At 56.4% G+C, this 141,629-nt stretch overlaps 3 protein-coding genes and 1 pseudogene across 7 annotated transcripts; 1 reads left to right on the forward strand and 3 right to left on the reverse strand.

The window, feature by feature from the left end:
• Positions 1–24,319: 24,319 nt before the first annotated feature.
• On the reverse strand, positions 24,320–52,642 carry IGF2 (insulin like growth factor 2). 5 transcript variants are annotated; one of them, XM_010331145.2, is made up of 5 exons: positions 52,532–52,642; positions 42,528–42,765; positions 30,605–30,767; positions 28,823–28,971; positions 24,320–28,533 (listed from the first exon to the last, which is right to left on the reverse strand). In XM_010331145.2, the coding sequence occupies exons 3-5, from the start codon at positions 30,759–30,761 to the stop codon at positions 28,297–28,299; spliced, it is 543 nt and encodes a 180-aa protein (XP_010329447.1). In that variant the 5' UTR covers positions 30,762–30,767; positions 42,528–42,765; positions 52,532–52,642; the 3' UTR covers positions 24,320–28,296. The 5 variants fall into 5 exon arrangements, with proteins under 5 accessions (XP_010329447.1, XP_010329448.1, XP_003943336.1 ...); XM_010331146.3 differs by lacking the exons at positions 42,528–42,765; positions 52,532–52,642 and adding an exon at positions 35,381–35,571; XM_003943287.4 differs by lacking the exons at positions 42,528–42,765; positions 52,532–52,642 and adding an exon at positions 33,487–34,095.
• Positions 35,789–42,518, forward strand: LOC101053831 (uncharacterized; annotated as a pseudogene).
• A 1,545-nt stretch (positions 52,643–54,187) lies between the features above and the next one.
• INS (insulin) lies at positions 54,188–55,582 on the reverse strand. Its single transcript, XM_010331147.3, has 3 exons — positions 55,459–55,582; positions 55,101–55,304; positions 54,188–54,327 (listed from the first exon to the last, which is right to left on the reverse strand). The coding sequence occupies exons 1-3, from the start codon at positions 55,580–55,582 to the stop codon at positions 54,188–54,190; spliced, it is 468 nt and encodes a 155-aa protein (XP_010329449.2).
• Positions 55,583–57,793: 2,211 nt separating this feature from the next.
• Positions 57,794–65,691, reverse strand: TH (tyrosine hydroxylase). Its single transcript, XM_074401851.1, has 14 exons — positions 65,586–65,691; positions 64,624–64,690; positions 63,661–63,889; positions 62,497–62,671; positions 62,085–62,173; positions 61,813–61,880; positions 61,370–61,420; positions 60,804–60,949; positions 60,555–60,690; positions 60,166–60,235; positions 59,689–59,745; positions 59,386–59,481; positions 58,954–59,087; positions 57,794–58,143 (listed from the first exon to the last, which is right to left on the reverse strand). The coding sequence occupies exons 1-14, from the start codon at positions 65,689–65,691 to the stop codon at positions 57,984–57,986; spliced, it is 1,584 nt and encodes a 527-aa protein (XP_074257952.1). The 3' UTR covers positions 57,794–57,983.
• Between the last annotated feature and the right edge of the window lie 75,938 nt (positions 65,692–141,629).

Genomic DNA, 141,629 nt, shown 5'->3' on the forward strand with positions numbered 1-141,629 from the left:
CTCAGAGATGGCTTCAGGGGCTCTGCCCTCCTGGGCAGCCACTTAGAGCCCACAGAACCCTTTTCACGTGGAAATAAGGGGTCTCTTCTGAGGGTAGGGGTGCTGTAGTGCAGAGCAAGGGCAGGGCCGGGAACTCGGGACACAGTCCGGTGTGAACCCAAAATGAACATGGCCCATCCTGTGCCTGCTCAGCCCCAAAGCCCACCTGCTCCCACCCAGCTGGCCCAGCGAAAATCTGGTGGTGACAATGACAGTGGCTGTTCCTCACACGCCCTCCATGGCCAGGTGCCAGCAGTATGTTCCATAAGCATCACCTTCGAAATCCCAAAGGGGTCAGGACTGTCGCTGTTCCAGGCGAGGAGACTGAGGGGCAGTCTCCATTAAGTGGCTTTCCCTCAGACACGCACTAAGGAGCACAAGAACCAGGCATTCGAGCCCAGGTCGGCCCAGCTCCAGCCACGGCCGCAGGAGCTGACCACAGCCCCCGGCAAGGAGCACCCCAGGGAGGCCTGGACCGAGCACCTCCAGCCCAACCCGGGAGGAGGCTGATCCAGCAGCTAGGTCGGGCCTGGGTCCAGGCGACCGCAGAGCAGGGGATGGGGGTCTGCAGCTCAGGGCACCCCTGGGGAGCCGGGGTTCTCAGGGGAGGCTACCCTGCTCTGAGACTCAGGCATCCTTTCACCTGCTGATGCCCAGACACTGCTGAGGTTGAAACAACAGACCCACAGCCTGGGTCATCACAGAGAGGTGCTTTCCGGTTCTTCCTGATCATTGCTGAATGAATGAATGGATGGATGAATTAATTAATTAACAAATGATGGCTGACTGATGAAAATCACCAACACAGATGGAGCCAGAGCTGCTGTGGAGCAGAGGCAGAGGTACAAGCCCCTCCTGTGCCCATGTGTGTGCGTGCACACGCACATATGTGCACGCACACATGGGTGCACACACACACACAGGTGCACATACGCACACACACACGGGCACACATGCACACACACACGGGTGGACATATGCACACACGGGTGCACATGCACACACACACGGGCACACATACGCACGCACACACACTGGTGCACATGCACACACACACGGGTGCACATACGCACGCACACATGGGTGCACATGCACACACACGGGTGCACATGAACACACACAGGTGCACACATGGACACACACACGGGTGCACATACACGCACAGACACACGGGTGCACATACGCACATACACGGGTGCACATATGCACACACATGTGCACATGCACACATGTGGGCACACATGCACACACACATGGACACACATATGCACGCACACACACAGGGGTATACATATACACACACACACGGGGGCGCACATGCACACACAGGCACACATTCATACACATATATGCCCACACATGCAAACACACATTCGCATACGTATATGCAAACACACACATGTGCAGCAGGCCTCCTTGATCAAGGCCTCTGGAGCTTTGGCCTTCCTCAGGGTTCCAGGGGCCCAGAAGACCCACAGTGTTGTCGTGCCTCAGCCCAGGGCCCCAAGTGAGTGTGCCAGCATCCCTGAGCCTGCCCAGAAATCCCGGGTTTCCATCGCTCCCAGCAGGAAGCCATGCCACATGCAGGAGGCCTCCCTCACCTGCTAATCTCCTCTGATCCTGCCAACCCCTAGATGAGGGCAGCCAAGGGGACCCCAGTGGCCCAGAGCAGGGCCCAGGAAAGGGACCAAAGACCCAGGGGTCCTTGCTCCTGGAGCCGACTCCACTCAATGCCAGGGTATAGAGGGAGACCAGACGTTGCGGCCAGGGCCCCCAGGAGGGTGATGGGTGCCTGCTCAGCAACCCTCAGCCATCATGTGGCTGCAGGCCCAGCCTGTTGCTAGGATTAGTTCTGGATTAGCCCACTGAGGTCCCAGAGCCTCAAGTGTCCTGGTCACCAGTGCTATAGAAACCTGGCCAGGAGCCGGGCATGGAGGCTGGCTCTTCCTTGGTGGGGTCTTCCCTCCAGGCCCAGTCTAAGCCTCACCCTCTCCTGAGCCAGCTCTGGAGTGCCCGGGGCCTGGGCTCCCACCCGAGGCCTGCAGAGCCCTCCTCCACAGAGCTTTGCACCCAGGGAAGTTGTAGGTTTCCAGAATCAGCTGTTTTTCAGGTCCTGGGATGAAAACGGATGACCGATCATGTTGTGCCTGAAGTGGAAAAGCGGAGCATTTGTTCTCTCCCTTCCCACATGCTCCTTAATGCAGACAGCGTCAGCGCTGCTTCAACCTGCAGCCCCGGGAGCACCCTGGAGCTCCCTCCCCAGGCCCAGCCCAAGCACTACCTCCTCAGAACTCACCCCCCATCACTGATCCCCCATCCCATCTGTCTCTGCACTGAGGGAAGGCCAGAATGGGGCTGCGGGACCCAGAACCAGGCCTCACAGCTACAGCGGCCAGGTAGCAGCCCATTGCGGGACAGCTCGAGAGGCTCTGAGAGCTTCCTGGGACAACCTGCAAGGCTAGCAAGAGGAAAGCCAGAGCCAGCAGCCGGGACCTGACCACTTGCCCAGGCTGGGCTGAGCTCCTGGCCAGGGTCCTCTTGGAAGCGTGACCTGGCAGGTGCTGTCTGTCCATTCTTCCCCCTCACAGATGTCCCTGGCCACCGTGGGCGTGACTGCCTAGCCATGAGCTCCAAATGCACCTTTCTGCCTCTCCTCTTCTCCATCAGGTGAGGCCATCCTTCCCAGGGGCCGTCCTGGGCTCCTCACTCCTCTAGGCCCTCATAAAAGGCTCTCGCTCTGCACTCAGCACATACCAGGGTCTGACCACTCCTCCTCCCGTCCCTGCATTCCTAAGCAGAGGCATCCACTAGCCCCTCTTCACTCCAAGATAAAGCTACATCCCTTTCAGGCTTCCTGGTGCCTTCCTGGGCTAGCTCCCCTTGGTTGCTCAGGTGTGTTTCTAAACAACCCATGCTTCCTCCCTATCCACTGCCACATCACCTCTAAGCAAGGCTTGCACCCCACCAGGGGATGCTCTCCCCCAGGTGTCCATGTGAGTGTGTGGTGGGGGCTAGAAAGGTATGTAGATGAGTAAATGGATGGGTGGGTTGGTGGGTGGATGGATGGATGGATAGGTGCATAGGTGGATGCATGGATTCATGGAAGGAAGAGAGGGAGAAAGGGAGGAAAGGAGGGAGGGAGGGAGGGAGGGAGGGAAGATGAATGGATGCGTGAATGGATGGATGAATGGATAAACAGATGATGGATGGATGGATGGATGGAAGGATGGATGAATGGATGGATGAATGCATGGATTCATGGAAAGAAGGAAGGGAGGAAGAAAGAAAGGAAAGAAGGGAGGGAGGGAAGGAGGGAGAAGGAGGAGGAAGTGAGGGAGGGAAGGAAGGAAGGAAGAAAGGAAGGGGAGGGGAGGGAGGGAGGAAGAAAGCAGGAAGGAAGGGAGGACAGAGGAAAGAAGGAAAGAAGGGAGGGAGGGAGGAAGAAAGGAAGAAGAAAAGGAAGATGGATGTATGGATGTGTGCATGGATAGATGGATAAACAGATGGATAGATGGATGCATGGATGGATAGAAGGAAGGTGGATGGGTGGATGGATACATGAACAAATGAGTGGGTGGATGGATGGGTAGATGAATGGGTGAGTGGATTCATGCGTGGATAGGTAGATGAATGAGTCGGTGTATGAATGGGTGGGTGAATGCATGCATGGATGGATAGGTGGATGGGAGGGTGGATGCATGCGTGGATGGACAGATAGATGGATGGATAAAGGGATACATATAGGAGTGAGTGAATGGGTAAGTAGATGGATGGATGGAAGGAAAGAAGGATGGATGGATGAATACATGGATGAATGACTGGGTGTGCAAATAGGTGGGTGGATGGTGGGTGGATGAATGAATAGATAGGTGGATGGATAGATACATGGATGGACAGATGGAGGGGTGGACGCCCTTTCTTTATGCCAGCCAAGGAATGCAGCCAAGCGGAAAGGCCCAGGTGGGTAGCTGTCTTCCCACACCACTCACCCTGACCTGAGAACAGCTGCTCGGCCCCAGGTGTTGAAGGAGCCACAAGAGATGTTCCCAGCCAGACTGTGATGTTCCAAGCCATGCCCGTTGCCGGTTGCTCTGAGCTATGCTCTGCTTTGTTCCTCTGTGCCTGCTCTGGGGACTTGGCCACTCTGGGCCATCCACAGGCTTCCCTGATGTGCCCTGTACCCAGACCACAAGCCAAGTCCCTCCGATGTCACCCTTGATTGCTGTCCCTTGTATGACTCACAATGGTCTCCCTGTGTGATCATGGGCTATTCACCTCTGCCACACACCGCCCTCCCCACCCACACTAATCTAGGTGGGACGCAGACTTGTCCAGCGCACATAGCTGCTGAGCCTCAGAGTCAGGCCACGCCCACGGCCAGGGCTCCTGAGCTCCCCTCCAACTCTCCGTCCGCACAAGCCTTCCTTACACCAGCCTCTTCCCCTCCGGTCCAGTTGCATCTATTTCACCCCTGCCAGAAGGCAGTGTAGTTGCCTATGGCTGCACAATAAATTACTCCAAAACTTAGAACAATAAAGACTTAAAGTGGTAGATATTTATCATCTTGGTTTCTGTGGGTCTGGAGTGCAGGAGCAGCTTAGCCTGGTGGTTGTGGCTTGGCTTGGCTGCCACCCCATGACACCCCAAACCAAGCCACTAGCCCTGGGCCACAGCCATCTGAAGACTCTGATGGACTGGAGTGTCCCCTCCAAGGTAGCTCCTTCATGCCTGGCCACCTGGTGTGGCTGTCGGAGGGAGGCTCAGTTCTTCCACACAAACGTCTGCTGGGGCTGCTTGAGCGTCCTCACAACATGGCGGCCAGCATTCCCCAGAAGGAGTGAAGGGAGAGAGGTGGAGGAAGAAGGAGGATGCTGCCGTGTCGATTATGACCTGGCCTCAGAAGTCGCCCGCTTGTCATCCCCACTGATCACACAAATCCATCCTGTTAATGTGAGAGGGGCCACACGGGGGCAGAACTCCTGGACATGCAGATCTGGGGCCACCGTGGAGGCTGCCGTGACCTGCAGTCAATATGATCTTCTTTTCTCCACAAATGACATTATAAGTGACAGGAGCAGCGGGCAAGGCAGCCCCAGACTGACCATCTTCTCGTTCCATTCCCAACACCTGGTGACCTGGCCGAACACCTACAGCCCCATCTTCCTTCCCCACAATGGGCTCAGCTCAGGCCACCCTGAGCACCGGGGAGAGGGTGTGCCTGTAGCTGTGTCAGCGGGACATCGAGTGTTTCTGGGGTAGTCCTGGCCCCTGAAACCCTCCAATGCTGAGATAGAGGAGGGGACCCTCCTTGCTGTCCCCTCCCCTGGCCCCTTGACTCTGAAGACTCACCAGCCACAGAGTGGGAAGAGGAGAGCCAGGGTTTTGGGTGGGATGGTGAAGGGCCCTGCTGGAAGGCAGGACAGCTGGTAAAGGGTGGGGAAGGCATCCCGAGGCCCTGGGGGGGACCAGGGCACAGTCTGTGTGGTGCTCCCTGTCCCCAGCCTGGGCCTAGAGGGCAACCCAGGGAGCCTAGGACCTTGCTCAGTGCTAGAGGCCTCTGAGGGGAGAATGCCAGAGAGTGGGAGTGCCGGGGCTCTGCCAGGTGTCCTCCATCCTGGCATGGGCTCCTGGGAGCGGGGGGGGGGTGTTGACTTCCAGGGGCTGCTACCCCTTGCTGAGGGAGCCTGCAGGCTCTTCTTCCCAGGCCTCCCCAGCTTTGAGAGCCTTCTCCCCAGCACTGGCCCATGGCTGGGAGAGGGTCAGGGCCTCAAGGGAGCCCGGCTGGGCCTGCATGGCTTGCAGGGGTCAGCTCCTCCAGGCCCCCCACCTTCGAGCAGTGGTGCCCAGGCCCAGCTGGGCAGGGCCGAGTCCATGAGAGCCCCCCGCCCCCCCGCCCTGGAGTTCCCGGCCAGCCGCCTACTGCAGCAGCCTGTGTAACAGTGACGCCCGCTATGCCAGGAACGCCACAGGCCCCTGGGCTACCGTCAAGCTCGGTCATTCTTTTTATTAAAAAGCAAAACCTAAACCAAGAAAACAAAGTGATTGAGTTTCTCCTCAGAACAGCGGGCCCCACAGAAACAAGGAGTGACTGCCCCACTGGGTTGCGGGACCCTCACCCACCATGCAGGAAAACAGCCGAGTTCTTCACACAAACAGGAAGCAGCTGGTCTTCCCCGAACGTGAGGGGAGGGCTGGGGCCTCTGCAGGGGCTGCCTAGAAGGTGGCGCTGGAGCCAGGCTCTCCAGGAAACGGCCAGGCTGGAACTCCCTCTCCAGGAGCCCCTGGGCTTTGAGCCTGGCCGGGGGAACCCGGCTGGCAGATGGGGGTGGGCTCCCCGCACACAGCTTTCCCCACCACAGTGGGCTCAGCAGCTCCACTCCGGCTGTGGAGACCCAGCCCAGAGCACATAAACTAGCTGGGTTTCTCATGGGGCAGAATGGGGGTGGGCAGGAGGCGGGCAGCCATGCTGGGCAGGTCCAGGGCCTTTGAGGGGCTTTCGAAGGCCAGACGGGGCTCTGGAGCCTGCAGGACCCCACCCTGGTGGCATCGAGTCAGGGAAGGGGTCTGTGTGAGCCAGGTTCAGAGAGAAGGGTATGAGGCAAGTTTTAAAGAATTGGTCTAAAATAGAAGAAGCTTAAAGCAGGAAAGTTTAGCCTGCCCGAAGTTAGAGCGTGTTCTAGAGCAACAATAATTAAAACTTCATGGCACTGATGCAAAGATAGAGAAATGGGGAGGAAATGTGGAAGTCTGGAAGTGGAACCAGCAACCTACACAAAGAAGCTTGAAACTCCAGGAAAAAAGAGCACTGCCGTTTAAAAGCGCGGCGTAGGACCTCAGAAGCCCTCCCGCAGAGGAGCACGAAGGAGCTGCCTCAAGCATTGTCTTGAGATAATGTGTCAGTAATTTGGAATGAAATTCAAGCAAAGAGAACACTTATGTCCACACAAAAACCTGCTCACAAGTATTCATAGCAGTTTTATTCATAATCGCCCAAACTTGGAAGCCACCGGGATCTTTCAGTGGGTGAGCGGGTGAACACACAGCGGCACATCCGGGCGAGGAGTGCTCCTCAGTGCTTAGAAGAAGTTAGCTGTCCGCCATGAGAAGACACGGAGGAACCCTAAATGCCTGTCACTGAGTGAAAGAAGTCACTCTGCAAAGGCCACGCACTGTATGATTCCACCTCTGTGATGTGCCTGAAAAGGCAAAGCTGTGGAGACAGTGAAGAGACGGGTGGCCGCCAGGGTTTGGGGGCGGCAGGGAGGGAGAGGTGCGGAGCCATGACTGTAGGGCAGGGACCTACTCTGTCTGGGACTCTGGTGGTGGATACAGGGCATCATAACATTCGTCCAGACCCGTAGAATGTGCAACCCCTAGAGTGAAGCTGGAATTCTGTGTGCGTCCGTGTGGGTTGGTTGATTGTAAAAGAAGTCGTGTGTATTCAACACATTCATAATAGGGGAGTGTGGTGGAGGCGTGAGGCAGGCGGGCCACGGCAACCCACTGAGCTTCCTGCGTGATTTCTCTGCAGTCCTGACCCAATTTTCCTCTTCAGCAAGGACCATCTGTCCATCACTTCTCTTTTATTTGAGACAGAGTTTCATTCTTGTTGCCCAGGCTGGAGTGCAGTGGCCCGATCTCGGCACACGGCAAATTCTGCCTCCTGGGTTCAAGCGGTGCTCCTGCCTCGGCCCCCTGAGTCTCTGGGATGACGTGCACCCGCCACCATGCCCGGCTAATTTTGTATTCTCAGTAGAGATGGGGTTTCTCCATGTTGGTCAGGCTGGTCTTCAGCTCCCGATCTCAGGTGATCCATCCACCTCAGCCTCCCAAAGTGCTGGGATGACAGGCGTGAGCCACCGTCCCCCACGTTTTAATGCCACTGCCAACAGCTCCCTTTGTGGAGAACAGACTTGAGCCAGGCTGTTTACGCATTTATCCCTGGGAACCCTGTGTTCAGGAGCTCTTTATATAAGGGGAAACTGAGGCACAGAAAAGCAAGGCAACATGCCAGGATTTGAAACAGTCAAAACACTCGCCCCTCTGCTAATTACAAGCACAGCTACTGGTCCCGAAGCCCAGGCTCTCTGACTTCGGTTCTCAAATGTTCTGGCCTCAGAGCCTCTTGTGTTCCTCCACGTGGCGGGGAAGCTCTGAAAGTCAGCTGTTACCGCGAGGTTGCCCCTGCTGCTATTTACCGTCTTAGAAGTTACAACTAGGACACTGAGAAATTTTAATATTTTAAATATTAGACGTTTTAGAAATAAGTGGCTGGGCCTGATGTCTCATGCCTGCAACTCCAGCAATTTGGGAGCCCAAGATGGGAGGATCACTTGAGCCCAGGAGTTTAAGACCAGCCTGGGCTATGTTCCTGTGTTACCCAGGCTGGTCTTGAACTCCTGGGCTCAAGTGATCCTCCCAACTTGGCCTCCCAGGGTTCTGGAATTACAGGCTTGAGTAATCAAAAGAAAATCTACAAGCACATAAGGCCATTAAAATATCCTTAATTAAAAAAAATTAGGTAGGTATGGTGGCACACACCAGCTACTCGGGAGGCTGAGGCAGAAGAATCACTTGGGTCTGGGAGATTGAGTCTGCAGTGAGCCCTGATGGCACCTCTGCAATCCAGCCTGGGCCACAGAGCAAGACCCTGTCTCAAAATCAAAATGAAACAAAACAAATAAAAAATAGTAAAGTCCCAACAGCAACAATAAACTCACAACATATTAACATAAAATATTTGTTTACAAAAGATAACAAGGCTTGCTGGGCACAGTGGCTCACGCCTGTAATCCCAGCACTTTGGGAGGCCGAGGCGGGTGGATCATGAGGTCAAGAGATCGAGACCATCCCGGTCAACATGGTGAAACCCCGTCTCTACTAAAAATACAAAAAAATTAGCTGGGCATGGTGGTGCGTGCCTGTAATCCCAGCTACTCAGGAGGCTGAGGCAGGAGAATTGCCTGAACCCAGGAGGCGGAGCTTGTGGTGAGCCGAGATTGAGCCGAGATTGCGCCGTTGCACTCCAGCCTGGGTAACAAGAGCGAAACTCTGTATCAAAAAAAAAAAAAAAAAAAAAAAAGGATAACAAGGCTTTTAAAACAGAACCAATTCAATGAGAAGAGTGAGATGGCTACGTGCTTTGCCAAGCTCTGTGGCTTGCTGGAAGACAGTGGCTTCCCGTCATGCAACCACAGGCCTTGGCCAGCACCTGGAAAGAAATGTAGATGGTTGGGGGGGTGGGAGGTCACTGGTATTTTAATGGCCTTCTGTGCCTGTCGATTTTCTTTTTGATACTACACCAAAACTTGACAAGTGGTCGTTTCTCAAAGCTTAGCTGCAATGCGAAATCTACAACCACAGCCACGACCTTCTCAGACTCTGTGATGTTACAGTCCTTCCGTTTAGAAAACCACACAGCCACGGTGACTAAATACACTGGAAGCTGAGCGCAGTGGCTCGTGCCTGGAATCCCAGCACCGTGAGAGGCCAAGGCGGGCAGATCACCTGAGATCAGCAGTTCGAGACCAGCCCGGCCAACATGGAAATGTCATTTCCAAAATGAAAGGTGTACTAGGGAAAAAGTCCACTGGTCTATCTTACACTTTCCAACGAGCTTTTCCTCTTTTTTGTTTTTATTTTTATTTTTGAGACAGGGTCTTGCTCTGTCAGCCTGCCTGGAGTACAGTGGTGTGATTATGGCTCACTGCAGCCTCAACCTCCCCAGGCTCAGGTGATCCTCCCACCTCAGCCTCCCCAGTAGCTGGGACCACAGGCATGCACTGCCACACCCAGCTAATTTTAAAATTTTTGTAGAGACAGGGTTTTACCACGTTTCTCAGGCTGGTCTCGAACGCCTGGGCTCAAGCAATTTGCCCGCCACAGCCTCCAGATCTTTTCCTTCCTGTGTGTGCTTCTGTGACGTTCTGCGCTGATCGCTTGGAAAATGTCAATCTCACAATCAGGCAGCTCTTCCAAGGGTGAGTGCCATCCTTTACTGTTACGGAAACTGTGTGTGACTGTCCCCACCGACCTCCTCGGAAAGGACTTGAAGATTGGGAAAGTCTCTGGTTCAAGGGTGCAGTTGCAAGCTTCTCAAAATTCCGGTGTTTGCTTGAAAGCTCAAATGTGATCACCAACAGCAAAACCCAGGAGCTGTTATCCTCTAAGCGGGTCTTTTCATTCTTCTCCAAGGAAATAACCAGCTGGTCCCTGTTTAGGTAAATGCGGCACACGCAGCCAGGTGAGCCCGCGACTCAGACTGCTGCGCAGGAGCTGTTCCTGGCGACGCCTCCTGGCGACGCCGGCATGCTTCCAGATGCAGTGGGAGTGCTTTGAGCATGCCTCCGAGAATATTAAAAAGACACACTCCAGGGTCAAGATTTAATGGAATTAATAAAGTTTAATGCTTCATCAAGGACACTCTTAAGTGAGGCTGGCAGCTGGCCCGCGTGCCATGTGCTGGAAGACCTGGGCTCCTGCCTCAAACTCGGCCACACTGCCCTGTCAGGAGGCTTTGGTGGAATGGTTTCCAGCCCCATTCATAAACCTGCCTTCTTCCCTGCTGCTCCCTCCACCCTGCACCACCTCACCTTCCCCATTACATGCTCCTGGAACCTCTCCTCTTCCAGGGAGCCCTCCCTGACCAGCCCACCCTAGAAAAATTCAGTTCCTGGAGCTCCCTCTGCCCATCCTTTCCGGTCCCGTGTTTTCCTTGGCTTCCCCTGCCAGGCTGTGAACTTGGCAGAGGCAGACCCCCCTCCCCAGCCGGTCTCCTACCTGGCAGCGGTTTATCTCCTCCTCGCCCAGGCTAGGACTGTCTCCTGCCGTCCATCCCACGAGCTCGCAGCCACTCCGTAGGGCCCTCTGTCTCAGGCCTGGCAGCACTGGGATTCCTCTGGCTTGGGAATTCTTTTGACCCCCTGGTGAACCACAGAGAGCAAAGCCCTTGCCTCCCTCTAATCACAAGCAGAGTGTGGAAGGCGCACGCCTCCTAGCCAGACGGGCCCTGTCCCAAGTTTCTTCTCACGCACAATGCTCAGTAAGGAACTTCCTAGAATGTCCCGCAGAATTAGATGCCAGATCCCAGTGCCACAGGAAGGAGCCTCCGGGGAGTGCTGGGTGAGCAGGAATGACCCCCCAGGCTTCCTCTCCCATATTTTCCACAAGGTAGCTCCCAGGCCCGGAGGGGCTCAGGGTAAGGCCTCACCCAACAAGACGTGCCAGGTGCAGTCTGCCTTCCTGGTGGGAAGTGCTCATGCTCCGAGATGGTGCCTGCTGATGCCCTCACTCCTCCCCCCAGCATTCCCAGGACAGGGACGCATGGCGGGCCTGACCCAGACACCTCTGGGCATGGGGGCCCTGGCCTGGACCCTGCGTTCGGACAGGAACTGGGCCCTGGTGGGAGGATCTCGCCCAGCTGAGAGGAGAGATGTCCTCCTGGGGTACCACTGAAGCCCTTCCCTGCCACTGCCCAGCAGTGGGCCCAGCGGTGAAGACCAGCCTGTGCCCTGAGACCCAGAAGGCAGCCCGACATAGGGCACCAGCCTCCCTCCTCCAAGCCCTCCTCCTTCCCTGTGGGCTCTTCCAAGTTCCAGGTGGTGCTTCCTGGTCCTGAGTTGGGGAGGGGCCTGGTGGAGGAGGGGTAGAGGCGAAGGGAGGGGCACCAGGCCCGGAGCAATGGGCCGGAGGAGATGGAGGGGCGATGAAGAGGAAGGGTACAGAGCAGTCTCCTGGCCACACCCTGAGCAGCCCCAGCCTGCCCTTCACTCGCCGGCTGAGGCCTCAGTCTTCTTACCTGGTGGTGAGGGCTGGTGAGCACAGAGCCTGCCTCCAGGACATGGGGAGTGTTCGGGGGCACACACAGAGGGCTGTTGGCAGCCCCGGCCTCATCAGTGCTGGGGAAGTGTGATGCTAAAGCTGTGCCTTCACACCCAGAGTCTGGGGAGGCCAGAGAGTTGGGCAGGAGACTGGGTCCCTCCACTTGCATGGCTCAAAACTATGCACTCAAGCAAGCCCTCAGGCCTGACCTGGGGCAGTAGGGAGACCTCAGGGGGGCTCTAGAGCTGGCGTCAGAGGGTCATAAGCCTCAGGACAGCTCTCCCTTGGCCTCAGGTCAGCAGTGAAGCCAACCCGGGGCTGCCTCTCTGAGCAGCTTTCTGAACCTGCCTGGGGTGGGCTGGAGGAGGGTGAGGCTGTCTCCACTCCACCTGCACCCAGAGCTGCGCCTGGTGGAGGACAGGAGAGATGCCTGTGCTGAGGCGAGGGGTCGCCTGGAAGAGACAGTCCCACAGACATCTCTGGCCTCAGCCTTGGGAAGCAAGACAGCCCCAGGCACCGGGTGAACACAGGAGGACAGGGGAGCACGGGGCGAGCAGCCCCACCGCCCTGTTGTTCTCTGCGGCCTGACACCCTGCCATCAGCGCACTGGGCTCCTTGCTGGCGGTCAGCACCTCCCCCTGTGAGTTTGCAGGGGCAGGCGGCCTGCCTGCTGCTGCGTGGTCAATGCCCAGCACCATGGCTAACCTGGGGCACTGAAGAACAACGAATGACCATCAACAGGTCTCTGTCTTTCTCAGCTGGCCATCAGTTACAATGTGGAGCACAGCTCTACCTTTGAGGATGAAGGGATAGGACAGAAGTACAGCAGGTAGCACAGAGTGGCCCCCTGTCTGTGGAAACGTCTGGGGCAAAGGCTAAGGCTTGCCAGACAGCAGGTTCATCAGACGTGATGGAGGTAAGGGAGATGGGGACTGATAACACTGGGATTCTGGTGTCAGCAACTGAGGGGCTGGGATGGTTATTCCTTGAGATGGGAGGAAGAGCTTTAGATGCTAGTGGATAAATTGGGCAGGCATTGGATCTGTATGCCCCATCTCAAAAGGGTGGAACAAGAGGTCCGCGTTTGGGAGTCTTCAGGACATGGGCCGTCACTGAAGCTGTGGTGTGGAAGAGTTCATCCAGGGGGTGAGCCTAGGCCAGGATGAAGCCAACACTCAACGAAAAACAAAAAGACCGTACAGTAAAACTGGACCAAGTGGCCACAGGAGCCCAAGGGAAAGCAGGTTCAGGCTTTAAAAAATGTTGTTCCATTGTCTTCCAACCCCCATGGTTTCTGATCAGAAGTCTGTCGTGATTCCATCCACCGTTCCCTGTATGTAGTGCCTTGTTCTTGTCTTTCAAGATTTTCTTTTTTAATTTTCATTTTCATTCATTTGACGTTGATGAGCCTACGCATGATTTTCTTCAAGTTAATCCTATTCAGATTTTGATGAACTTGTTGAATCCATAAGTTTATGCCTTTATAATCAATTTGGCAAGTTTTTCATCATTATTTCTTCAATATTTTTTTCTGCCCCATTCCCTCTCTCCTCTCCTTCTGGACCTCCAATTACCCACATATTAATCACTTTGGTTTTCTTTTTGAGTTGGAATCTCACTCTGTCATGCAGGCTGGAGTGCAGTAATGTGATCTTGGCTCCCTGCAACCTCCACCTCCCAGGTTCAAGTGATTCCCGTGCCTCGGTCTCCCGAGTAGCTGGGATTACAGGTACGTGCCATCATGCCTGGCTAATTTTTGTAGTTTTATTAGAGACAGCATTTCACCATGTTGGCCAGGCTGCTCTTGAACTCCTGGCCTCAAGTGATCTGCCTGCCTTAGCCTCCCAATGTGCTGCGAATACAGGTGTGAACCACTGTACCTGGCCATATTTTTAACACTATTCACATGTACTTGAGTCTCTGTTCATGTTTTTAAAACCTTTTCTGTCTCTCTTTCATTTTCATATTGAATTGAATAACTTCTATTGTTCCATCTTCAAGTTCACAGACTCTTTCTTCTTTCATCTTTATACTACTGATCCTTCCATCTAGTATTTTTTAAATTAACTTCAGATATTGTATTTTTCAGTTCAAAACATTAATTTAGATATTTTTTAAATATTTTCTACAGGTCTGCTGAAATTTCCTATTAGTTCATTCACTGAACATGTATTTTTCTTTATCTCCATGGTCATAGTTATCATAGTTGTTTTTTTTTTTTTTTTTTTTTTGAGACGGAGTTTCGCTCTTGTTACCCAGGCTGGAGTGCAATGGCGCGATCTCGGCTCACCGCAACCTCCGCCTCCTGGGCTCAGGCAATTCTCCTGCTTCAGCCTCCTAAGTAGCTGGGATTACAGGCACGCACCACCATGCCCAGCTAACTTTTTGTATTTTTAGTAGAGACGGAGTTTCACCTTGTTGACCAGGATGGTCTCGATCTCTCGACCTCGTGATCCACCCGCCTCGGCCTCCCAAAGTGCTGGGATTACAGGCTTGAGCCACCGCGCCCGGCCCCATAGTTGTTTTGAAGGCCCTGTTTGATAATTCCAACATCATGGCTGCCCTCAGTGAACTGTCTTTTCCCTTGAGAAGAAAAAATCCCTGTATCCTGGCCCTGACATATGTCATACAGTTTGGGATGACATCCTGGCCTGTGTGAAAAGTTGTTGGAGACTTTGAAATGTTCTGTATTTGTCTGGAGAGCACTGATGCATTTGTTTTAGTAGGCAATTAACTTGATTAGGTGCCGAGTTACTCACCTGGGGTGACAGGAGTCTCAGTCTCAGTTCAGATTGCTTTCTGCCCCATACCAGAAACTGGGACAGAGTTGACACGTAAAAGACCCTTCTCTAGACTTTTTTGAGATTCTCATTTCACTCTCCAGCGACTTTGATTGCTTTGGGCTCCTCTCCTGCTTCCTCTGGCCATAATAAAGGCAGGGCTTCTTTGTATCCCCCTTTCTTTTCACAGGTGTTGAACACGGCAGATTTTCCATTGGGATTCTAGATACCCACACCATATGCTGACCACCCTGTCAAAATATACCTGCTTTTGCTAGCTTTCTAGAGTCCTTGGTAGTTTCTGTTCATTTGTGATTCAGAGTTTACAGTTATTACATGCAAGAGTCCTGGTTTGTTCAAGTTTGCTACTCCCTACTGGAAGTAGAACCAAGAGAATGTTCAGAATGGGGAGTGAGAGCAAGCGGGTGAGCAGGAAAAGGCTGCTGAGTGGTCAAGTCTAATAAGAAAAAAACATTGTACACTGAATTTGGCTACAAGACGGTTGGTGGCTGTCATGAAAAGTCCTCTCAGTGGGTGACAAGATAGCAGGAAACTGAGGAATAGATATCTTCTCTTATGTTAAGAAAGTTTCTTTTGAGTCCTAGTCTGCTAAACATGGTTTGTAACTGGAAGTGCATTTTACATTTTATTACATATGTTTGGCACTTCTCAATATTATCATACGGTTTTTCTTCCTTTAGCTTATTAGCTTCATGACATTAATGGATTTCTTAATGTTGAGTAATCCTTGAGTTCCTGGAAACAAACTCTACTTGGTCATGGTGTGTTATTCCTTTAATTCAATACACTGCTGGATTTAATTTGCTAATCCTCTTATTGACAATTTTTGCATCTATCTTCACATGTGACCTTGGACTGTGGTTTTTCCTTTTTTGTGCCATTGTGTCTGGGCTTTGGTAATCAAGGTTATGCTAACACCGAAAATGAATTGAAACTGTGTTCATCTTCGATACCTGAAACATTTTGTATAGTATAGGCATGATCTTGAGTGTTAAACAAACAAACAAAACTTGTCTGTAGAACCCTCTGGGCCCTCTGCCTTTTTCTGGGGTAGGATCTTGTAACTCTCAGTTGATAACCTGATAATTGATATGTTCAGATTTTTCTAGGCCCTCTTGAGACAATTTCCAGATATATATTCACTTACACAAGACCTTTACATTTCATTTTTAAATTTCTTTTTAATATCATTCCCGATAAATTTCATTTTATCAACAAATACCTTTTAATCTCTATGATGTTGTCAGATCCTTGAAACAGGATATATTAAACCTGAATCAACACATAGAATTTCTATGAGATTAGACATTCAACGAATCACAGTCCCTTTGCTGTCTCCCCTCACAAGCATCATCTCAGATGAGAATCCAGGCAGGTACTTGCTGCCTACAGTTGACTTGCACCTATCCACACATCCGATTATCCATCCATACATCCATTTACCCACCCGTACATCGATTCCTCCATCCATCACCCATTCACTCCATCATCATCTACCCATCCATACATCTATTCATCTGCTGCTCACCCATCTGCCCACCCACCCACCCATTCATGGAGCCCACATTGAAGGTTCGAGGCTGAGAAATATAAGGTAAGTGCTTGGAAGACCAGACTGAGATTTAAAATGGCCTCCTCAGGCTAAAACCATGGACAGAATAGGGCAGGATAAGATGACGTTCTGGGATCCAGGGAACCAGAGTGGAAGACCTGAGGGAATCATTTGTGAGGTGCTGGCTGGGCCCTTCCTCAGCCCTGCTGTCTGTTACATTTATGTTGAGAACAGGAATGGAACTTTATCCATCTTCATGACTCTAGGGCTTCGTACAGGGCCTGGCATATGTGTACTGAACAGATGATGAAGGGAGGAAGGACCAGTCTTGTGGAAGGTGCTGCCCTGAGCCGGACACATGGGGCGTGTAGCTGCTGAGGGCCGGATGCTAGGAAGGGCTGTGGCTGCTGGCTTCATCACCATAGAGGGCTCTAGTCTAGATTTCTGTCCTTCCCACAAAGCTCTGAGCCCAGGTCCAGGGGTGGGGAAACCCCTGCGGTCCCAGCCCACCCTCACTGATGGGGGCCGGCCAGCCCTTAGCCACTGCAGCTCCATGGGGCATCAGGAGAGGCCTCCACAGTCTTTCTCCCCACGGTGCTGCTGAGCGGGGGCCACGACCTGGCAGGGGAGCATCTCAGCCCCATTCTCGGGAGGAGGAACCTGGGAGTGAGCACTGCTCGTCCTCCATCCCCGCTCCACTGATTCTGCAGAGAACCAATCTGCCTTATCAGAAACTCCCGAGAGTGGCTTGCTAAACCAAACAGCTAGGATTCCTGCTCAGAGGCACATCTGTTCCTGATCGACTGGAGGCCAGGGACGACAAGGCAGGGGAGTGAAGCAGGCTACTCAGTCAGACCTTCCCAAAGTCATGCTCCAGCCAGGCGCAGGGAGCCTGCCAGCCTGGCATTGGGCAGACCTGGGTTGCCCTCGGGGCCTGAGGCAGGAACAGCCCCCTGCCCCCCACCCTCCGCCCAGCTGAGGAGCCAGGGCCTGCATTTGGTGGGGCCAGGGGCAGGGTGGAAAAGACCCTGCCATGCATGCCTGCATGCAATGCTGCTAGGCCACCCCCAGCTCCTCCCAGCTGGGCACCTCCCTGCTCCCCGGCCCAGCACCACCCACCAGTGCACCTCTAAACCCTCTCAGGGGTTCCCGTGTTTGGACCATCTCTCTAGAATTTGCCTCTGAGTGGCTCACTCTCCCCTTGCAAGTTCCTCCCTGCTTCCCAAAGCTCACTCAAGGTCAAGTTCAGCTTCTTGGCTTGGCACTGAGGCCCTGCGAGCTGCAGCCATCTCTCTCTGTGTGTGCACACCTTTGCCTGCCCACAAGGTTTCCTCTGCCTAGAATGCCCTTCCAGCCCCTGTCTTGCTAATGCCCGTGCACCTGTCCCACCCGGCGGCAGGAGCGCCCCTGTCTGCGTGGTCTTTCTCAGCCCCAGGTCTCATCCCACTGACGCCACCAGGGCCCTTGGCCCAGGAATTTCTTCTTCTGAAGCCCTCACTCCCCAGTGCCAAGAGCAGGCATGAATAAAGAATGACCAGGAGGAGAGGATGAGGAGAAGGCAGTGGAGGAGGCTGGAGGAGGGCGGGGTCCTCTGGCACTCTGCGGAACCCTGGGAAGGTGGAGGATTGTACCCTGGGAGAGCCGGCCATGTGGGAACTGCCTGAAGATGGAGAGGAGCCTGTTCTTGCTTCCAGCCATGGCACCTCGGGGTCCCACCTGTCCCCCACCACTGGGCTCCAGCATGCGCCTGCACCCTGCCCTCAGTGCAGTCTGAGGCCACCACTCTGGGGCTGCAGGTTCCCGCGGGCAGAAGCATCCCCGTCTCCCCGCGCTCCACGATCAAGGAGGGAGGAGGACGGCGTGTAGCAGGGGGGCAGGTGGGTAGCAGGTGCTGTCACCCGAGGGTCTAAGTACCTGTTTGGGTGGAGGGGACACTGAGGGGCTGAAGGGTAGACTTGGGGAGGGTTTCCCTGGAGGGAGCAGCTGCAGGCGGCCGTTCTCCTGCCATCCTTCCCTGTCAGGCCACGCGGAGTCCCTAGTCTAGCTCCCAGATGGACTTGCACCCCAGTACCCCAACCCCCAAGATGTATCTCATGCAGCTGACCCCCAGAGGAAGCAAGCCCCGCCCTCACCCCGGGTCCGTGGTGCGGTCCTCTCTCCCGGGCCTTGGCAGCCCCTTCCACTGAGGAGCCCCGTAGGAGGGCCCAGTGCTGGGGAGAGGGCCGGGGGCTGGCTGGGGAGAGGGCGGGGGGCTGGCTGGGGAGAGGGCGGGGGGCTGGCTGGGGAGAGGGCGGGGGTTGGTGGAATGTGCCGGGCCAGTGTAAACAGATCATTTCTGTCTGCCTGGGGGGAGGGCTGGGGGTGGGGAGGGAGTTGTCTTGGGCTTTGTTATGTTCTGAAAAAAAAGGCAAAAAATTTGGGTCACAAACCGCAAACTGTTTTGCTTTCGGCATGACTGGCATAAACAGGCATTTTCTCTTTGGTTTTGGGCCGGCTGAGGCCTAGGCTGGCTGGGGCTGGGAGCCCGGAGACAGGCTGGAGACTACACTCTGAGGCCTGGGGCTGCAGCCTGGCCTGGGCCAGAGCGGGCTGGGCAGGGCCAGGGGCCCAGCTGAGAAGGTAGAGACCAGGCTTGAGGGGTGGGGCCTGCCAGCCCATGGCCCCTAGCTCTGGCCTGACCACACCTGTGCAGGAGCTGGGAGGAGCAGGACCCCTGGGGGCCAGGCCCAGCGGGACAGGTTCCTTGAGGGTAAGGCCTGCTGAGCATGAGCAGGTCGGTGAGCATCCCAGCAAGGATCTCTGGCGGGCTGGGTCTACTCCGCTGGCTAACCCAGGGGGCCGGGACTTAGCCATCGGATGGGGTGCCAGGGTCCCTCTAGGTACCCTCTAGGGCCTGCTGTCTGGCTCCTCTGGTCTGGGAGCCCCAGACAGAGCCCCAGTGATCCTGGAGAGAACTTGCCAGCGGGCGCCTTGGGGCCATGGTTAGAAGTATCTCTGGTGGACAGGGGAGGGCTGACTGCCAGACCAAACAGGAAGGGAGGCCAGCCTCCGGGGATCAGGATGGCACAGTACAGCAGAGGGCATGTGCCAGTTACTAGGACAAGGGCGATGCCAGAGGGCTGGGCAAGAGGGCAGCAAGTGAAGCCTGGGAGTGGAGGCGGGGGGCAGGTGGGAGGACCAGGGTGGGGCCACGTGCTGGAGAGCCTGGCCAGGGGCTGGATTTGCCAGCGGACCATGGGATTCGGGGATTCCGGGAGGACTCTACACGGAGAGAGGCAGGCTCTGGCCTCCCTGCTCTGGTCCCACATGGAGCATGGCCGGAGGAGGTGGCTCTACTGGAGGCTGGACAGCAGGGGCCAGGGCCTAGTGGAGTCCGTGGGTCTTCTTGACCAACTCAGTGTGAGGTGTGGCAGAGGGCATGGTTGGCACACTGGGTGAGGGTTGTGCGGGACATCCTGGGGGAGGGAAGCCGGCCACAGCAGGTGCCATTAGAGGCGTGTCTTCTTCCTTCCTGGAGTGTCTGTGGGACAGGCCCACAGGGGCTGCTACTGTGTAGAGGAAGCCCAAGGCAGGCTCCACACCGAGAGTGCCACCACGCCAAGGTGACCTGGGCAAAGGTGTGCAGGGGAAGGGGTCCCGGCAGTGGCAGCCCAACCTGGCACCACTGTGGCCAGGCAGGTGTCATAGGGGTGGCGGTGATGGGTAGCCAGGGTCAGGTGACCTCATGGGTCGTCACGAGGGTGTTGCTTGTCACCAAGGAAATAAGGGGCCACTGCGAGCTTCACCACATGGCCGTGTGCTTACCGCATAGAGGTTAGGAGTAGAGAGGAGACGGGCCAGAATGGGCGGGTAGGAGGCTGGGGCGGCTGGGGTGTGGGCCGTGGACTGGGAGCTCCTGGATAAAACGCTCAAGGCAGGATGCGAAGCACCTGAAACGGGGCCTAGGATGGAGCAGGGGCATCCTAATGTCATTTCCCAAGTGACCCCTAACAACAGAAATGCATTCTCACAGTTCCAGAGGCCGGAGTCCAAAACCAACGTGTCTGCCAGGCCTCCCTCCCTCCGAAGTCCCTAGGGGACGGTCCCTCCCCACCCATTCCAGCTCCTGGGGCCCCTGCGTTCCCTGGCATGTGGCTGCCTCTCTCCCATCTCTGCCTCCTGGGTTGCCTGGCCTTGCCCTTAGGTGTCCCTTCCCCTTCATGTCTTTTCCGAGGACATCTGTCACTTGATTTAGGCCTGCCCCAAACCCAAAATGATCAAATCGCAAGATCCTACAAAGGCCCTTTTTCTTTTTCTCTTTTTCTTGTTTTGAGACAAGATCTTGCTCTCTTGCCCAGGCTGGAGTGCCATGGCACAATCTCGGCTCACTGTAACCTCCGCCTTCCAGGCTCAAGCCATCCTCCTGCCTCAACCTCCCAGCTAACTGGGACTACAGGCATGCACCGCCACACCAGCTGATTTTTGTTTTAGGGTTTTTTGGGGGTTTGTTTTGTTTTGTTTTGTTTTTTTGTAGAGATGGTGTTTTGCCATCTTGCTCAGGCTGGTCTCAAACTCCTGGGCTCGGGTGATCCACCCACCTCGGCCTCCCAAAGTGCTGGGATTACAGGCATGAGCCACCGCCCCTGCTGACCCTTTTTCTATGCAAAAGCACATTCACAGGTCCGAGGGGATCAGGATGTAAACAGATGTTTTTTTCCTTTTTTAGAGAAACATGGGGCTCTCACTCGGTGACCCAGGCTGGACTGCAGTGTGTGTTCACAGGTGCTGCCTTGCCATACCTCACTGAAACCTTGAACTCCTGCGCTCAGGTGATCCTCCTGCCTCAGCCTCCACGTAGCTGGGACTGTAGGTCCCAGTCAGTGCACATGGCGGGACAGATCTTTATGGTGGCCGCCATTCATCCCAGGCCAGTGGAGGCCCATGGTGTCTGTTGAACACACGCACTGGCCTCTGCAACCCATGCCATCTGCCCCCCATTACAGCTCCGACCTCAGCTCCTACACAGGCCCCCCACTTCCTCCTGCCGCAGCTCCCACCCACCCAAATTCCCAACTTCAAACACTCCCAGGCCACTCATGTTTCATTCCCACTAGGAAAAATGCCCTTTCCTGATACTCCACACTCCATCTCAGCTCCTTCCAGTCTCTGCCCTCAAGCCAACTTCTCCATGAGGCCTGTCCTGCTTAAAAGAGCACCCAGCACCTTTGTCCTTCCCTCCACGACACCGAGCTCATCTCTTGACCTGAGAGTCCTGCATGTGGGTACATGGGTGAGTGGGTGGGTGGATGGATGAAAGAGGGAGTGGTGAGTGGGTCAGTGGGTGAGCGGGTGAACAAAATGGATGAGTAAATAGACGAGTGGGTGGGTGGATGGAGGGGTGAGTGGATGGATGGATGAGTGGCTGAATGACAGGTAAGTGGGTGAGTGGGTGGATGAGATAGATGAATAGTTAGATGAGTGAGTGGGTGGATGGAGGGGTGAGTGGATGGATGGATGAGTGGCTGAATGACAGGTAAGTGGGTGAGTGGGTGGATGAGTTAGATGAGTGAGTGGGTGGATGGAGGGGTGAGTGGATGGATGGATGAGTAGGTGAGTGAGAGGTAAATGGATGAGTGGGTAGATGGGATGGATGAATAGATGAGTGGGTGGATGGAGGGGTGAGTGGATGGTTGGATGAGTGGGTGAGTAGTAGGTGGGGGTGTTTGTGGATGGGATGGATGAACAGGTGGATGAGTGGGTGGGTGGGTGGATGGAGGGGTGAGTGGATGGATGGATGAGTGGGTTAGTGAGTAGTAGATGAGAGTGTTTGTTTGGAGATGGAATGAATGAATAGGTAGATGGGTGGGTGAGTGGATAGTTGTGTGGGTGGTTGAACAGATGAGTGAATGGGTGAGTGGGTGAGTGGGTAAGTGGGTGAGTGGGTGGAGGACAGATGAATAGATGGACGAGTGGGTGGGTGGAAGGAGGGGTGAGTAAAGGGATGGATGAGTGGGTGAGTAGTAGGTGGGAGTGTTTGTGGATGGGATGGATGAATACGTGGATGGGTGGGTGGGTGGATGAACAGATGAGTGAATGGGTGAGTGGGTGAGTGGGTAGATGGGATGGATGAACAGATGGATGAGTAGGTGGGTGGATGGAGGTGTGAGTAAATGGATGGATGAATGGGTGAGTGGTAAGTGGGTGGATGGGATGGATAAATAGGTGATTGGGTGGATGGTGAGTGGATGGTAGGTGGGTAGATAGACTAGTGGATGGATGAGTTGGTAAGTGGGCAAGTGGATGGGTGGATGGGTGGGTGGACGGGTGGGTGGGTGGAGGGTTGAAACTCTCAGGATGAACTGGAAATGTGCAAAGCAGGGAGAGGGGAGAAGAGAGGCCCTGAATGGTCTCAGGACCCCTGGAATGAGGCCGGGCAGCCCTGAGTGGGTGACTAGAGACCAGGCCAAATCCAGGAGAACTGGGGTGAGTGGTTCTGCTTAGTTCTGCAGAGAAGTCAGGGGAGGTTGCGAGGGTTTTGGGGTAGCAGGGGGCAGCCAGGCTGCAAGCGAAAGAAAGGAAGTTGCAGAGAAGCTCCTGGGCATGGGCAGGAGTGGCTGAGGGGGCCCAGAGTACAGAGAGAGCCAATGCTGAAGTGACCTGGGGCCAGGGTGGGCAGGAGCAGGAGGGCCCAGGACCACCAGGCTGGAGGCTGGGCCCTGAACCAGACCTAGAGAGAAAGGGAGACCATGAGCCCAGCTCTGCATGGGCGTAGGCAGGGGTGGGGTGGTGGGGATGCAGGGCTAGGAGAGGAGCATGGGGCAGGGCTGCCTGGGCCTGCAGGGAAAGAAAGTCAATCTGGCCTCAGGAAGGTGTACAGGACTAGGCCTCCCTCTACACCTGCAGAAGGGCCTCAGAGCAGCCCTGACCCTCTGAAGCTTGGCAATGCCACCTGGGCCCCAGACCCTACAGCTGAGCCCTAGGACTGAGCCCTGGACCATCCAGCCTAGCCCTAGCACTGAGGCGCAGAGCCAGGGACCAGCCCGGGAAGCCCACGGTGTCCCCCACATCCAATCTGCTCTTCTCTAACCCTCAGCCCTCCTCATCTTCAAGGCTAATCCCAACTCCTCCAGGCAACCCCCAAACCACCGCTCACGCTCTCCGTTCCCTTGGAGTGGCTCTCAGATGGTGTGGGCAGTGACATGCCCTTGTCGATGTCCCCAGGCCCCAGAGGCTTTGGTGACAGCCCAGCACCCACCAGTGCCCGGCACAGGAGAAATGCTAGGGACAGAGGGAGCCATCAAGAGACAGGGTTTGACCAGGGGCAGAATCCCCAGAGGCCAGGGAGCAAGTATGCCCCCAACCCAGTCAAGCCCCTCCCCACTGCCCACCCAGCACTGAAGGCTGCAGGGCCCTGGGTGCAACTCCATCTGTGGCGCCCCTGCCCCTCCGTCCCCACAGTGGGGTGGGAGCAGGCAGATCCACTGCCCAAGGCTGCAGGGAAGTTCCTAGAGGGTCGGAGAGGAGGGGCTGAGCCAGGCTCCCAGCAGCCCAGCCTACCCCTCCTCCCATGCCCAGGGACCCTGAAAACCAGAGGCCAGCACCCTTGGAACAGGTGGGCACAGGGCTGAACCCCAGCGGGAGGCAGTGGTACCAAGGACATCCGTGCAGCTTCCATCTTGGGAGGGGGCTGAGTCCCTGAGTGGGAGTGGCCCTGAGCCCCCATCTCCAGCAATAGCTATGGTGGTTTCCAGAACCTTCTAGACATTGCCCAGCCCCAATCCTCCAAGGTTGGGGAGGCATTCCCTGGAATTGGTAGTGATGGTACTTTACATTTCCTTTGGAAAAGCCCCTCAGGCTCCTACCCCTCCTGGCAACCCCATCTGTGAGAACTTGGTGCCTGAAACTGTCCCAGACCCCCTGGCTTCGGGTGCACGGCCAAGTGTCTGAGAGTCCGGCTTCCAGCTGCCTTCATTTCTCCATGTGCATGGTCAGGGGATGGAGGGAGGTGCCCACACCCCTCAGGTCTTCCCCTCTTCTCCTCTCCCCCTCTGCTTGCCCCTTCCCTCCCTCTCTCCCTCCCTCCCGCAATCCGGTACCCAGGTCAAAGAGTGGAGCACTCACAAGATCATAATTTTAAATGCTTTATTGGGATTGCAAGCGTTACAGGTTAAAGACAAAACCCAAGACTGGATTTTGCCAGAAATATTCGCGTTAAGGCGCTGAGTTGAGTCAAACACGGGCCGCCAGGTGGACTGAGGCGGCAGGCAAGGTGACATTCAGTGTTTGGCGTGGGGGTCTTCAGGTGATGACAAAGGAGGGGACCCAAGAGGGGGCCCCCGCTGAAGACATTGGGGACACGGGGAGGAGACAAGATGGAAAGCCACGACAGGCACGGAGGTCAGACAGGCGGCCCGGGCCAGGATGGTGAGTGGCCTGGGGGAGAGCTGCAAACATGGGGACGCGAGGGGCCGGTCGGCAGGTGCCCCCGAGAGCACCCACCCGTCGAGGCAGAACATAACACTGGGTGAGTGGGCGTCCCGACGAGCGGGCAGGTGATTTGGGGTGCCTCGGAGCGTTTTGGATCTCAGGCCAATGTGGGTTCTACAATTGTGACAATTTGGCTTTTTGGTTTCTGCCCAATGTTCCGAATGGCCCGCTCTCAGGGCACTTACCGAGGGACCCTCTGCGCCCGGGGTGGGCTGGCATGGACGACCCCCAGGGTCATGCCAGCCCCGTCACCAGGACCCAGAAGCCTTGGGCCTCTAGACTGCTAGTCAGGCTGCGTGCAGGGGGGCTGAGCTGGGGGCACAAGTGGGGGCGAGGTAAACCTCCCAGCCGCCGAGTCCCTGCCACAGCCCTAGGCGCCGAGGTGGTGGCTGCTGCGGCATCACCAGACCCGTGGGCTCCGGGGCCCAAGCAACACGGTCGATGGCTGGACCTGGCAGCTCTCCTGCTCTGCGGGCTAGACCCGCCTGACCTCCCTACTCCCCGACCTCACCCTGCCTTGCCCCCATGAGGTCCCACAGAGCTTCGGACCTCGTGGACACAAGGCAGGGTGCTGAGGGGCGGGCAAGATGTCACCGAGGGGGAGGGGAGGGCTCCTCAAGTGTGCGGAAGGCGGCCACCCTGCTCCAGCCCGATGGAGTCCTCTGTTCACACACCTGCAGCCCCTTCCCCCCCAGCCGGCCTCAGGCCAGCTGGGAGCCCCCTCCTGTGGCCTCCGAGCACCCTCCTGACACCTGAGGAGACCCTGCCCCACCCCCCCCTCCGCCCTCAGGACCTCCGGGGACCAGCCACTGTCCCCGAAAGCCAGGCCGGGCAGCGGCCTTCTCCACTCCCCTTTGACTTCTCCGAGGGGGCGCAGTGGCTGGCGCCCCCCCAGAGGCTCCACCCTCAACCCAACACAAGCAACAGGGACAGATACAAAAATCAAATCAGGGCGATAAATGACGGGGGGCAGGACGTGATGGTCTGCAGGCTGGCTTCGTACGTTCTCGCTTTTGTCACTGCCCCCCTGTTACGTAGGGAGGGGGTTTAATTTGGTTTTGAGCGCATAAAAGCTAAGGAGGGGGTCAAAAAAAAAACCAAAAAAAAAAAAAAGGAAAAAATGCCCCAAGAAATAAAGAGGGGAAATAGATCAATTGACGTGAAATTTGGAGGGGTCCTAATTTCTCTCATTCTGCAAGTCTGCTGTCGCTCCTCCTGACTTTTCCGGCCAAAATCTCTCGGTACCACTTCTTACCCCAGAGCTCCCCCCACCCAGCCCCCACTGCCCCCCACCCGCCCCGCCAAACCGCCAGACTTCCCACTCCCCGCATCAGTGCCCGGCCCCTGGAGACCCTACATTTCTGGAGGGCTCCCAGGAGATGGGCAAAGATGGTCCCTAGGTGTGCTCTGGTGGGGGGGGGGTCCCCCAGATCTTTCTTCCAGGAGCACACGAGGGAGTCAGGCTACTCGTGGGGGCATGGGGGCATGTCTGCTTGGCTACCTCCATCTCCAGCGTGGCCAAACTCTTCTCACTCTGGCTGTGCCGACACACAGTAAGGAAGGTGTATCGGGATGGGTGGGGAATGGGGAGCATTGTGGCTCACACTGCAGGGCCGTGGGGACAGGCGCCAAGGAGGCCAGCCTCGCAAGGGCACCTCTCTCATGGTGGCAAGATGGAATTCGGTCTGGGACACACTCCTCCCACCCAATGGGGGCATCCCAAACCGCCGGCCGCGCACTCAGACCCCGTCATCTGAGCCCCCACCTCTGAGAGGCAGGGCACAGACCGGGCTGAGGGGTAGTGGAGATGGGGACGGGAGGGGGGCTCAGAGCAGGAAAACAGCTTGGACAATCTTAGATGGAGTTTGGCCTGATCTGGACAGACATTAGAGTTGCTCAGATATTCTTATTGTTTTCATCCAATTGTACGGGGGTGTGTGTGTGCGTGTGCAGGTGGGTGCTTGTGTGTGCATGTGAGCGCATAAAAGCTAAGATGTGTGTGCAGGTGTGTGCATGTGAGTGCATAAAAGCTAAGCCTGTGTATGTGAGCACATAAAAGCTGAAGTGTGTGTGCAGGTGTGTGCATGTGAGTGCATAAAAGCTAAGCCTGTGTATGTGAGCGCATAAAAGCTAAGGTGTGTGTATGTGAGCACATAAAAGCTAAGATGTGTGTGCAGGTGTGTGCATGTGAGCACATAAAAGCTAAGGTGTGTGTGCAGGTGTGTATGTGAGCGCATAAAAGCTAAGATGTGTGTGCAGGTGTGTGTATGTGAGCGCATAAAAGCTAAGCCTGTGTATGTGAGCGCATAAAAGCTGAAGTGTGTGTGCAGGTGTGTATGTGAGCGCATAAAAGCTAAGGCGTGTGTGCAGGTGTGTGCATGTAAGCGCATAAAAGCTAAGGCGTGTGTGCAGGTGTGTGTATGTGAGCAAATAAAAGCTAAGGCGTGTGTGCAGGTGTGTGTATGTGAGCAAATAAAAGCTAAGGCGTGTGTGCAGGTGTGTGTATGTGAGCAAATAAAAGCTAAAGTGTGTGTGTGTGTGCATGTGAGCGCATAAAGGCTAAGGTGTGTGTGCATGTGAGCCAATAAAAGCTAAGGCGTGTGTGCAGGTGTGTGTATGTGAGCGAATAAAAGCTAAGGTGTGTGAGCAGGTGGGTGCTTGTGTGTGCGCAGGTGGGTGCTTGTGTGTGCGTGTGTGTGTTCATGTGCATGCTGTGTTCGTGTGCGAGCATGTGTGTGTGCTGTGTGTGCATGTGTGTGTTTGTGTGTGTGTGTTGTGTGCATGTGGCTGCAGGGAAGGTGTCAGTGTTTTTTAGGATGGGAATTGAGATGGAAGTTTGGGGGTGGGGGTTGGGCCAATTCAGTTGTGTTTGTGTGGATTTGGGTTTTCATGCTCTGTCCTCCTCTCCTGCGGTCTCATTGGGTCCCTCTGGCTGCTCCGTGATGTTCAGTGATGGAAAAGGAGTGAGGAGCCAGCTGGGTTGTTGCTGTAACTGGGGTGGCCAGATTAGAAGGAAGATGGCGGTAACAGCGACATGCCCACCTGTGATTTCTGGGGCCCCTCTTTTCTCTTTGCTGGTTCAGGGACTCAAGTCCAGGCCAATTTGACTCAAAGTCCATGGGAGAAGAGAAAGAGGGGGTGGGGAGGGCCGAATTCCTTCATTTTGCCAATTGTTTCTAAGCCAATTTTTCTTTCTTTTTTTTTTTTTTAAGCCAATTGATTTTTTTGGTTGTTGGGTTTTTTTAAAGCCAATTTCTGAGCTTTTCTGGTGTTTCTATAAAGCCAATTAGTTTTCAGAGGGCCATTGTGTGTAGGGGGTAGGGGTTAGTTTGATGTTTTGATTTTTTATGTGTGGGGATAATTTGATGGGGGCGTGGAGGATGTTTAAAGCCAATCGATTTTGTACATTTTTGAAGATGTTGCTGTTTCCTCAGCCCGATGGAGGGGGCAGAGGAGAGTAGCCTGTTTTTGGGGAGACGGGGCACAGGGGCTGGGGTCAGGAGAAGCCCTGGGGGGAAGGGGAACCGAGAGATTTTAGCGATGGAACCTGATGGAAATGTCCGTGGTCAGGAGGCAGGTGGTGGTGCTGGGCCGCAGACTCGTGGAGGGCTGTTTTTCTCACTTCTGATTGCTGGACATCTCTGGGGGGGTGCCCCCGTGGGTGGGGTCTTGGGTGGACAGAGCAGTCAGGGGACGGTGACGCTTGGCCTCCTTGAACAGCTCGAGCTCCTTGGTGAGCACGCGACCCCGGCGGTTACGCAGGAGGGCAGGCAGGGTCCTGCGCAGGCGCTGGGTGGACTGCTTCCAGGTGTCATATTGGAAGATCTTGCCCACGGGGTATCTGGGGAAGTTGTCCTGGGAGGGGAAGGGGCTGGTCAGCTGGTGCCCACTCTCCGCTCCTCCGCCTGAGCCGCCCGCCTGATCTGACAGCCCACCCCTCACCCCTGTGACTGCACTGGCTAACGTCCAGGGGCGGGGGGACGGGAGGGGCCAACGCTGAGCTGCTCCCCAGCCACGCAGCAAGCACAGAAGTCATGGGTCCTCGTCCCCGGCTAAGAGGTCCCAGCGGCCCCAGGAAACACCAGGAGCCCAAAGCCCCGTTTCTCTGTCTTTAGGGAGAGAGGAAGGGGCCCAGAACCCTCACCGGAAGCACGGTCGGAGAGGTCGACACGTCCCTCTCGGACTTGGCGGGGGTGGCACAGTAGGTCTCCAGGAGGGCCAGGTCGCAGCTGCGGAAGCAGCACTCCTCCACGATGCCACGGCTGCGACGGCTCACACGGCTTGCGGGCCTGCCTGGAAGTCCACAGCACAGAGAGGGCGTCAGCGCCCCACTGTCCCTCTGCCCCCGGGGAGCCCACGGGAGGAGAAAACAGCCCTGGCCCCAGGCCACCCTTCGGGTCAGGGGAGGGAAGCCAGAGCTGGCAGGCAGAGGTGTCCCAGAAAGAAGAGAGGTGGGAGGGAGGTGAGCGGGACCCGGACCAGCCCCTGGCCTCTGCTGCCTCCTCCCTCAGATGAACACAGTGGGCACAGGCTCTCGGTCCCATGGCCAGACGGACCCAACGGGACCCAAGGCCCACACTGAGGGTGGTTAGGGAAAGGCGTGAGGTGTGAGCCCAGTTCAGGGGACCCCACAGGAGGGGACTGCTGTCCCTGAGCTTGGACTCTGGCTTGGCACCACCCAGGAGGCTGGAGGGGCCCACACCATCCCTGCAGCTGCTGAGACAGGGAGACAAGGGCAGGAGAGAAGAAGACGGGAGGAGAGGAGTGAGGAGGCGCGACGGAACCACTCCCTTCTTTCCTCCCGTCTTCCCCCTCTCCCCCACAGCAAGGCTCCGCTAGCTGGAAGGGGTGAGTTGCTGGGGCTCCACCTTGGGGTGCCAAAGGGCAGGTGCCATCAGCCGGAGGAGGGAGCAGGAGCCTCATCACAGGGTCCCCCAAGTGGGGGCTCGGCCCTCCCCTCCTCTCAGGAAAGCCTGGTGCAGGGAAGCTTCTCCCTGGGCAAGGACCGGCTGGCACCAGGTCCTGCAGTGCCACTTCCTACCCCCAAATGGGGCAGGAGAGAGAGGGGGCACAGGAGAGGCCAGGGCAGGCGTGGGTTTCCAGGGTCAAGCAGCAGAAACACTTTTCAGAGAAAAGTTTTGAAGTACATGTGCATCCTGTGAGCCCATTTCACAGAGTGGGTAAGTAGAGGTGGTGAAGATGCCACTCCGGGTGAGTGTCAGGTGGGATTAGCCGTGCGGCCCCAGCCAGTGAGGTGCTGTTCCCCCCCCACCCCATCAGGCATGCCCAGGCACCATGCCTGCCTGTGCATCCACCCAGCTCCCCTCTGAGGGTGGGGTCTCAAGGACAGCAAGCTGTGCACCCACCTGCCAGCCCCCAGGCTGGAAGACCGAGAGGGAAACAGGAGGAAAGGCCGAAGTGTCTTGCCGTCAGCAGGCGGGCACCCCCCCACGGTGCATGCACACCCAGCACACGTTGCATGCACAGTCAGGAGGCGCATGCATGCTCAGCCCTGCCACCTGCCAGCTGCTCTTGCTTTATTGGGTTTAATTCTTTAAGTCACTTTATTTTCATTCTGATCACTCATTGAACACACGTCCCTTGTCAAAACATCCAAAAGGTGCAGGAAGAAAAGCAGGCTCTTCCTCCAGAGTCTGAAGCCCTGGCGGCGCAGTGCCTCAGCAGCTGGAGCCTTGTGGCTCCCATCAGGAATTCTGATGCCAAGGGCGGCCCCCGTGAGTGCCCCCTCTGGCCCACCCTTCACAGGAGCATGTGATGGGAAAGTCAGCGGGTGCGGGCGCTCGGAAATTCGGCTGGAAGGTCAAAGTTGCATGGCAAGGGGCCGGGCCGCTGACACTGGAGTGAGCTCCCCTTGGCTGGAGGCTCGGGGCCTGAGCACGTTTGAGGAAGCCCCCCCACCACTTACTGAAGTAGAAGCCGCGGTCCCCACAGACGAACTGGAGGGTGTCCACCAGCTCCCCGCCACACAAGGTCTCCCTGGGGCGGTAAGCAGCAATGCAGCACGAGGCGAAGGCCAAGAAGGTGAGAAGCACCAGCATCGACTTCCCCATTGGGAATCCCATTGGTACCTGCAGGCGGGAGAGAAGCCGCGTGAGTGGGGCAGCGGGGCCAAGCCCCAGGCCAGGGGTGCCCCTCCCGAACCACAGGCGCTCAGCCAACCTAGAAATTCAGTTGAACATTTAAAGCATGGATTTCCTAGAAACATTATTTTTATTACAAAAGTAACACACAGGCCACGATGCGGAGGTGAGGGCACAGACCACGTGGAGGGTGGTGTGTCTGGAAGCACACAGAAGGCCGCCTTGCTTTGATTTGCAAGAAGCACTAGTGGTTTGACGCGAGAGGTGACCATCTCCATGGTCGTTATTGCAGGAGCTCAGCGGCATCCACAGCTGTAGGGGCCAAGCTGGACCCCCAACCTGACCTCTGTGCTATGACACCATGGGGGCAGGGGCAGCCAGGGACACATCACCACTTCTCAGGCCTCAGCCCCAGCCCCTACAGAGCCTGTGCCTCCAGGAGGACCAGTCTACTTCCCCCCCCACCCCCCACCCCCCACCCCCCACCCCCCACCCCACCCCCCACCCCCCCACCCCACCCCACACCCCCCCACCCCACCCCACACCCCCCCACCCCACCCCACACCCCCCCCCCCCGCCAACTCCCAGCTGAACAGGGGTGTCCAGGAGGACCATCCCCCTCAACACAGCAGGCCCCACCCCCTCCCTGGCTTTTCCAACTTTCCAGTCTACAGTTGAGCCAGGCCTGGGTCAAGGACTCCAATGCTTAGCACTACCCCGCCACCCGTGCTCCTAGGGGTCTTGTTTTCCCAGTCACCCAGTTCTCAAACTCCAGTCTGCCTGAGGTACCCCAAACACACACACAAGAGCAGAGCCTCCCTTCCAGACCTCAAGTCAAAGCACTGAGGTCAGGGACCTCCAGAAAATCTCCCCATTTGCGCTACCAAACTCTCCTGGCAGGAGCTGGAGAGACCAGCTCAGACCACCTGGGACATCAGACCCCAGGATCCCCGACTGCATTCTGGAAGGAGAGGCCGATATTCAGACACACCCCCTCCATAGGCTGCATGGGCAAACCACCTCGGGGTGGGAGGCTGGTGTCACTGCAGCAAAGCCACTCCTGTCCACTCCGGGCGGCAGCCCCAGGCTTCCCTCCACAGACCCAGGTGACTTTTTGATGCAATAAATTGTGGGACCGAAGCACCGCTTTGTGTGGCCTCTCTATAGAGCCGTGGGCGGCCCCACCCAAGATCTGAAAGCCTCCTCGATCATCTCTTTGGGCCCTAACCAGTCCCCTCGCCGCCCTCCCCCCCCCCCCCCCCGCCACCCCCTTCCAAATTCCAGGAGCACACCCCACCAGCTGGCCACGCGAGCCCTCACCGCGATTCCGGAGCCAACCCCACTACTCTGAACCTGGAGGTCTGGCTCAGGGTGCGGGCTCAGAAAAGCGGGACTGGGACTGGAAGCGCGGAGATGCAGAGCAGGTGAGGACCCAGGAAAAGCCCCGAGCTGGGCAGGGAGGGGGCCGAAGGGAAGGAAGGAAACGGAAGGAGCAGGTGAGGAAGCAGAGACCAGGTAGGGGCAGGGCAGGGGCAGAGGCAGAGAGGAGGGGTGGTGCTGTTGGAGAGGCAGCAGGCAGGCGGGCGGGCGGCTGCAGGGCCCGAGCCCCAGACGTGGGCCGTGCCCCCTGCTGCCCTGCCTCAGGCTGGAGTGGGATGGCAGCGGGGGTCCTCACTCCACAGCCCTGGTTACCTACAGCTCAGCAGGAGGCTCGCTGGGGCTGGAGGAGGAGAAGGAAGAGGAGGAGGAGGAGGCTGGAAGTCTCTCACAGGAGAAGCCAGTGTCCAGTCTGCAGGCTGGTCAGTGCGTCCCCTTTTATCCCTGAGCCGGGCTCCGCCCAGCCCGGGCTCCACCCTACCCCCCCCACCCATCTCCCTGCTGACCACTCCCCCGTGGCTTTGCTCCCGCCCCCTCCCTCCTCCCAGCCAGTCTCTTCTCTCCTGCACCCCCCAACCCCGAGCTCTGGACCATCCCTTCGCAAAGTGCCATGGGCTCCCCATCCTGCACCCCCAGCCCCGCTCTGCACGGGGGGGGGGTAGGGGGGATGGGAGGGTCTTCCCACCTCCTTGTATGGAAACTTCCACGCTGCCCACTGGGCAGGAGCCTCTCTTTGGCTTGAAGTCTCTGCCCTTCTTGGCCTCAGACCAGCAGCCCCTCTCCCCCTCTCCCGGGACTCCGTTTTGGATACGTGTGGGGGGAGATATCGCGAATGTGGCGTCTCCTGCCAGCTCGGCCCCTCTCCATCCCGGCCCCGCCCACCCCGTCTTCCTCTCGCGGTCTTGCTGGCACCGCGTCAACATACCAGGGTGGGCTTCTGCGGCTCCGCGCCCCTCCTCATTACCCAGCACCCCAGAGGGAGGCCAGGACCCGCCAGGCACAAATCACACATGTTCGGCTGCACCCCCGACACCCACAGACTGACCAGGAAGTGGCCCTTACAGACAGCGCACACCTCCCTTGGCCCTTCCCGACGCCCCCGCCCCATCCCCAGCCCCACCGCCAGGGCGAGCGCGCAGGGAACTCCATGCAGGGAATGGACCCACCGCTGCCTGTCCTCCTCATCCTCCTCCTCCTCCTCCCCCCAACCCCGGGCTCAGCCGCCCCACTGAACCCCGCAGGCCCAGGCCGCAAGCAGGCGGAGGAAGGGCCAGGCGTCCGGCGCAGCCCGCGCCGCCCCGGCCCCAGCCCCGGCCCGCACGCCGCTTACCTGGAAGCCGGCGACAATGCCGCCCACCTCCCTGCTGCGTGTCGCAAACCGAACAGCGGGCGTTGGCCCTCCTGCCGGACACTCCTCTGCCAGCGCCGCTCTGGCCGAGTCGCGGAGGCCGAATGTGCGACGGGGCAGAGCGGGGGGATGGCTTTTTTTTGGGGGGGAGGAACTCGTCTGATCGTCTAGGGAGGACGGGCTGTCTTCGGGCTGGGGCGGGCCAGATGTTGTACTTTTAGGGGGGAAAAAGGTATCGGGAAATGAGGTCAGCTGTTGTATCAAGGATAGAGGGGGGCAGAGATAGTGGGAGAGACAGAGTGAACGTGAAAAGGGGGGGGCCGAAGAGAGGGCGAGAGGAAGAGAGGACAGCGAGAGGCGGGCAGGCTCACAGCGGGAGAGAACAGCACGGAGAGAAACAGAAAGCGTGTAATTAATCCACTTTGGTTCTGCGAAGGCGAGAGGGCGGGCGTGAGGTGGGGAGGGAGTCTGAGGCTGGGAGCTGGGGGGGACGGGAGGGAGCCAAGGGAAGGTTGCGGGAGAAAGAGCGGGGCCGGGGCCAGATGCCAAGAGGGGCACGGGGAGCACAGAGAAGCCAAGGGAAGGGCGCCACGTCTAGGGGCCGGGGGCGGAGGTGACTGCGGGGCGGAGTGGAGGCTGCACCCCAGCCGCGGGCACCCAGCTCGGTTTGGGGCGACGGAGCCCTCAGCCGTCGCAAGCCCGGGCCTCGGGGGGGAACAGGCGGTGGCGGCGCCGGGGCCGCTCGGGACGCAGCGAAGAAGGGGAGCGGCCCGAGGCTGCGCGCCGAGGGGAGGGCTGGGGGGGGAGCGCGGGGGGTGACAACGCCGGCGGCCTGCGAGCCGGACTGCCTGCGGGGGGAACCGCCTCCTCGGGCGAAGCGGGGATGGGGGGTTGAGGTAGATAAAGAGGAGGCGGCGGGGAATCCGCAGGACCGGCGGAGCGCGACCCCGCGGACGGCGCCCGGGACGGGAGTCAGCAGCGAGGCAGCGGGCGACGTCGACGCGGGGCCGCCTGCCCGGTGGAGGCGCTGGTGGGCCGAGCGCGGGGCGGGCGTGGGCCGGGAGGCGGGGGCGGCCGGAAGGGGGGGCCGGGGCCAACCGGGCCTCACGCAGCTCCGCCGGAGAGCAGGCGAACTGCGGGCGCCCACGCCCGCCTCTTATAGTCGCGCCAGCCCGCGGCCCAGCGCCCGCGCGAGCCCCGCTGGCCTTGCGCCCGCGCCAATGGGCGCCCGCGGAGCCCTCGCCCCGCCTCTGGCCCGCCCCCGCAACCCGAGCCAAGCGCGGGGCGGGGGGGTGTGGGCCGGGGGCCCTGGGGCCCCCCGGGGGGGCGGCGATCGCGGGGGCGGGGGGAAGTTGGGTGGGGGGCAGGGAGCCGCCGAGCACGAGGGCCATGCTGAATGCCCGTTCTAGAGAATTCGGGGGCCCCATCTCGGGTTTCTAGGGTGCCCGTGTGGCCTGTGCTCGTGAGCTGGGGTCTCCGGGCAGGCAGGGGCAGGCCGACTCCCAACGCCCCGCCAGGAGACTACACCGCGGGTGCGCCGCGTCTGACTGCAGAGGCAGGTGGTTAGGGGCTGGGTCGGGGGTCCCTGCTGGTTGCTGCCGCGGAGGGAGCCCCTGGGCTCCGGCGGAGCGCGCATCCGCCACCTGCCCCAGCAGGAGGAGCCGGCCACGCGGCGCCTAAAGCTTCAGCCAGATCCCGAGCGCCCCCCGGTGCCGCGCCGGAGCCCCGGAGCCCCGGAGCCTCGGCCAGGTGCGGGACACGGGCAAGGCCAGCTGGGCTGGGCCGAATCTGGGCCAGGCTTGGAGCCCGCCGAGGCTGCGGGGCTGCGGCCGCCGGAGGAGAGAAATCAGGGCGGGAAACACAGCTCAAATCCTACCTGCATCGCCGAGCTCACCGGGTTGCGTCTAAGCAGCTCGCCTCTGGGGCCCACCCAAAATATCCGGATAATGGTTACCCCGTCCTCAGAGCGTTGGACTGGCATAGACGCGAGTTCAGTCTCGGGGGCCACCGCGATAATTTGAGGGTCTGGGGAGACCATCTCCTGGAGAGTTTGGACGATGTAAGAAAGCACTGTGATTTTTACCAAGTCTAAATCCCGCACCAAATCCCGCACCCCGCCGCCTAAGCCTGGCCAAGGGGAAGGGGCCGCCAGCGGAAACTCGCGCCCCCCAGCCCCCATCGCCCCCCTCGCTCCGCCATCAATCACTTCGCCCGCGCTCCGCGCGCGCCTCCCGGCGGAGTCCTAGGCCCGCGGGCTACAGGCACTTTGCCGCCCGGCGTGAGCGCCTCTCCTCCGCGTCCCTAGCCCCAGCGCCCTGCCCGCCCCACTTTGGGCCCCTCCAGCCGCTTTCCCCACAAGTGTGATCTTTGCAATGAGCAAACAAAAGTGGCGCGGATTTCGGGGCGCCCAGCCGGAGGGAGCGGGCCGCCAAGCCGCAAGTCTGCAGCCGGGTTCCGCGCCCCGTGCCGGCCTCCCAGGCGGCAGCCCGAGAGAGCACCAGCCCCGGCGGGACGGCAGCGGATGAGGGCGGGAGCCAGGCAGGGGCGCAGAGGCGGCGGGGACCAGCGCGGCGGGGAGCTCACCGCGAAGCTGGAGGCTGAGTCCGCGGGCGCACCAGGAGCCCAGGCAGCGGGCGATCGAACGCTCTGTGGCAGGCGGTGGACGCTGCTGAAGGTGAGCGAGACCCCGGGGCCAGTCCTCGGTGTCTGGGAGCAACGCCCAGTCCGTTGGAAGACCAGGAGACAATGCCCAAATTTGGGGGAGACTGGGGGCAATGCCCGGTCGCTTTCCTGGACACGGGGAAGCCCTGCCCACGTCCCGGGGGCGCGCAGCCGACCCACGTGTGTTTGGGGAACACGAGAGAAATTTCCCAAGTCCGAGTTGCTCTGAGGACTTGGTAGGAGACAGGCCCCAAACCAGTGGCCGCTGTGCGCGGGGTTGGGGAAGCTGTAGTGTGCGGCCGGCGAGCCGGGAACAATGCCCAAATTTTGGGAACCGCAGCTCTGCCTTGCGGGCTTAGCGAATGGGTGTCCTGGAGGAGGGGAACCCAGGGAGTCCGCTAATTGGAGACCTGTGATTAATGACTAAACCTGAGACTCCAAAAAGTAGATGACAGGTTTGGGGGTGAGGGAAATTGCTCCACGCGATTGGGAGCATAGAGAAAGGGGTCTAAAGTAAGGACCAGCTAGCTTGGGGGACCCACGAAATCCCAGACCGATTTGTGAGGAGGGGGCAGTTAAAGAAAATTCTCCATATGCAGTTGGTAGGGGTTGCCTAAGAAGTACATTGCCTGAAATTGGCAAATGAAAGCAAGGGACACATTTTGGGGATCCAAACACATTCTCGGTGTGTTAGGGGGAAGCTGAGATTAATTTTCACATGTTAAGAATAAAAGTGGCCTGGACGCTTGCAGCATCCGGGTGAAAATAACCTTCATAATTACTGTGGCTTTAGGGAAAGGTTTTAATATCCTTCAGAGACGGAGGAAGCACTGTCTAAATTTTAGGGGAACCCGGAGTGTAATCAGAACATTTGAGGAAAGAAAAAAAAAATCAGTATTCTTTTTCTATGTTAATTTTTAAATGATTTCCATAGTTTGTTTTTGGTAAACAAGAAAAATACTCTATGTTTTCCTGGACAGTGTCTGCATTTGGGGACGCCCAGTGAAATAGTTTCAAGCTTTTGGGACCCATGGAAATTACCCAGTGGAGATTTGATATCTAAATTTCCGGGAACCGCGTTAGTAGTTAGGAACATTCTTTAATGCTTTGGGGGGTCCATGGAACATTTTCTAAATTTAGGGGCACCCAGGGCAGGGACCATAAAGTAAGGAGACTCATAAATCAGTGTCCAAAAAACAAAAAAAGCAAAAAGAAATAAACAACAAACAAAAACAAAACAAAAAAATCTCAATTGTTTTGTGAAGGAAAAAAAAATCTCAATTTGTTTTGGAAGGCTGGGAGACATTACCTCAATTTGGGGGCTCCAGGAAAATTGTTTTTGAATCTAAAGATCTAGAGAAGTTGCTCAGAGTCCTTCCAGACTTGGGGGGGGGGTCAATATGTACATTTTAGAGAAAGGGGATTCAGAGTTTCTAGGCATTAGGACTTAGGAATTTTCAGATTTTGTGATAGACAGAGAGGGTGTAGCGTATTTGGAGGAAATATTGCTTAACTTTGAGATGACTCAGTGAGTTGTTTGGAGCTCAAGAAACCAGTGCCTTCCTGTGATCCAAGGGCAACACTGAATGCTTCTGGAGGACCTCAGGGCAGTGCCCAGCACATCCAAGTGTAGGGCACCAGGAAAAGGGTCCAGTGTGATCCTGGCCGTGTGGTTTCCGACCAGTGCCTGAATTTTAGAAAACCGAGATTCTTGTCATGAAGCTCCTGGGATCCAGGGAATTGTTTAATAGTCAACATGTTGTGATGCAGAGAAAATGCTCAGAGTGTTTGGGAACTGAGGCCATCAGCGACACCAGGCGTAACACAAATTTAAAAAGCCTCTGTCCAAGGAAGGGGTCCTTTTGTGCTTGCTGTAGCCCAGTGGGAGCCAGGAGACTCCCCTGTGTGATTTGGGGGGACCTGGAGAATCCTAGGTCATATTTGAGCACCTCCTGGTAACTGCCCAGTGTGCTCCAGGGACCTGGGTGGCAGTGTCTATATCTTAAGGGACCTGATTCATGGCCAGGAACCGTGTAGAGCGTAGAGGTTAATGCTCCAAAGCTTTGTGACTCTCACTCGCACATTCTCAATAGGTTTTGGGATCATTGAGGAAAGCTCTCCATTTTATGAAACTCTGGCAATCAGAGCGCAGGTCATTTGTGATTCAGAAAAGGATTCAGTGGGCTCTGGGTGTAATGCCTGGATTTAGGGGAAAGCATGGGGAGCAATTTTTATAATCTGAGGGTTCTGGCCTTCCAGCCCTGCTCAATGGCATGGGGGACTTGGGATTCAACGTATAAAATTTAGGGAACCCAGGTCAGTGTGAATAGATTTGCGGAACTCGGAAGAAGCAAACGTCCCATGCTGAGGTGAATGGGAAGGGGGATGCGGAATGGGGTGGAAATGTGGGGGAGACAGTAAGCTCAGACCTGGAATGAATATTCACAATTATGGGGGGAAGTTCCACTCGTTTGGGAACAATGCGTAAGCGTGGAAAAGGCACTATCCACATTCTGGGGAGCCAGGCAAATTGGTCGGGGTGAGCGCCACAGACCAAGGGTTTCCTCTTTAAAATTAGGGAACCCGGGTTGCTGGTCTGTAAATCTGTGGGATCAGGAGAGGGTGTATGAAACTGTCCAGAGCCTGGGAGAAAGCAAATCTGGGGCCACAGGCCGCATAGTGTAGTCTGGAAAAGCCAGCCGGGCTGATGTGTTTTGACATCCCCGGAAATTAATGTCCAAGAAAATTCTTGTGACCCGTGGAAATGCTGAATATTATCTGGAAGACTTGGGAAGCAATGCTTAAGTTTAGAGGATCCCAGAAAAAGTAAAATGCCCCAGTTCGGGGAAAGCAGGGAAGCTGTTCCGTGGACCAGGACCCCGAGGATCAAGGGCTAATTGTTGAGCTCAAGCTTCCCGGGCGGCGGAAGGAAGGCGCGGCCGGGGACCCACCCTTGCTGGGGCGCGCGGAGCACTGGCGCCCTCCCCGGGGAACGCGAGCGCGGGCGGCGCGGGCAGGTAGCGCGGAACGGAACGCCCTGGCGCGCACGGCCGTCTGAAATTCTGCTTTTAATTCTTCTGGACTTTTTCTTTCTTTTTCTTTGTTTCTTTGCCTTCTCTACACGGAGAGCGCCTTTGTGGCGGCAGCCCGAGCCTAGCGGGCGTCTGGGTGGAGCGGAGAAACCCCAGAGCCGCGAGGGAGGCCAGGACACTGCTCCCAGGGCGCTCCCGGGACTCCCAGCTCCCCGCTCGGTCCCCGCCGGGGAGGTCTGCAGGCTCCCCCTCGCCGCTGCGCCCCACGCGCCTCCGAGCTGCGAGCCTAGGCGAAGCCGCGGCGGAGCCGCCACCGGGGGCAGGCGAGTCCCCGGCTTGGCTTGGGGGCCCGGAGCACCCCCGGCGGCCACCCCCGGACCGCCCCGGAGCTTTGCGCGCACCGTTCGGACCTTCGCCAGCACCAAACAAGAGTGAACGCGGTTTTGTTTGGGCAACATGGAAGAGGAGAGGAAGTGGGGAAGAAAAGGAGAAACACGCGGGGGAAGAACGGGGTGCGGGGCTGCACGCCACGCCGCGGGGGCGCCGGGGGTCTCTCTTCGTTCTCTCCAATTGAATTTTCAGGAGAAGCGTGTCTACCCAGGCTGGGGAAAGTCCACTTTCTTAAAGGCAAATATTAAACCCGCATGCAGGCGCCCAGCGGCCCTGTCGGCAGGAACAAGGTCACCTCTTGCCGTTGGGCAATGTCGGGCCTTGGGGCAGTGGCTGGGGGGTGGCTGCCAGAAAGGGGGCGCCGCAAGGGACCAGCAGAACGGTGGGGGATCCTGGGCAAGTACAGCTGGGCACTGCATGTCCCCACTGTCACCCCACAGAAGGACTCTGCTAGAAGGGGGACATCTCAAAGCCAGACACTGGGGAGGCAGAAGTTAATGGCCTTGGACAGTGTGGGGACGTGCGCAGGGTCAGCCACCTCTTTCACATGAGCTTGGCAAGACCGGGAGAGCCCCCACCCCACCATGAAAAACAGCCCATTTTCCACCCAGAGCACAAGACACGTGGGAACGTCCCCCTCCAAATTCCAGTCTGCATCCATCACCCCTGTGTCCCATTCCAAGAACATCTGGCCCAGCTCCCCCCACCCATCCCTGCCCCCCTTCCCACCAGCCTTCACAGCCCCCCACTCCCCAGCTCTCTGGCCTGTCAGGCTGTGCGGATAGCATAGCGGGGGAGCCTCCAGCAGAGATTCCCGGGTGTGTTGACGTTTCCCTCTCCAGGGTGACTTGTGAATTTGGGGGTGAGGAGCCTTTGAAAAATGCCTGTCTCTGAACCCCGTCTCTGGGAGAGCAGTCTAGGTCACCAAGGCTCTGTCAGGGACAAACCCAGGGCTCCCAACGCCAGCTTGGGGCTCCCTTCCTCCTCCCTTCCAGGCCTGCTTCCCAGGCTGCGGACAGGTGGGGCGCTGGGGGAGGGCCCCAGTTCTGAGTTGTGGGATCTCTTCCTCTTTTGGGGTGCCGGGGGACAATGAATCAGTGACCCATTTGGGGCTCCCTTCCCTTTGTTCCGTCTACCCCCAAGGAGCCACCACGCATGCTTGGACTTTCTGAGGTAGGAAGAAGGCTGAGGTGACCTTGGGGTGCCCACAGCAGAGTTTGGTGGCCCTGGAGAGAGAGAGGGACAGCTGGGGGAGTGTGGGGGGGCCTGCATGCCTCCCCTCCCCCGTGGGGCTGCCTGCTGAGAGCTCTCCTTATTTAGTCAAAAGTTTGACCACGGCAGGCTGGAGGCTGGGGCACATCCAGGTCACCCTGGGGCTCAAAAAGCACACTGCCCGCGACTGGCCAAGACCTGCTCCTTCCCTCTTGCTTCCTGTCCCCCAAGGTAAAAAGGGTCCTGCCAGCAGTCCAAGGGCGTTTCGAGGGGGCCGGGGTCTCCTCCCGCCCAGAGCGTGGCCAGCAGGAAGCCCCAGTCAGCACCCTCCCAGGCCCTGACCCACCACCTCACCAGGGCAGTGCTGGTTCCTCTCTGCTGGCAAACCCAGGTTCCACAGAGAATGACCGTCCCCTCGAGGACTCAGGCTCGCCCGGCATCCCTCACCGCCGGCTCTGCCGTGGGCCCTTCTCATTCCGTGTCCTCCCGGCTCTGAGCTAACCGCTTCCCAGTCCCTGGGACGGGGCCCAGCATTTTACACACCCAGTTCCTTTCTCCAAGGGTCCCCAGAGCGCCTCTCCCTCACCCCTGCAGGGCGTCGCAGACGAGGAGCTGACTTGCCCTGGACCCCCTCGCTGGGGAAGGACGCACTCGCGCCACGCCACGCGGCCTCAGTCCGGCGGCCTGGGAAGTCAGGGACTGAGGATCCGAACTGGAACCCTTCTCACCAGACGGCACAGACCACGGAAGGCTGAACAGCCCCCCCAAAGCCGAAAGTACGCAGGGGATGTGGGTCCAGGTTGGGGTGCGGGGGAGAGGGTGCCGGGGGAGGGTCGGCCGGTGCACACTCCAGAGCCCTGAGATGCCACCACTGTGGTACTGTTTTATCGAGTGTCCGAGCGAGCTAAAGACTCCTTTGAAAGAACACTCCTGGCTTCTATCTGGGACGCGCAAACCAGCCTGAAGAGTTCTGTCGTGGGGCAGGCGCGGGGACTCCGAGCCATATGCTCTCACCTCCAATGCTCCACAAGTCCCACAGCCTCCCGGTCACCCCAGTGCCCGACCAGTGAGGGGGTCCACCACACCGCAGAGCCCCCTCCGGCTGAGGCGAGGCCACTGGCTGGGCCTTTCTAGCCGCCACCCGCCTCACACACAGGAAGCCCCGACGGCTCCTGAGCACAGCGGGGTCCTGCCCCGCAGCCCCCAGGGCCCTTTGCTGCGCTCAGAAGGCCTCTCACCATTGCCTCAATTCTGAACAGCCAGGAGGCCTGAGACTGTCACCCACTTTGACAAACAGGGACAAACACAGGTCAGGCCACGGGTGCAAGACCCCACAGCCAGCAGCCTGGGGCAGAAACTGGGGGCCTCACAGTCCCCAGCAGGGCCCAGCTTTCCTCGGGTTTCCAGATTCTTCCAAATGATACATTTGCTCTTTTTCCTCCTCTGCCCACTCTGCCCCCCTACCTTTTCCTCTTGGGCTGCCTGCCCCCTCCCTACCCCTCTCCCCTTCTCTGCCCTTCTTCCTCTCCCAGGAGCTCTGCCCACACCTGGTCCGGCCCCTAGGGAGAAGCACCTGGAACTCCGAACCGATCGCAGCTGTGTGACTCCGAACCCTCCCCCAGCCTCTCTGAGCTGCAGCTGCTTCTAAAAGGGGGAGATCCCAGTTCGAAGACTCCTGCAGAGCCTGCGGCCTTCTCTGCCACGCCTCAGGGTGCCTGAGACACTCACCTCTCTGGGGTTGGGGCTGGGGCCGACTGCCAGCCTCAGTTCTGGGAGTGCTGGGGTCGTCTGGGCCACAGGCCGCAGCAGCTCACCTCAGGACTGGCCGCTCTGGCCGCTCTGGCCTGCTCAGGCTCAGGCTGTGGGGCAGGCTGGGCACGGGCTGGGCTGGCAGTGGTTCGGAGCCCCGGGGCTGAGGGCTGGAATCCACTTCCTCCCGCAGGAGCTCCGTGGCAACTCTTCCGCCCTGGGGAAAGCAGAAGGATGTTCGTGAGATGATCTCTTTTCAAAGCAAAGCCCCCCGTACGCACCAAGCCAGAGCCTGTCCCATCCCCCTCCCCTGGCTGCCTGTGGGTCACCTGGTCAGGACTGGGGCAGCAGCTCCCCTCCAGCCCCTCCCCTGCCCACAGCTCCCTTTTTCAGAGTACGAGGGAGGGAGGAAGAGGTGAGAAGTTTGCCTAGGAAAAGCTTCCCGGTGCTGATGGAGAGGCCGGAGACCTTTCTGCTGGACAAGCTGCCCCCTTCCTGGGCCAGGGTGGGCTTCTGCCTGGCACTGGGGGTGGAGGGCTACACACGACGGACCCGCCCTGAGGGGCCACAGCCCAGAATACGAAAGCCTCCTCCCCCACCCCCAAACACTCCCACCTTGGAAGGAGACAAGGAGGGGGCCTCGGGCAAAATCCGAAGGACAGGGCCAGCCAGGGAGGGGGCAGTGGAGCTTCCTGGGGAAAGCAACCCCCTCCCCACAAACACCACCCCGGGTGGATTGAGGAGTCTGGGTCCAGGGTGCGGGAGAGAAAAACTTCACGCATGAATGAGCATTCCCAGGGAAACTGCCACGGTCCCAGGGCCCCTCTGTGTGCGGGGGAGGCTGGGGGGCGCCGTCCCGAGGGGAAGCTCTGCTTTACAAAAAAAACCTGGAGGGGACCTGAGGGCGCAGAGGCCCCTTCCCCGCCTTCCTCCTCAGTCTCCTGGCCACTTTCTCGCTGGTGGCCAGGGCATAGGGAGGCAGGAGAGGGAAGCTTTGCTCTTCCAGTGGGGGTGTGTGTGTGTGTGTGTGTGTATAAATAAAATACCTGTGCCAGTTTCCCGGCCCCTGGTTCCTCTGCAAAGTCTCCTGTTTGTCTCTGGGAATGGGGTGGGGGGTGCGGCGGGCGGAAACTTTGCTCACAGAAAAACCCTTCCTTCACACTTGGCGAAAACAGCTGTGTGCTCCTGCTGGGAAGAGCCTCCGACCCTCCTCCCCACCCCTCCCATTTCACTTGGTGAATTAGTGAAGGAAACCTGTGTTCCTCGCCCTGTGGAAGAACCCCCTCCCCAACGGCCTTTCCAGCTCCCTGCAAAGTTGAGGCTGCTCTCAGGAAGCTTGGCCAGGCCCCCCAGCAGCAGAGGTGCCCCCTCCTTCAGAAACCAGGGCCCTGGCAGCGGCTCCACGCTCCCAGCCCACCCACACCCGAACACTCAAAGTGCAGCTTTCCTCCCACACTCAAGGGATGGCAGCCCAGTCACCTGACTCTAGCCGCCGCTCGGTCCCCGCAGCTCCTGGACAGTGGGTAAAGGGGACCGGGAGTCACTGGGGCCCAGGGCTGTCTGCCGAAGCTGCCGGGACGGAGCTCCGCTGGCCTGGCCAATATTAGCAGTTGCCCCCAAAGCAGGGGGGTTGGCATCCAGACCCTCCAGCCTGGTTGACGTGGAGGAGGAGGAGGGGGACAAGGCCGAAGCTGGAGAGATGAAGGGCGCTTTTAGAGCGAGCATGTGAATATGGCCCCTAGAGACGGGGTGGCTTCACCTCCGCCGAGCACGGCACCTGCTCAAATGCCAGCGGAAATGATGGAGCTGCCCCTCACCTCCTCATCCGCTCCACTCCTTTCCCTGAGCCCCTCCAAATTTGGGGAGCCTTGTGCCAACTTGGTGGTGCTGGGGCAGCTGGCTATGGCACTTTCCAACACCAGGACATGGTGCATTAGGGGATGGAGGTTTGGCTCGCCCCTGACCTGGCAGAAAGGCACCTGTGGCTGTGGGCATAAGCCAGAAGCTCCCTGCCAGCTGGGAGGTGGGGGCTATGCGGGGTGCTGGGGAGTAGATGTAGCTTTACTTAGCGTGACACTTGCAGTTGCTTGGAACATCCCAGTTACCCTGGAATGTTGGTGGGGTGGCACTAGCAAAATGGGGGGATAAAGGGGGAAAACGTAGGGGTTCAAGAATGAGCAGAAAAATGGGACTGTAGGTGCCCCCAGCAGAGCTACGGACGGCGCAGTCACGCCCTTCCGTCTTCCACCGGCAAGGGCTCAGCCGGGGTTTCCCGCTCCACGGGTCAATCTGCTCTGCCCTGGTACATGCTGTGTGTGGCACTAAGCTCTGATGGCAGTGCTGCAGGTGACACTCGCAGGCTTCCCCGCGTAGGGCGACTGGGCAGGTTCACGGCCCTTCCGGTTAAAGCGTAGACTCCAAGCTGGCAGCAGCTGGGCAAGGGTTCACATAGAAGCGCCCACCAGATTGGACTCAATCACACTGCTCGTTTCTAACCTCTCCTGCAAGCCTGCAGGAAGACCAGGCACAAAACCAGACTGAGGAAGGGGCAAAGGTGTGCTTCCCGAGTCCCACCCGCCCCGCGCGCCTGCACCCCAGCCGCTTCTGTGGGCTTAGCAAAGTGGCCGGCGTGGGGCCGAACTGTCCCCTCTCTCTCTCTCTTTCAAGCCCTCGGCTTAAATCCTTTCATTAGCGGGAGGAATAGGACATCTCGTGGGGATAGCAAGGATTGCGGCAGGAAGAGCAGTAGCCGCGAAGATTTCCATCTGCTGTGTGTCGGGGGGTGTCTCAAATAAGATGTAGAAGCCCCAGAGCCGTGCCCCCTCCCCTGGGAGGAGGGCAAATGGGATGTTTCACTCGGCTTTTGGGTGGGGAGGTCCAGAGCACTGAATGAGTTCACAGTCTTTGCAGGTAAACACAGACTCAGAGCAGGCAGCAACTCAGGGGGCGCTCAGAGAGATTCGCCCTCCGGATCAGGCCAAGCCTCACTGGGGATCTGCCGCCCCTTCCTCAAGCCCGCAGAAGGGCAGGCACACAGCGAAGGCTCCGGGAAGGAACAAACAGAGACTTGGGGTGTGGGCAGAGGGCAGCCCGGCTCGAGCTATCGCTAAGGGACCCTGCTGCAGGTGCTGGGTTAAAATGGTGCCACAATGGTGCCGAGAGCGACTGCCAGAGCCCTCTGGGGACACTTTTCTGGGACTTTCAAAGCTGCAGATGGACCTGGAGAGAGTGAAGGGCTGACCCCAAGCCAGATGAAGTGATTCCAGGGAGGCCCCCCAGGTGGAGGGTCCCCAGGCGGAGGAGGTAGCAGCGAAGGGGCTGAAGTGGGGGCAGCCCACGGGTCGAACTTCTGGAGCCCGGAGCCTCCCCGGCCCCAAATGGTGTCTTGCATCCAAACTGTGCCCTGTTCTGGAATGCCGTCCCCGGGATGCGCGCAGAGGAGCTCGCTCCAGGCCTGATTTCATTGAGATCCCGGTTGCCTCCCTTAGGCTCTTGGAACCCAGATGTGTAAGCAGAAGGAGAGCAGGGAGACGGGGTCAGGACAGAAAGGGCCCCCAGGGAGCAGCTAAGCCATGGTGCCACCGAGGCAGGACCAGAGGCATTGGGAGTCAGTGAGTTAGGGTGTGAGGGACGTGACCCCGCAGCGCTATGCTCCATGGATTTTCCCTGCAGGGGTGCGGGGGACACATGCCTCATGAAGACAGGTGACAGGGACCACAACACGGCCAAAAACTGGGGTGCAGGGGTGAGGGACACAGCGCAGCAGAACCTCCCTGCGCCACTGCCGCTTAGGCCCGGGAGAGGGTCAGCCCACCTTAGGGACCTGTTGGATCCTTGATGAGTGAGGGTCTAGGAAACCCCCAGAAATCTGGGGCACCAAGCTTTGGCCATTTACCTTCTTAAGTGGCCTTATGCTGACACCTGGCGGTCATTTCTAGAATTACAGCGGTATAACCCAAAGGTCTCGGGCGCTGCAAGTGGGGGCACTCTGGGAGGGGGGCTCTGGGGGCTAAGTTAGGACACCTCCCACAGAGGATAGGTCCCTCTGCACTGTGAGGGTGGGGGTGGGGGTCACGGGTTCTACACCTTTGTGTTTGGATCCGGGGCTCGTATCTGCTTCTGTCCGGGCGTTACAGAGCTGGCAGGGGCGCGGAGGGAATCCCTCCCTTCGGGCGTCCTCTACCCGGGGTGAGCATCCGAAAGCTTACGGCCTGAGCCTCACGGTGAGCCTGGGACGCCTTTCTGAAGCATCTGTTTTGTTCTAAGGGAGGAAACTATTACATTTGCACGAAAATAAACTCAGCTCTATGACTGAGAGGCCCGGGGCACCACGCCGGGACCCCAGCTCTTTCAGAGGCGTCGTCCGCAGGACGCACCCAGATGGGCTGAACTTCCTTCTGAACTCGCCTCGCAGCCCCACCCGGCTCCACCTGGGCAGCGGAGAGTCACGAATTTGGCCCGAGCCTGACACCTGGTGGCCACTTGTGAAGTTGCAGCCACAGCTTCAGAAAGCATCTTGCTTTCCAGTTAAGTCGATATTGCCCATTGATAGCTACAGGGTCGCTTTACCAAACCTCGGGAATTGAGAGACAAGGAGAAAGTGACCCACAACCCTGTCCTGAAAACATCAGATTGTGGCTTCAGAGCCCTGCACCCTCAGGCACTGGAGGGCCAGGCTGCCTCTGCTGGGGGCAGCCTGGATACCAGTGAGGCCTTTCTCAAAGGCTATAGGGCCGCAGCCAGAGGGGCTGGCAGGGAGGGGCCCGCTCTGTGCCACTCACACGTCTGTGCTTGGAGGACAGACGGGCAGGAGGGGCCTGGGGGCTCAGCCAGTTCACAGCCCCCCTCTGCGAACGACTTGGGCAAACCAGTTCCTGTCCCCTCTCCCTTCCAATCTCACGACTATAGCGGTTGGGTCTGGGTGGCCACCTCTGGCAAAAATCAATGTTAATAAACATTCAATTTTAGCCACCCCTGGACGCAAAGTGATATTTGCCCCGCCTCCCTACCCACGGGTGCTGAAACCTTTTTAGGAGTCACAAGGAAACTGCCTAGCTGCTCGGCAACTCTGCAGGGCGCCCGAACCGCCCGGGAGAGCTCTCCGCAAAGACTCCCCCACCTACTTCAGGAAAACTTGCTGCCTGGGAGGCCTTGGGGGTTTTTGGAGCCTGAGGCCCTTGGGGAGAAGGGAGGCTCCAGGAGCACAGATTTCAGCCCTAGGCTGGATCTGCGTCCTTGGCAGCGGGGACCCAGTGTGGACCCATCCTCAAGGCTGCAGCGCTGTCAAGGCAGGAGACACCTCCTCCAGGAAGCCTCTCCTTCCCCACTCCCTGCTAACGTCTGCCTCCTCTGTTTGGAGCTCAGATGGCACAGCTGCACCTCTTCCTGCCCCAGGCTTCCTTGAATGCTGAGCTGGGGCTTGAAAGAGCTCAAAGACCCCTCCCCTGTGACGGGCCTCTGGGCCACAGATTACACCTGGGTGTCCAGGCCCCCCAGAGCCCCTCCTGCTTGTTTCACTCCAAGTTGTGCGGAGGCCTCTGTCCGCTAGCACCGGGCTCCTCCCTCAAGGAGCTGCTCCTCCCTTCCAGGTCCCTTCTGCATGCCCTGGGCATGCCGGGTAGCCATGGGGACTGCCACTTCCCACGGAGGACACGTCAACTTCCCCTCCCCTGTAACGCCCAGACCTGAACCACACCCATAAGATGAAGGCCCAGGCACAGAAAGCAGCTCATGGGGAGACTGAGGCCAGCGGTGCAGCTGCCTGATAGCCCTGCTGCTCACCGATGCCACCCAGCAGCCGAGGCAGGCAGGGTCTCCTTTGGTTCTCTTCTGACGGATGAGGAAACCAAGGCCCAGAGATGCTAAATCACTTTCCCAAGGCCACACAACGACTAGCAGAAGAGCCAGGACTTCAGCCCCACCTGCCAGCTCTCGCCCTTCAGTCCCACACTGGCCCAGGTGGACACTCATTGCCCCTCGGACGTTGAGGGCCTGTGGCTTCTCGGCACTCACAGATCACAGCCTATTGCAGACCTCGAGGCCACGGCTACCCCTTCTTTATTGCCAAGGCCAGCCCATGCCCAGCCAGGGGGAAGGACCCAGGGGTGACCTCTGTATGGGTCTCTGGTGGGCATGGGTGGTGCTGGGCTGGGTCTGCGTCCCTGGGAGCGGGACCCCATCGTGGACTCATGCTCAAGGCTGCAACGCTGGCAGGGGCCCGGGATGCCTCCTCCAGGAAGCCTCCAGCCTGCTGGCTCCTGCCTCCTCTGTTCTGAGCTCTGGTGGTGCAGCTGGAGCCCCAGCCCTCACCCTCTCCTCTAGTTCTCAGGCAGCTCTTCCCCCTGCCTGGAGCCCAGTCTCCTGCTCCTTCCTTCCCCACAGCTGGGCCTAGGTTGGGGAGCAGCCATGGAGCAGCAGCCCTGGGCCCGCCCCCAAGGTGACAAGGGAAGAAGGCCCCCTTCCACTCACCCCTGCCCCAAACCCTCTCCTTGCACCTGGAGGCCAGGGCTAAGAGGGCCCCATGCTCTTAGCAAGCAGCCACCGCCAGAGTCGGGTCTGGGTGTCTCAGTGCCTCCCCGTGGGATCCCCAGGGTCGCCTTCTGGCCCCAGCCCCCGGACCCACTGAGCCACCTGTGTGTAATGGGCCCATGCCAGGGACCCTGAGCCCTAGAGAGGGTCAGGGGATGCTCAAGGTCCCTCCAGAGCTGGACAGCAGCGGGTCTGGATGTGGGCAGGGGCAGGTGGTGGCCCCGTGGAGGCCGGGCTGGGGTGGGACCCAGCTTTGACATGAAGGTGGACTTTGAAGGCAGAGTAGTGCACTTTGAGTCGCAGCGTGAGCAGCCGCAAGCTGGCAGGGCTGCGGGGGGCTCTGGCTCTGTTTTCCAAAAACACAGATGGGCCGGGAAGGGGGTCAGAGAGAGGCCTGGGCGGACTGTGGGCCGAAGAGCCCCGGAGGGTCTGATGACTCAGCAGCCTGCCCCGCACAGAGCCTGGGGGCGGGGGGGGGGTCCTCCCCAAAGCCCACAGGTCTGCGGACCCCCAGGGCTGGGTGGCCTCCAGGCTGGTTCCGTCCCTGGCAAGTGGAGGGCCGGTCTGGCTCTGCCCCCAGCAGCCCTGCGACACTGTCCAGGGGTCACAGCCACCTGGGTCTAGACATTCTCAGCCTCCCTGAGTGAGGAGAGCCTGGCAGGCCCCACGACCTTAACGTCGGCCTGAGGGACCCCGACTCTGATTCGTCCTCAGCCCATGGGCACCCTGAGATCCCTGTCACCCTGTCTTAGAGTGTGGGGACTGTGGGTTGGCCTTTGGCTACGGCCCCACGCCATATTCTAGGGGCAGCCTCAGGAATGCCGGGAGGCTTGGAGGCTGCCTCAGCGGTCCCTGGGGTCAGGGACAGGGTCTCCCACCAGCAGCAGATGGGCAGAAAGTGGGGAGTCCGAGCGAGGTGGGGCGGGGCCTGGGGCCACCTGGGTGCAAGGGAGTGAGCTGAGGACGCAGAGGAGCGGGCGGGAGGCCGGCGGGGAGCCTGGCGCCAGCGCAGCCGTGAGACGGACGGTGGGGAGGCCACCTCCAGCCGGCCCCACTTTCGAAGGAATCTGCCTTGCTGTTCCTGAGGCCGGGGCCAGAAACAACAGTGGGAGGAAGGGCGCAGGGTGCGGGGGCGGCACCCAGCGTGTCATCTCCGCGTTCCCAGCCCCGGTCTACCGTCTACCCCTGCCCCCAAACATTCTTTCCAGAGTGGACCTCCCTCTCCTCGACGCGCTGGCGGAGGGGGCCGTGGGAACGCGCTGACCCCGGGCCGCCCGGACCCCAGCTCCAGGCCGACTTCAGCCCCGGGTCCCAGCCCCTGAAGCCCCCTCCTCACATGGGAACCAGGACTTGACCTTCCTTCGGGCTTGAGTGGCTGAGGGACAGATCCCCCTTCCCCCCCACCTCTGGCCTCCAGCCTCAGTAGCCCCCAGGGGCCCTGGGGACCCTCAGCAAAGGCCACGGCCAGGTCCACTTCGAGCCACGGCTGGCTGAGCCGTGACTAGGATGGGACAGGCTCCCTGGAGTCTTCTCACCCTGGCGCTCTGTGACTCTAGGGGCCTGCAGGTGGGGCTCAGAGTCTAGCCAGCGGCTTTCTCGGAATATTAGCGACTCAGGACATGTGTCCGGGCCTCGGAGAAACCCAGGTCAGTGAGAGGCTGGCCTGCGCTTGACTTGGGGGCCCAGACTGGACCTGAGCAGGCCAGGGGTCTCCGCGGACACCCCTCAGCATCGTCAGACGCCTCCTCTCATTCCTAAGCCCCACGCTCTTCAGAGTCCTGGTTGGCCAGCCAGGCAGGGCCCCCCACAGCCCCCACAGCCCCCGGGAGTGCCCAGCAGGGGCAGGGTGCAGCTACTCACACCCTGGGCAGCACCGGAGCCTGGAGCCGCAGCCCGGGGGCATCAACAGTGAGGCTCTGGTGCCATCTGCTGGTCACACCTGTGAATGGCGGCTCCTGGCCACATTGCTGGGTGTGAACAAACGTGCCCGCGCTGGCCAGGCCCTGGAGCAGGCCCCGCACGTCCCCGCCCCTCACACTCGGCCCACGTGCTGCGCAGGGCTAGCTTTCCCAGAAACTCAGGCTTAAGAACCACCTGCCCTGGCCTCGCTTTCTTCCCCGGGGGCCAGATCCCCACTGGGCACCAGGCCCTGGAGGGCTGGGGGTTACCCTCAGCATCCCTTCGTCCACTCTCATCACCCCAGGGTCTGCTCAGGCCTGGAGACAGGGAAGACAGTAAATATTTGCTGCCGATAGGCAGGAGAAGGCAAACACTGTCCCAACACCAGGCGAAGGTGCCAATTATCCATGCCAGGGGCAGACGCAATCCAGGAAGCCAGCCTGGAGGCAGCCACACCTCCGTGGGGCCTGGGTGGGTGGGGAAAGGTGTCACGTGCCTAGCTCCGGGGTATAAGAGCTTCCTCCCTGCACAGCACGTGTGAACACAGGACGCTCAGACAGAAGGCTGCATGCAGGCTGCTCTCGCTCCTCCAGGCATGGGCAGAGGTTTCAAGGGGGTCCGGCAGGTTTGGGGGGCCTTGGGGGGAAGCTGCCTTGTGACTGGGCAGCAGTTAGATGGACCCAACGCCAGGGAGAGGGGTGGGGCTGGAGGCAGCTGAGTGCCCCTGCCAGCCCCGTGCACATATGGAGCCCAGGTTCCAAGGCCAGGCGGATCTCTGGACACTGGAGGTGTCTGTCCTGCAGCTTCCCAGAAGGGGCGGAGCACAGGCAGCCGCCAAGCTTCATGGGCCTGGCTCACATGGGGTGACCTGGGAGCTCTGGAGCATCCAAACTCCCCGGCCAGGGCGTCTGGGGGCCAGTGCCCAAGGTGGTGCCCGACAGGAGACTGGGTCTCATGCTGCCCTTGCACCCGGGTCACCTTGACAGCACTTCTCACTGGGGCTGGGGAGATAGAGGGACTGTCCCTTGTCCTGGCTCTGGCCTCCTGTGTACATCTTTTCCAGGATGCAGTGGTGGGGGGTCAAGGGGCTGAGAAGCCAGGCCTGGGGGCCAGAGTCCCGGATCTCAGCAAGGTGAGAGGTGGCCCCAGCTCTGGCCCAGGGCAGCTGAGGGCACCACAAGCCATGGCTGAGTCTTTTGGGTGGCAGCCTTGCCGTCCCCGAGGCCTCGGGCCAGCGGTCCCCCAAGACAGAGTCACAGAAGATTTGGCCCTCAGAGGACACTCCACGGCCCTCAGCACCAGCCAGCACCAGCTGCCCTGTAAGTCTTGGAAGTCTGGGACAGCCCCAGGGGTCCCTGGACACCACTCTCCACAGCTCCCCACAGAGTGCTGACTCCCCCAGCCAGGCCTAAGAAGCACCTGTCCTGGCCTCACTCTGCCCATCACTCCCCACGGCCTCGCTGCCCATCAGGGCGGCCAGGGCAGCAGCTTGTCCAATGGCCATCTGGAGAGCAGCCTCCCAGCGGGCCCACCGCAGCCCCTCGAGAGTCACATACCTCGGCTCCAGCAGGGCGCCCCTGCCTCTACCCGTGCGAGTGGGGCCGGCCGGGTGTTCCCACGGATGACTGCTGCTGATCCCAGCCACCGCCTCCCTCCTCTTCCGGGGCCAGTGTCCGGCCGGCCACCCGCCTGCCCAGTCTTGACCCCCACTCTGGGGGCGGGGCTAGATGGAGGCTGTGACAGCCCTGGGCAGAAGGGAGCTGATATGGTCCTGGGGAAGGGGCGAGCTCGGAGCTTCAGGGACAGGGCTGCCCCGGTGGCCAGGCCCCCAGCTGGAGGTGAGCGCCCGGCCTCAAGCCCAAGTTGGCAGCGGTCCGCAGCCACAGGCCATATCAGCCCCAGGCCCAGCCATCCCCAGCCCAGCCCTGGGTGGAGCTCTCAGGAAAGGTCCAGATTGGTTTGGCCTGGGTGGCAGGCCGGCTGGCCCGGCCACAGGGTGTTTTGGGTCACCTGCTGACCTCCCAGGCCGCAGTAGGCCCAGGCCGCCCCTAGGCTTTCATCTGGCCACTAGGCTGGGTGCCCAGTGGAGCCGCCCTGTGCCCAGAGGTGCTGAAGAAGAGGATTCGTGTCAGGACCCCCACAGACCTGCAGCCCAGCGTGACGTCATCACCAGGGCTCGTGCGTGCTTCCAGATGAGTGGAGGTCTGTAGATAGGAAGCCGGCCATGTGGCCCTGCTTATGGGGAGGGGGAGGGCAAAGGGGCCGCAGGGGGACCCTGGCCCTGGTCTCTGCCCTGGTGGCCTTGGCGGTTTCCTGTCCTCCTGGGCTGCCGTCCTCTGGGGCTTCCAGCCAGGGTGCACAAGGTGTGGGTTCAAAGGCCCTGCCCACTGCTGCCACTGTCCTCAACACCCGCCCCGGTTCACGCTCCCATCTGCCCTCCCCTGCTCCCTCCAAGGCACCAGTGGGGCCCCAGGTGTCCAGCTGGGCCTGGCTGGTATGGGCTGTGGCTGCAGGCCGCTGCCAGCTTGGGCCTCAAGGCCAGGGTGTGTGAGTGTCCCGGGACTGCCTGGAGCTGGGAATCGCAGGTGCCACTCGGCAGCCTCTCCCCACTTCCCAGCCCCCGCCTGCAGGACCCCCTCCCGCAGTCCAGCCTCCTCCTTCCACAGGGACTCCATCAGAAATATCTCTAAAAATAGAAGCTGGGAGGGCTAGGTGGGGGAAATTGCTGGAATGTTCTCGTTCCCTTTCCTCAACAAAGTCTCTGGGGACTCCAAGAGCCTAGAGCTACTGAGCAAGAAGTCATTTCCCAGTGGCCCCACCACCCTGGCCTCTCAGAGACCCTCGAAACTCCGAAACTGGACCCCGAGTCCCAGGGTGGGAGTAGCAAAGAGGCAGCCAACAGGCATCGCCACTTTGGTGAGAACCACTGTGGGCCGGCCTGGCCAGTGAGGGCACCTGCGGGTGTCTAGAGAGCACGGAGAGAGCTGGGAGGGGCTCATCACAGTGCCGGGAAGCAGGGCCTGGCCCAGGGCCCCCGAAACACACAGACAGCACAGCAGAGCTGGTTCAAGGCTTTATTCCATCACTCGTGGTGTAGGTGCGGAGGGCGCAGGGCTGCCTGTGGGCCGCGGCTAGTTGTGGTTCTCCAGCTGGTAGAGGGAGCAGGTGCCGGTGCAGGTGGCAGTGGGCACGGGGTGGCCTGTGGGCCCAGTCTAGTTGCAGTAGTTCTGCAGCTGGTAGAGGGAGCAGATGCTGGTGCAGCACTGATCCACGACGCCACGCTTCTGCAGGAGACCCTCCAAGGACGACAGGCTGCCCGTGATAGAGCCCCCGCCCAGCTCTGCCTGCCCCACTGCCAGGGCGAGCCACACAGAGCAGGTCCAGAACAGCGGCGAGGAAGAGGACACAGGATGGCACAGTCAGGGAGAGACAGTGCCCGCCTGCCCACCAGCCGCAGGTCATGCTCCCACCCCTCTCCAGCCGAGCTGGGCCCAGGTTGAGGAAGGGTGGCCCGCACTGGGTGTGGACATACAGGGCTTCAATGCCCTGGGCGGTGCCATGGTGGGAGCCTGAACAGGTACCCCTGGTACGTCTTCCCAAGGCCTGTCCCCAGCGCCTGCCCTATTTCCTGACTATGGATCTGTCGTGAAGCCCACGGACAGGGGTCTGGCCCACTGTGGCCAGCAGCCATGCCCTCCTCAAGGTGCCATGGGGCATTTGCCCACAGGCAGGCAGCGTGGGGCACCCTGTGACCCCAGGTCACCCAGGACTTGATGTACTCAACAAAACACTGGAAGCTGCTGTCCTCAGGTGAGGGTGGAGAAGTGGGCTGCGGGGCATTTGCTTGAGGGGCACGTGGAGGGAGCAATCTGCCCTGCCGGCCCTCCGAGGTATCTCGGAGCTCAGCTGCCAAAGCCAATACAATCCTCAGGCTGAGACTCTGCCGGGGCCACAGGAAGCTGGTCACTTTTAGGATGTGACCAAGAGAGCTTCATCTCTTTTTAAAAAGTCCACCTGTCTCCCTACTGGTAGCAGCCTCCTGCCCCTTCTGCCCAGGCTGGGTGGGAGCAGCAGGAGCAGGGGTGGCTGGGGGCGGCGGGGCGAGTGAGGGGCGGCGGGGCTCACCCTGCGGGTCCTCCGCCTCCCGGCGGGTCTTGGGTGCGTAGAAGAAACCTCGCTCCCCGCATACTAGGTAGAGGGCTTCCACCAGGTGGGGGCCGCACAGGTGCTGGTTCACAAAGGCCGGGGCCGGCTCGGGTCCCCAGAGGGCAAGCAGCGCCAGCAGGGGCAGGAGGTGCATCCACAGGGCCATGGTGGAAGGACAGTGACCTGGGAGACAGGCAGGGCTGAGGCCGGCTGAAGGCCAGATGCCCTGCCCTGGGGCCCCTGGGCTCACCCAAATGCTTCAGAGCCCAGCCACGCCCTCCCACTGCAGAGCTGGGGTCCGGGGTCCAACTGCTCTGGAGGCCCCAAGTGGGGCAGCCCTGGGCCCAGGCTGGCTCGAAGGCCCTTGGAACAGACCTGCTCGCTGGCCTCCTGTGATGCAGCTGGTCCCGGAGGGCTGAGGGCTGCTGGGTCCGGGCCGGCTTTATAGGCCCAGAGCCCATCTCCCCTTACCTGCCAACCCTGCCGCCTGGCCCATTAGGGCCTGGGGTTCAGGGGCTGGCAGATGGCTGGGGGCTGAGGCTGCACTTTCCAGATCATTTCCTGGCTGCTGGCTCTGCGGGAATATCTCCTTGGTCGTCAGCATCTCTTCCTCAGGGCCAGGGAGGGGTCATTAGAGCCTTAAGCAGGAGCCTGGTGGCCAGACCTGTCCCTGTTCGCAGCTGGGGGTAAATGTCTCCGGGAGAGCAAAGCCCTCGTCTGGGCCACTTTCCACATTAGACCAAGACAGCAGGAGGCTGCAGGGCGGGGTTCTTCACGTGGCTGTGCCCAGACTCCTGCTCTTCGTCTCTGGTTGCCTGAGATACCCCCATGGGTGGGCCGAGGTTGTGGGGTGGGAGAGTGAGGGGGCCCCGTCCCTGCTGGCTGCCCGGTTCCCACCGCACCCCAGGATAGCAGCCCCAGCTGAGACCCTCAGTTCCCCCTGGGCGGCAGGAGGGCAGGACCCGGGGACCCAGAGACAAGCAGCGGGTCCCCAGCAGGCCGCCTGGACCTCATCTTCCCTGCGATCTGCGGTGGCTGCAGGGCTCCATGGGCGGGTGTGGGAAGCTCCATCCCAGCCCCATAGGCACCCTCCTGGCCCCCACTCCTCTTCCGGGAGCCCCTGTCCATCGCTCCTCTCCTGGCCAGGCCCCATGATCCCATCACCCCCACAGTGTCATCTGGGCTGAGCCCTAGGCAGGCACCTGGAGGCCCAGCCGGACCCATTGGGAGTACATGGGCTTCGCCGCAGCCCCTAACCATCTGTGAGCTCCAGGGCCAGGATCGGGAGGTCCCAGCAGCAGGAGGGCGAGATTATGGGGCAGGCAGGTTGGGGCATTGTGTGCCCCGAACCCTCTCATCCCTGTGCCCCAGCCTGGCCTCAGCCTCAGAGCCCCTGGGGGCCGCCCGAACTCTCCAGCCTTAGCATCTCCTGCCTAGCCAGTTTGGTAATGGGCAGCTGACTATGGGGCCCCTCCCTTCTGCCCCTCCCACCCCAAGCCATGCTGCAGCAGGACCTGTGGTGACTGCCCCAGGATGGCACCATGCTCTGAGGCCCTGCAGTGGGAGAAGACATAGGCGCCTCCTTAAAACGAGTGTGTAGGGAGGGATCCTGGATGAGGGTACCTAGGGGGGAGGGCAGAGCCAGGGGCTGGCTGGGTCAGGGGCAGCGAGGTAGGCACAAGCTCTTCCCCAGGGCTTCCTTGGGGCTCACAGCCCTTCAGAGACACTCCCAGTTGCAGCCTCTAGTGCCTGCAGGGGCTGGGTACCGACAAGGTGTGTGAGGAACAGCCTGCCAGGCTGGGAAGGACTGTTGTGCCCGGGAGAGCCTTGACGGATGACTAGGAGTTTGCCACGGTTGTCAACCTGGGAGCTAAGAGCCAGGATCCCAGCAGAGTGTGGTGGGGCAGCTGGAGGGAGGGAGGGGCACTGAAGGCCCGCTGGTGTCCTGGCCCACCCTGCAGGATGCCCTGGGGTTGCTCTCTCCAAGATAGGAAGGGGCACCCGGCTGGCCAGGCCTGGAGGGTGCTGAGTGCTTTCTCTGGAGGGCATCTCCCATCTCACAGGAGACAGGCCCAGGGCATCTGCACAGCCACCAGCTCAACCGGACTTTCCCATCAGCACACGTTCTGGGGGCCACGCTGAGGCCCCCCTCAGATGCCAGGGCCTGCTCCGGGTGGGTGGGGCATCTCCCCGGTCCTCTCAAGGGCTGGGAGCCCCATCAGCAGGGGGTGCTAGGCCGGCAGGCCCCCCTCTGAGGCCACCCCCTGCCAGCACAGTTGCGACCCCTGCTCCCTGCCAGGCCTGGGAGAGACCCTCCCACTGTCACCTGGCTCCCTACCCCGGGAGGGCACCCATGGAGATGGGCGCCTGAGGGGCTCAGAGCTGGGCAGGGCCTCAGGGTGAGCGGGGAAACTGGCCCCAGAGGGGCCTGCAGCCTGGCCAGGGTGATCAGGCGTCTCCCAGAGGAGGAAGGAGACCAGCGCGAAACCTCTGAGAGGCTGGGGTGGGGGCGTTGGAGCCTGGGGCTCCCAGGGTCTGTCTCTGTGGCACAGACACAGGGCCAGGCAGGTGGAGGCACACTTTCTTTTATTGTGACGGTGGATGGGGCAGCAGATGGGATCAGGGCAGGGCGGAGGGCAGCGCAGCAGCCTCCAGGACCCTGGTAGCTGGACAGGACGTCACCACGGGCACACGCAGCTGTTTCGCTGAGAAGCGGGCATTGGGGCAGCAGAAGCCTGGCAGCGGGGAGGGCGTGGGGGGCAGTGGGGCGGGCAGTGGGACCCAGCTCCTCACCAGGGCCTGAATTCCGGCATGGTGCAGGAGCAGGGGAGGTTGGGAAGGGCCCGCAGTGACACCCTGAACCTAGCCAATGGCACTCAGCGCGTGGGCCAGGGTGTCCAGCTCGTCCTGGACGCCCTCCAGGGAGCGCCGCACGGCCTGGGGGCTGTCCAGCACATCGACGGCCATCGTGTACGGGTCAAACTTCACAGAGAAGGGGCGCTGGATGCGTGAGGCGTAGCTCCTGGGGAGGAGAGCGGCAGAGCCCTCAGTCAATCGGCGGGCAGAGTCTGCAGCCTCCAGGAGAGGGGGAGGCCGGGGCTGCATTTCCACCATCACAGTGGCTCCAAGCTCCAGGGGCTTTTCTGAGCCACCTGGTCACAGGCAGGACGCTGCGGCCTCTTCCAGGGCTGGGCGAGGGGTTCACGGGGAGACAGGCCAGGCTCCTTTTCTACCAGAGCCTCTGCCGGGCACCCCATCCCTGTCTGCACCTCCACCAGGCCTCATCCTCCAGGAAGCCTTCCTTGACCACATCCCTAAGCCTGCGAGTGGAATTCAGCACCCCAGTCCGACAGACACATAACTGTTGGCCTCAGTTTCCCCAGGGCATAAGGGTGGGGCTGGAGGGAAGATGATGAGCCCTTTTACTGAGGCGAATGGGCTGTGCTCCCCTCTCCTGACACCCTGGTCGCTGCACCCAAGGCCCCTAGCCCCAGGGACCCCACTCCCACCGCCCCCCACCCTGCCTCTCCCCATCCCAGGTTCCACAGGACCTCCTCATAAAGCTCAGCTCTGCCAACACCCCCAAGAGTGGCCTTGACCTGGCCTTGACCCGGCCACCCAGCACCCCCTGTCCTGAAGGTCTGCCCCTCCACAGACGCTGGGGTCCTGCTCACAGGCGGTGTCCCTGCCGTGAGGGGCTGCTGCAACCGGGGGTCCGTTTTCTCATCTGTGACCTGGCCTCACAGCCCAGCCCTGCTCAAGGCCTGAAGGAAGGCCTGGCTTGTCCAGTTTGGGGGCACAGCGGGGGTCTCGCCCCAGGAGCCAAGCCCACCTGAGCTTGTCCTTGGCGTCGCTGAAGCTCTCTGACACGAAGTACACGGACTGGTACGTCTGGTCTTGGTAGGGCTGCACGGCCGCAGCTTCGGGGTCGAAGGCCCGGATCTCCGGCTCCTCAGACAGGGAGTGCTGGCGGGAGGGCGGCGTCACCGACCCCAGTGCACCCAGGCCCCTGGGGGAGCTGGGCACCATGGCCTGACGCTGGGTGGCTTCCTCTGGCAGAGTCGCCCTCACCTCCCCCGCCGGGCCTCCGAAGGCCTGGGATAGTGTGGGCTGGGGACTGGGCAGAGACACTTTCTCCAAAGACAGCCTGAGCCCTGGAGGCCCAGGCTGCAGCTTCCTCCCCTGGGAGTCTGTCCCCTCCCTGCACTGTCCCCCGTGCATGCCCCGCCCCTCCGCTGGGGGCTGCGCAGGTGGAGGGTCTCACCAAGAGCTCCCCGTAGGAGGACAGCAGCCCGGCACCGTAGGCCTTCACCTCCCCGTTCTGCTTACACAGCCCAAACTCCACTGTGAACCAGTACAGCTGCGGGGAAGCCAGGCAGCCTCAGCCCCTGGTCACCTGTGGCCCGGACGCCACCCCAGGGAGGGCGGGCCAGGCTGCAGGCAGGCCAGGGTGAGGGTCGCGATTCATGGGTGGAAGCAAAGGCCTCAGCCTGGACAGCAGGCGGACGTGGCCCGGATTCAGACCCCGAAGCCCACACCCAGGCCCTGCGGGGAGAGGTCAACCCACCGTGGATAGCTTCTCAATTTCCTCATCCGAGGCCCCCAGGGACGCCAGGCCGATGTCCTGTGGAGCGGGCAGGAGGATGAAGGGTGGGGGGAGGCAGCCCTGGGTCAAGCTCGAGGTGGGGGCACTGTGGGTGTCAGCAGCCCCTCCAGTAGTCTCTGGGACACTGCCCAGGGGGCAGAGACCCACCCCGGCCACCCAGGATCCGAAACCTCCACCGGGCCTCCTCCTTCAGGCAGCCCTCCTTGACCATATCCCTAAGCCTGTGGGTGCCGTTCTCAGGCAGCCGGCAGATGGCAGCACAGCCCGTGGGAGGCTTCGCTCCAGCCCCGCCCTCTGCCCCTCGGGGCGCCGAGCCCCCCATGGCGGGACCCAGGGGCAGGCAGCACATTTCACCCAGCCACACATCAACCCCCGACCCGTCCTAGGCCCCAGGCCAGCCCCTGGGTGACCCCGGTTCCCTCCGAGGCCACAGAGCACCTGGGAGAACTGTGCGAAGGTGCGGTCAGCCAGCATGGGCACGTGCCCCAGCAGCTCATGGCAGCAGTCCCTGCGCAAAGGAGGCGGGCTGAGGGGCCACCCACCGCACCCCCAGCCCTCGGGTCTGCCTGCTCTAGGAGGGAGGGGAGTTGAGCAGCCACCGGTCCCACCCCTCACCGGAGAGGCTGCCTGTGTGGACGGAGAGGGCTGGTCCCACCCCCCACCCCCCAACCCCCACGGGGCTGCCTGCACGGAGGGAGAAGGGGCTGCGGGGCCGCCCCCCGCACCTCCCACCCGCGGGGCTGTCTGCGCACAGGAGAGGGAGGGCAGCTGAGGGGCCACCCGTTGCACCCCCAACCCTTGGGCTGGGGGCCAGGGCGCGCACTCACGGCTCTGGGGAGTGCATGGGCGAGGACGCATGGCGGATGTACTGGGTGCACTGGAACACGCGGAAGGCCAGGCTTGCCAGGAAGTCCCGGGCAGACAGCAGGCCGGCCACAGGGCGCAGCTGGAAGCCCGTGCGCTCTGCAAGGGGCCACCTGGTTACCGCCATGCAGGGGCGGGCTGGCCACGCTGAGCTGGGGCTCGTGAAGGCCGGTCCAGCCCCCGGCTCCCCGGCCCTCCTGCCCGGGGCGCACCCTTCAGGAAGCGGGAGACGTCCTCCAGCTGGGGGATGTTGTCCTCCCGGTAGCCGCTGCAGCGCTCCAGCAGCGCGAAGGCCTCCAGGTGCTCCCCGCAGGCGTGCGTGGCGTACAGCCCCTTCAGCCGGGTGTAGACCTCCTTCCTGCAGGTGGGGGGGCTCAGGCCCTCCCAACGCCGCACCCCAGGGCCCGAAACCCCCTCCCAGAAGCCCCTCCTGAGCCGTGGGCGCCTCTGCCTGCCTGAGCCCCCTCAACGCAGGTCTCTCAGGGACCCCTGAAGACCCAGGCCCCTGGGAGGGACTTTTGCTGGTGGCTTTGGGGAATCCCAGGGGGTAGGGAGTCATGAGGGGCGGTCCCTCCGCACCCTGGGGGTGGCCCTGCAGGATGGGTAGCCTCTTCCTCCCAACCCGACACTCTGAGCCCTGGAAGTCCCTCCTCTTCCTGGTCTTAGTTTCTCCTGCTGTGCCAACATCCCTGGAGGTGGCTCTCACATGCCAGGATTCTGGGAGGCGTCCCCCGGGCTCCTCCCCAGCCCCTGGCCAGCTAGCTGCACGGGGTCTCACCAGGTGGCAATCTCCTCAGCGGTGTACTCCACACGGGGAATCGGCTCGCCACTGGGGAGAGGCCAGTGGTCAGCAGGTGCTCTCGGAGGGCAGGAAGGTGCAGGAGGGAGGAAGGGAGGGAGGGAGGGAGCCTGACTGGCCACAGGACCACACCCGCCTTGTGCAGCGAGGACTTTGGGGTAGAGGATGGAAGGAGGGTACGCCCTGGCTGACTATACCGTGAGCCGGCTGTGTGGCCTCTGTGTGTTGCTCTAGCCCCCCTGTGCCTCAGTTTCCCCACTGGGATTTGGGGACAAGGGAAAGCCCTGGAACAGAGCTGTCTGGCAGGAGGCACTGATGCTGGTGACGTGATGGGTCCCCCCCTTTGCCCTTCCCTCCTGCCCCCCAGGTCCAGCATGAGCCTGCAGGACAGAGTCTGAGTCCCCAGCACAGGGGCTCCTCACTGCCTGTACTGGAAGGCGATCTCAGCAATCAGCTTCCTGCGTTGGCGGTACACCTGGTCGGAGAAGCCCTGAGGGCAGAGGGGACGCAGGGGTCACCAGGCTGTGCCCGGGAGAGGCCCTGAGGGCAGAGGGGACGCAGGGGTCACCAGGCTGTGCCCGGGATGGGTACGGGCTTCCGGGGCTCCGGAAGCCCAACGGACTCCCATCCAGGCTTGGGCGAAGGGTAGGGATGTGATCCAGACAGGAGGCCTGGGCCCTCCAGCACCACTCACCGGGTGGTCCAAATCCAGGTCAGGGTCGAACTTGGTGACCAGGTGATGACACTTGTCCAGCTCTGACACTTTTCTCGGGAACCAGGGGACTTCAAGGGGGATGGAGGGAGAGGTCTTGGTGAGCTCGGAGCCGTGGGACCGAGTCACCCACCTTGAAGCAGCCTCCCCTATAAGACTTCCAGGGGGCAGAGGCAGCCGGGGCTGTGATAGCTGGGGGGGGGATCCAGGAGGTGGCCCCAGGCCCGGACACAGATATGCAGGAAAACGAGGGGAGGAGTGGAGCCAGCAGAGAGGGAACCCCATGTTCCCCAGGCCACCACCACGTGGTCACTGTAGGTCCCCCGGCAGGAGCCTCTGTACCCCAGAGCCTCAAAGTCATTTGGTGGCACTCAGGACAGAAAACCAGCCTCACCCTTGTGCTCCACGGGGCTGCGCACGTCCTCTGACACCTGGCGCACGCCACTGAGCAGGGCGGCCAGGTCCCCTCTGGGCACCTCCAGGCGCACGAAGTACTCCAGGTGGGAGCCCCCCACTGTCGGCCTCTGGGCCGGCCGGGTCTCTAGATGGTGGATTTTGGCTTCAAACGTCTTAGGGAGCAAAAGCAGAAAGAGACGGGGAAGGAGAAAGAGACAGAGAGAGAGAGAGAGAGAGTGAGGAGGAGGGAAGGAGGGGGCACGTCGGTAGGCTGGCCTGGCCCGGCCCAGCCCTGCCCTTGACCTTTGCAGCTGGCATTACACAGACCCTGCTCTCCCAGGCTCAGGTCAGCGTGGGCCACCAGGCTAGGGGTCACCACTGGCAAACTGGGTTTTGTGTCACACACGTAACCGGGAGTTGTCACCGCGTGAGCCTTGACCTGCTTCTGGGCAGCTCTGTGTGTCCTGAGGCTGTGCCACACAGCCTGGCTCCCAGCCACTGGTCCAAAGCTGCCCTCAACTCTGGTAGCCTCATCCAGGGCTGCAGGGTGGGGGACACTGAGTCTCACTGGCCCCTGAGCATCCAGGGCACTGGCCAGAAGGGGCCGCTCCACCTCCCCCCTGTTGCCCAGCAACAAGGACCGTGGGTCTCAGTGCCCCTCGGGCCAGGAAGCCAGCTCTGCGAGCTGGTGGGGAGTCTGGCTTTAATGTCATTTGGGTGCCTCTTCCGGGAGCCGGGTCACCTGCCCCCCTGGGCACAGTGGGTCCGGAGTGACTAATGCAATCGGCGGTCACCTCAGCCGCCTTGCTGGGTGGGTGGGAGGGGACGCCTTGCCCTGCCCCTGCCTCCCATGCTGCCCTGCTGGGAGCCCCCCAACATATGAAGTGGTGGGTGAGGGGCAGCTGGGGATGGGCAGGGCAGGGGGCACAGTGAGGCTTGGTGGCCTTAGCCCTAGGGCTGGGCTCAGAATCCCTCAAGAACACGGGGTATAGCCAGAGACTGAGGGGGCTGAGCCAAGGCTGAGACTCCCCCGCTGTGCCCTGTGCTGGCCTCAGGGGTCTGGACCGCTGCATCTCTGCTATAAAGGGGTCAGGGACTCACTCCCCCCACAGCCCCACCCACAGGTGCACTTGCCCCAGGGGCACAGCGGCCGCCAGCTCACCTCGAACACCTTCACAGCTCGGGACAGCGCGGAGGGCTTGGTGGCCCTCGGGGAGAAGAGCAAGTTCAGCACAGCCTTCCCCTCCTTCTCCTCAAAGGCCACGGCCTCCAGGGGGTCGCCGGGCTCCGAGGAGGCTGCAGCAGCCGCGGCCGCCACCGCCGCCTCCCGCTCCTTTCGGGCGTCCTCAATGAGGCTCTGCCGCCGCCCAATGAACCGGGGGGACTGTGGGAACAGGGGCGCCCGTGTCTCCTCCACCTGCCGAGCCCCGGAGGCTGGTCCCACAGAGGCCAGGGAGGAGGGCGCATTGCTGAGCACCTACTGTGTGCCTGCTGGGGCAGACGCTAGCTGAGGTGCCTGCGGGCATCGACCCCGATGGGGGCAGCCCAGCCAGAAGGGGTGGTGGTAGGGGAGGAGTGGGGGGCTCTGTGGGGAGCAGACAGACAGAGGCCCTGTGTCACCTGTCCCCGGGCCAGGCGCTAACCGGATTAGTGATGGGAAGCGGGCAATGTCTCGACGGACAGTGCCGTCGGCTGTTGGGGAGGGGACGGCAGCTCAGGAAGGAGCTGCCCCCACAGGGCCCCAGTGAAGAATCCCCGTAGCTTCTTGGCTCCGGCACAGGGCCCCTTTCTCACACCTCCATCAGGACACCTGTCCCCCAGCCCTGCCCCTCTTCGCTACCCCCTTGCGCCTGCTCCTGGCCGCCTCGTCATCCCTCCACCCTTTGTCACAGCTCTGGATGCAGGTGTCTCTCCCTGGACTCAGAGCCTCTGACCCCTCGATCCCAGAGCTGTCCCAGGCCTGGACAGAGAGGCACTTGGATGCCTGGGGCTCATCTCTTGGAGCTGAACTCCGGAGACAGCTCTGGGCTCCTTGTAAGAGAAGAATCCGCTTCATCCAGCGCTTCCAGGTCATGGAACATGAATCGGGCAGCAGGAGACCCCTCGGAGCCCCCCTTACCCTCCCGTGGGTGTGGATGCAGCTAGAGCCGCAGTTCCAGGCTGTGGAGAGCCTGGAGGCTGGGCCCCGGGTCCTGTGGGGAGGGGACGCCTGAAGGGGAGCCTGCCAGGGGGAGGGCGCTCTATGCCCCTGAGAAGGTGCATGGAAATGACCCTGCTACAACCACACCATGTTTCATTCAAGGTCCATAAATAAAAGCCTGCTTTAAATGCGCCAGGGAACCGATGGTTCTGAGTGCCTCAGGAGGCACCGAAGACCCGTCCTGTGGGCTGAGACCCTCCGATGATCCAGCCTGGCCCACACAGCCCCTTGGACACAGGGCTCCCAAGTGTGGGCCACAGAGGACTCAGACTCCATGGTGAATGAATGAAGGAAGGAAGGGAGGAAGAGAGGGAGGGAGGGAGGGAGGGAGGGACGGGCCGAGGGGAATCGCCCCACAGCCTAGACACCCTTTGACTCTGGAATTGCCTCTTACTGGCCCAGGATCCCCCACCACGAGCTGCTGCCAGAGCCTCGGAAGGGTCTGGGGGCTGCCTCCCCGAACAGATGGGCTGGTTGGGGTGCTGACAGGGCAGCTGGGACAGAGGGAGGAAGGAGCAGGTGGGAGCAGGGTGGGGGTTGCGTGCATGCAGCAGCCAGGGACCTCTGGCTATCTGGGATTTGGGGGACGGATTTTTTTCCATGTTTTCATCCTTAAGACTCAAGATGAAGCAAGACACAGGGACCCATCCAACCCCAGGGAAGGCCGGCTCAAGAGGGGCACACACAGGGACAGGCACCGCCTCAGTCTGGCCCCGCAGGAACCCACACACCAGGTACAGGGGGTGCCGCCGTGCCCAGGACTCCACACCCATGCTGAGTCCCAGGGGTCTGCATGGACCCAGAGCCCGGGGCTGCCAGCCAGGCTGGGGAGCAGCAGAGGCAGCTGGCACCAGCCCGGGCTCCGGTCCACTGAAGCCCCTGGGCACCTACCTGCCCTCTTACCATGATGGCCTCTGCCTGCTTGGCGTCTAGCTCAGACACAGCCCTGCGGAAGCCCTTGGGCTGCGGCGCGGTGGCGTCGGGGGTAGGCATGGTTCAGTGTGGAGGTCCGGGCTCTGTCTCCACAGCCCTGGCCCAGCGGCCTCTTATAAGCTGAGCTGACGTCAAAGCCCACTCTGGGTCCCCCACCTTCCCCTCCTCATGTCACCCACCCCTGCCTGCTGTGCCTGGTGGAGGCGGGGGTGGGTGAGGAGGGAGGGACGGAGGCGAGGGAGAAAGGGCTCGTCCGTGGAATCTAATTGCCTCCACTCCCCAGCCCTGTCTGAATCATCCTCAGCCCGAGGCGGGCTTGCTTGCAGGGACCAGGGGCTGGCTCATGCTCTGCAGGGGGCTGAGACAGCCGGGGTCCCCTTGGTCCCACGCCCCTCAAGGGTGCCCACAGGGAGGGGCTGTCTGGGCAGCCCAGGGGCACACTTAATGAACGCCAGACCCTTGTGGCAAACAGACCCAGAAAGCCCCAAGACGGGAAATCCAGCCTCCCGCCTCAGACGCCAGGAGGCCATTGGTTTGCTTCTCCAGAAAATTCCAGGCCGTGTGCCTGGTAGACGTGGTTCCTAGGAGTGCCACCTGCCCGCAGCCCCCAGGCCCTGCACGTGCAGCTCACAGGAGCCAGAATGTCCCAGACGGCCCGGCTGTCCAGTGCGGAGGACCCAGGAGGCTGGAGGGAAGACATCTCTAAGGAGATGCCCACGTTTCGGAATGGCTCCCACCTCCTGCATCGCAGCCCCTACCAGAGTGGCAGGGAAACCAGGGCTAGGACAGCGTCCCAGGGACAGCTTCCACCCACTCCATGCAGCCCCTCCATGGCCCACCACTAGCCCCCGGCTTTCCTCGGAGGTCCTGTGGCCCCTCTTTTGAAGAGCACTCCTGACCCTCAGTGCTGAGGGGCCCAGCAACTCAGAGAGACCCTTGCGGCTCCTCCTCCACCCCAGTGGGCCCCGGGGCGAGGGTGATCCTGGGGCGACACAACTCCCTTGAGGACAACCCCAGCTGAGAGCCTCTCCCAAGTTTCATGTTCACCTCACAATCCACAGACACCGTGCCCAGCCCACGCTCCCTGGCACCTCCTGCTCCCAGCTGCTGCCCCAACCCAGGCAGTGAGGTCCCTGCCCAGGGTGGCTTCTGGTAGGAGGGGAGGCCTTGTCCCTCTGGGGTCAGCAGAGATGGCCAGAGCCCACCTTGACAATGCTGGAGTGGAGAGAGGGAAGGACATGGCCCCGGAGTGCATGGGCTGTGGCCACCGCTGCTGTCCCTCCTGGAGAGGAGCTGCTTCCAATGGGCATGGGGCCCTCTGCCTCTGCTGGGCTTTCTGGTGTGGGTAGCCAAGGTGACTTGGGCTCAGCAGAAACCAGAAGCCCAGGCACTCCCTGATTTCTTGCAGGCCAATCCCAGCTGGTCTCTGTGGCGCCCAGAGCTGGCATCTCTCACGGCTACTCTGATCCTGTCAGCTGCGGGACCCCTCTCCTTGTTTTCTTCAACAGTAGCCCCCGGGCCCTTTCCTGAAACCCTCAGCCGTGGCATCCCTGTGCTAAGTGCTCGGTCAGAGCATTGGGAAGACCTCCACCCTTCCCACTTCCTGCCCCAGGATTTGGGGCTCCATGACCCCCAGTTTGCAATGTCATTCCTCACCCACCTCATATCGGGGTGAACTCCTGTGCATCCCACAAAACCCAGCTCAGTCACTGCTCACTCTGCAAGGCCTGCCTTCTTTGCTATGACTCCCTCTTGCTCCCCTGGAGCCTCCCTGGGGGCAGACACTCCGCTGGTTCGGCCTCTGCTGTCTCCCAGTGCCCAGGGCAGACCCCGGCCCCTCTCGAAGACACTGTGCCCTCTGCAGCACTTGCCCAGAGGCCTCTGCCTCTAGGTCCCGGCCCACAGTAAGTCTAGGGTGCTTGCTCAGAAGGACATCAGAGGGCTATGCCTCCAAGACCACAGCCTGAAGGCCCAACCTCTGGCCTCACCCTGCAGGCTGTGAGCTTCTGTCACCCGGGGCTGAGGCATGCCCCCGCCCCTGAGTCCCTGGTGGTGGCCCCCTGGTGGCCCCACCTCCATGCCCAGCATCCAGGCCTGCTGACGCTCTGCACAGCTGTCCCCAGCTCTCCTCAAGGACCCCCGAGAGTGTCATTTGCCCCCCTCAGGGTGGGCTGCTGGGGATCCCTTGGTGAGGCAGCTCCAGGTTCCCAGCCCCCGCCCCAGCTCTACCCAGCACGGCCCGAGTGCTCAGGTGCCCAGGCCAGGAGGAGAGGCCTGCCTGACAAACCGCGCGCCGGAGGCTGGTGGCCCGCTCCGCCGGATGTGGATTTAACCTTTCAGCAAATGTCTCCTCTGATACAAATACTGCTTTCTAATTCATTTTCCTGCCTGCGCCAGGCGTGCTTTCATGGAAGCCCTATGGGAACTAGGCTTTCTAGACTATTCCTCGGGGCCAGGCTCTCCAGAGGCAGGAGCTCAGGCCAGGTGCTGAGGCCAGGGAGGCCCCTGAACGCCCTGGAGGCGAGACAGCCCTGGGGCTGTCCTGTCTCCCGCCCCAGCCAGGCGGCATTCATCCCTGCCTGTCCATTCCCGAGAAGCCTGCCCCACACAGCAGCCCCTTCAGGGCCACGGGAGCAAGCGGGACCCCGGATCCAAGGCCCCTGTGGGCACAGAGGTGACCCCACCCTGCTTTGCCCCATGCCCTTCCCCCATCCCAAATGGACTCACGGAGGCCCCAACGCCCACCCTGGCCAGCCTCCTCCCTCCCAGCCCAAGGGTACCTCTCTAGGCTGGACCACCCAGGCTGGAGCTATGCCCTGTATCACCCACCTGCCTCTGCCCCTCTCCAGAGATGCCCACAAAGACCAGGCCAGCCCCACTCTGGCGCCCACAGGACGAGGCACCCTCCATGCTGGGCACAGTCCTGGAGCACACGGCTGGCCTTGGTAGAGCTCAGCGTTGGGGCAGGCTGCAGCGTCTACCTTCAGGTGGCTGAGGTGTTTACAGACCCATTCTGCAAATGCGAAGACCGAAGTTCCGAGGCGAGACTTCTCAGGGTCACACAGTTATAGTCTCCAGCCAGGTTTCCCAGCTCCCAACGCGCTGGTCTTCCAAAGATACAGTGGCACCCATCCCCTGGGGCTGCGGGGCTCAGGACCCCAGGCCACAGGGGAGAAACCCGACAGGCTGCTGCAACCAGCGTCCCATCTACAGAGACCCACAGGGAAGGGCAGAGCTGGGACGGGGTTCTATGGAGGCCCCGAGGTCATGTCCCGAAGACCCCTGGGGCCAGCACAAGGGGCCCCTGGGAAGGAGAGGGGCTGGGGCTGAGCCCCACGCGGGCAGGCTGTGAGGAGGGGCCAAGAGTGGGGCTGGCTCAGGCCAGAAGATCAGAGACCAGGCAGATGACCAGGGCAGTGGGGGCCCGGCTGGGGTCTGAGTGACCCTTGCTGTGCCCTCCCTTGCACCAGCCCCACCTTCCTGCATGGTGTCCTCTGGCCTCCCTTCCACACCCCACCACCCTCTGCCACTTCCTCTGGCCAACCCCGTGGTTACAGCCCCTGCCACCACGGCCATGAGGGACACTGAGCCGGTTCCATCAAAGGAGTGCGTTCTCACTCAAGGGCCTCTCAGCGCCAAGGCCCAATCACCAGATGGATCACCCCGCATGCCTGGGCCCTGGCGCTGGGGCCTGCTCCCGGTGTGGGGCAGGGGCAGAGTGCTGGCTTCAACCCGGCGTGAGGCTGCTCCACCCACAGGGAGAGTCTCCAAGGCCACAGGGCCTGCTCCCCAGCCTGGCCTTGCCCACCGCAGGCCTCCCCAAACCCAGGCTTGCTGGAGGAGCCCAGCCACGTGCCGCTGGCTGACAGGCATTGCCCTGCGGCTCTGCAGGGCCCAGCCATAGCCTGGCTGTGGTGTGCACAGGCTCAGGTGGCCCTGTGATCCTGGAGAGCCAGCATTGTGTGTGTCCTCTTGCAAGTGCCTGGGCAAATGCAGGCATCTGTGTGATGCACGTACACACACACACACACATGCACACACACAACACTCAATGTGCATGTGAGCACCATGACACATGTACACACCATAGGTACAAGCACCACGCACACACTACACATGCAGGCACATTCACACATGACATGTACATACCACACATGTGGGCATGCTCATCCATGACATGTATCACCACATGCATGCACACACAGGTGCACATGACACACACATGCACTGTATGTACAAGAACATTCATTGGCACCTGTACACACCACACATATAAGCACACTTGTGCACACAATATACATACAAGTGCACTCATAATGACCCATGTACACACCAAATCACACACACGGATGCACATGACACATGCTACACATGCAAGCACACTCATATATGACAAAGGACACACAACATACACAAGTGCTCTCACATATGACACATGTTCATACCACATACAAGCACACACCACACGTGTGCACTCATACATGACATGTGTTCACACCACACACAAGCACACACCACACACTGCGCATGTGCACTCACACATGACATATGCTCACACCATGCACAAGCAATACTACACACAACACACGTGAACTCATACATGACACATGTACACACAAACACACACTACACATGTGCACTCATACATGACACATGTTCATACCACACACCACACACACAATGCACACTCATAAATGACACACGTACACACAAGCACACACCACACAGTGCACGTTCACTTATACATGACACATGTACACGTGTTCACACCACACACAAGCACATACCACACACTGCACATGTGAACTCATACATGACGCATGTTCACACCACACACAAACACACCACACACTGCACCTGTGCACTCATACATGACACATGTTCACACCACATGCAAGCACACACACCACACAGAATGCACAGGCACTCATACATGACACATGTACACACAAGCACACACTACATATATGCACTCATGCATCACACGTGTTCACACCACACACAATGCACATAAGCTCATAAATGACACATATACACACTAAGTACACACAACACAATGCATGTTCACTCATACATGACATGTACACACACAAGCATGCATTATGCACATGCACTCATACATGATGCATGTACACACCATGCACAAGCACACACCACACACACTATGCAGTGCATTCATACATGACACATGTACACACCACACACTACACACATGCACTTATACATGACACATGTACACATCACTGCACACACAGGTGCACATCACACAAGTGCACACATGTACACACACACATCCTAGAGCACACACTGCCCACCATGCCCACGTTTACCCCACAGCTCTCTTTACAGCCCAGGATCCCCAGGGTCCCCAGAGACGCCTGGGTCCTGAGGACATGGGCCAGCACCCTCCCAAACCCCCACCCACATCTGGGAGACAGTGAGGACCTCCTGAGGATTTGGGGTGTCATGCCGCCCTGGACCATCCCTCAGTTCCCATTGTCCCAAGAAGGCAGGGGACAGTGAGGCACTGGTCCTCCCCTCATGCCATCTCGTCCCTTCTGGAGTGCAGGGCCTTTCTCTGCCATGTAAGGAAGCAGCTCCCCTCCATCCCCCAAGCTGGAAGAACTAAGACACCCCGACACAGGACAGAATCCACCGTTCCTGTCAGACCCAAATGCCAGAGCAATTAGCCCTAATGAGGCCGTCGGCTGGAGCCCTGCAGCAGGGCGGGCGGAGCGTGTGGACGAGGTGGGCCTGGAATCAGCCGCCCTGCTGGTCGATCAGATGCACTTAGGGGTAATTGGGTGTTTGGAAGTCAGGCCCAGAGCGAGGCCAGCAGAGCAGGCACCGTGCCTCACTCGGGCTCTGAGCCCTGCGGGCTGCCTCTCCCCGACAGCCTGGACAGCCAGCCAGGCCCTCCCTGTCCCCCACAAATGGCTCCCTGTCCCCATCTGCCCCTGCTGCTGCCCACCTGGGCCTCCGCTTTCCCTTCCCCACCAAATCCTGCCAGGCCCTCAGGCCTGGGCTTCCCTCCTCCTCCAGGCACTGTCCCCCGCCTGGCCTCCTCCGTAAGGTCCTCCAACCTGGGCCGCCAGTGTCACCCCTCTGTCCTCGTGGCCTGTAGGGACTGCCTTAGTGTTGAGACCCACCATCTAGGGGGCCGAAAAGAGGGTCCTGACTCAGCCCTTTGGGCCCCGGACTGTTTTGCCATCCACTCAGTGGGGGCACCAGGGATTACAGTTGCAGGCCTTTGCGAATGAGGGATCAGCCTCGGGCCCCTTGTGTCTGTGGGACCCCCCCAAAGGCCAAGGGAGCTGGGTTGGGGTGGTCCTTCTCGGGAAGGGGATCCAGTGACCAGAGGGTCCTGTGGGACCGAGTTGGGCAGAGGTGGGGGCGGGGATGGGAGAAGGGTACAAAGAGGGCAGGTTACAGAGCCTGGCAGCCAGGCATTTCAGCTGGGAGGAAGGGCACGCAGGGCGGGGTGCCCATCTCCCCCCACAGGGCCCCGCCCAGCTCCCAGCGCCCCTCACTGCTCACCTGGCCCCAGGAGCTCCATGTTAGACTCAGGCTGGCTCAGGCTTGGGCTGGAGGGGGAGTAGGATGGCTCTGCCCATACATGGCTGGCCTGCATCACCCAGAAGCCCACACCAGGACAAGGGGTTCCGGGGTGTCGAGATGCTGGAACTGCTAGGAAAACCCTAGTTATGGTGAGCCGGCTTTGGGAACCCGCGCGTGCTCAGCCTGGAGTTTTCTCTGGTCTGTGTCTGTGTGGGAGAGAGAACGTGCATTCGAGGGTGTGTGTGACAGTGTCCACGTGCACATGTGCGTACATGCCTCTAAAATTATTCATATGAGTGTATAATTTCATGTTCACATGCATGCATGTGTGTGCTTGTATAAGTGTATGCCCTATGCATGTGTGTGTGACTGTGTTTGTGTCCTATGCAGATGTATGTGTGCTTGTGTGAGTGTATGTCCTATGCATGTGTGTGTGTGACTGTGTGTGTCCTATGCATGTGTGTGTGACTGTGTGTGTGTCCTATGCATGTGTGTGTGACTGTGTGTGTCCTATGCACGCATGTGTGTATGCTTGTGTGAGTGTGTCCTATGCATGCACATGTGCTTGTGTGTGTGTCCTATGCATGTGTGTGTGACTGTGTGTGTCCTATGCATGCATGTGTGTGTGCTTGTGTGAGTGTATGTCCTATGCATGTGTGTGTGACTGTGTGTGTCCTATGCATGCACATGTGTGCTTGTGTGTTTGTCCTATGCATGTGTGTGTGACTGTGTGTGTTCTATGCATGCATGTGTGTATGCTTGTGTGAGTGTGTCCTATGCATGCACGTGTGCTTGTGTGTGTGTCCTATGCATGTGTGTGTGACTGTGTGTGTGCTTGTGTGAGTCCTATGCATGCACGTGTGCTTGTGTGTGTGTCCTATGCATGTGTGTGTGCTTGTGTGAGTGTATGTCCTATGCATGTGTGTGTGTGACTGTCCTATGCATGTGCGGGTGTGCTTGTGTGTTTGTCCTATGCATGTGTGTGTGTGACTGTGTGTGTCCTTGCACACATGTGTGTATGCTTGTGTGAGTGTGTGTCCTATGCATGTGCGTGTGCTTGTGTGTGTGTCCTATGCATGTGTGTGTGTGACTGTGTGTGTCCTATGCACACATGTGTGTATGCTTGTGTGTGTCCTATGCATGTGTGTGTGCTTGTGTGACTGTGTGTGTGTCCTATGCATGCATGTGTGTGTGTTTGTGTGAGTGTGTCCTATGCATGTGTGTGCTCATGTGACTGTGTGTGTCTTATGCATGCATGTGTGTGTGTTTGTGTAAGTGTGTGTGCATTTATGCCTATAGCAGGGGGCTTAGAAGAGCTGACCAGCCATGGATATGGAACAAACAGGGTGACTCCAGCTCCCGTGTCCCTCCAGACTGTCACAGCACGTCATGGCCAAGGCCCCCACTGGCCTGGGTTCCTGGCAGGTGCTCTTGCTTTCTTGTGGACCCCTCCAGGCACCGGCCTCACCCCCATGCCGGTGACTCAATCCGACCTCCGGTCCCCACCTCCTGCCCCCTCCCCTGCTTTTGACAGCCTCTGACAAATTAGCCGGGTGAAAAGCAGTGAGAGAGGCATTCAGTTCTCATTAGTCACTCACAGAGGCGGCTGTGGTGCTTTGACAGCAAATCACCTCTAATTGCAGGACCACAGCCCGCGCTGGCCCCAGCAGCGCCAGCGCCACCGGCTTGGGTGCTAGTCACCTGCCCTGTGGCAGGGAGAAGACGTGGTCCCACCTCTGCTCTGAGCTGAGGCAGGTCCACACCTCGGGCTTCTGCGCCTCATCCCGTCCGTGCTGCGACCCCCTTCCCTGCCGCAGGTGTAGACTCGGAGGTCCCACCTGGGAGGTCAGGCCTGGAACCCTGCTGCCCCTCACTGCGGACTGTGCAGGCCTGGGCTGCCTTCGCAGGGGGAGCTGGACAGGCAGCTGCGCGCCGGGAGGATGGAGGGAGGTGCCAGTGCTTGTTTCAGGTGAGGCTCGGACGTGGCTGCTGAGGCCCCCAGTGGACCCCATGCTGACACTTTGGGGACAGCACAGTAGAGAGCCCCACCGCCTGAGAGGATGCAAGGTCCCATGGGGGCAAGAGCAGTCTGCAGGGGCCTCGGTGGCGCTTCCGTGGGCAACTCGACCGTAAACATCTTTATTTTCCCTCCACCTGTGCTCATGAGAAACGTTTTGCTCCCTTGGGCTCTGGAAGCCCAAAGCTGACGGCCAGACCTGGAAGGCGGCCCACAGGTGGCCTGCTCATTAACCCATTAACCGCTCGCTCAGGCTGCGGCTGCTGTGACCACCTTAAATTTCTATTGTCAGAGACAGGGACTTACTCTGTCACCCAGGAGCTGGTCCAGATGCCCTAGGTTCCCCGAACCACCACCACCACACCCCCTGCAGACCAGGCGGCCCCTCTCTTGCGGACTCACTGGGCCTGCAGGGGGGCAGCCTTCTCTGCCCCCACCCATGGGCTGCTGCTTTGGACCTGGAAGTGCACCCACCCAACTCCTGCCAAGCTCGCTCTCCCCTGTCCCCTCAGCCTGCCACCCCCGGGAACAAGCTGGGCTGGGGCTGAGGGAAGAGCCCTGGCCCCGGCAAGCCCCTGGCAGCTGCGGTCCTCCTCCGAGCCCGTCCCCAGGTCCTGAGCAGGAGCAGGAAGGAGGAGGTGGGCACATTCACTTCAGGTGCCTCCACTAATCCCGGGCTTAGAGGAGCCCCCACCCCCAGCTGACATTTCCAGGCCGCTGCGTGCCGCCCTCCCAGCCGCCGTGATATTTAGACAGGGCTTGTTTGCTGTGTGATTACTTTGGGGCCTGGGGTGAACTCGGCCGACACCTGAGCTTGCCCACTTTGCTCCAAAGCTTGTTTTTAATGCACTCGCCGTCAGCTAAGCCGTCTCCCTCCAGCTGCGGGGTCCAGTCCCCTCCCTCCTGGGCCAGAGTGAGGACTAAACCCCAGTTTTCCTCAGAAAGACAGATGAGGCCTCAGTTTCCACCCTGGGAGCAGGTCCCAGGAGGCTGGCGGCTCCCTCGTCCCCATCCAGCCTGGTGAACTCACTCACTCACTCACTCATTCACTGATTCACCCAGTAAGCGTTTCCTGGGTGCCCCCTGGGAAACGGCACAGTCCCAATTTTGGAGGCTTTTGTAGTCTGGGGGAGGGCAGCCCACGCACAGGTCCTGACATCCAGTGCAACCGAGGCCCTGCGAGGGGGCCCAGGAAGGCGTCTGTCCCCCACCCCCAAGGCCATGCTGGGGTGGGGACAGGGGCCAGCACAGCACAGTGCAGGCACAGAACAGGGAGGTGGAAGGGCTGTGGCTACCCTCCCCTCACCCCACAGTCTCCAAAAGAGGGTGCGACTTCTATTTTTTCCATTTTTATTATCAAAGACAGGGTCTTACTCTGTTGCCAGGCTGGAGGGCAGTGGCTTGATCATGGCTCACAGTAGCCTTGACCTCCTGGGCTCAAGCGATCCTCCCACTTCAGCCTCCTAAGTAGCTGGGGCTGCAGGGGCATGCCAGGATGCCTGGCTAATTTTCAAATATTTTGTAGAGACAGGGTCTCTACAGCTTACAGCTCACTGTGTTGCCAAGGCTGGTCTCAAATTCCTGGCCTCAAGTGATCCTCCCGCCTTAGCCTCCCAACGTTCTGGGATTACAGGCTCGGCTACCACACCCAGCCAGGATTCCAGATCCTTGCAAGCTCCCCAGATTCTGGGGCAGGGGAGCTTCTCGGGATCCTCTGGGCCTCTGTTCTCTCCACCAAGGCTTTCTGGGGGAGGAAAAGTAACCAGAAGCCAGGAAGCCTGTGCTCCTGGCCAGCAGGTTTCAGGAAAACTAGGGCCCAGGAGGCGTCCAGAGCCCTGTCATACGGCTGGTGGGGCCACACCCCAGGCCACTCCCAACCCCAGGAGTCAGGAGAAACCGGGCGGGCCTTTGAAGTGAAGAACTGTCACCAAGGCTGCTGGGTCCCTCACTCTGTAAAATCAGATGGGAGCGAGGGCGTCCTGGAAGATGGAGCAGGCGGAGCAGTGTGCAGACCCCATGTCCCTGGGGGCCACAGGCATGGGCAGACGTCCTGGTCTCTGTGCTGCAGCACAGTGGTTTCTGGCTCCTTCCCTGCACTGACAGCCTCAGCCTCAGCCTCAGATGGTCCGGGTCCGTCTGGGGCCAGGCAGGCAGCCAACATGAGGAAGCCCCTCCTCATGCAGCAGAGGACATAGAGGGGCAAACACTGCATCTGGGGAAGAAAGGGCTGTGGGCAGGGGGCACAGGCCAGGGCTGAGAGGGCAGGCACCCTCTGTGGAGCTGACTTTGGAGCAAGGCTGCCTGGGCTAGGGTCTCCCAGCACAGGGCATGGGTCGTGCAGAAGCTGAGAACTAGAGAGCTGGAGGCACACCCAGGACCCTCCCTCCTTCCAGGACCTCAGCCCAGACCCACCCATCCTTACTTTAGACAGGGCTCATAGGCTGTGCAATCACTTTGGGGCCTGGTATGAACTCGACTGGCACCACAGCCTGCTGCCTGTTTTTCATAAAGGGTCCCCCAAACAGGGGACCTTCCTTCTGCCCCTCTTCCACCCCACAGGTCCCCAGCAGCAACACGTTTCTGCGTGTGTGAGTGACTGACTCATTCATGTTGATTCCTCCCCGGATGGAAGCTTCTGGATAGTAATAGTTGGCTCCTTGGTTCCCCACTTGCTGAGCAGGGCAGGCCCTCAGAGCCTGGTTGTTAGAGATAGAATGCTTGTTCTTAGGTACTGCAAAAAAAATTAGCATTCAGACAAAAAGTTTTCTTAGCAAGGCAATTTTACTTTCTGCAGAAAGGGTATTACTCATTAGCCATCTTGCCAAGAGAGTGCAATGAACAAAGGAAAGGCAGGCATATGTATTCCTTACGCTGTGGGTCCTTACTGCTGTGTCTGATCTCTGCTGGTTAAAGCCAGACCTCACAATCTAAACTGGCTAGCAACTGAAAATTTTTGCAAATAGCTAAAGGTAATGGAGAACAAAGGAAAAGAGGAAGTTGCTTACAAAAGGACCTAGAAAACTAGTAACATTCCCAAATAAGGAAGGGGCACAGGCTGCGAGCTGGGGCCTGTCTGTGAGCACATCCAGCACAGGTGTCTTGGTTAAAGCACAAGGACATAGAGTGTACTACGTGCCTGTGAGCATGTCTAGCAGCTGCACAGGATAGGACTTAAGAAAGAGTTATTAGCAAAAGGCAAGAAGGCTTTGAAGGAAGTCTTTAAAACAAACTATTATTTCTAACGTTTATTATTCTTATTCTTCAACAAGAAGGGAAAGTTTGAAGATGAATTTTTACTTTCTATACTGGGGGATAAACGGGCAAGGAGAGAAGTTTGGGAACATGGGCTCAGAGAGAAGAAGAGGGGCGGATTGGCCACCATATGGCAATTCATGGGCCACCCACCTCCACGGCCCGTGGACCCGGGACTCGGGTTCTCCAGTGTGGGCCCAGGAGGCTCGGAGCAGGGGCTACCCTTTCCTTGCGCCACTCCCTTCTCCTCCCCTGTCCCTGCCCACTCTCTCCGCAGGCCGCGGTACACTTGGAGCCCCAAGGACCTCTGAGGCTGTCGCCACCCTCGTCTGTTCTGATTGCTTCCTACTACTGGGCTTGCAAAATAATTATGGTTTTGCTGTGGTAAGGTGTACATAATATACAATTTACCTGTTTTTTGTTTTTATTTTTTATTTATTTATTTATTTTTGAGACAGGGTTTCACTCTGTTGCCCAGGCTGGAGTGTAATGGCACAATTTTGGCTCACTGCAGCCTGGAACACCTGGGTTCAATTGATCCTCCCACCTCAGCCTCCCGAGTAGCTGGGAATATAAGCTGGGTGCCACCACACCCAGCTTATATATTTTATTTTTTTGTACACATGAGGTTTCTCCATGTTGCCCGTGCTGGTCTTGAACCCCTGGGCTCAAGTGATCCTCCCACCTCCCAGCACCTTGGCCTCCCAGAGTACTGGGATCGCAGGCACGAGCCACTGCACCTGGCTAAAATGTACCGTTTTCACCCTTGTTCCTTGTCCAGTTCTGTGGCATTAAGTGCATTCACATAGTTGTGAAACTATCACCACCATCATCTCCAGAACCCTTTTCATCTTCTGAAACGGAAGCTCTGTTTCCCGTTACACACTCGCTCCCCAGCTGGCACCTCCGGTTGTCTCTGTCTCTGCGCCTGTGACAGCCTTAGGGACTGCATCTAAGCAGGGCGCCGCAGGACCCGCGCCTTGCGGCTTATCTCACTCAGCACAGCGCCCTCGGGGCAGCCGCCCGGGAAGGAAGCCGCCGGGCAGCCAGGGACTGCTCTCCACGACAAGCTTCAAACAAGATAGCTAAGTGCGTGCACACACACAGACACACACACACCACACCACACATACACACCACATACAAACACACACACACACACCATACACACACACATGCACACCACACACACACACCACACTACACATACACACCACATACAAACGCACCACACACCATACACACACACATGCACACCACACACACACACCACACGCACATGTATACCATACACCACACCACATACACACACACCACACACCATACACACACACATGCACACCACACACACACACCACACGCACATGTATACCATACACCACACCACATACACACACACCACACACCATATACACACCACACACTCTGTAGACACACACACTGGGCGGGTCTTTGAGGTGAAGAACTGTCACCAAGGCTGCTGGGTCCCTCACTCTGTACAATCAGATGGGAGTGACGGCGTCCTGGAAGATGGAGCAGGCGGGGCAGTGTATACACACATATACACACCACACACATCACAAACACAGACATGCATACTACACACACACCACACCACACACCACATACATACCACACACACCATACACACATACATGCACACCACACACACACCACACTACACACACACACCATACACACCACACACACACGTACACCGTACACCACACAGCATACACACACACCACACACTACACACACACCATACCATACACATATACCACACAACACATACACACCACACTCACTATATACACACACACACCACACACACCACAAACACAGACATGCAAACTACATAAACACCACACCACATAGACACCACACACTACACACAAACCACACACACACAGCACACACCACATACATACCACACACACATGCACACCACACACACACACACCACATACACACCACACACTACACACAAACCACACACACCACATACATACCACACACACCATACACACACACACACACCACACACACACCACACCACTTACACATACCACACACTACACACACACCATACCATACACATACACCACACAGCACATACACACCACGCACACTATAGACGCACGCATACCACACACACCACAAACACAGACATGTATACTACACAAACACCACACCACATACACACCACACAATACACACAAACCACATGCACACTACACCAGACACTACATACATACCACATGCACACATGCACACCACACACACACACCACACCACATACACACCACACACTACACACAAACCACACACACCCCCACACACTCACCACATACACACCATACACCTACATACACACCACACTACACACAAACCACACACACCACACACCACGTACTCCCCACATACATACCACACACCTACATACATACCACACACCAAGTACAAACAAACCACACGCTGTTGGGTGCCAGCCCCAACCCTGTTTGTGGGTGCTCTTAGTCCCAGTGGTGACGAGGGAGTGCGAAAAGAAAGAAGACAGAGACAGGAGTATCGTTTCACAGCATGGGTCCAGGGGACCGGGCTGGCCCTGAGCTCTGGCTCCACTACCTTGTATGGCGTGCATAACCTCACTAACCTTGTGGGCTGAAGCAGGGTTTTTTGGGGGCGACTAAAAACTATTGTGGGGTAAGACGAGGGGAGAGCGAGGGGTAAGATGGGGGAGGGGGCGAATGCAGCATTCAATCGCGTATGTGCTGCTTCTACGAAACGCTCACTTAGGACCCTGAGTGTTACCACCCACGGTTACCAAGGTCTATCTGCACAGAAGCACAGCAGAGGAGGCGCCACCAGGTCTGACCACACACGGCGCGTCAAGGGGCTGCACCTCCCTAGCACGGCCGACACAGCACAATCAGAGTCACTGAGAACTAGGCAGAGCCTGTGGCGCTCAGGCCTTCCTGCCCCGCAAGCCCCCATCTGCAAAGACCCTCCCGAGTCTTGGAAGCAGAGGTGGCATTCCTTCCCAGAGTTCTTGCACAAGCCCTCTTTAGGAGACCCCCACGCAGTCCCGATGTTGGGAAGGCATTTGTAGGGCCAAAGCCGTCTTTCCTGCCTTGCGACCACCCGGCCTTCCCCGGTTTTAAAGCTCTCAGATGGTCTTTGCCTTAGGCCTCCTGTTGCCGCTTGATTTCTACTTCACTGCACCAATATTTGATATTGTTTAGTTCTGGGTATAAACTTCAGTGTACAATAAGCAAAGCAAGCTTATAATAATAATAATAGTTATTATTATGAAAAATGGGGTTTCACCATGTTGGTCAGGCTGGTCTTGAACTCCTGACCTCAGGTGATCCGCCCACCTTGGCCTCTAAAGTGCTTGGATTACAGGTGTGAGCCACCACGCCCGGCCAAGCAAGCTTATAATTATTTAACTAGAAACAACATAGGTCTGCCCCTGGCCATCTTGACTCACAACACACCACACACAACATACACAAACCACACACATACCACACATACACACCGCACATGTCTACATAAATACCACACACCACATACACAGAAACCGCATGCCACATACGACACACATAAACTGTTGAAAAAACGTGCGCTTTGAATGAAGAGACCTTCCAAAGAGGCTCTGTGTGAGCAGCAGGGCTGTTGACTCACCCGGGTGCAGGCGGGCTGAGGCCAAAAAGGGCGTTAGCAAAGGGCAGCGGGGTAGGAGTTGGTTTTATAGGTTTGGGTAGTTTTTTGGGGGCCAGGGGTGTTGCAGAGTAAGTTCATTACAGTGGTGGGGGATCGGGCAAGGGGTATACATGACCACAGGTTCAGTGACAATGGCAGGGCTGGGTGAGGGGCTTGTCCAGGAAGCTCGGCCGCTGGCCCAGGAGGGACAATGGTGAACGCAGGTGCGGGCGGGAGACTTCACCTGAGGCAGGCAGGACTTCAGACTTTCAGGCTCCAGGCTTGCATATGGAGACCTGACATCAACCACACACCACACACACACACTACACAAACTACACCGACCGTACACACACAGCACACATACGTACACACCACACACACACACCACACACACTACACCGACCGTACACACACACCACACATACGTACACACCACACACACACACCACACACACTACACCGACCGTACACACACACCACACATACGTACACACCACACACACACACCACACAAACTACACCGACCGTACACACACAGCACACATACGTACACACCACACACACACTACACAAACTACACCAACCGTACACACACAGCACACATACGTACACACCACACACACACCACACACACTACACCGACCGTACACACACACCACACATACGTACACACCACACACACACACACCACACACACTACACCGACCGTACACACACACCACACATACGTACACACCACACAAACTACACCAACCGTACACACACAGCACACATACGTACACACCACACACACACACCACACACACTACACTGACCGTACACACACACCACACATACGTACACACCACACACACACACCACACAAACTACACCAACCGTACACACACACCACACATACGTACACACCACACACATACACCACACAAACTACACCAACCGTACACACACACCACACATACGTACACACCACACAAACTACACCAACTGTACACACACACCACACATGCGTACACACGACACACATACACCACACAAACTACACCAACCGTACACACACACCACACATATACACCACACAAACTACACCAACCATACACATACACCATACATACGTACACACCATATACACCACACACAATACACACATGCCACACATATGTACACAGCATGCACATACACCACACAAACTACACCAACCATACACATATACCAGACATACGTACACACTACACACACACCACACAAACTACACCAACCATACACACACACCGCACATACGTGCACACCACACACATACACCACACAAACTATACCAACCATACACACACACCACACATACATACATACCACACACATACACCACACAAACTACACCAACTGTACACACACACCACACACACCACACAAACTACACCAACTGTACACACACACTGCACATACGTGCACACCACACACATACACCACACCAACTATACCAACCATACACACACACCACACATACGTACATACCACACACATACACCACACAAACTACACCAACTGTACACACACACCACACACACCACACAAACTACACCAACCGTACACACACGTCTCACATACATGCACACCACACACATACACCACACAAACTACACCAACCATACACACACACCACACATACGTACATACCACACACGTACACCACACAAACTACACCAACCGTACACACACACCACACACACCACACAAACTACACCAACTGTACACACACACCACACATACGTACACACCACACACACACACCACACACATACACCACACAAACTCCACAAACCATACACACACCACACATACATACGCACCACACACATATACCACACATACACACCAAACACACATTACACACACCTACCTACACACTACAGACAACCACACAAACTATGCAAGCCACACACACACCACATATACCACAAATATACGCACACCACACATACACATCACATATACATACACACCACACTCCACACACAATAAACACAATATATACCACATGCACCTACATACACACCACACATACACATACAGACCACACACACCACTCAAACTGCACAAACCACACACACCACACCACACACACCACAGACACACCATGCACATATGCACACACCACACACACTACACACACAAACACCACACACACCACATACACTATACACACCACACACACACCATACACACACCACATGCAATACACACACACCAAACACATCACATACACACCACACACATACACACCACAGACACAATATACACCATGCACATCATACACCATACACATTACACATGAACACCACATGTACACACCACACATACAACATGTGCACATACACAACACACACACCACAAACCCCACACACACATCACATACACACCACACACACACAACCCCACATGCACACCACAGACACACCACATACCATACAAGCACACACACCACACACACATACAGGCACACATAATGCACATATATTACATACTTCATACACACACTTATAACATATACATAGCACACATAGCACACACATACTACATATACATACAGGTACACACCATGCATGCCACACATATACACACAACACACACATCACAGACACGGCACACATCACACACAACACACACACCCTACACATACCAGGCACCACACACACACACACACACTTCACACACACCTCATGCACACCATGCATGCACATGTACATGACCACACACTACACACATACCATACACATCACACATTCATCATACACACACCACGCACACACTTCACACATACCATATACACACCACACATACATGCACCACACATTCTACACACCATGCACACACTACACACACCACACACCACACACCACACACACACCCCACACACTCCACATATACCACACACCACACACACCACAAACACATCATACATACAGCACACACACACCCCACACACTCCACATGTCACACACATGAACACACCACACACATCCCACTCACAAGTATATGTGTTCTATCTACACAGCTTCTGGTGGGGGAGGTGGCCCTGTTGTGTGTTTCGTGGAATGTGTGTGGATCCCTATTCACAAATCCATAGATTCACCCACATGCAGAGTGTGATGCCCATGTGCAGAGTGTGATGCCCACGTGCAGAGTGTGATGCCCACATGCAGAAGTGTGACACCCAAGTGCAGAAGAGTGTGATGCCCACGTGCAGAAGAGTGTGACGTCCACATGCAGAAGTGTGACGCCCACGTGCAGAAGTGTGATGCCCACGTGCAGAAGAGTGTGACGCTCACATGCAGAAGTGTGATGCCCACATACAGAAGCGTGATGCCCATGTGCAGAAGTGATGCCCAAGTGCAGAAGAATGTGACGCTCACGTGCAGAAGAATGTGATGCCTACATGCAGAAGAGTGTGATGCCCATGTGTAGGAGTGTGATGCCCACGTCTAGAAGTGTGATGCCCACGTGCAGAAGTTTGACGCCCATGTGCAGAAGTGATGCCCACGTGCAGAAGAATGTGATGCCCACGTGCAGTGTGACACCCACGTGCAGAAGTGTGATGCCCACATGCAGAAGAGTATGATTCCCACATGCAGAATTGTGATGCCCACGTGCAGAAGAATGTGACACCCACATGCAGAAGTGTGATGCCCACATGCAGAAGTGTGATTCCCACATGTAGAACTGTGACGCCCACATGCAGAAAAGTGACGCCCACATACGGAAGAATGTGATGCCCACGTGCAGAAGAGTGACGCCCACGTGCAGAAGAATGTGATGCCCACATGCAGAAGAGTGTGACGCCCACGTGCAGAAGAGTGACGCCCACGTGCAGAAGAGTGACGCCCACGTGCAGACAAATGTGACGCCCACATGCAGAAGAGTGACGCCCACGTGCAGACGAATGTGACGCCCACGTGCAGAAGTGATGCCCACGTGCAGAAGAGTGACACCCACGTGCAGAAGACTGTGACGCCCACATGCAGAAGAGTGATGCCCATGTGCAGAAGAATGTGATGCCCATGTGCAGAAGTGACACCCACGTGCAGAAGGGTGACGCCCACTTGTAGAAGTGTGACGTCCACGTGCTGAAGAGTGATGCCCACGTGCAGAAGAGTGACGGCCACGTGCAGAAGAGTGTGATGCCCACATGCAGAAGTGATGCCCACGTGCCAAAGAATGTGACGCCCACGTGCAGAAGAGTGTGACACCTATGTGCAGAAGTGATGTCCATGTGCAGAAGAGTGTGATGCCCACGTGCAGAAGAGTGACACCCACGTGCAGAAGTGATTCCCACATGCAGAAGTGTGACGCCCACGTGCAGAAGGGTGACACCCACGTGCAGAAATGAAACCCACATGCAGAAGAGTGTGATGCCGACTTGCAGAAGAGTGTGATTTCCACATGCAGAAGTGTGATGCCCACATGCAGAACAGTGTGATTCCCACATGCAGAAGTGTGATGCCCATATGCAGCAGAGTGTGATGCCCACATACAGAAGTGTGATTCCCACATGCAGAAGTGTGACGCCCACGTGCAGAGGAGGGACACCCACTTGCAGAAGAGTGTGACGCCCATGTGCAGAAGAGTGTGCTGCCCACGTGCAGAGTGTGATGCCCGCGTGCAGAAGAGTGACACCCACGTGCAGAAGTATTGCCCACGTGCAGAAGAGTGTGACGCCCACGTGCAGAAGAGTGATGCTCACTTGCAGAAGTGCAACGCCCATGTGCAGAAGAATGTGACGCCCATGTGCAGGAGAGTGTGACGCCCACGTGCAGAAAAGCGACGCCCATGTGCAGAATTGTGATGCTCACGTGCAGAAGAGTGACGCCCACGTGCAGAAGAGTGTGATGCCCACATGCAGTGTGACACTGGACCCTTCCCTTCATGTCCAAAAATCACCTCCGAACAGGTTAATGACCTGAACGCAGGGCCTAAGACTGTAAAGAGTGCACACAGGGCAGAAGCTTCCCTGCCTCAGATCGGCAGTGATTCCCTGGTTGTGACACCAAAGCTGCAAGTGACAAATGAAAAAGAGATAAACTGGACTTGAAAATTAGAAAGAAAAAAGCTTTGTGCATCAGAGGACAGCATCAACAGCAAAACAGCAACTCCCAGAATAGGAGAAGATGCCACAAATCACACACCTGATCGGGGATTAGTACCCAGAGCGCACAGAGAACCCCTAAAACAACTGCCAATCACTGGGTCCAAAAATGCGCCAAGGACATAGACGGCCCCTCCAGGGACGATCTCCCAAGGGCAGTAAGCACAGGGAAAGGTGCTGACGCCACTAATCACTAGGGTGATGCCAGTGCAAACCACAGCGTGACACCACCCCACACCAGTGAGGGCAGCCACCATCAACAAACCCAAAAAGTACACAACAGAAAATAGCAAGTTCTTGCAAGAATGTGGAGTGTGGGGTCCAGCCCTCCAGGGTCCTGTGAGCCCCTCTCTGCTGGTGCGGGATGAGAAACTGGAAATAAAGACACAAGACACAGAGATCAAGAGAAGAGTCTGGGCCCAGGGGTCCACTGCCCACCAAAGCGCGGAGTCCGGCAGTGGCCCCGAGTGCCTGGACGCTCTGACTTGTATTGAGTACGAGGCAGGGGCGGGGCAGGTAGGGCGTGGCCCTGGCGGTCAGTGGTAGGGTCAGGTCCATCACGTGTCTTGGAGACAGGGGCCCAGGACTTTCAAGTAGTCGAGGCGAGGAGAAAACCTAATGTGTCAGCACCTTTCCCATGCTTGTCAAGAAAGAACAAAGACATTAAGATTTATATTACTTTTACTGATCCTATCTTCTAAGAAAAAGAGGAACCAGGTGCAGAAGTGGATCATGAAAGTAGCCACGGAACATGGCCAGTGAAGCGCAGCCTCACGTGGAGACAGTTAAGCCCCCGGATGTCTGTGCGCGTCCCGTCAGGCCTGCAAGAGCTTGGAGGAGCGGACTTTCCTCCTCACTCCCCAGAGGAAGGAGACGTCTCAGACACCTGGGACGTCTCCTTCCACAGCTGGCTAAACGGCGGGCGCTTTCCCAGCGCTGGCACTGCCACACAGCCGAGGCGCCCTCCAGCAGCCCTGATGTGGGCATGACAGAGGGCTTAGAGCGTCTTGCCTTAGGGTCATTCCTTTCACACTGTCACCCCAGGTTCACACTTGGTGACCTGAAAGGCATTAGTAAAAGAACTAAGATCACGTACGGATAACTACCGTGGTTACACCTCTAGTTATTTTCTTCTTCATTATCTACATGGAAATAGGCTGAGCCTTCTGACTCCTGCCTTGACAGTTAGGGGGTCTCCCCCTGCAGTGGAGAACTCAGAGCCGATGTGTGGACCCTACACCCTGGCAGATCCCCCACGGGTTAAAGAGGCATTACAGGCTCACACTATTCCTACGCGGATGGCCAAAAGAAATGAAAGCTCTGTCCACACAGGAAGGTGTGCATGAATGTTCACAATCGTGCTATTCACTATCGGGGAGAAGTGGAGTCACCCCAACATCTGCCGGCTAACGTAGAGATGAACAAAACGTGGTCCACACATACGAGGAATGTGATTCAGCTTCAAAAAGGAAGGACATTCCTGGGCCCGCTATGCCATGGGTGAGCCTCGAGAATGCTACCGTCAGTGAGAGAAGCCGGTCCCCACAGGACCAGCGCTGCCTGACCCACCCCCACGCGGGATGGAGAGGAGATGGAGCTGCCAGGCTGGTGGAAGGGGTGGGGAGCGGAGTCTCAGGGTAGCGTTCCGTTTGGGAGGAGGAGGGGGTTCTGGAGATGAGGGGGGTGATGGGCACACAGCAGCGTGAATGCCTTAACACCGCTGAACCGTGCACTTAAAGTGGCTCAGATGAGAAAAGAATGTTTCAAAAGAGACCCCAGAACAAAGCGTGCTGCAGAATGAGGAGCTGCCTCACAGGCTCTGCGGTGCCAGCCTGGAGTTTTCCTGCGCGGTCAGTGTGCGCAGGGGGCTGGGCTTGGGCAAGGCTGTCTCTCAGCAACCCTGGGGCAGAGCGAGCAGCCCCTCCCGGGCGGCGAGGCGTGCACAGGCCCACCCAGGGGCCGGGCAGTGGGTGGACGCACCCTGTGGGGACCGGGAGTGCAGAGCACTGAGGCCGCACCTCAGGGAACCCTGGGGCATGTCCCCTCTGGGTCTGCACAGCACTGAGGCCGTCCCAGGGCATAAGGTTGGCAGCCCACCCCCATGGCACTTCGTGGTCTGTACCCTCCTCATGGGCAGAGTGGACGTCTAGAGCCTGGCAGGGCCCCCTCTAGTTTGTTGTCCAGGAGTCCTCAGCTATACAGCCCAGGCCGGCTTCTGAAAGGCACAGTGACAGAGCCCCTCCCTGCCCTCTGCAGGAGGCCGGGGAGGAAAGCTGGGCCCCTCCCGTGCCAGGCTGCTCCCATCCTGCCCGGAGGGCTGTGTTGATGGCAAAGCCTGAGGCTCAGGGCTCAGGCAGAAAGTGCTGGTTCCTCCGACCACCAAGCGCAGCTGCTATTTATTTCTTCATTAGCAGCCTCGGGACCATGTATTGATTTCTTATTAAGATGTGTTATCTTCCGTGATGCAGCAAAGTGAACAAAACTGGGCACAACAGAGGCAGAGGCCAAGGCGACCGCGCACGTGGCCGCCCTGCTAACGGGGCTCCGGGCGTCCTGCTCCGCTGTCACTGCAGGCCTCGCTGCCATCGTCCTGCTGTGTGTCAGAGACGTCCATAGCGTCCTCGTCAATCCGCTTTCACAAGGGGGAAGGAAAAGGCGGAGCCGTGCCAGCTGCGTAGGGTGAGGGCTGCATGCCCCAGCCTCCGGCTGAGTAGGTTTGGAAAGCACACCCTTTGTCTAATTACGCCCTGATCCGGTATCCAGGGAAACAGCTGCATCTTAATCCTTGGGGCAGGACGTGAGTTTGTCTTTTATCTGTCCGCAATCAGCACGTGGAGCTGAAGCGTGCTGACTTCTCGCACGCACTCGGAGGCTAATTGCAGGGACACGGAAAGCCAGGGACGTCTGTGAGTGGAGCAGCTCCCCGGCGCACAGGGGCAGGCCGGGGGCTGCCCATGCTGAGGCTGAGCGAGCCCTGGGCACCTGCCTGGTGGGAAGGTTGGGGTGGAGGAAGCAGGTGCAGGCGGCTGAGATTGCGGAGCGGGAAACAGGGGGAGGAGGATGAGGGAAGGGAAAAAGGGGTCCTGAGGCTTTCTCTCCCCGGGAGGACCCTGGGGCCCAGGACTCCGCAGAGGAGGAACCTAACTGTTCCAGGGTCCTCTTTGTCTGCTGACTTGGTCACCAGGCACGTGCTAACTTTTGGGTGGAGGGCGGACGGGGGTGTTAGTGGCTTTACGTTTGTTATTGAGGAACCACAGATTTTTGTTTTCGTTTTGAGACAGGGTCTCTCCTCTGTCACCCAGGCTGGAGTGCTGTGGCAGGATCAGGGATCACTCCAATCTTCACGGACTCAATTAGTGCTCCCTCCGCAGCCTCCTAAGTAGCTAGGACCACAGGTACACGCCACCACCATACCCCGCTAATTTTAAAACAATTTTTTTGAAGAGACCTACAAAAAAGAGCAGAGAAGCTCAGCGGCGCCCACAGGCAAGGTCAGGATGCACAGCCCAGGAGGGAACATCTTGTGCCACAGCCAGCAGGACCGTCTGGGGCTGCGCACCCACCAGGCGGCATGAGGCCACCGCAGCGGCCACCTGAGCCGTCACCCCACCCCGTCACCCTTTGATTCGCACTGTGGCCATGGTTTTCTCCAGTTTTGTTCATGTTGCTGTACATGGAAGAGCTCAGCTGCTCTGCTGCACCTTGCCCTGCTAATTGTAAAACAACTTTTGGTAGAGACCTACAGGGGGGGCCTCACTGTGTTGCCCAGGCTGGTCTCAAACTCCTGGGCTTAAGCCTTGGCCTTCCTAAGCACTGGGATTACAGGCTTGAGCCGCCACGCCTGGCCTGAAACCACAACTTTACAACTGAAAAAGCAGGTGTATATATTTACGATTTAAAAAGTGACCCCATGCTCACTAGAAAAATGTAAAAGCTACAGAAATGTGTAAAGAAGAAACCGAGTGACCTCTAAAACTCCTAGAGCAAACATGGAATATGAAAAGGCCCCTAGGGAATCATCTGGGACCCCCAGGGACCTGGATAAATCGGGTGCCCGTGTGGATGCCCCATGTGTGAGGGACATGAAATTCAAAGTGCTGCATGTCTGGGGTGGGGAGAAGGAGGGAATCACAGTGATGAGGGCACAGGCAGGGTTGGTTTCTTATTCTTTAAACTGAGGGGCATGTGCAGCTACGTCAGGGTTTGACAGAGTGGGCAGTGGCCATTCCATGGTCCTAGTGATGACCGTCTTTGTGAACTGAGATGGTCAGTCATTAACATCCCCTAGACCCCTGGGGTACACCCTGGAAGGCCCCTGGCTGGGTGTGGTGTCACTTCTCAGGGTAAAGCAGAAATGCACCCTCCTGGATCACCCCTCCAGGTGGAGACCCGACCCCGTTCACTGTGGCCTGGGCAGCAAGAGGTCCTCAGTCACAGGCCCTGTGGTCCAGCCAGGGCTCCTGACCTCCCAGTCCCCTGGTCCTCCATATTCCACACCCGAAGGAGGCGAGTCTCATCTCCCAGAAGTGGGCCTCTTGGCTGAACCTGGGGCATTCTGGGCCGTCAGTAGAGCAGCTGTCTCCACGCCGGCCGAGGGCACGCCCGTGGGCAGGGGGCGGTGTGGTGAGCTACCAGGGTGCCCCCATGACTGGCTGCTCCTCCTGTGGAACAAGAACTTGGCTCCAGGAAGGGCCAGCCATTCCCGGAGGAAGTGGAGGCTCAGAGAACCCCACCAAGGGCCTGGTCTGGGGCAGCTGGGTCAGGGGCACAGACTTGGGGACCCCAGAAGGCAGAGCCTGGCGTCTCTGAGCTGACTCTGCAGGGGGTGCATTATGGCCCATCACTGCAGGCAGCCCCCCCCCCCATTTCCAGGGGTAAGGCTGGCTACAGCACTGCCCACTGAGGGGCCAGGGTTGTCCTGGGCACCAGGCGCTGGGGCAGGGTCTGATGGTGCCTAGGCAGACAGGGCAGAGGCTTTCTGGGGGCAGCTCGGAAGCCAGAACAGGGTGGACCCTGGGGAGGCTGCTATGTAAAAAGAGGAGGCCAGGGCTGAAAGCCTCATTTCAACACTCTCCGGTGGGCCTCGGGGTCCCCACCTGGGCGGCGTGTGCCCTCATCCCAACCCCATGCCCTACGGTGGGAATCAGAGGGGTGATGAGGTAAGGTGATGGCCCAGGCGGCCACGGTGGCGTCACAGGGCCTGGCGGATGCACAGCCCCAGACGGTCCCGCTGGCTGTGGCACAAGATGTTCTCTCCCGGGCTGTGCGTCCTGACCTTGCCCACGGGCGCGGCTGAGCTGCTCTGCCCCCACACAGCGGCCTGGTCTATGTCACTGTGACAGGTGACACGGCTGCTCTGCTCCACTGGGAGGCAGCCAGAGGCTCCGGGCAGGGACAGGGTGTGCCGTGTGCCGTGTGCTGTCCTCAGCAGCCAGGGGGGAGACCAAGGACAACACAGCTCTGCCGGGACAGGGGGTCGGGCTGGGGTCAGCTAAGGAGAGACTGTCCATGAGGGCGGCGGGGGACCAGGTAGACAAAAGCAGGGGCAGGAAGGGAGGCACCGTTCGGCTGGCTTGGAGCAGGGGGAGCAGGGTGGTGCAGGGGCCCAGCCGCACCCCCATTCTTGGAAGGGCCTTAGCCACAGACCTGCGGGGAAGCTCCTGTCCACCCTAGCTGAGGGCTACTGTGAACCCCGTGGAGGGCAGTTCTCTGGGAATCCACCCACAGGGCCGCCGCACTGCAAACCCCATGCTCCAGGCCCAGCCTTCCGTAACTTCGGCCCCATGTTCTTCTCCCCGAAGATGCCAGACCCCAAACCCAGGGAGTGGGGAGCTGGGCCTGTCCCTGAGGGCTTGTCAGAGTAGCGCTGGGGCCTGTACATGCACACGTGGGAGGCCAAGCGTGCGGGCCTGCCCCTGCGTGTGCCCACCGGTGAAGGCCAGCTCCGCCTGCTGAGAGCGGTGGTGGGGCTGTGACAGGGACAGAGCGGGAGGGGACAGCAGATGGGGCGGCGTCGGGTCCTGATCCTGCCACCCACCTGCTGCACAAGGGTCTCCACGATGTGCATGGGCACCTCTGTGGGGTGTGGGCGGGCGTCTGCTGCAGGTGGGCTGAGTGCCTGTGCGTTTTTATGTGGTGGTGTGCGTCCGTGGGCTGAGAAGTTGCCAGGATGTTTCTCCCTGGACCACATCGATCTGGAATAGGGATGGGGTGGGGTCCTGGGGCCTGCAGCTTCCCTGGCCCCTGCACCCTGAGCTCATCCCGGGGATCCCCCTTGCTCCCAGGGGCTCTGGTGCCTGCCCCACTGCCGCCTGTCCACGCCTTCTAGCTCCATGGGTGGCCGTCGCCACACTCAAGACTCTGCCCCAGCTGGCCCTGCTGCCGGCCGGCACTCCTCGTAGCTGCTGCTGCCATGCTGTCTCTTGCTGCCTGGGAGCAGGCTTCCCGGCGGGGGCGGGGCGGGGGCGGGGCGAGGGCGGGGCGGGGGCGGGGAGGGGACGGGGCGAGGGCGGGGCGAGGGCGGGGCCTCCAGCTCTGTCCTTGCAGACGGGCCCGCCCCTTCCTGGTGTTCCCTGAGGTTGGCGCCCCCTCGTGGCCATCTGCGGCATAACCTCGCCCCCTCCCGCCCGCCTGTGCTGGAAAGGGGCTGGGGGCCCCCTCCCTGGCAAAGCACCGCTCCCTGCCCGGGGAGGGGCCTGGCCCCGGCCCGCAAACCCGACAGGGCAGTCTGTGAGGGAATTTATGGGCGCCTCGGGGGCCTCCGGGCCAGTTGGCATCGCGTGCACTGAACGTGGATGCCCAATTTCCCAGGTTCCTGGGCTCCCCAAGCCCCTGACTTGGTCGGTCACGGTGGAATTTTCTAGGGATGCTTCCACGCAGCTCCCAGACACCCAGGTGGGAGCGGGGGCTTCTAGAAAGCTCTCTGGAGGCCTGAGAGGACCCCTGCCCTTCACTGGCTCCCACCAAGGGCTCTTTCCTCCCTTCTGAATTGGCCTCAGCCCATGCGCAGCAAACCAGCCAGACAGTGGTGCTGGGGCAGCCAGACCCCTGGCTTGTTTTGAGAAGCCACGAAGCTCCAAGTTCAGACCCCGGCCCTGAGCAAGGATGCCCCCTCCCCTGCTTCCTGCCCCCGGGGAGGGTTGGGCTCATCCATCCGCCATGGGCCACCCCAGCAGCTTCGCAGGGCACTGAGGGCTCTATTCCCGTCACTCCCGTCCTGCAGATGGGAAGACGGAAGCCTGCAGACCTGAGTGACAGCGGGGCCGAGGCCTTCAGACCCGGGGAGCCAGGCTGCTTCCACCATGTGGAGGAGGAGGCGTCCTGCCATGATGGAGGGTGGTGCCCACCCTGCCCATGAGTCAGGGCATCACAGCTACTGGGCACCCCTCATGGGGCAGCTGTGGCAGGGGTCAGCTGGGGCCTGGGCTGGGGCTGGGGTCTTGGCGTCAGGGGGCCGAGTCTGGCTTGGTGGAGGGTGGGCTGTCCCTGTGCTGTGTGTGGCCCTGCTGGTTCCGGGGTCCAGCCACTGCCATGCTTGTCACTATCCCTGAACCGGTGGGCTCAGGGACAGTGCGAGGAGGTGAAGACCTGAGTTCTGGGCACACAGGTCCTGAGGGTCTCCATCTGCGGCAGAGCGGAGTGGGGGGCGGGGGTTGAGGTGGACAGAGGCTGGGTGTGGCCTCGTCAGTCTCTGTTTCTCTGGGTCGGCCTCTCTCTGTCTCTCTCCCCATGTCTGTCTCTTTCCGTCTGTGTCTCTTTCCCCATCTGGCTCTATCTTCGTGTCTCTATTTTTCTGCCCCTGTCTCTATCTTTGTTTCTCTTCCCATCTCTGTCTCTATTTCTCTTTGTCTTTCCATCTCTGGCTCCATTTCTGCACCTCTGTCTCCCTGTCTCTGTCTCTCGTCTCTCTGTCTTCCTGTCTCTGCATCTCTGTTCCCCTATCTCTCTGTCTCCCCGTCTCTGTGTTTCTGTCCCTGCATCTCTGTCTCCTTGTCTCCATCTCTGTGTCTCTGTCTCCCCACCTCCATTTCTCAGCATCTGTGTCTCCTGTCGCTGTGTCCTGGTTTCCGTGTTTCTGTCTCCCATCTCACACAGTCGGGGAGAGGAGGAACCCTGGGTGTGAAGGCGGAAGTCGGGCGGAGGAGCTGCCCTGCAGGGTGCCCAGGTGGCCACACGGTGGGGCCCTCGACCCATGTCCAGGTGGTCGGTCTGCAGGAGGAGGGTCCTGGTTCCTCAAGGAGGAGAGTGGGTGGGAAGGGGAAGGAAAGGGGAGCTGGGGTGGGACTCGGGGGTCGCTGTCAGATTGCCCTCGGGGAGCCAGACTGGTCCCCAGGACCCCGAGGGAGAGATGGGCACCACAGCGGGTGTGGCTCGACTGTGATTGCCCCAGGAGTGAGCAGGGGAAGGGTGGAGGGGCCAGGCATGGGCAGGGGTTGCTCATGTCCTAGGATCCCCCATGAGACTCCCACAGCGGGGTGCGGGGGTCTCCAAAGCGCCTCAGTCCCACCTGCAATCTAGCCATGGGACTGGGGCCGGGGCTGGGGCTGGGGAGTAAGAGGGGATGACGAGGGCCAGGCATGAGGACGTGGGGCTCCCAGACACACTCTCTGCAGGCAGCTGCACATGCACACTCACATGCCACACACCACACATGCCACACACACACTGCAGGTCCTGCAAACACACATGTGCAGATGCGAGCACACATCACAGTCACACACGCCCTTGGTGGCCTTCCGTACGGCTGCACACACACTTACATCACCGGAGAAAGAAAAGAATCATATCCCAGCCCAGAAGGACAGACCACCGTGGCACCATGCCCAGCCTGCAGGGGAGTAGCAGGGAGGCCAGCAAGTGACGGACAGGGCCGGTCTGAGACCCCAGCTCCCCAGTCAGGTCCAACCGCGGGGTCATCATGGCCCCAGGGTTCCAGCACCCCGGGAGAATCCACATGGTCAGGTCACACTCACACCCACCTCTCCCGACCCAGCTCAGTGTCCCCCGTCACCCACACCCCACGTGCCCTGTGCCATCCCACTCAGGGGCCCTCACTGCTTCTTTTCTCCCAGGGCAAAGTCCAGCTCACGGGACAGAGGAGGGGGCCAGTGGGGGCCCCTGGAGTCCCCACAGTCGCTGGGCCTGGGCTGCATGTCGGGGTGGGGAAAGGGCATGAGTCTGCTGAGGTGGCCTCAAGCCCAAGGTCCTAACTTCAGGGACCCAGAGACCTGGCATATGGCACCTTCCTGGGGGCTGTTCAGGGACCAGGCCTGGCCAGTATCTTCACCTGGGATCAGGTGGGGTCCTCCTCAGAACCCACCCCAGGGACACAGGGTGTGCCCCTCACTCCTCCAGGGTCCTGTCCTCACAGCCGCTGCAAGGGAAGGGGTTGTGGCCCCTGCTCCATGGAACTAGGAGCTGGGGCTGCCGTGTGGTCATTCACAGGCCAGCCCAGCTGCACGCCGTCCCAGTTCTGGTGGATAGCAAGGTGAGGCCACCTGGTGCTGGCATCTAACCTCCGCAGGGCTAGTGTCCCTCCTCTAACCAGTGCTGGGCCTGGCTACTGCCCCAGCCCCAAAGCCACTGTGCCAGCAGGGTCCTGCTCCTGGGGGTCTGAGATCGGCCCAGCACAGCCCTCACAAACATACCCAGCCCCTGAATTTCTGAGCTGAGCAGTGGGAGTTGGGGCCTGGCTGGCATGGCTCACCGTCTGCCCTGGGCAACTGCAGATAGCCACAGACCAATGGCCTGGAGGACTGCCAGCCATGCCAGGAGGGGCCCCAGAAGCTGGCCAGGTACGGCCCTTTGTCCAGCACACCAGCACCTGCAGACAGGGACAATCAGGGGCCGGTTAGAGTCAGACCCGGGCTGACCCGCAGAGGGCCTGCAGCTGGGGACATGTAGGCAGACGTCACAGGGACGCAGCATCTCCTGTCTCCCTGCCGCAGGCATGCGGGGACATGGTGGTGGGGGAACAGGGCAGCTAGCGGAGCCTGGAGCAGGAGGCCGCCTGGGCAGGCCTGGAGGAGGCAGCTCTTCTCACCCTCCTGCCCAGAACACCTTGGTCCTTCCGGCCAGCCAGCTCCGTCTCTGCCACTGGGGCTCCCTGACCACACTTTCTATACCCACCTCTCTGCTGTGCAAGGGAAGCCAGGGAGGCCTGAAACGCCGACTCTGACCCCAAGTTTGGGCCTTCCTCCCCTCCTCAGCCTGGGCCTTTCCCAAGACAGGGGCCCTTTGGGTGGAACTTTCAGCCAGTCAGGTGACCCGGTGCCCACCAGGGACATCTGGGGCTGAGCTACCCACCTCCAACCCCGGGAGCAGCCCAGGGCGGCTGTGGGCCCTGGACAGAACCTCCCGGCCATTGCTGGGCCCTGAACAGAACCCCCAGCCACCGCTGGACCCCGGACAGAACCCCCAGCCACCTCTGGGCCCCGGACAGAACCCCCAGCCACCGCTGGGCCCCAGATAGAACCTCCCGGCCATCACTGGGTCCCCCATGGCAGCTCCACTGCAGACGTACTGCTGAGCCACACTCTGGCACAGTCTTTTCTCAGCGCCTGTCGCGTGCCACCCTGCTCTGAAAGTGGGCTGCCCGGCAGGGAGGGGTCCGAGGTCAGCTCACAGCACAGCGTTCAGCACGGGTGCGCTGCTGGTTCCTCTGATGGCTCATGGGGCCAGCCTGCCAGTGAGCGGGCTGTGAGCCCAGAGCCCCAAGGCGTTTCTGGGTCCCAGGCTCCCCAGTTGCTTGTTCCAGCCCAGCAGGCCCCCTCCTGAGCTGGGTGGGACCAGGGCTCCTCCGAGAGGCCTCAGTCTGCGTCCTAAGGCTGGCTGGATCCCCTCCCCAACCCATATCCCAGCTCACCCTCCACCCCAGCACCTACCTGGGCACACGGGTGGGCAGCTGGATGGTTGTTCCACCTGGAGAAAACGTCCCCTGTGCTGAGCAGGACAGACAGGGCGGGGAGGCAGGTACCGGACCAGAGGGGGCACAGCTCGGCCTGGCTCCAAACTGGCCGGAGCGGCGGAAGCAGTGGCCTGTACAACCTCGCCCTCCCTCGTGGGCGCCTCCCGGACTAAAGGCAAGGTCTATCCCGAAAGCTCAGTCAGCTCAGGTGGCGAGAACCGAGGGCCACAGACTGGAGGCTTAAAGCCTATGCATGTATTTCCTGCAGCTCTGGGGGCTGGGCGGCCTGAATTGAGGGGCCGGCAGATTCGGTTGTGGATGAGAACCAGCTTCTTGGCTCACAGATGGGGCCTCCCCGGGCTTACGTGGACAACGAGTAGGTGCTCGGGGTCTCTTCCCATGAGGACACTCACTGTATGGGGTCAGAGCCCACACTCGCACTCTCGCTGAGCCTGGATTACCTCCACCAAGGCCACACACATGCCCTTTAGAGACCCCCACGATGGGCCTCAGTCCTGCTGCATCCTCACCCTCTTCCCACAAAGCAGACACTTCCAGACGTCACCAAGGAGACACGGAGACGGCAGAGTGGATGTGTGGGCAAAGCTGCCAGCCAGGAACCACCAACCTGGCCTGTGGGCTGCCTCCTGGCCTCAGGGGGCCTCTCCCACACCCCTTCGTCCCACCCACATCTGTCTGCCTTCCCAGGGGGACCTGTCACCTGCCCGTTCCTTTCTTCACCCTCGAGTACTCACTCTGGCATGAGCAGCGCCCACAGCAGAGGGTAAGGACTACTCAAGGGCAAAACAAATGTGGACTCAGAGTTGACCAAAAACCAAACGTCAATTCTCTATGAAAGTGAAAAATAGGTATTTTCAAAGCAACTGAATTAATAGAACAGTCCAATGGCTTTAGGAAGCTTTTATTCATTAAAGAACTTCTGGCCAGGCACGGTGGCTCACACCTATAATCCCAGTACTTTGGGAGGCCACGGCGGGCGGATCACGAAGTCAAGAGATCAAGACCATCCTGGCCAACATGGTGAAACCCCTTCTCTACTAAAAATACAAAAAAAAAAAAAAAAAGCTGGGTGTGGTGGCACACACCTGTAGTCCCAGCTACTCGGAAGGCTGAGGCAGGAGAATTGCTTGAACCCAGGAGGCAGAGGTTGCAGTGAGCCGAGGTCATGCCACTGCACTCCAGCCTGATGCCTGGTGATGGAGTGAGACTCTGTCTCAAAAAAAAAAAAAAAAAAAAAAAAAACTTCTGGGAGCTCACCCTGTATTATTATGGGCACACTGAGACAGGTAAACTCTGGACCCCAAAAGCTCTTAAACTAATAAGAGATAAGTTGTGATTTAACCCAGGCCCATCTGCTCATAAAAGTGGTGAGAGTTAAAAAGTGGATAGATAGATGAATAGATACATAAATGTGTAATAGGTGCATCAAGATGGAGGGGTAGATCAAAGGATGAAGGAAGGATCAAAGAGAGAGAGAGAGATGAGGAAAGGGATGAATGAATGGATGGGAAAATGGATGGATGGATGGGTGGAAGGATGATGGATGGGTGGATGGGTCGATGGACAAATGGATGGATGGATGGATGGATTGGTGGATGGATGGATGGATGGATTGGTGGATGGATGGATGGATGGATTGGTGGATGGATGGATGTATGGATGGATTGGTGGATGGACGCATGGATGGATGGATTGGTGGATGGATGGATGGATGGATGGATGGATAAATGGATGGATGGATTGATGGATGGATGGATAGATGGATGGATGGATGGATGGATGGATTGGTAGTTGGATGGATGGATTGGTGGATGGATGGATAGATGGATGGATGGATGGATGGATTGGTAGTTGGATGGATGGATTGGTGGATGGGAAAATGGATGGACGGATGGATAGATGGATGAACAGATGGATAGAAAGACAGATGGATAAGTGGGATGATGGATAAATGAGTGGATGGAAACTGAGAAGAAAGACCTTTGCTGTATTCCAAACACCACATCCTTAGTGTAAAGACTCAGCTCTGGTCTCTGCCAGCTTGGAGATGTGCCTGGGTTGATCCTCTTGTGAACAGACCTAACAGGCCTCCCATTCTCTGAAACTCCAATTCTTAGCAATGTCAAACTTGGTAGCTACTTAACCCCAAAACCGTGGCCCACCTGGGTCCTAGCCATGGTGGGGGGACTGCCCACTGCTAACTGGGTACCTTCTAAGTCCTCTGCCAAGTATCAGTATATCAAATTAAAAATTGGTAGATAAATCGCTGCACACGTCTGTACATCTCCCTGTAGGGGAATCTCAGGACCCTGCTGAGGGGTTGCTAGGAGCTGTATGCTGTCAGTCACTCTTGTCTTCTAGGCCCAGCAGAAAGTTCCTCTACTCCTCTGAAACAGAGGGGAGCCCTCAACCCTTCCTCCTCCTCCCCCATAGGGCTATTAAGACCCCCATGAGTTTCGGACCATGTGGTCCTCTAGAGCCTGGTCTACCCTGGGTGTGTGCCCAGCCCTGTCCAAAACTGTAATGCCTGGGCAGCAAGGAGGCTGAGGCCAAACCCCACCTTCACCCAAGCCTGAAACCTGCCTCCACGTGGCAACCCCTCCCTCCAAACCCAGCTCATGCCAGGGCTCAGAGCGTGGTGGAGAGGGTAGCCCTGGGCGCCCTGAGCATGGCAGGACTGTCCTGCCTACCCCTCCCTGGCCCGTGCCTGGGAAGGCACCTGGGGAAGGCTCCTTCACCTGGCCCCGGGCCCACAATCCACCCAGGGCTGTCTACACAGCTGGAGTACGACGATGAAGGCTACGGGGCCCAGCTTCTGGGGACCAGGGCATCTGGGGTAGGGGCTGAGGCCATTTGAAGTCCCTGCCCCAGGTCTCCATTCCCTCCCCGCCCCTCCCCCACCAACCCTGGGGGAGGTTTGTAATCCTCAGCGTCATAACCTGTCAGGCCTGTTTGTAAGGGAAGGGCCGCCAGCTTCCTAGCAGCGAAGGAAGCAGGGAGCTCAGTCGTTGGTTAGAGAAGAGGTGAAGCGTGCACAGGAAGCGTGCAGAGGCCGCCCTGGGTGTGGGGGAGGGGCGCCCACCGACGGGAGCTTGGGCACGTGCTTACACACGGGACTGGACCATGTGTCACAGCAAGCCTGGGTAGGTGCAGACAGGTCCGCGCGTGTCGCCTGTGCAGTGAGCACAGGGCCTCCGCTGTGGGCACAGAGCCTGCCGGAGTGACTGCCTGGCTGCCCACGGTTCCAGGGGTCCCATTCCATCCACCTCTGAGTGGTGTCCGCCACCCCAGAGACCTGGGGCAGCCAAGAAAAGGAGGAGAGTCCCCCACCGATCCAGCCCCGTAGGCTCCAGGCTTGACTCGGGTGCACTGGCAGCGGCCCCGCTCTCCTGGCTGTCTCTCTCCTAGAGGGATCTGGGAGTTCCAGGAACCGGGGACCGAGGGAGGTCTACTGCAGAGACCAGAGGGCGCAGGCCCCAGGCCAGGAAAACCTTTTGCCTGCAGAGCCATCTGTGTGAGGAGGTCAGCCGTGGGGTATCTTGCTGTCTCAAGGGAACCTTGGGTAGAGCTGTTCACCCCCGTCTTGTGGCCCCCAGCAACCCAGGAGGAACCTGGAACCCCTGTCTCAGGAGTGCCCTTGGGAAGGTCAACTCCAGGAACCCTTGAAGTCCGGGCCCGGGGCTCCTGAGCTGGGATGGGCAGCGGGGGCCCCACGGAGCCACGCAGGCACAGAAATCTCTGTAATCCTGAACCATAAAGAGGCCACCTTCCCTTTGGATTCCGAATTTTTATAGCAAAATGAAGAGATAAGTCAGCTTTGATCTGAGTTTTATTAGCTTGTGCCTTTGTTCCCTCTCTCCTTTTGGGGAACAGTTTATGGCTGGTCTCCCCATCCCTCCGTCAGCGGCGGCGGGTGGCGGGCAGCTGCTCTGATAAGACCTGGTCCCAGCCTCCTGGGCCGCTGTAGGGTGTGGGCATGAGCGAGCCTGGAACCCAGGCTGCCGGCTCCTCCACCAGGTCACCTGCTGGCCTGGGGGGCAGGCACCGTCAGGTGGGGGGCGCTCTACAGGCCCCTGCAAGCCTGCTGGCCTCCCGTTTCCCCCATCCCACCTCCTGCCCTCTACCTGATGACCCCCCTGGGCAGGGGATTCTGCCTTCTCAAGTCCCTGTGCCTCAGTTTCCTCACCTAAAGAACAGGATGCTAATGGAACCGAGTGAGACCAGGAGACAGCCCAGCCAGGGTGCAAACCAGCAGCTGTTGGGGTGGAGGTTCAGGGAGGCTCGGAGCTGGCCCTCCAGGGCCCGTGAGGAGAGCAGGCCTGGGACCCTGGGCTGGGCTGGGGTCGCAGCCTCTCTGGGAGACCTGGTGAACTCCAGCGTGGACTTAGTGTTAGCCTGTGGCCGCTGAGAGTGGGCCACAAGCATGCCCAGCTTCAAAGGGCCAGGGGAGGCCTCAGGGCCCTGCCCACCTTCAAGTTCGGGGACATCAAAGGGCCCCACCCAAGGGGCGGCTGGCGGCCAGAGCAAGTGCAGAAACGCCCGGAACTCTATCTCCAGAGGGAGCGGCGGTGACACCCCACCTCTCTGGGTGAGGGCCTTGTTCCTGGGGGGAACAAGGAGTGGTGAGTGGGCCTCCCGGCACTGCGACCCAACCACACTCCACTTCGCGGCCACCCAGTTTTGATGGTTATCCAGGAGCATCTGGGGGTGCTGGGTGCTGGGTGCTGGGTGAGACCATGGCACCCCTGGGAGTCCCTGAAAGAGGCCAACCTGGCCACAGCTGCTCTGGGCCCTCTCCCTGGGACTGTCTGCCTGGATGGCATTTTCTGACCCCCTTTCAACCCACCAGAGCGCCTAACCCAGCCCTGGGCCTTTATGATCAGGAATTGAGGAGGACCCTCACCCCAAGGGAAGCCTTGCCCTGCATGGGACGGGAGAGGAAGGTGGCCATGGGGCCCTGGATGGTCCACCCAGCCTGGTCTCTGCTGAACTGCACAGGGTGGGGGCCCCTGAGAGCTCCCCTGCCACAGCCCAGGTGCCCCCTTCCACTGCCCTGGCAGTAGCAAGGGTGGACCACATGGGTGCCCGATTGCAGCCCCACTGTGTGCCGGGTGCCAGGACATGGCCTGGCCTCACGATTCGGTTTGCTCCTCTCCACAGCCCTTGGTGGATATCCTCTCCTAGGACCCTCCGGGGGCTGAGGGTCCGAAGATGGTCAACATCACATGGAGAGGGGCTTGGAGTGCCCGTCCCGCTGCCTGGAGGGAGCCGCTCTTCAGTTCCTGCCCCCAGGGCTGTAGGAGCAAGCCTTCCCGGACTCCATTCCTGGGATCGCCGATGGAATTCCTGGTGGGGTGGGACTCTAGAGGATTCCGTGACAGGGTGGGTTGGGCCTGAAGGGCAAGGGCCAAATATGGGGGCCTCCCCGGCAGGTGTGAAAGCAGAGGCTTTCCCACCTCCTGCCAGGGGGCAGGGAGCAGAGCTGGCTGCTGTGGCTGGGGCAGGACTCCTTTCCGCAGCCTGGTTTTCCAGGGTAGAGGCTGACACATCGCTAACCGGCCTCTGGGGCGGTGCTGCACCTGACCTGCGCTGTCTTCAGGCGCTGGCGATTCACTGAAAAGCCCACATTCTGCCAAGGCTCAGCCCGTGTTCCCACCTCCCAGCCACCCATCCTGCTCACCTCCCCACCTCCCAGCCCCCCCACCTCCCCCCACCTCCCAGCCTCCAACCTCCCAGCATCCCAGCCTCCCCACCCCCCTACCTCCCAGCCTCCCCACCTCCCAGCCTCCAACCTCCCAGCCTCCAACCTCCCAGCATCCCAGCCTCCCCACCTCCCCACCTCCCAGCCTCCACACCTCCCTGCCTCCCAGCCTCCAACCTCCCAGCATCCCAGCCTCCCCACCTCCCCACCTCCCAGCCTCCACACCTCCCTGCCTCCCAGCCTCCAACCTCCCAGCATCCCAGCCTCCCCACCCCCCTACCTCCCAACCTCCTCACCTCCCAGCCTCCCCACCTCCCAGCCTCCAACCTCCCAGCATCCCAGCCTCCCCACCTCCCAGCCTCCCCACCTCCCCACCTCCCCACCTCCCAGCCCCCCACCTTCCCCCACCTCCCAGCCTCCAACCTCCCAGCATCCCAGCCTCCCCACCCCCCTACCTCCCAACCTCCCCACCTCTCAGCCTCCCCACCTCCCAGCCTCCAACCTCCCAGCATCCCAGCCTCCCCACCTCCCCACCTCCCAGCCTCCACACCTCCCTGCCTCCCAGCCTCCAATCTCCCTACCTCCTAGTCTCCCCATCTCCCTACCTCCCAGCCTCCCCATTTTCCAACCTCCCTGCCTCTTAGCCTTTCAGCCTCCCCACCTCCCAGCCTCCCCACCTCCCAGCCTCCCAGCCTCCTTTCCTCATGTGTGTGTTGTGGAGGGGCACTAGGAGAAAGGGCTTATCCTGGACACAGTGCACTGACGCTAAGACACATGTTTACACTTACTGTCGCTGAGAGCAGGTTTCACGTGAATGCTGCTGACAGCCAGGTTCATGACATGGTGGCCCCAGCTCAACACTGATGAACCTGACTGTCTCTCCTGGCGGCGGCCCCTCTATAGTTCCATCCCAATCCTCCAGGGCCCATCCAGGGAAGGACAATGAGTCTGGGGCACCGTCCAGAGATCATTTGTTGGCACCTGCTGGTAAGACCCAGGCACTGGCAAAGCAAGCAAAAGGTCCTGGGTCCATCCTGGAGGCCCCTCTTAGGGAACGGGTGTCCCCAGCCCTGGCCCAGAGGAAGAGTGTGTGTGGGATGGCCTCAGTGCAGTGATCTCTACAAAAATGACCCAGAGGAAGTGGATTCAGATGTGGGGACAGTAACCCCTACTTGCTGGTATTTTCTCTCTACGTGTGTACGCAACAGTGATTCATGAAAATCTCTCCCTCAACCCGTCAGGTGAGGTGCTTTCAATGGGCATAACACAAAACAAGGAAAGTGCCATTTCCTCATTTAAGTTCTATTTCTTTTCTCATCATGATGGCAAAATGATGGCAAAACTCACCATGGCCCTTAGATTTGAAGAACTGGGAGGGCGTTGGACGGCCGCCCTGTCTTGCATCCATTTAGCACTGCGTTTCACTCTTGCAGCTGCCTTATGAGGTAGGGTCTACCGTTGTCCTGATTTTTCACATGAGAAAGCCGAGGCTGAGACTCAGGTCACACAGACGGGCAGACGTCCCTCATCAGAGTGTCCCTGCAGGGCCATCTGCAGGCGCCCTACAGCAGTGACTGAAACCAGGAAGTCGTGGGACAATTGTCTCTCACAGTTCTGGTGTCGATGGGGCTCAGTGGGGCAGCTCTCACTCAGGGTGTCTTGTGGGCACTCAGACAACAGCCAGAGCTGAAGCTGGCTCAGAGCATTCTCACTGGCATGTCTGGTGGCTGGTGCTGACTTTGTCAGGCTCTGCCAGTGCCATTGGCTGCACATCTGCATGTGCTGCCTCAGTGGCACCTGGGCTTCCTCACAGCATGGCTGCCAGGCACCAAACGCAGCTGCCTGAGAGCTCCAGGAGGAAGCCGCGTGGCCCCTTACAATGTGGTCTGGGGAGTTGCAGGCCATCGCTTCTACTGTGGTTGTCAGCCTGCCCGAGGTGTAAGAGGTAGGAGAGGCCCCACATCTGCGTGTCCACACCACAACGTGGGAAGGGCAAGCACCACCTTCTGAGAGCATCATCTGCCATGGGGTGGCACAAGGTCATGGTATGTCACATGGTTGTCACCCAAAGAAGACCCTAAGCCATGCAGCCTTGCCCTTTCCAGAAGTGTCATAGGAGAGATGCCCTGTTACGTCTCCAGACAACTCATGTGCATTCACAGCTTCCATCAGCAGGTCAGCCGTCCGTTCCCTCTGAGGAGCAGGACTGGGGGCCCAGGCACGTGCCCAGGTGCCACTGAGCACCTGCTGCTAGGCACCCACCCTGCACATAGAGCAACACTGCGGTGAGCAGGCGCTGGCCCTCACGAGGCTGCTGCCTGCTGGCAGAGGGAATGTCACAATCAGGGAAGAAGCAGGTCTCACACAGAAATGTCAAATGCTGGCATCCAAGAAAATCCAGGTGTGTGGCGGGGGCAGAGGGTTGCGTGAGGAGAGGCAGGGTCCGCTCTCCTCGGCCTCCCTGGAAAGCTGTGGGAGGAATGTCTGTGCCTTGCAAAGGCCCCAAGGCAGGAGTGAGTGTGTCTGCTGCTGGTGGGCAGGGAGAGGGGAGAGGTGCAGGCCAGGCCAGGAGGGCGGCCTCCGAGGAGGGCGCGTGATGAGGACGGCCCATGCCCTGGCTTGGCTCTGGGTGCAGGGATGCAGAGATGCCAGCCGCACCCAGGCTCCAGGACCCTGGGCAGCTGCTCTCAGCGGTGCCTGAAGAATCCATCTAAATGTGGACCCTAGGCCCTACCTCTGACTCACAGTCTGTGACCAGGCCTAGGATGTGCATTTTATGGTAATAGCCTCAGAGCTCCAGAGCTGGCAGGCTGCGGGGAGCCCGTGGCCTAGAAAACCAGGAAGGCCTGAGAGCCATTCCGCAAAGGCAGGAAGGTTTGGAGAATCGGAGAAGGGGGGCTGTGCTGGTGCCCCTGAGCCTGCTGGGCACAGGTTCACACAGCCCGGGCTTCTCTGGTGTTCCAGGCAGCTGAGGAGTTTGAGGTCTGAATGCCCTGGGGTAGGGCGGGATGGCAAGCCAGTTGCCAAGCAGAAAGCGGGGTCACTCCCCTGCTGCCTGTGCGCAGCCCTGGGAAGAGGCTGGCAGCTGTCCACGCCTCACGCCAAGGCTGGCTGGCCCCGCATTCCAGAAATAACCCATCCCCGCCCGGCACTTGTCTCAGCCTGTCCATCTGGAGTGCTGGAGGCTGTGCCCAGTCCTGGTCCGGCATGGCCTGGCCCTTTCTCTTCCCGGTAGGAAGCTCAGAGGCCAGCCCTCAGCAGCAGAGGGGCAGCAGGCAGCCAGGGTGTAGGAAGGTGGCGGCAGGCAGGCCCAGACAATGGAGGCAGAAACCATAAGCTGGGAGCACAGAGGATGGCGGAGCCTGGCAAGCACCTGACAGGTGGCAGAGGCAGAGCCTGGCCCGGCAGGCAGTGGGGGGCCGAGTGCCAGTGCAGACGCAGGAGGGCGGCCAAATGAGAGGGCCCGAGACACACACAGAGGCAGACAGGGCTGCGCTGCAAAGGCTGGAGCCGTTGCCAGCTCAGGACTGGGCACGGAGCAGGGCAAGGTGGCCACCTGGTCAGAGCAGGGCAGGGCCCCACCCAGGAGGTGGAGAGGAGTAGAAGGGCTGGGGGACCCCCTCTGGCCCCAGGCATGGCCGGCCCCGTGCCTCATGGCCAGCTGATGCCCTTGCAGCCCAGGCTGGGACTGAGGCCGGGCACAGGCCGAGCATGAAGGTGGCCCTATGGCGAAGGTCAGGGACAGGGCTCAGGTCACCCACCCCACAGCCGCTTGGCCTTTCCTCAGGTTCCCAAACTGCCTCCTCACCCTGTGCCAACCGGAGGCCTGGACCTGCCTGCTGCCTGCCCTCCTCCCTGCCCTGGCCGCCCATGCCCCTCTCAAGTCCATCCCAGCCGCCCTGGCCCTGCTTCTCCAGGAGGTGGGCTCCAGCCTTGGCACTTGAACACCTGAGGACCAGGCACTCACTTCTTCCTGAGCCCACTCTGACAGGGAACGTCCTGTAGACTGGGTCCAAGCCTAGGACTTCCGCCCAGCATGCCTGGCGCCCACTCTGTGGAGACCCGAGACCAGGGTCTTTCCTTGGTGGTGCCTGAGGTCTCTCTGTCTTATCTCCAAGACTGCAGATGGCGGAGGGTCCCGAGCTTGCCCAAGCGGCCCGCTGGCCCTGGAGCTTTCTCAGGAGGAGGAAATGAGCATTAGCAGCAGCTATGAGGGGGTCCTGGGCCTGCCGCTCAAACCCACTCCTCTCCAGGCAGATCCTCAGCTAGCGGCCAGGGCAGCAGCTGCCTGGAGCTGGAAAGCCACTCCCACCAGCCCTCTGGCCACTGTGGCCTCTGCCCAGCTCTAACAGCCCACCCTGCTCCCCAGCTGTGCCCTTCTGTCCCATACCGGGGGACCCCGAAGGAAAGGGCAGAAGCCTGAGCCGGCCTGCTCTGCCCATGGAGGACTCTGCCACGGCTGCTTTTTGGCCTCATTCTCCTTGCTGTGGTCCAGCCCCTCTGGCGCCCATGGACCCACCTCTCAGGCCCCTTCTGGCGGGGACGCCCACCTTGGATGTGGGCAGGACCTTCTGGCTCACTTCTAACCAATAGGGGGTGACAAAAGTGCCAACATTGCTTCCAAGCTTAGGTCACAAAAAGATGTGGCTTCTGCTTGCTTTCATGTGATGGTCTTGAAGGAGCGTCCCCTGCCCCCGAGGGCTTGGTCGGGCAGCAAAGACTGGGCTCCGTCTGTCTGTCCAGTCCCTCCCTGTGTGTCCCTGAGGTGGCTCCTGGAGGACGGTGGGCTGGTACCTTGTCAGGGTCCACACCTGGTTGGTGCGAGAAGGAAAGGTGAGCCCAGTCCAGACAGCACCATGCGGGTCAGATGCGGGCCGTCTGCCGACCAGCCAGGTACATCACCTGTGTCCAAGCACATCTGGAAAGTGGAAAAGGAAGCAGTGTTCTGCACAGGGCATCGGTGCCCCTCAGACCCTAAGGCCAAGGTCCCTGGGCAGCCCGGCCCACAGACCCATCACCCTGCACTGCCAGCCTAAGCTGCTGGCCCTGGGCTTAGCACACTGGCTATGGCGAGGCTCTGACCGAGATTGCTCTTCCCCTGATGTCCACGCACAGGACCCTCTGGTGCAGGTCCAGGGCCTTGATGGGGGCCCAGGGTGAGGGACTAGGTTGCAGGCAGCGCTGGTGGGCGAGGGCCAGGGCCCAGGCCGTTTGGTGAAAGATACCCACAGGAGAACGGAGGTCCTGGCTGCAGATCCTGGTGGTGCCCCTTTCCTTCACTGGGGTAGGACTTGTGTTAAAAAGGACCTGTCAAGTGGGCAGAGGCCGAGGAGCTGTGGATAAAGGCTCTGGGCCAGCCAGGTCCAGGGGCCAAGGAGGTGGGGTGGGCAGGATGCCCTGAGGACACCTGGCCCCATGCAGCCCGGCCTCTGTGCCCGGTGAATGGCAAAACCTTGGCTAGTGGGCTGTGGGCAAGGGAGGCCCACCCGGCAGAGCACCCGGCCCCGGCAGCTGGCCTGGCCCCTGCACCTGTCCCTTTGTTTGCACAAATCCTGTCCCTAATAGACTTAATCACAAAGCTTTGATGACTGTGCCAGGACCCTGCACAAGCCCCTGCGGGCCACAATGAACAAACACGCCATTGTCTCCGGGAGCCCCGCAGGCAACCTGTTAATGGTTAAACTACGGGGAGAAGAACCACAGCCCTGCCTGAGGCCAGGGTGGGGGAGCTGCCTGGCATGGTCTGGGCACCAGCCCCCCACCCCACCAGGGCACAGTTGTCCTACACTGGAGCCCCCAGTGGGCAGAGAGAGCACACGGCTTCTCCCCTGTTTGAGAACCAGCCTCCCAGCAACTCTGGAGCTGGGAGACGTGTCCAGAGGAAGCTGCTGGAGTCCCCAGCAAGACACCTGCCCCGACCCCTCCAGAGCAGGCAGGTGCCCAGACTGTGGGAGCTGCTCGGAGGCTTGAGAGCCGGCCACTCTGCACACTCCAGACCCAGGGGGCCAGGATGGGCCTGCAGCTAGACCCCAGCGAGCAAGTCTCACGCGGCTGAGGGGTGTCAACAGCACCGCTGCCAGGGAAACGCGTGGGAGGACCGTGAGGCCGGTTACCCCAGCACTGCCGTGTGACCAGCAGTCCCACCCCGGTCTATCCCCAGCAGTGAAAGCAGGGACTCAGACGGACACATGCAGCACCCATGCTCCCAGCAGCACCGTGCACCAGAGTCGAGAGGAGGAAACGACCCTGGCATGCGTCAGCCACATAGAGGAGCGGCACGATGCGGCACGACGGAAGGTGACGGGGCCCTGAGAGGAAGGACGTGCGGAGGCCGGCCGCAGCAGGGACAGGCCTCGCCAGCGCAGTGCTGGGGGAAGAGGCCGGGACCACAACGTCACATAGTGTTTGACCCCCTTTTTAGGAAATGTCCAGAATGGGCAAATCCATAGAGACCAAAAGCAGACAGTGGCCGCCTGGGGTGGGGGTGGTGGAGACGGGGCGTGACCGCTCCATCACCGGGGTTTCTGCCCGGGAGATGCCAGTGTTCTGGAGCCAGGCCAAGGTGAGGTCGCACAGCTCTGAGATCGCTCTGGATATGCTGGATTGTGCACTTAAAATGCTAATTCTGGGTATGTGAATTCACCTCATTTAAAAAATGACAGCCCACTGAGCTAGACGCACAGACAGTGGGCCCCTGAGCATGGGAAACACAGAGAGGCGGGGGCCGAGGCCAGGACACACCCCGAGTGGGCGGCCTGGCTCACTCCCAGCTCTGCCCGAGGCTGGCCACAGCCTCGGTGGTCTCTTTGTGCCTTGGTCTCCAGATCTGTGGCCCTGAGCCTGCCGTGGCACTGTCCCAGCACCTGGTGAGTATGCCCACAGGAGGGGCCCACCCTGGGAACCGCTGTGACCACACGCACACTCCTCTGAGACCTTTGTCCCATCCATCCGTTCTATCCCATGACGTCCTGAAGACCTCCTGTGTACCAGAAGCTGGCCCTGCTGTGGGGATGCAGGAGTGAGCAGGCCGCGCTGGCTCCTGCCGGCATGGAGCACACAGCCCCAGGGGTCCCAGGAAAATTCCAGGAGGCCCCCACCTGCCGCCTGCAGAGGGGTGCAGGCAGGGCGAGCAGCAAGGGTCAGCCCCGTCCCAACCTCCTCCAGCCCCCCAGCCAACTGGCCTGCAGGCTGTGGTGGGTGCCCTCATCCTATCCTGGAATTTTTCTGCTTTGTAACTGGTAGCCATTATTATTGAAGGACACACTTTAGGGTTCCCCGATAACCCTCCCCACCACCCAGCCCTCCCCCGTGCCCGCAGTCTTCCCTGTTCCTTCCTCTTGCATCACCATGAGTCAGTCGATGAACCCGTCAGACACTTTCAAAAGTTGCATACTTTCTATTGCAAAAAAGACCATCACGTCAATGTGCCGTCCTACATGTACACGGTTTTCCCTACACAGGTCCGTGGCATTAGGGACACTCACACTGGTGCGAGGCCTTCACAGCCATCTGGCTCCAGAACCTCTCATCTTCCCAAGAGAAACTGTCCCCGTTCAACGCAAACTCGCTGCCCCTCCCCCAGCCCCAGCGCCGACTGTTCTGCCGGTCTCTGTGGATTTGAGGACTCTCGGAGCCTCGTGTCTGGCTTTTCCCACTGACATGTGTCTCAGGTCCACCCTGTGGCAGCGTGGGCCCAGGTACCCCACCATACAGGACACCGCGATTTGCTTATCCACATTGATGCTTTTTTAAAAAAGTTTATTTAACTGACAAATAAAAATGTGTATATTTATCCCGTACAGCACGTTGTCTGGAATGCGTCAGTACATTATTACTGTGCAAAGGCCATAGTGTATACGAGGCCTGGAGCTCGGTGCTATGAGTTCTATGGTTTGGAGAAATACTGCCCTGTCTCTGCCGTGACCGCACCCCACAGAGGAGCTCCCTGGCCCTGAAATCTGACAGCCTCCGCCTGAGTGTCCCCCTCCTCCCTGAGCCCTGGCAGACGCCGACCTTGGCCTCCATGGTTTGCTGTTTCCAGAATGTTCTGGGGTAGACCCCGCAGGGCCTGCAGCCTCTTCCACTTAGCGGGTTGCATGGGCAGTTTCTCCGTGTATTGTTATGGCCTGTAACTTATTTCTTCCGTGGGCTTCCAGACGGGCTGAGTTCTCTCCCATCTTAAACACCCCCGCCTCGAGTCCACAGGCTGCCCCACTGCTCCTACCAACCTCTTTTCTTCACCTTAAGTCTAGAAACAGAGAAGGCCTGTCACCTCGGGCCGCCTCTCTTCTAACCACAGTCCAGGTCAGTCAGCTCCCACACCACCAAAGGGCCCAGTGCTTTGGCCTCCAGCCCTGGAGACCCCGCCTGCCTTCCTCGCCCCCCACCCGTTTCTTCCCTGCTCTGCTGCTCCTCCCCAGGTCCTGAGGGACGACGGCCTCCTCCACGGGGTCCGGAGCTGTGGCAGAGGCCGCCTCTCACCTTTCTGCAGCAGTGCCCGGCCGTCTCCCTCTCTCCTGTGCTCCAGCCCAGAAGCCCACTGCCCTCTGTCGCTCTCAGGCCACAGGTAGCAGCACAGACCCAGCTGCCCCAGGCCCGAGCCCCGGGGCTCCTCACCGCCTGGCCTCCTCTCCAGGCCAGCTCCTGGTGCTGGGTACCACTGTCCTGCCATCTGCCCCGCCAGCAGCTGCTCCTCCCTGTCCCCACATTCTGTCCTTCGGGCCTGCCTTCCGGAGGGCAGCGACGTCTCTGTGGTCTCCCTTTACCCCTCGCTCTGCCACTCTGCCTCTGCATATCCTCCTCTGGGAGCCAGAGTGACCTCTGCAAACATGGTCGTCAGTGCGCCCTTCTCCGTGCTCGGAGCCCCCGGGGCTGCCCGTCAGCCCTTGGCAAAGTCACAGAACCCACACGGAGCCTTTGTGCTCGGCCTGGGCGCCTGCCTGCCCTGCCCTCGTGCCTCCCCAGGCTTCGGGTGGCGCCTAGGCACCCCAGCCTCTGCAGGGCCGTGCCTGACCCACTGCAGGGCTTCTGCGCGCCTGCATTCTGCCCAGAGGAACTCCACTGGACCCTCCCCAGGCCGGCCACACACCCCAGTCCTCATTCAGGGAACACATCCGTGTCCTTCATACACAAGCCAGGCCCTACTCTGGGCACTGTGTCACAGCTGGGAACATGAGAGACCCAGGCTCAGAACTGGCAAAGCCTCCACCCTGGGGGGTAGGAAGCAGGGAACAGAGGCGTCACTGAGCACAGGGGAGCTCCCAGTGCTAAATTCCACGGAACGGAATCTGGGAGCAGCCAGAGAGGGAGCATGGCTGCTGGGGGGAGGTGGTGGGGGGCCCAGAGCAAGTCAGCTGCTGGGAGGAGGTGGGGGGCCCGGAGCAAGTCCACTGCTGGGGGGTAGGTAGGGGGGACCGGGAACAAGTCCATCACTGGGGAGCAGGTGGGGGGCCAGGAGCAAGTCTGCCACTGGGGGAGGGAAGTTGTGGGGGACACCAGGAGCAAGTCTTCGGCTGGGGGAGGTGGGAGGGGGACTGGGAGCAAGTCCAACACCTGGGGGGTAGGTGAGGGGGAGGGAGCAAGTCCGCCACGTTGGGGGAAGGCGGGAGCGGGGGGCGGGGGGCTGTGAGCAAGTCCCAGACAAGGGAGTTTTGGGAAGCCCGTGAGGCCTTCAACTGGACAGGCCAAGTGTGTGCCCAGGGCTTGCGGAGACGTGAGGGTGACGTCGGCAGAGGGTGCAGGAGAGCGGCCACCCAAGAGGCCAGCCAGGGGCCCTCAGTGACAGAGGCGGCCGGGCTGGGCTCCTGCTTGTTCCCAGGACCTTCTGCCCTGACGCACAAGCTCTGTGGGGGCCCTGCTGGCCCCAGATCCCCTACTGTATCCCAGTGCGTACAGCAGGCGCTCAGGCACTGCCAGTGGACTGGACGGATGCAGCTGGACCAACAGACGCTCTGACAGCCCCTCCAGAGGAGCTGGGGGTGGGACCTCTCTGCGGGACGCACTGCGCACGTGAGATGCTCAGGGTGGGCTCACCCTCATGCCCCCTTCACAGACGAGGACCCTGATCCCGGAATGGGCACGCCCTCACCTGAGGAAAGTAGGCACCAACCAGGTGTAACTTGGGCCAGATGGTCACCCCGAGGGCAGTGCCCCACCTCCCAGGCCCCGCTCCAGGTAGAAGGGAGAGCAGGGTGTGGGCGGGCGGCCAGCATGGGCTGCAGGTGTCCTGGGGTCAGCGGGGAGCTCGGAGCTGCCTCTTCCCTTCTCCTTTCTCAGCTGCCAATCCCCCCACCTTCTAAACAGCAGGGAGCCCGCCATGGACACACATGTGGCTACCCCTCACACCCTCAGCAGCCCTCAGGGTGACAGGTGGAACATTGCCCATCCTTGCAATGGGCTCCCTGTGCTCATGCTCCTGGAGGGCACCAGCCACACACAGGTACACACACAGACACGCCCAGACACACAGCCACACAGACACAGCCAGACACACAGCCACACAGACACATCCAGACACACAGATACACAGACACACCCAGACACAGATACATGCACAGCCATACACAGATAAACACAAAATACACACAGCCACGCACAGCACACACAGCCACAAAGACACACACAGGTACACGCAGACACATACAATCACACACGGGCACACACAGCCACACACAGTACACATAGCCACACAGACATGCACAGACAAAACAGACACACAGAGCCACACACAGATAAACACAAATACACACCACCATGCAGAAACACATAGGGACACACAGCCACACATGGACACACACAGGTATGCCCAGACACACACAGGTGCACAGACACTCAGGCACACAAACAGGCATGCACAGGCACACAGAGATGTGTCCATTCTCTCACAGCCACACACCCACAGCCACACGAACCCACACCCACAGCCACACGCACCCACACCCAGCACACCTGCCTGCCCACAGGGACACCACCACCAACGCCCAGCACCGACGCCCTGGCACCAATGCCTGGCACACGTCCTTACTGGTGCCCACCCCAGCTGGCAGGCTCAGACAGACACCGCCTCGCAGTGAGCATGCCTGGAGTCCCACCTGCTAGGACAAGGAGACCTGTGGGTGAGGACACACCAGCCGCTTCCCGCTGCCTGCTGTGGGGGACCAGGACCTCTCAGCCTGGCTGAGTTGAGCACCCAACTCTCATGCCGGGGGAGGGGGTTGCAGGATTCTGGACAGGCCAAGCCTTCCCAAGCCACCTCCTGGGGCCAGAGCAGCTCCCCACGACAGCCCCTGTGCCTGGGAGGCTCCCTGTGGGCTGGACCCAGCCTTGGAACCTTCGCAATGCCCTGTGTGAGGAGGGTACACAGTAAGGAGGAGGTGCCTGGAGCTGCCCAGCCTGGATCATGCTGCCAGTGCCTCATTGGGTCCCCATCCCATCTGCCCCACCAGGTCCCTATCCCAGCCTCTGCTCTGCCTGGCCCCTGTACCCTCGGCCCCACCTGACTCCTACACTGGCTGCAAAACCATTCCTAGACACAGAGGTTGGCTGCAAGTAGGCACAGCTGGCCCTCCTCAGTGACTCGTTCTCAGGCCAACAGGAGGCTACGTCCAGGGCCAGGAGCAGCCCACGCTGGGAGTGCCCACCCAGGAATATGAAATCCAGTCCCCTTGCCTCAAACCCCAGCCTACTGCAGGGGTTCCTGCCTTATTGCTCCTTGAGGCTGTCTGCTGCTGAGACCCGCTCTTCCCAGAGGGGCACCCCTCCCCCAACAGATACCAGGCTTGAGAAACCCCACCAACGATTCTGCTTCAGGGGAACAGGCCTCAGACAGTTGGTGCCAGGCATGGCACAGGGAAGCTGGGCTCAGGTGTGGGCTCTGTGATCAGCTCTCTCGCTGATCAGAACAAGGGGGAGCCCCCATTCGGAGCTGAGCAGGGGAGAAGTGGGCAGAGCCCCTGGCAGGCTACAGCAGAACACTCATGTCCTGGGTTTTGGTCACATACCACCTGGTGCCATGTCCCCAGCACTTGAGAACTCTGGGGAAACCTTAACCAAAGAGCTGTGGAATGGGCGGCTTTTGCTGGGAGCCACCAAGTTCCTGAAGGAAGAAAACTTGGCTTGTGGCAGGAAGAATAGGAGAGCCGGTGTCCAGACCTACATGGCAAGAGAAGAGGTGAGAGAGGGGAGGTGCTGGGCTCTTCTCAGCAACCAGTGCTCCCGGGAACTCAGTGAGAACTTAGTTTTCACCCTCCTCCAGGGACATGAGGAATCCACCGCCGTGACCCAACAGCTCACCACAGACCCCCACCTCCAACACTGGGCTTCAAATTTCAACATGAGGTTGGGGGGACAAATATTCAAACAACAGCATTCCTCCCCAGCCCCCCAAAATGTTAAGTCCTTCTCACATGCAAAATACAATCATCCCTTCTCAGGAGTCCCCTAAAGTTTTAACTTGTTCCTGCAGCCACTTAAAAGGCCAAAGTCCAAAGTCTCATCTGAGACTCAAGGCGAGTTCCTTTCAGGTATGAGCCTGTAAAATCTAAATCAAGTCATTTACTTGCAAGGTGCAATGGTGGGACAGACATTGGGTAAACATTCCCATTCCAAAAGAAAGGGAGAACGGGCCCCACACCAGCTCGAAACCCAGAAGAACAGACACTAAATCTTACAGCTCCAGTCTCTTTTGACTCCATGTCCCGTATCCCACACTGGAAGGAAAGGTGGGCGTCCAGGACCCTGGGCAGCCCTGTCTCCATGGCTTTGCTGGGCACAGCCCACGTGGCTGCTCTCACAGGTAGAGTCAAATGCCTGGGACTTTTCCAGGCTGAGACTGCACACTGCTGGTATCTCTGTAATTCTGGGGTCCCCCGGCAGCCCCATTCCCGCAGCTCCTCTAGAAGAATCTCTCTGAAGTGCTGTGCCCCTGCAGCAGGCTTCTGCCTGGGCACCCAGGCTTTCCAAAACACCCTTTGAAACCTAAGTGGAAGCTGCCAAGCCTCCACCACTTCTGTATTCTGGATACCTGCAGACTTAACAACACATGGAAGCCAGCAAGGCTTGCGCTCTGCAGAGTGGCTGCCCAAGTGGGATCTGGGGCTATTGGAGCCATGGCCGGATCTGGAGTGGCTGGGATGTGGGAAGCAGCCTCCCAAGGTGGTCCATACGTGTGGTCCAGTGCACACGTATGTTCATTGCACCGCTGTTTACAATAGCAAAGACCTGAAACCAAACCAAATGCCCATCAATGATAGCCTCTTTTTAACAACCTGCTCTTGAGGGTTGGCATGATGGGCCTGACCCCCCAGGCCATTCTGTCCTGCTAGGCCTCTGTGCCTGTGATGGGAAAGGTGGCCCCAAAGCCCTTCAGGGCTCCTTCTCCACAGTTTTGACTGAGCACTATGCTCTCTTTCAGTCATGCTGACCCCTCTAGCAACCCGTGTCCCGAAGGACTCTTAGATTCCTCTCCTGAAAATGTTCTTTGCTTCTCTACCACAGGCCAGGCTCAGATTTTTCCAGATTTGTATACTCTACTTCCCTTTTTGCTAGAAATTCTACTTTAGATCATTTCTTTACTGCTGTATTGATTGTAAGCTGTTAAAAGTAGCCATGGCACTTTCAGAACACTCTGCGGCTTGGAAATTTCTTCCACTAAATACTCTATCTAGGCCATCACTCTTTAGGTTAGCTTTCTACGAAGCCTTAAAGCATGGACGTAATGCAGCTGCGACCTTCGCTAGAGCGTAACAACGACAATCTTTGCTCTGGTCCCCAGCAAATTCCTCATTTCCATCAGAGACCTCATCAGTATGGCCTCTGTTGCCTACAGGTCTATCCGCATTTTAGTCACAATCACTGAACCGATCTCTAAAAGTTTAAAACTGTCCCTCATGTCTTTGTCCCCCTCTGAGCAAACTCATTCAACCTCTGCCCATTCCTCAGTTCCAAAGCCACTTCCACATTTCAGGTATCTTGATAGCAACACCCCATTCTCAGCACCAGCTTTCTCAGGCCACTTGCGTTACTCTAAAGGAACACCTGAGACTGGTCATTTATAAAGAAATGAGGTTCGCTGGGCTCCCGGTTCTGCAGGCTATTCAGGAAGCATGGCACTCGCCTTGGCTGCCTGGTGAGGGCCTCAGGCTGCTTCCACTCATGGTGGAAGGCAAAGGGGAGCCGGTGTGAGCAGAGACCACATGGCGAAAGAGCAAGCAAGAGAGAGGGGACGGAGGTGCCAGCCTCTTTTTTTTTTTTTTTTAATTGTGTTTGGGCTCTGCGGACCATGTGCTCGTCCCGCATCCTGCAGGATTGTTGCATAGCTACACACATGCCGTGGGGGTTTGCTGTCTCCATCCCCCACCGTAGCCTACATCAGCCATTTCTCCCGTGTCATCCCTCTCCATCCCCCCTGCCCCCTGCTGTCCCTCCCTTCTCTTCCCCTCCACTCCCCCACCCACCCCAGTGAGTGTTGTTCCCTTCCCTGTGCCCAAGTGTTCTCATTGTTGGTCACCGGCCTATGAGTGAAAACATGTGGTGTTTGGTTTTCTGTTCTTGTGTCAGTTTGCTGAGAGTGATGGTTTTTTAGAACGGCAATCACTAAAAAATCTGGAGACAACAGATGCTGGAGAGGATGCTGGAGAAATAGGAACACTTTTACACTGTTGGTGGGAGTGTAAATTAGTTCGACCATTACGGAAGACAGTGTGGCGATTCCTCAAGGATCTAGAAATAGAAATTCCATTTGACCCAGCAATCGCATTACTGGGTATGTACCCAAAGGATTATAAATCTTTCTGTTATAAAGATACATGCACATGTACGTTCGTTGCATCGCTGTTTACAATGGCAAAGACCTGGAACCAACCCAAAAGCCCATCAATGATAGCCTCTTTTTAACAACCTGCTCTTGAGGGAATTAATAAAGTGAGACCTCATTTGCCCCTCTTTACCCGGGAGGGCATCAATCCCTTCATGAGGGATCTGCCCCCATGACCCAAACACCTCCCATTAGACCTCCACTTTCAATACTGGATCGCCTCTCCACCCGGGGTTTGGGGTGACAAATATCCAAATTCCAGCAGCTTTAATCCAACTTGACTGATGTCCTCATGAGAAGAGGAGACTAGAAGCCAGGGGGGAGGTCCTAGTCTCGTCTTCTCACGAGGACATCCACACAGAGGGAGGACCCTGTGAGGACACAGCCAGAAGGCAGCTACCTGCAAGCCAAGGGGAGAGACCTCAGGAAGAACCAGCCCTGTGACGCCTTGGTCTCGGACTCTGGCCTCCAGGACTAAGAGGAATACCCTCTGGTTACTAAGTCCCCCCGTTGCGGTACTTAGTTATGGCAGCCACAGAAAGTGTATTGGGGCAGCAAAGTGGCACCAGCTGGGCTTGCCCACGGGGGTCTATGAGAAGGGTAATAGAGCATCATGCTCACCTGTCGGTGAGCGGCCAACTAGGTTACCATTTAATGAAGAAACAAGGGATCAGGACTGGGTGACCTGAGGCTGGGGTCATCTTCTCAAATGCAGTCCTGACCCCTTGACCATTTCCAGACCTGAGCCAGTTCTCAGATGCAGAGTCATCAATAGGAAGAGAAGCTGGGTTCCCATGAGGCAGGACCCCAAAACAGCATACTGAATGCAATCTGTGGTATGTCCCCTTTCTCCAAGGGACCTACAGCAACTGAATCAGATCATCACAGCTGATGACAGAGGGACACACGTATATTTGCAGGGCTGTTGCTATGGAGTCTGTGGGGACCCAAGTGCCACCATGGGCCCCCCATTAAAGAAGCAGCAGAGGGGAGTTAGGTAATAAGTTGAATCCTGGCCCAGGTCTATCTCATGGGGTAGGCTATGTTCATGAACCCATTTGAAGACTACTCCCCCAGTTCCTGCAGGAATAACCAACATGGACCCATAAGCAGCCAGACCCCTTCATCAGCTCCTTGATCTTTGTAGGAAGACCTACTGAGGCAGGAAAGAATCATTAGAAGTCCTTGAAACTGCCCACCCCCACCACCCAAAAGCCAGAAAATCAGTCAAAACTGATGACACTCTCCAAGGGTTTTCACCCACTTCTGGCAAAGATGAAGTAATGGGAACTAGGTTTCCCCTCTCAGCTGAAGTAATAAGCGGAAAGACTGAAAAAGAAAAATAAAGAAAGCAACACTGGTTTTCAAGAAAGAATACTGGACAAAGAAGGACAGTGATCCCCAAGAGAAGACAAACAAAGTGAGCGCTACCATTGTTTTGTCTTGCTGCCCTGAGAGAGTTTTTGGACTGCAACACAGGGAGGGAAACTGAGGCAGCGCCCAGTAAATCCGAGTTAAGGAAATGGAGTTGGGAGTTTGGGGAGACCAAGGTGGCTGGGGTTGCAAGGCAGAGAAGAGACTAACACAAAGAGTGAACCCTGGAGATCTCTGGGAGGTTCCCCCTAAAATATGCAGCAGGATATGATCATCACAGGTTTGGAAGGGAATGACCCAAGCCTGGAAGGACCAAGTAAAAGGGTTCGGTACCACAGGACCCAGTACCCATGCAGAGCTAGGAGAAGAACCAGTTTCCACCAGCCAGACTGGAAAATGTCATGATTCACAGGGCACCGGGTAGAGTACCAATAAAAAGGTCTTGCCCCAGCAGGGGGAATAATTACCCCTGGATGGAGTCCTGGTCCAGGCCTGCCTGACAAGTCATAAAAGCAAGATATAAAAGGAACGAAGTGTTCCAAAGTGTCTTAACTGCATCCCAGAACAAAGCTCAGCCGCGTTGATAGGAATGCAGACTTACCCAGCATCCAACATGGCAAAATTCACAATATCTGCAGCCAATAAAAAATTGCAAGATCTGTAAGGAAGAAAGAAAATACAACCCATAATGGGGAGAAAAATCAGCCCACTAGAACAAGCCCAGAACAGACATGAATGTTAGAATTGGGAGGCAAGGACATTAAAGCAGTTATTGTAACTGTGTTCCCTGTGTACAAAGAGCTAAACAGGGATTAAAAAATACAAGAGTGAACCAAACTGAGCTTGTCAATATAAACATGACAATGTCTGAGATGAAAAATACACTAGATGGAATTACTAAAGATATACCAATAGAAAATATTCCAAATGAGATGAAAAAAAGAAGAATTAAAAAATAATGGGGCCGGGCGCGGTGGCTCAAGCCTGTAATCCCAGCACTTTGGGAGGCCGAGGCGGGTGGATCACGAGGTCAAGAGATCGAGACCATCCTGGCCAACATGGTGAAACCCCGTCTCTACTAAAAATACAAAAAAATTAGCTGGGCATGGTGGCACGTGCCTGTAATCCCAGCTACTCAGGAGGCTGAGGCAGGAGAATTGCCTGAACCCGGGAGGCGGAGGTTGCGGTGAGCCGAGATCGTGCCATTGCACTCCAGCCTGGGTAACAAGAGCAAAACTCCATCTCAAAAAAAAAAAAAAAAAGAAAAGAAAAAAAGAAAAATAAAAAATAATGGGAAGAGTACCATTGAGCTATGGGACAATTTCAAGTGGCCTAGCGTACATGTAATCAGAGGGCCTAAAGGAAAGAATAAAAGAGGGGCAAAAAAATTTTAGAAAAAAGAATGGATTTTTTTCTTCAGCCCCAACATGTAAAGAGCTCCCATTCTTCCACAAGAAAAAGCAGAATGACCTGAAAATCACTGACTTTCTCAGACCCATCAGAGACTTGACGTTGTAGAGCAGATCACTCTCCTGAAATCAGGGAAATGGGTGACCCCAGAAGTTGTGGCCAAGACTGGCTTACTGGGAGTAGAAGCCACGGGAGACACAAACAGACACAACGTTTAAGAGGCAATTCTGACCAACTGCTAGAGGCAGGCTGCTACACTGAGAGTAGGAAGATCCTGGGGGTGTGCAGTCTTGGGGGCTGCCCACTTTCATAGATTTCACCTCCGGGAACCATACCAGGTTCTCATTGTGAAGAGCCCAGAAGAACCCTGTGGCTCTGGTAAGGGGCAGCGGTGAAGAGTAATCATGGAGAAACAGGCCCAGAGTAATTTCCATAACAAAAGATCACTCTCCTGGGGAAATACTTTATCCAGAGCCTTATCCCACCTTGGTGAAGGGCATTTCCCCAACTTCAGCCCGTTCTAGCTTTCCTCTCACCCTCAAATTGCAAAAGCTATGCCACTGGGAAGTACTTGTGAAGTTTTCAGCCAGAGGCACAGGCTCACTCTAAGACTGATATTTAATTGGAAGATGATAGAACACTATTCTCACTACATACCTGACTCCTTATCAGAATAACATAAACCCTCACAGTACAGGGCTATCTACTTCAGTTTCTATTATTTGATAAAATATGTCTAGCTTTCAACAAAAAATTACAAGGCACATCAAAAGGTAAGAAAAGGCACAGCTTGAAAAGACAAAACAAATAACAGAACCAGACTCAGATATGACACTGACATCAGAATTATCACATAGGGAATTTAATATAACTATGATTGACATGTTAAGGGCTCTAATAAAAAAATGAACAAAATATAAGAAAATATGGGTAATGTAAGCAGAGATATGAGAGTCTTAAGAAAGAATCAAAAGGAAATGCTAGAAATACAAAAACATTTTAGCAGAAACAAAGAATGCCTTCAATGGGATTATGGGATGGTCAATAGTCTAAGCATGGCTAAGGAAAGAATTAAGGAGCTTGGACACTTCCCAAAATGCAAAAGAAAAAAGGAAGAATTGAAAAGCAAAAAAAAAAAAAAAAAAAAGAAAAAGAAAGAGAGAGAGAACAGAGCAACTAAAAACTGAGGCAAATATTTGAAATGTAACATACTTGTAGTGGGAATACCAGAAAAAGAAGAAAAAAGGAACAGAGCAGAAGAGAGGTTTGCAGTTATAATGGCTTAGTACTTGGCAAAATTAATGACAGACATCAAACTACAGATCCAGGAAGCTCAGAGAACACCAAGCAGAATCTTTTAAACATTAAAAAAACCTCAACTACTTGTAGACATACAATATTCAATCTGAGAAGACCTAAGTCAACAAGAATTCTTGAAAGAAAACAAAAGGAAAAATACCACATTACCTAGAGAGAAATATGGATAAGAATTACAATGACGTCTTGCCAGAAAACTGCAAGCAAGAAGACAGTAAGGTGAAATAATTGGAGTGTTGAAAGACGTATACCACCAACCTAGAATTCTATATTCAGTTATAAGTATGCGTGTGTATACATATGTATGTATGTATATGTATATGTATGCACATATATATGTCTGTTTATATGTGTGTGTACATGTATACTTACATATAACTTTAAAATCATTTATGTGTAATTTTTAAAGCCCTGAGAGGAACCAGGGCCACAAGTATGTTCAAAGTGTTGATCATAAGTGTGTTCTGCAATTCACATTAATTCTCACAGCTCTTAGGCTATCATTAAAAAAATTTTTTTTCAGAGTCAGAGTCTCACTCTGTTGCCCAGGCTGGAGCTCAATGGTGTGATCATAGCTCACTGCAGCCTTGACTTCTTGGGCTCTGAAATCCTCCTGCTTCAGCCTCCCAAGTAACTAGGACTGTAGGTATGCTGCTCCACACCTGACCATGTTTTTATTTTTTGTAGAGACAGGATCTCGCTATGTTGCCCTGGCTAGTCATAAACTCTGGGGATACTGTGATCCTCCTGCCTCAGCCTCCCAAAGCACTGGGATTATGGGTGCGAGCCATTGCACCTAGCTGATATCCAATAATATTGTCCTCCAGAAGTGAAGAGAAAGTAAAGACTCTTGCAGACAAACAAAAATGGAAGAAATTTATCATCAGATCTGCCCTCCAAGAAATGCTGGGATTATAGGCATGAGCCACTGCACCTGACAGAAATGTTAAGTTTTTTTTTTAGACAGATAAAAATTGTAGGTCAGAAACTTGAATCTGCATAAAGAAAAAAGGAGCATCAAAGAAGGAATAAATGAAGGTAAAAATAAGATATTTTCTTATTCTAAATCAATCTAAAGATAACTATTTGTTTAAAATAATATTAGTAAGAATGCATTGGGTTATTATGGCATGTGGATAAGTAAAATAAATGACAACAGTGTTATAAGGGATGGGAGGAGGAATCAGGACTTGAAAGAGTTTGGATATTTGTTCCTTCCAAATTTCATGTTGAAACGTGATCCTCAATGCTGGAAGTTGGGCCCAGACACAGGTTTTTGGGTCATGGGAGTGGATCCCTCATCAATGGCTTGGTGCCCTCCCTGCAGCAATAAGCTGGTTGTTTGAAAGGGTCTGATACCTCTCTTGCTTCCTCTCTTGCCATGTGACATGGCTGCTCCCTCTTTGCCTTCTGCCATGGGTAAAACCTTCCCAAGGCCTCACCAGAAGTAGATGATGACATCATACTTCTTGTGCAGCCTGCAGAACTATTAAACCTCTTTTCTTTATCAATTACCCAGTTTCAGGCATTCCTTCACAGCAATCCAAAATGGACTAACACAGGACTAATCTGTTATAGGGTAACTGTGCTACTGATGAAGTGAAATGGTGTTATTTGGATATGGACTTAGGTTAATTAAAAATATATATTGTAAATTCTGAGGTTTATCAACAAAATAAACAGATTACTTACAGAATAAGGGAGACGTTCTCAAACTATGTATTTGACAGAAGTCTAATATCCAGAATCTATAAGGAACTTAAACAACTCAACAAGCAAAAAACAACCCCAGTAAAAAATGGGCAAAAGTCATGAACAAATACTTCTCAAAAGAAGACATACAAAGGGCCAACAAACATGAAAAAATGCTATCACTAATTACCAGAGAAATGCAAATAAAAACCCTAATGAGATACCATCTCACACCAGTTAGAATGGCTATAATTAAAAGTCAAAAAACTAACAGATAATGGCAAGGCTGCAAAGAAAAGGGAACACTTATATACTGTTGATGAAAATGTAAGTTAATTCAGCCACTATGGAAAACAATTTGAAGATTTCTCAAATAACTTACAACAGAGCTACCATCCAATGCAACATTCTCATTACTGGTTATATACCCAAAGGAAAACAAATCATTCTACCAAAAGACACATCCATTCATATGCTCATCACAATGTTATTCACAATAGTAAAGACATGGACTTAACCTAAGTACCCATCAGTGGTAAATCAGATAAAGAAAATGTGGTACATTATACCATGTAATACTACACAGCTATAAAAAAGGACAAAATCATGTCCTTTGCAGCATGGATGCAGCTGGAGGCTGTTATCCTAAATGAATTAACAGAAAACCAAATGCTGCGTGTTCTCACTTATAAGTGGGACCTAAGCACTGGTTATACATGGACATAAAGATGGGAACAACAGACACTGAAGACTACTAAAGAAGGGAGAGAAGGAGGCGGGTAAGGCCTTAGAAACTACCTACTGGGGCCGGGCGCGGTGGCTCAAGCCTGTAATCCCAGCACTTTGGGAGGCTGAGGCGGGTGGATCACAAGGTCGAGAGATCGAGACCATCCTGGTCAACATGGTGAAACCCCGTCTCTACTAAAAATACAAAAAATTAGCTGGGCATGGTGGTGCGTGCCTGTAATCCCAGCTACTCAGGAGGCTGGGGCAGGAGAATTGCTTGAACCCAGGAGGCGGAGGTTGCGGTGAGCCGAGATCGCGCCATTGCACTCCAGCCTGGGTAACAAGAGCGAAACTCCGTCTCAAAAAAAAAAAAAAAAAAAAAAAAGAAACTACCTACTGGATACTATGCTCACTACATGGGTGATGGGATCATTTGAAACTCAGGTTCATGCAACACACCCATGTAACAAACCTGCACAGTCACCCCCGAATCTAGCCTAAAATTGAAATTATATAACAAAGGCACTACATAATGATAAAGGAACCAGACTTCCAAGAAGATGTAACAATCCTTAATGTGTATGTACCTAACAACAGAGCACCAAAATACATGTGGCAAAAGCTGGAAGGCCTGCAAGGAGGACTAGACAGATTTACTGTTAACAGCTGGAGACTTCAAGTCCTCACTGTCAGTAACTGATAGGTCAAGAAGGTAGAAAACGGGCAAGGATAAAGTTGACCTGAATGCAGTATTGCTCAACTCGATCTAATTGACATTTTAGACCACCTTATCCAGCAACAGCATAATACACATTAATCTCTAGCTTCTCTAGCTTATGTGGAACATTCACCATGATAGACCACATTCTGGAATAAAACATACTTTAACAAATTGGAAAGAATGGAAATTGTGTAAAGTGTTCCCAGACCGCAATGTAATTAAACTAGACATAAAAAACAAAAAGCTGGCTGGAAAATTCCCAGACATTTAGAAATTAAACAACACACCTCTAAATAATCCAAGTTGAAAAGAAGTCCCAAGAGAAATTCTAAAAATATTTTTAACTAAATGAAAGTGAAAATAAAGTATATCAAAATTTGTAGAATTCAGTAAAAGCAATGCTGAATACAGCATTAACTGCATATCATTAGAAAGATAATCAGTAACCTAAGCTCCTATCTTAGGCCTAAAAGAGGCAGAAGAAAAAATTAAAAATTAGAGAATAAATCAATGAAATTTAAAACAGAAAAAATCAACAGAAATAAAAGCAGGTGCTTTGAAAATATTAACAAAATTAATGAAACTCTAGCTAGGTTAGGCAAGAAAAAAAGAGAAAAGGCACCAATAACCAATATTAGAAATGAAAAAGTGACATCACTATTGGTCCCAAGGACTGTAAAAGCATCATAAAGACATTCTATAAATAACTCTATACCCAAACATTTCACAATTTAGATAAAATGGACTAATTTCTAGAAAGACATAAATTCCCAAAACTCACACAAGGTGAAATAAATAACCTGGATAGCCCAGTATTTATATTTCTTTAATAGATACTGGGCCATCCAGGTTATTTATTTCACCTTAAAAACTCATAATAGTAGGCTTCCTAAAAAGAAATTACCAGGCCCAAATGGTTTCAGCAGTAAATTCTATTAAAAATTTAAGGAAGAAGTAATACCAAATTCTCTACCAAAATATCTCTTCCAAAATATCAGGGCAACAGACAGACTTTCTAACTCATTCTATGAGGGCAGCATTACCCTAACACCAAAACTCAGATAAAGATATTGTGGGAAAGGAAAACGACAGACCAATATCTCTCATGAATATAAATGCAAAGACATTCTAAAAATTAGCAAAGTGAATTGAATAATAAACAAAAAGAATTATGAAGTACAACCAAATGGGATTTATTCTAGATACGCAAGATGGGTTCAGCATTCAAAAAGCAATCACTGTAATCCACACATCAGCAGACTAAAGAAAACAATATGTAACCATATCAATTGAAGCAGAAAAGTTATTTGATGTTTTTCCCCCTTTGGCTTCTTTCTGTTCCTTCTTTTCTTCCCCTTCCCTGTCTTCCTCTTCTCCATTACTCCTCTTCTCCTCTACTCCACTTTTCTGAATGGGGAGGACATTATCTTTCCAAATACGTAAGAAGTGGCTGCAGGCATCACAGGTACACCCAGTTTCTGTGACAAGATTTTAGTGATCTTATCCAAAGTATCTTATGATGGACAACTGGAGTTAAAAAGAGCGAGATCAGTAAGATGGCAGAATAGGATGTTTCTACCATCATCCTTACACAGAAGCACTGATCTTTCAACTACCTGTGGATGAGAGTATCTTTGTGGAAGTCCAGAAGTCCAGTGGAGAAATTCTGGCACTGTTATAGCAAAAAATCTGTTAGCAAATGCATTGAAGAGGGTACAAGAACAGTTTGACTTTATCCCACATGACCCCTTTTTCAAGGCAGCATAGCTCAGTGCCAAAAGAGATCTACCAGGTCCATGACCTTTCCACAGAGGAAGGTGAGTGAGTACCAGGCTCCCCAGCCATATGGGAAACTTCCCAAGAGACCCGCTTTTTCTCTCCCCACTCAGATCACTGAGGTGATCAGCACAGCTAAGTGTTTACAAAAACCGGGGAGAAGGAAAGAATGGCTATAGATACTAGTAATTTCTCTGCAGATTTCATCATAAACATAAAATGTGGGAAAGGAAGAGACTGTTATATGATATTTAATGTAAGTCTCCTGGTAACCACAAGTCGAAAACCTATAGTAGGTACACAAAATCAAAACATTCAACTACAGAAAATTATCAAATCACAAAGAAAGATAGTAAGAAATGAAGAAAGCAACAAAGGGTGTATACAACATCCAGAAAACAATTAACAAAACAGCAGTAGTGAGTCTTTACCTATTAATAATTACTTTAAATGTAAATGGATCCAGTTCTACAATCGAAAGACACAGAATACCCAAAGCGTAGTACCAGTTACTCAGGAGACTAAGGTAGGAGGATTACTGAGCCCAGGAGTTCAAGCCCAACCTGGGAAACATAGTGAGATCTCATCTTTTAAATTAAAAAACAAGACAATTTTTTGAAAGAGTTTGAGAACCCTTGTTATTAGTTCCTCTCAAAATGTTTGGTACAATTTACCAGTGAAGCCATGAAATCCTGGGTTTTTCTTTGATATGAGATTTTGATTAATTATTCAATCTCCTTACTTGGTCTGTTCAGGTTTTTAATTTTTTTATAATGCATTCTTAGTTAAATGTATGTTTCTAGGAATTTATCCAATTCTTCTAGATTATCCAGTTTGTTAGCATATGTATAATTGTTTGTAGTGGTTTATTATGATTCTTTGTATTTCTGTAGTATCAGCTGAATATCTCAAAGGAGGAGATACAAAGAGGAACTAATAACAAGGGTCCTTAAACTCTTTCAAAAAATTGAATTTTTGGAATACTTCCAAATTCATTTTACAGAGCAAGTATTACCTTGATACGAAAGACAGACAAGGACATTACAAGGAAAGAATACAAACCAATCTTCCTGATGAACATTAATGCAAAAATCCTCAACAGAATACTAGCAAATCAAATTCAAAAGCATATTAGAAGAGTCATACACCAAGATCAAATGGGATTTATCCCTCAGAAGCAGAGATAGTTCAATATAATCAATTCAAAAAATGATACATCACATTAACAGAATGAAACATAAAAATATGATTATCCCAATAGATACAGAAAAATCATTTGTCAAAATTCAATATCCTTTCATGATTAAAAAGTATCAATAAATTTGGCATAGAAGGAATGTACCTCAACACAATAAAGGTCATATAAGACATGTCACCTCTAACAATGGACTCAATAGTAAAAAGCAAAAAGCTTTCTAAGATCAGGAACAAGGAAAGGATGTCCATTTTTGCCAGTTCTGTTAAACATAATACTGGAAGTCCTAGCCAGAGAAATTAGTTAAAAAGAAAAGAAAGAAAGAAATAAAAAGCATCCAAATCAGAAAAGAAGAAGTAAAACTGTCTCTGTGTTTTGCAGATGACATGATCACATACATAGAAAGCCCTAACGACTCCATGAAAAAAAGTTAGAACTAATCAATTAAGTAAATTTTTAGGGTAGAAAATCAATATACAAAAATTGGTTGCATTTTGATATACTAACCATGAACTATCCAAAAAAGAAATTAAGAAAACAATTTATTTACAATAGCATCAAAAAGGATAAAATACTGAGGAATAAATTTAATCAAGGAAGTGAAAGCTATGTACACTGAAAACTAAAACTTCGACGAAAGAAACTGATGAAAGTAAATAAATGGAAGGATATCCTGTGTTCATAGATCAGAGGAATTAGTGTTGTCAAAATCTCCACAATACCCAAAGTGATCTACAAAGTCAATGCAAACTCTATCAAAGTTCCAATGGCATTTGGCACAGAAATAGAAAAAAAACAGTGCTGACATTTTTATAGAACCATGAAAGACCCCAAATTGCGGAAGCAATATTGAGCAGGGAGAGCCAAGGCAGAGGCATCACACTTCCCGATTCACCAGGACTCAAAGTCCTGGCTATTTCAATAAGACAAGAAAAAGGTATATAGATTGGAAAGGAAGAAATAAGACTGTTTATATTTGTAGATGCCATGATTGTACATCTAGAAAAATCCCTAAGAATCAACAAAATACTCCTGGAACTAAAAAGCACCTACAGCAAGGAACCAGGATGCACGTTAATGCACCAAAGTCTGTTGCTTTCCTGTATACTAGCAATGAGCAACTGAGCTCCGAAATGATAAAACAATACCATTTACAATAGAACCCCCTGAAACATAATTCTTAGGCATAGACTTAACAAAACATTTATAAGATCTTGTGAAGGTTAATTTTCGTTGTCAACTTGAAGGGATACCCAGATAGCTCGGTAAAGCATTATCTGCAGGTATCTTGTGAGGGGATTCCCGGAAGAGATTGGTGTTTGAATCTGTGGAAGATCTATCTTCACTTGATGTGGGCAGGCCCTATCTGATTGGCTAAGGACCCAGATAGGACAGAAGGGTCAATGATCTATTTGGCCAGTCTCTCTCTCTCTCTATCTACCTGCCTATCTTTCCTGGAACTGAGACACCAATCTTCTGCTGCCCTTGGACATCAGAACTCCAGGTTCTTCAGCCTTTGGACTTCAGGACTTGCACTAAGTGTCCTCTGGGTTCTCAGGCCATCATCTGCAGACTGAGTCACAACACCAGCTTTCCTGGTCCTGAGTCCTGCACACTGGACTGAGCCATGCTCTCGGCTTTCCTGGTTTTCTAGCTTGCAGAAAACACATCGTGGGACTTCTCAGCCTCCATAATTGCATGAGCCAATTCCCACAATAAATCTCATATAGCTCTATCAATTTTAATATCTACATTTATATCTACCTGTACATCTATATCTATCTGTGTCCCACCGATTTTGTCTCTCTGGGTAAGTCATACAAGGTACTAAGAGTGTCTCTAGATGGGACAGAATTTTAAGGATGAGTTCCCTAAATTGGTCTTAGAGTTTCTGGAATTGGATCTGTAGTCTGATTAGAGTTAAAAATGCTGAGTACTGTGCTTCCAATGGTCCTGAGAGCACTGATAGTCATGGCATGAATTGTTTATAAGGATATGCAAAATACCTGCATTAAATGCTCCTAAACAACCACTTTTCTATTTTATTTCCTTATTTTTATTTTTTTTATTGTGACAGTAGCTCTCTCTGTCGCTCAGGTGGGAGTGCAGTGGCACAATCACAGCTGACTGTAGCCTCAACCTCCTGGGCTCAAGATCCTCTCACCTCATTTTTTGATTTTTTTTTTTTTTTGGTAGCAATGTGGTCTCACTATGTTACCAAGGCTGGTCTTGAACTCCTGAGCTCAAGCGATCCTCCCACCTTGGCCTCCCGAAGTGAGCAACCACTTTTAAGAATCAAGGAACTTAAAGGCTCTGTATATGATACTTTGGAGCATTTGTGGAGAACACATATGCGAACACACATATGAAAACACACATGTGAACACACATGAGAACGCACATGAGAACACACACATGCAAACACACATGCGAACACACATGAGAACACACACATGTGAACACACATGTGAACACACATGTGAACATACATATGAGAACACACACAAACACACATGAGAACACACATATGCGAACACACATGTGAACACACATGAGAACACACATGAGAACACGCATATGAGAACACACACGCAAACACACATGAGAACACACATATGAGAGCACACATATGAGAGCACACTTGAGAACACACATGTGAACACACACATGAGAACACACATGCGAACACACATATGAGAACAGCTAGTGTGACAAAGGCGCAAAGTCGATTTAATAGAGAAAGTGTATCTTTTCAGCCAATGACGGTGGAACGATTAGATAGATATCCACATGCAAAAAGACAAGATAACTTCAACCAGTACCTCAAACCATATTCAAATTCATTCATTTAAAATGAACTAGCGACCTAATGTAAAATATAAAACTATGAAACTGTTAGACAAAAATATGGTGGAAAATCTTTGTGACCTTGGGTTAGTCACAAAACGGGTATGACAGCAAAGGCACAATTCATAAAAGAAAAGATGGATACATTGAATGTCATCGAAATCTTAAAATTCCACTCTTTTGAAAGGCAGTCTTAAGAGAATTTTTAAAAACTAAGCCATCAGCTGATAGGAAATAATTATGATGAAGGACTTATATCCAGAATATTCATTGCATATTCTCTGTATATTTTCAAAAACTAATAATAAGAAAACAACCCTATAAAAATGAGCAAAAAAGATATACGGATATCTCCTATACACTTGACCAAAGAAGATATATGGATAATAATTAAGGTCATGAAAACATGCTCAACAGCATGAATCATTAGGAAAATGAAAATTAAAAATCATAATGAGATACCACTACACACCTATTAGAATGGTTAAATTTGGGTCAGGTGTGGTGGCTCACACCTATAATCCCAGCACTTTGGGAGGTGGAGGAGTGCAGACCATGAGGTCAAGAGATCGAGACCATCTTGGCCAACATGGCGAAACCCCGTCTCTACTAAAAATACAAAAAATAGCCAGGCATGGTGGCACATGCCTGTGGTCCCAGCTACTCGGGAGGCTGAGGCAGAAGAATTGCTGGAACTCAGGAGGCGAAGGTTGCAGTGAACTGAGATTGCACCACTGCACTCCAGCCTGGCGACAGAGCAAGACTCCATCTCAAAAAAAAAAAAAAAAAAAAAAAAAAATTAGCTGGGTGTGGTGGTGTGCGCCTGTAGTCTCAGCTACTTGGGAGGCTAAGGCAGGAGAATCCCTTGAACCCAGGAGGTGGAGGTCGCAGTGAGTTGAGATTGTGCCACTGCACTCCAGCCTGGTGATAGAGTGAGACTCTGTGTCAAAAAAAAAAAAAAAAGGTTAAATTTTTTTTGCTTTAAAACTGATCATGCCAACTTTTGGCAAAGATATGAGAAACTGAAACTCTCATGCACTGTGAGTGGAAAGATTAATGACACAACTACTTAAAAAAACTATTTGGTAGATTCTTAAAAGGTTAAACACATACCAGCCATATGATCCATCCATTCCACTCCTAGGTATGTACTCAAGGGGAATGAAAGCCTTTGTCTCCGCAAAGACTGGTACATGAATCTTTATAGCACTGGATCATAGACAGCCCAAAGCAGAAACAATCCAAGTGACCCCTAACAAGTGAGGGTATAAACAAATACATCCATTCATGTTATTCATCAATAAAAAACAAATGAACGATTGATACTTGCAACAACGCACCTCAAAATAAGCCTGAGGCAGGTGGATCACCCAACGGAAGAGTTCAAGACTGCCTGGCCAACATGGTGAAACACTATCTCTACTAAAAATACAAAAAAAAAAAAAAAATAGGCATGGTGGTGAACAGCTGTAGTCCCAGCTACTCGGGAGGCTGAGGCAGGAGAATCACTTGGACCCTGGAGGTGGACGTTGCAGTGAGCCGAGATCAAGCCATTGCACTCCAGCCTGGGCAATAGAGCAAGACCCCATCTCAAAAAAAAAAAAAAAAAACCTCCATGTTTTAAATATGTGTAGTTTATTGTATGTCAATTAGCCCCCAATAAACCTATAACTTCCCAGGGGAAATGGCAGGGATTGATGCCAACTTAAAAGGGTTAAAGAATGCCTAGGTAGTAACCCCCATCATCTATCTCCTGATTTCCTCTCTCTGGCCTCTCTGCAGATTGGCTGAATCAGAACAGATGATTGCAGACCTCAAACTCAACCAAGTAGCAACAGCAAATGTGCTGCCAGGCCAGAGTGGGGAATCTTCATTTAATCTTAGATTAAATGAACACCGCCTCTGGCACCTGGTATCAGTAGCTGCCGATTCTGTGAGTTAATTCTCGTACATCTCATCAGGAGGGAGTGTGAGAAGCAGTTTGCCTTCACAGGGGATGGACAGCAGTACACAGTCACAGTTTTGCCCCAGGGATATGCTAATTCTCCTGCTCTTTGTCCTAATATAGTCCAAAGGGAAAAGGGCCTCTGGACATGCCACAGATTGTCACGTTAGTTCACTGTATGGACGGCATGATGTTAAAGGAACTGATGAGCAAGCAGGGGCAAGTACTCTGGACGCCCCAAGAAAGGCACACGAGCCAGGCTGGGAGAGAAATTCTGCGAAGCTTTAGGGGCCTGCTACATCATGGTCTTATTAGCATGAAGTTATTGCCGTAAAATCTGGGAAATCCCATGGTACGAGAGGTATCCGCAATGGAGGAAGACACCACACACGCGGAGCCCCTGGAGAGCCCCAAAGAAGAGTCACGGCCCAGACTCCTTGGGCCCTGCAGAGAACTGTGCCATTTAGAAACAGGTTCCCGGCCTCCCGCTGGACTCTCTAGAGAAAGCGTGCCTGGTCATGGACATCAAGTGACCATGTGGTCAGAAACACCCATTTGGAGCTAGAACCTGTCCGACCCACCAAGTCAGAAGGTCCGGCAAGCCCAGCAGTATCCAGCATCCCTGGGAAAAGATGCAACCTGGGGCTTCGAACAAGCAGAGGGCAAAGGAAAGCTATGTGACCTAGGGATCGGAAACCCCACGCCATCTATCAGTGTTACACCGACACCCCTTCTTTAGTCCACACCCGTGGCCTCCTGCAGAGGTCCCTCTGGCCAGTGGATGGAGAAGGAAGAGGCCTGAGCTTCACCCGCTGGCGGGTTAGCTAGAAACGTTAGAGAGCCCCCGAGCGATGGCTCTTGCACCGCAGCCCACTCGGGTGATTGTGATGGTGGCAACGGGGGAACCCTCCCAGTGGGCTGAGCTTTGAGTGCAGGACCTGGTCATGCATTTGGCGTAGGGAAAGAGGTGGACCAAATTCGTGGCTCTATTTCCAGCCATTTTAGGCTCTGTTGGTTGACGGAGGGGGATGCTTCCACCGGACGACACTATTAAGACACAGCTTCCGCCTGGCTACTTCAGGATCCTGGTGCCAACGATCCGGCAGGGAGGAGAAAGCTCCCATCCTGGCAGGGGTAACCGGCCAGGAGCATCATTCGGCTGTACGAATGCTGCTATTAATGGGGGCGGGCGGGTGACCCACCAGGGCATGTCTTGGTACCGCCATGCACACAACTTCCCACAATTAGCAAGCACCACAGTGTGAGCATGATAAGGCCCTGGTGGCCACGGGCTGCTTGCTCAAGCTCCCAGCCATCCGGCATGGACGGAGGGGGAGGGGACTGCAGGCATCCGTCACAGCCCCAGACAATGGCAATGGCAGGAGTGGGCACAGGTGTTCATCCCACTCAGCTGAGTAGTGCCAGTTTCCCCAGGGGTTGGGACCAACTCGATCCTGGGGCAGCTCTCCCAGAGGGCGCTAACCTCCTACGCAGGGGGGCTGTGTCGGGGTAAGGCGCGGTCGGTCATGGGTGCTGCTGGGGTCCTCCCCAGCTCCTTTGATCCGGACGGTGTGCCTATCCCCCAGCTGTTGAGTGTTGACAACAGCGGCTCAGTGAAGAGCTGTTTGGCTAAAGGGAAGCCCCACATCCTGGAGGTGCTTGCCCCGAGGGACACACAGCAAATGACGGACAAGGAGGATCGGAAGGCAGCTTCTTGCTTCCAGTCCTGGGAGGCCAGGTGAAGCCCCGCCTCCTGGCTTATCTGTATCTGCTGCACAAGAATTCCAGCCCAGGCTCCGTTTCTAGGAAATGCGCCCTGAGACACGCCAGTACTTGAGCTTCGAGAGCATGAGTGGGTAGGCTCTGGTGGACAGGAACCCCAGTGTGACAACGACGGCGTGGTTCACCTTGGACCCTGGCACCATCCTCCCACCAGGCTGGAAAAGGGGACCAGGACATGGCACCAGCACAGCCCCCGGGCCTAGGCTGGACAGACCAGCAGGCTGGGCTTGCTGAGCTCTTGGGGGAGTGGGTTGGGCTGGTGAGGGGCGGGACTGGCTGCATGTCCCTGCGGTTCCTGCGGGACCTCCAGGGCGGGGCTGCGGGACAGGGATGAAGTTAACACAGGCCTGGACTCCATTCAAGCTCAGTGATCCACGGCTCCGTGATGCCCTCAGCTGCCTCCCTTTGTCCTCCCTGGGCTCCCAGCCCCCAGTGCCCCACCCCATTGTGATTCCCCCCAAAATGCAGAGAGCTCACTAGAGGGAGGAGGCTGAGGGCTCCCAGCTGCCGTGGTCAGGCAACACAGCATGCTCCTCCACCAGCAGGCAGACCCTGAGCCCAACAGCGATGCAAGGGCCCCCCACGAGAATCAGCAACCTGACCCCTCCCACCCTCCACACCAGCCCAACTGACTCCCAGACTGCCAGAAAGGCCTCATGCATGGAAGTCAACCTCCCAGTCGGCCTCCATTTCCAGGTGTGGCCATGGAGGATGGGGGCCCAGGTGGTATCAGAAGCTCACAGAGACAGGCCTAAGAGGTGACCCCAGGAGAAGGCCAGGCCAGTCAGCCACAGAGAGGGTTGAGGAAGCTCTAGATCCCCCACCCTCTTCAAAACACGCGGAAACACCAGCAAATACCAGCACCATGAGTTGAGAAACGGCCCTAGACATGTCTCCACCACAGTCTCAGGTAGCGGCTGGGCTGGTCCCCAGTCCCTCGGTCATCATCTGCCCCACGTGTACAGGAGCTAGTTACGCCTGCTGCCCACTCAGGAGGACTTAGCGGGAGCCCAAAGTGCAGACGCTTGCAAAACTCTGGGGAAAGTGAATGTCAGAGGTGACTCCCAGCTTCCACTTAGGACGCAGAGAGCTGGAAAGAGCCTGGCTCCCATCCTTAAGCAGCGGCAGCAGCAGCAAAGCACCCAGCAACCTGAAAAGTCATGACTTTTCTCGAAACTGTCTGGGAGCTGAGGTAACAGGGCAACCAAATAACCCAGAATGGAGGGAAGGCAGCGGGCCCCTGCAGAAGGAGGCAGGAAGCAGGCCATCGCGAGACAGACTAGGCTGGACACCAGCAAGAAGGACGGTGATGATGGTCTCACTGTTGTACATGTATGTCAAAAAAAATGGTATAAAAGAGGTTTTCAATACCCAGTTTTGGGCTGCATTCTAGCGTGGGCAATAAATCCTGTTCTCTCTCCCTCTTCTCTTCCTCTTTCTTCCCCTCCTTCACTCTTTTTTCTTTCTCTCTTTCTTTTTTTTTTCTTTTTCTTTTTTAAAAAATAAAAATAATAAATAATAAAAATAATAAAACTCTGTTTTGACCGGGTGTGGTGGCTCACACCTGTAATCCCAGCACTTTGGGAGGCTGAGGCAGGTGGATCACCTGAGGTCAGGCGTTCAAGACTGCCTGGCCAACATGGCAAAACGCTGCCTCTACTAATGGATTGGCGAAGGTCAGTGTGGGGTAATGGGAGAGCATAGAACCCTGAGGGCTGCGGACTGAAGGGAAATCCACACCCCCCTGCAGGTCCCCGGGGATTTCACCGGGTGCTTTCTTTGTGGTGTAGGCCTGGCAGAGGAGAACAGCAGCCACTGTCCCCAAAACACAAAACCGGCATAGGTCATTCTCCTCAATGCGGCAAAACGCTTGGACTGCTGGAGGAAAGGCAAAAAACACCGTCACACTTAGGGCACTGGCAGAAACCACTGAAACTGGAGGAATCCTCACAGCCATGTGCCCTGGAGAGGGATATGCCCTATGCTGGGCCCAGAGCTACCGCTGAGTGTAGGACAGGAGTCCCAGGAAGACCCACAAGACCCCAGGACATAGGGTTAATCAGAACAAACCAAACAGCGCCCCCGCTCCAGCACCTGCCAACAAGCACCCTGTACCAAGTGACCTTGGAGCGTCCTAGGAGAGGCGCCGAGGGTGGACGCCCCCTCCGAGCACAGCACAAAGGTAAGCTTACAGCCGCAGGCGGGCGGGACACTGGGAACAGCCCTCTCTGTGGTAAAAACAAAGTAGTGCTGGAGAGATTCGATGATTATGGTGTTCCCAGGACAACCATGACACCAGGCTCAAACCCAGCTCAACTCTGGACAAGATTAGCCCCAGACCTGCAGTAAAGGCAGAGCAAAAGAAAGGCATGCCCATTTCCAACCATAAAACAAATTATTTCGGTCTCTGCTGTCCTCTGCATGATGCCTGCTTTTCAACAAATTGATGAGGCCTATTGAAAAAATAAATAAATAGGCTGGGCACGGTGGCTTATGCCTGTAATCTCAGCACTTTGGGAGGCTGAGGCAGGTGGATCACCTGAGGTCAGGAGTTTGAGACCAGCTTGACCAACATGGTGAAATCCCATCTCGACTAAAAAAATTACCCGGGCATGGTGGTACATGCCTGGAGTTCCAGCTACTCAGGAGGCTGAGGCAGGAGAATCAGTTGAACTCGGGAGGTGGAGGTTGTAATGAGTGGAGATCCCACCACTGCACTCCAGCCTGAGCAACAGAGTGAGACTCCATCTCAATAAATCGATCAGTCAATAATAAATAGATAAATAGATAATGGACTATCAAGACAAAGCAAGCAGAATAACCAGACTGAGAGGCTGGACTCAGCGGCTCATGCCTGGAATCTCAGCATTTTGGAAGCCTCAGGTAGGAGGATCGCTTGAGCCCAAGAGTTTGAGACTAGCCTGGGCAACATAGGGAGACCAACGTCTACAAAAAATAAAAATAAAAAAATCAGCTGTGCATGGTGGTGTGGGCCTGTGGTTCCAGCTACTCAGGAGGCTGAAGCAGGAGAATCGCTTGAGCCCAGGTCAAGGCTGCAGTGAGTTATGACTGTGTCTCTGCACGCCAGCCTGGGCAGCAGAGTGAGGCCCTGTCTCAAAATAATAATGACAAAAAAAAGAAGCAGACTCAGATATGACACAGCTGTTGGACCAGACAGACAGGACATTTAAAATACAACGAATATGTTAAAGACTGAAGACTGTAAGGACTCTAATGGAGAAGGGGGGCAGTACACAAACTCAGATAGGCAACTTCAGCACACAGATGCAAACTAGAAGAAATCAAATGGAAATGCTGAAATGACAAACAAAGTAACAGCCATGAGAAGAAGTCTCCAGTGGGTTCATCAATATACTTGACACAGCAGGATGGGGTCCCTGAACTTGAACACAGGTCAGTAAAAATGACCTAAAATGAAATGCGGAGGAAAAAATAATGACAAGAGGGGGAAAGTCCCAGATGGTTCAAGAATTATGGGACATATTAAGTAATCTAACATATGTATGAGTGAAATCTCAGAAAGAAAAGATAGAAAATACAGTGCAAAAGACACATTTGAAGAAATAACGGGTGAGAATTTTATAAAATCGTTGACAAACAATAAACCACATGGCCAAGTTCAAAGAATACCAAGCAAAATAATTACCTTTTTTTTTTTTTTTTTTCTGGAGACAGTTTCGCTCTTGTTTCCCAGGCTGGAGTGCAATGCCGCAATCTCAACTTACTGCAACCTTCACCTTCTGAGTTCGAATGATTCTCCTGCCTCAGCCTCCCAAGTACCTGGGATTACAGGTGCCCACCACCAGGCCCAGCTAATTTTTTGAATTTTTAGTAGAAATGGGATTTCACCATGTTGGCCAGGCTGGTCTGGAACCCTGACCTCAGGTGATCCACCCACCTTGGCCTCCCAAAGTGCTGGGATTATAGGTGTGAGCCACTGCACCCGGCTGATAAAAACTATTTTTTAAAAACTGAAGGTATATCACATTCAAACTGCTGAAAAACCAAGACAAAAGAGAAAATCCTGAAAGCAACCAGAGAATAGAGGTACGTTCCATATAGACACAGGAAAAATGGAAATACAGTAGCAGGCCTCTGAGCTTCTCATCAGAAACAAAGTCAGCCAGGGATGGAAGAAAAACAAACAATAACAAAAACTCTTGACCCAGAATTCTGTATCCAGTACAAATGTCTTTCAAAAAAAGAAGGAGAAATAAAGTCTTTCTCAGACAAACAGAAACTGTGGAATTTGTTACTGGAAGACCTTCTCTATAAAAAACGTTAACGGAAGTTCTTCAGGCAAAAACAGAAACTTGGATCTACACAAAGAAGCAATGTGCAGTGGAAATGGAATAAATGAAAGTACAAATATAATTTCTTTCTTTCTTATTTTTTAATTGCTCTAAAAGATAACTGACAGGAAAAAATCATGGTCATTTAACATATATCTATAGCATAATGTAGAAGTTTGACAATAATAGCACAAACAGTGGGAGGAAGGAATTGAGAATATGCAGTTATAAATTTCTTTTATGACACATAGAACAAGGTAATATCATTTGATAGACCCTGATTATTTAAGGACGTATATTATAAAACCTAAGACAGCTAGGTTTTATAATATACAAATAAGCCAATAGTGGAAATAAAATAAAAAGATATAAATAAGCCAACAGTGGAAATAAAATAGAATCATAAAAATTACTCAGTTAATCCAAAAGAAGGCAGGAAAGGGAGTGGGGGGAACAACAGATGGAATAAATAGAAAACAGCTAGCAAGATGATAAATTAAATCCAAGCATATGGCAAGAAGCTGTGGCTCAGGCATGTAATCTCAACATTTCAGGATGCCAAGGTGGGAGGACTGCTTGACCCCAGGAGTTCAGAGGCTGCAGTGAGCTATGATCACACCACTGCACTCCAGCCTGGGCAACAGAATAAGATACTGTCTCTAAAAAAAGAGAAGAAACTCCAAATACATAAATAAATAATTATATTAAACAATCTCAACACACCAATGAAAAGGTATTAATTTGAATAAACAAAAGACCCAACTATATGCCATCTATATGAAACCCACTTTAAATATAAAGACATAAATACATTTAAAGTAAAGGATGGAAAATTTATAATAGAAACGTGTGTTAAAATAAAGCTACAGCAGCTACATTCGTCTCAAAGTAGGCTTCAGAACAAAGACTTACAAGGGGTAAGGGAGATCTCACATAACAATAAAGGAGTTCCATTTTCTGAGAAAACAATCCTCAAAGTGTAGGCACCTACCAACACAGGCTGAAAATACAGAAAGCAAAAAATGATAAAATAAAATTTAACATTTATTCATGATTTTAAAAAACTTTCAACAAACTAGGAATGTAAGGGAACTGAACGTAGGAAAAGGCAAAGCTGAAATAATAATAATAATAAAAAGCTAACACACTAAATGGTGAAAGGCTGATTACCCCAATACTGTAAAAGTATGATATCACCTCTCACATTCCTATTCCGTATTTCACAGGAAGACCTAGTTAAGATATTAAGGCAAGAAAAAGAAGTAAAAACTTGGGCACAGATGTAACAAAAAAAGTATTCTGACCTAAACAAATAGAAAAATATACTATGTTCGTGGATTAGATGATTCAATATTGTTAAGATGTCAGTTCTCCGCAAATTGATCTAAATATTCAGACATCCCAGTAACTTTCCCAGCAGAAGGTTCTGTAGATGCTAATAAGTTGATTCAAAAATTTATATGGAAATCAAACTACTCTAGGAAATTTAGGAAATCATTTTCTGATCACATAATCTGATTTCACTGACACGTTACTATATGTTTACTACCTAATTTGACCATAAAGCTACAGCAATCGACACGCTGACATATTGGTGAAGGTATAGACTCAGCTCAGTGACTAGAGAACCCAGAAATGGATCAATATAAATATAGTCAAGTGAGTTTTGGCAAAGATGCAAAGGCAAATCAATAGAGAAAGGGCAGTCTTTTCAACAAACGGAACTGGATCTATTGAATGTTCATATGCAAAAAATGAGCCTTGACACACACATCTCACACCTTACACAAAAATTAACTCCAAATGAATCATAAAATATACAACTATAAAATTTCTAGAAGAAAACAGAGAAAATCTTTGTGCTGTTAGGATTGCCAGGGTCTTCAGCCTCTGTACTATTGCCATGTGGAGACAGTAACGCCTGTGTGGGGCTTCTCTGTGCACCAGGGGATGTTTAGCAACAGTACTCTCCAGTGGTGACAACTAAAATGTCCCCAGACACTGCCAAATATCCTCTGGGGGCAAAACAGGCCTGAATAATGGGACTTTGCGAAATGTAAAACTTTTCTTCTGTCAAAGGCCATGTTAAGACATTGAAAAGACAAACCACAGGCTGGGAGAAAATATTTACAATCACATGACAGCCCAATTAAAAAGATCAGCAAGGGGCTTGACAGACATGTCACCAAAGAAGGGAGGCAGATGGCAAGGAAACCCCAAAAGATGGGCCACACGGTTAGTTTCAGGGAAATGCAAACCATGAAAGACCTGTGCATGCCTGCTACGACAGCGAAAACACACAGGTCCCAACCTAGTGGGACGGGGAGCAAGCGGGCCTCATGGCTTGCTGCAGAGTGTACTATGCCACAGCCCGTGTGTGCCTAGGGGGGGCCTGGGGGTGGCAGGAGGGCAAAGAAGAGGTGGGCAGAGATGGCAGAGCAGCCTCCTAGTGCTGGATTTCCTCACCCAGCCAGTGCTGCCAGAGACAGTGAGTCCCAGCCTGCTCCAGTGGCACATGTGTTTCTGTGTGTGTGCGTGTGTGTGTGTCCGTGCATGTGTGTCTATGTGTATATATATATATATATATATATATATATATATATATGCTGTATTTGCATGTGTGTGTGTGCGCCTGTGTGTGTGTCTGCGTCTGTGTATGTGTGTCTCGGTGTGTTTCTGTGTATGTGGTCTCTGTGTCTCAATGTGTCTGCGTGAGTCTACACGTGTATATGTGCATGCGTCTGCATGTGTCCCAGTGTGTTACCGTGTCTGTGCGTGTGTGCAT

The sequence above is a fragment of the Saimiri boliviensis genome, chromosome 6 (assembly GCF_048565385.1).
Source record: "Saimiri boliviensis isolate mSaiBol1 chromosome 6, mSaiBol1.pri, whole genome shotgun sequence".
Taxonomy (NCBI): Eukaryota; Metazoa; Chordata; class Mammalia; order Primates; family Cebidae; genus Saimiri; species Saimiri boliviensis.

Coding starts and splice junctions, on each gene's coding strand:
- INS (XM_010331147.3), bottom strand. CDS start 55,582: ATGGGCTCTGGGCCTATAAAGCCGGCCCGGACCCAGCAGCCCTCAGCC. Junction 55,305..55,458: donor CGAGCCAGCCTGGGCCCAGG/GCTGCCCCACTT, acceptor CCTGTCTCCCAG/GTCACTGTCCTTCCACCATG. Junction 54,328..55,100: donor GGAGGCGGAGGACCCGCAGG/GTGAGCCCCGCC, acceptor TCGCCCTGGCAG/TGGGGCAGGCAGAGCTGGGC.
- TH (XM_074401851.1), bottom strand. CDS start 65,691: ATGCCTACCCCCGACGCCACCGCGCCGCAGCCCAAGGGCTTCCGCAGG. Junction 61,421..61,812: donor ATCGCCTTCCAGTACAGGCA/GTGAGGAGCCCC, acceptor GCCTCTCCCCAG/TGGCGAGCCGATTCCCCGTG. Junction 59,746..60,165: donor CCTTCGCACAGTTCTCCCAG/GTGCTCTGTGGC, acceptor CCCGCTCCACAG/GACATCGGCCTGGCGTCCCT.
- IGF2 (XM_010331146.3), bottom strand. CDS start 35,542: ATGGTCTCCCCAGACCCTCAAATTATCGCGGTGGCCCCCGAGACTGAA. Junction 28,972..30,604: donor GGACCGCGGCTTCTACTTCA/GTAAGTGGTGGG, acceptor GTGGACTTCCAG/GCAGGCCCGCAAGCCGTGTG. Junction 28,534..28,822: donor CCTCTCCGACCGTGCTTCCG/GTGAGGGTTCTG, acceptor TTCCCCTCCCAG/GACAACTTCCCCAGATACCC.